General features: G+C 40.3%; 5 protein-coding genes across 12 annotated transcripts; 3 read left to right on the top strand and 2 right to left on the bottom strand.

Annotated features, from left to right (window-relative positions):
- The first annotated feature begins 23,438 nt into the window (after positions 1–23,438).
- LOC124138674 (trithorax group protein osa-like) lies at positions 23,439–55,116 on the top strand. Of its 4 annotated transcripts, none has more exons than XM_046505440.2 (7): positions 23,439–23,746; positions 47,466–47,614; positions 48,690–48,710; positions 50,302–50,335; positions 51,162–51,729; positions 52,282–52,780; positions 53,911–55,116. In XM_046505440.2, the coding sequence occupies exons 1-7, from the start codon at positions 23,633–23,635 to the stop codon at positions 54,197–54,199; spliced, it is 1,674 nt and encodes a 557-aa protein (XP_046361396.1). In that variant the 5' UTR covers positions 23,439–23,632; the 3' UTR covers positions 54,200–55,116. The 4 variants fall into 4 exon arrangements, with proteins under 4 accessions (XP_046361396.1, XP_046361420.1, XP_046361403.1 ...); XM_046505464.2 differs by having other exon boundaries at positions 23,444–23,746; positions 52,282–52,576; XM_046505456.2 differs by lacking the exon at positions 23,439–23,746 and adding an exon at positions 36,523–36,643.
- A 1,166-nt stretch (positions 55,117–56,282) lies between these two features.
- On the bottom strand, positions 56,283–66,195 carry LOC124138665. Its single transcript, XM_046505428.2, has 2 exons — positions 66,112–66,195; positions 56,283–61,122 (listed from the first exon to the last, which is right to left on the bottom strand). Exon 2 carries the CDS (start codon positions 61,037–61,039, stop codon positions 57,875–57,877), a length of 3,165 nt encoding a protein of 1,054 aa, XP_046361384.2. The 5' UTR covers positions 61,040–61,122; positions 66,112–66,195; the 3' UTR covers positions 56,283–57,874.
- A 5,216-nt stretch (positions 66,196–71,411) lies between these two features.
- LOC124138637 (uncharacterized protein C7orf26 homolog) lies at positions 71,412–79,443 on the top strand. Of its 4 annotated transcripts, none has more exons than XM_046505402.2 (7): positions 71,412–71,582; positions 73,178–73,386; positions 74,771–74,980; positions 75,579–75,747; positions 76,332–76,796; positions 77,567–77,618; positions 78,761–79,443. In XM_046505402.2, exons 2-7 carry the CDS (start codon positions 73,195–73,197, stop codon positions 78,819–78,821), a joined length of 1,149 nt encoding a protein of 382 aa, XP_046361358.1. In that variant the 5' UTR covers positions 71,412–71,582; positions 73,178–73,194; the 3' UTR covers positions 78,822–79,443. The 4 variants fall into 4 exon arrangements, with proteins under 4 accessions (XP_046361358.1, XP_046361348.1, XP_046361341.1 ...); XM_046505392.2 differs by having other exon boundaries at positions 71,412–71,657; positions 73,175–73,386; XM_046505385.2 differs by having other exon boundaries at positions 71,412–71,688.
- A 700-nt stretch (positions 79,444–80,143) lies between these two features.
- Positions 80,144–86,812, bottom strand: LOC124138661 (ribosomal RNA-processing protein 7 homolog A-like). Its single transcript, XM_046505414.2, has 8 exons — positions 86,722–86,812; positions 85,857–85,993; positions 85,303–85,428; positions 84,359–84,485; positions 83,036–83,133; positions 81,950–82,099; positions 80,429–80,477; positions 80,144–80,282 (listed from the first exon to the last, which is right to left on the bottom strand). The coding sequence occupies exons 1-8, from the start codon at positions 86,771–86,773 to the stop codon at positions 80,197–80,199; spliced, it is 825 nt and encodes a 274-aa protein (XP_046361370.1). The 5' UTR covers positions 86,774–86,812; the 3' UTR covers positions 80,144–80,196.
- A 597-nt stretch (positions 86,813–87,409) lies between these two features.
- On the top strand, positions 87,410–99,632 carry LOC124138613 (N-alpha-acetyltransferase 60-like). Of its 2 annotated transcripts, none has more exons than XM_046505352.2 (6): positions 87,410–87,734; positions 90,397–90,618; positions 93,806–93,935; positions 95,700–95,796; positions 96,295–96,529; positions 98,321–99,632. In XM_046505352.2, the coding sequence occupies exons 2-6, from the start codon at positions 90,509–90,511 to the stop codon at positions 98,463–98,465; spliced, it is 717 nt and encodes a 238-aa protein (XP_046361308.1). In that variant the 5' UTR covers positions 87,410–87,734; positions 90,397–90,508; the 3' UTR covers positions 98,466–99,632. The 2 variants fall into 2 exon arrangements, with proteins under 2 accessions (XP_046361308.1, XP_046361315.1); XM_046505359.2 differs by having other exon boundaries at positions 87,410–87,750.
- The last annotated feature ends 11,763 nt before the right edge of the window (positions 99,633–111,395 follow it).

Below are 111,395 nucleotides of genomic sequence, written 5' to 3'. Positions count from 1 at the left end.
GCGATAGATATTTTTCTCTATTCCTGGTCCACCTATCAGTTCCTATTAATTGCCTCAAATCTTTTATGGCGCGATGGGGTAGCCTAGTGGTTAAAGCATTCGCTCGTCACGCCAAAACCCCGGGTTCGATTCCCCAAATGGTGTCCCCCGCTGTGATATTGCTGGTATATTGCTAAAGGCGGCGTAAATCCATACTCACTCACTCCCTCCAAACTTTTATGGGAGAAAAGCATTTTCAAGGCCCAAGCCCCTAAAACACAAAATTATACACGGAAATTATAAAACACAATGATATATTTTCACGGCAATACTGTACTGTATATACTATAAAGGCCTTATCCTGTCCTCGATATTCTAGTGTACAGGGGAATACATCTTTTCAAAACATACATTATGACAGTCTCCATATTCCATATATATCGAGGGCTCGCCATTGCGAGGCTGCGATTTTGAATGTATATGAATGTTGAATTCGCGTTCACAAGGGGCATTTTCATTGGTTGTTGATTTCAAAGTCATAAGCGAACGAAATTCTGTGCCACGTTCGTGATAGGAGAGATAGAGTGCTGGAGAGAACGAATCGAATCGGTCCAGGGTATTTATTGAATGGAATGGACATTAATACACTGGTTAACCATGCTGTGCCTGGGATAATTCACAATTTTCTCGAGTCAGTTCTTAGCTGCAGTAGTCTGGCTACATATGGACTGCATTAACCTATAGACCGGTGTCTTGTGGGTTTAATCTTCCCCAGCACCACACGAACTTGACTCAGTTGTTGCGGAAGGCCATTGTGTGATTACGTCTGGATGTTGAAACTGTCACAGATCGGTAGTCTACGGAGCGCAGTGTAGAGGAATTAATATACGTGTGTATGCTATTATACGCCGCATTCAGAACGACGTCCTGTGGGTAATAGAAGCTGAAGCGGAGCAACGCCCCCAACGATGACACGAATTCTGCCCCAGCATCATTCTCACGTGGCGTATCTCGAGGACACATGTGACTATTCAGCTTGCATGTATCGAGGTCGACAATTTGCTAGTGTAACACTGGAATTGCTGGACAGTGTTGACCACGCCAGCCTACAAACCTGGTTCAGCACATAACGAAACGACTTGAGGTGACATGGGGTTAGCCTCACGTTCAAGACTAGTCCACTGAAATAGCTACGGACCCGTGAAGATCCGGGATAGAATAGGTCTTCAGCAACCCATGCTTGCCGTAAAAGGCGACTATGCTTGTCGTAAGAGGCGACTAACGGGATCGGGTGGTCAGGCTCGCTAACTTGGTTGGTGTAAGTCATCGATCCCAATTGCGTGGATTGATGCTCATGATATCAATCAGTGGATTGTCTGGTCCAGACTCGATTATTTATAGACCGCCGTCATATAGCTGGAATATTGCCGAGTGTGGCGTTAAACAACAAACAAACAATATAAATATTAAAAGGTGGCGAGGCTCGGTAACTGCGGCGTAAACAAACAAACAAACAAACAGAATAGAGCTATGTCTACTGTTTCTTACGACAAACAGGAGATACTATGGGGGCCTTTTTTGCTCTGGAATCTGGTACTGTTTGTTCATGTTCATTGATTGTGTGCCCCTGGAACTAAAGTACAAAGTGTGCTCCAGTGTGGAATTGACACACTAACATAAGTAACAGGTGTTAATTAGTGCAAAAAAATTGTTCTTTATCTCTGAGCCATGCCTCCATCCCTAGATGGGAAGTAACCACCATCATGTTAATCCTGTTAATTATCTCACTTTATTCTGTCACACTGAAGAGTTCCACATCAGCCCCAGCTTGTAAGAGCCCGCGAATATGAGGAGTGCGTATATGTAGTCACAACAGCTGATAATGTCACCGTACTCCGACGGGGTTGGACCGCCTCCGTGGTCTAGTGGTGGAACGTCCGCCCGGAGCAGCCGCGTCATACCAAAAGACGTAAAAAAATGGTACTTGTTTTTACCCTGTCTGGCGCTCGGCATTAAGGGTCCAAAACAATGACTGGTCGGCTCGGTAGTCCGTATACCGTGCCAGAGTGGGGTATTCATGTTAAACTGCGGCATGGTATCTCAGTGAGCTAGCACTATAAAATCGTCATTAGTCTGGACTAGTACAGGCACACACACACACACACACACACACACACACACACACACACGCACGTATAAGTGCAATAATCTTGGACGCGACGTTAAACCCCATTTCACCTCACCGACGGGGTTAGTCGTCGCTCATGTTATCAACCACTGGTCTCCATTCCCCAGCCTGGGTTATTTACAGACGGCGGAGTATATGTCGCATAACAGTTGGAATAATGCGGGCAAATTGTCAGGCAGACTGCGCGTGACAACAGTGAGTGGGCGCTGACAGCAGGTTACATCGATATACAGAACACAGGAACGACTTTCTCAAGGACAATTACATCGGCGGAAGACACATTCCCAGTTCGTGCTCCGCCCTTGAAAGACGTTTCCTTTGTGTTACAGATATTTATACTACTACGCCACTTGCCCACATTTCTCAGAAAACTATTCCCAGAATCCGTGACTATATTAATATCGTATTGTCTACCAAACATGATATAAATATGTTGCAGCACACAATGAGGAAACACTGGGTCACGGCCTGAGAAACAACAGGGACTGAATGGCAAGTCGTATATCATTCGAACCACACTCACTATTAGCGGTATACGAATCGGTCGTGTAAAATAAAATATCATTTCAGTATTAAGCCCTAGATTTGAAAGAACATTAAGCATTTGGCTGCATCAGATGTAGATTCTATTTTCTATTTCGTATGAAGATGCTGGTAAGACGTGAGTCTGTGATATTTTCTGCTGGTAAGACGTGAGCCTGTGATATTTTCTGTTGGTTAGACGTGAGCCTGTGGTATTTTCTGTTGGTAAGACGTGAGCCTGTGATCATTTCTTTTGGTAAGGCGTGAGTCTGTGATATTTTCTGTTGGTAGGACGTGAGCCTGTGATCATGTCTGTTGGTTAGACGTGAGCCTGTGGTATTTTCTGTTGGTAAGACGTGAGCCTGTGATCATTTCTTTTGGTAAGGCGTGAGCCTGTGATCATTTCATTTGGTAAGACGTGAGCCTGTGATATTTTCGGTTGGTAAGACGTGGTCCTGTGATATTTTCTGTTGGTTAGAAGTGAGCCTGTGATATTTTCTGTTGGTAAGACGTGAGCCTGTGATATTTTCTGTTGGTTAGACGTGAGCCTGTGATATCTTCTGTTGGTTAGACGTGAGCCTGTGATATCTTCTGTTGGTTAGACGTGAGCCTGAGATAGTTTCTGTTGGTAAGATGTGAGCCTGTGACATTTTCTGTTGGTTAGACGTGAGCCTGTGATATTTTCTGTTGGTTAGACGTGAGCCTGTGATATTTTCTGTTGGTAAGACGTGAGCCTGTAATATTTTCTGTTGGTAAGACGTGAGCCTGTGATATTTTCTGTTGGTAAGACGTGAGCCTGTGATATGTTCTGTTGGTAAGACGTGAGCCTGTGATATTTTCTGTTGGTAAGACGTGAGCCTGTGATATGTTCTGTTGGTATAACTTGAGCCTGTGATATTTTTTCTTCTGCTGAGTGGCTGCTGCAGTTATGCAAAGTTTGATAGAGAAATCGGCAATAATACCCCGGATAATCGAGGATGTTCTCATATTAGAGTGGTCTTCTCAGTGGCCACCAAGCAATTATGATTCATATTCAGCAGCTGTTTTGACCATCCGATCCTCTTTCAAATGTCACTTACGACAAAGATGAGACACTATAGGGACATTTTTTGCTCTGCAATCTGGTATTGTTTGTTCATATTCATTGATCGTGCGCCCCTGGAATAAATGTATAAAGTCTGCTTTAGTTGGGAATTGGCACACTACCATAAGTAACAGGCGTTGATTTATACAAATAACATTGTCTTTATCTCTGCGCCTTGTCTCGGTCCCTAGATGGGAAGTAACCACCATTCATACACAGCATCGTCTCACTTACGTCGTCCAATATGTGAAGGAGTGAATGTCGTTGAACGTTCGAGGCACTGATTTCAAATGATGATATTTTTATTGTTTATTCACTGTTCAACGGATTTATTATTCGGGTTAAATCAAACGTTTGTAATTCGTTTTGACCAACCGACTTTCAATTGTCTATCGTGCCAGAATGTCAGCACATTGCCCTCATTTTCAATCAATCGTCCTCACTCAACCATGTCGCATCATTAAAATAGACGTCAAAACCACATTTGATCTTTACCGGCACATTGGAGCGTCCACAGGCTCGTGATTTTACGAACGCATTTTTCGGAGTGGGAATTTTTCTTCTACTTTCAACATGCAATAGGGTTTTTGAATGGCATTTAGAAATGATACACATAGGGAAGAGAATTTATTATGTTAACTTCTAAATTAAGAGGAACACAACGTTTCGGAGTATGTACTTACTTATTCATCAGGTGATGAAAGAGTAAGTATATACTCCGAAACGTGATGAAGGAGTAAGTTTATACTCCTGAGTTGTTTTCTAGATTCTAATCCCACGATCCTTGACACCGACAATAATGCATCTCTTACCAACTACATCCGCTCTATCTAAATATCGAAATGCCTGTCAGGTCCCGCAACGTCATAACATACAATATATCAGACGAACCCAACTTTTATCAAAGGAGGAATATTGATGGAAGCGTCTCTAAAATATCATATAAAGCTGGCAGTAAACACGCTGTCGGTAAATTTGATATTTTCTGTGGCCGGCAAATTCTGGTCCAGTGGAAAAGGAGCACTGAACACAATTTATGAAGTTCTTAAATTTATTGATTTCAGACATACGATAATTTACAACCCAACAAGATTGGAAACGGAATCTCCGTACTCTGCTACAGATTTTGTCACAGAAACCAGGCACATGTTTTGACGATTGAGTTCATATTCCAGTTGGCGGAACTGCTTCTTTTTGGGTCGTTTTCTCCCACCCGATTCCAATTGGCTTATCGCAACTTCCGTCATCAACCTGATTAATCTGCCGGCACAGTGGGAACAAACCGAAGAGCCAATCTATTAGGAGATCTTTCTTTTCTGTTTGATTTACAGAAATAATTATACAAACCTATTTTAGCCGTCAGTCGTGTTTTGTTTGTTTTGTTGTTTGAGGCCACACTCAGCAATATTCCAGCTATATGACGGCGTTCTGTAAATAATCGAGTCTGGACCAGACAATCCAGTGATTGATATCGTGAGGATCGATCCACGCACATTGGATACGATGACATGCATCAACCAAGTCAGCGAGCTTGATCACCCGATTCTGTTAGTCGCCTCTTACGACAAGCATAGTCGCTTTTTACAGCAAGCATCAGTAGCAGGAGACCTGTTCTAACCCGGATCTTCCCGGGTGCAGTCGTGTTGGCAAAATTAAACGCCGGGTAATCCTCGATTCTCCAATGTATTAAATCGTCGTTCTTACCAAATAAATCTCAGATGAATTGAAATGCTTGCAATGTGAAACTCGAAAAAATTGCTGAGCCAATGATAGCTATTGCTTCAGCGAACACAAATAACGCCCTCAGCACCAGGTGTCCATGGACCGGTGTTATGTTAGTGGAAGGCGTGCACGATGACGCACGTGCTGCAAGAGCGACAATTGCGGGAGAAACATGTAATGTTGGTGGCAGGATCGTAAAACACAAAAAACATGACAAACATTTGGGGACCCCCATTTTTTTTATAATAATAAATAAAATTTGACTTATGTCTAGAAAGAGTCAAATGTTATCAGTGTTACTTTAATGCAGTAGATCCAAAGACAAGATGTTGCAGCTTGGCGAACACGCGATTTCACAACAGACTCGGCGGAATTCCGTGTTTTCCATCTCAACACCTGCGATTGTGTTTTCCCCCCGAGTTCCGCTGTAATGAGACCATGAGTGGATGTCTTAATGGGTGCCTCCTCTCATTGGCCTGATAACAATTACATACCATCAAAGCATTGTTTGGTGTTTGGTGTTTGGTGTCAGGTGTATATGCGTCGGAAATATCCATGGCTCACCTCTAGCTGTGGTTCTTCTCATCCGTTTTGCTCTGTGGCACTACGGATAGTGAACTTTGAACATTGGAAACAAGAAGAGGACAGGGATTTTGAAAAAAAATTCCAAGATGGCGGACCCCTCGAAAACACTAGCGATTTTTTGTTTCAATGTGGAAGCCTTATTAATGAGTGAGTGATTTGGGTTTAACGCCGCTTTTTAATATTTTTCAAGTTATATCACGGCGTGTCAGCTTTATGTGGGAGGAAAGCCCCAACTCGGTGAAACCCACGAGCACAGGTATAGTGCTGACAAACCTAGAAACTTACGGTGGGAACCCACAATCATATGTTTCTACCGCAAGCTCCTCACAGCGATAGTCCGTTCGGGGAGCTCTCTATACTCTCTATATCCCTGTTACCGAGAGCGTAACGAAGGTGTCACGCGCTGGATGGAGCTTGTTTCTGGCGTGCCCAAGGGACGCAACTCTGCACAGCGAATCGCGGCGCCTTAAACGACTGGGCCACCCGTGCCCCCGGAAGCCTTATCAAAAGTTCACTTTCGATGAAATAAGTACATGTATATGTATTTGGAAAAAAGTGATTTATGGGAGAAATTGGTATTTTGATTTTACAAATTTATTACGATTTGTAACCAATACGAGATGTAGAAGCAGAGACCATATAATAGAGGGACGGCCCTCCCCAACAGTTTATCATAAACCATCAGCGCTACGGTCTGGCATGTAACTGATACACCCCGACACCCTGCTGTTAACCTCTCTGTACCGCTGCAGATGCGCAATAGATGCGCAGACATTCACGACTGACCATTCTGGTAACCACGTAAACAATATTATATAATATCCGGGGCTAGAGTTAATTCCCTTAGCCGAGATTTCTCCGACTACGACCAGCGACAATCCAATAAAAGGACGTCTCTTAGCGGATCACAAAGATTTTCCTGGTCTAAATAGAATGACAGTGATGTTACCGCTACCAAGCCGTTGGTAAATACCTCCCAAAAAGATTCACTCAAAGAAAAAGATAGGAAATGAAAATATGACGTCTGTCCACAAGCGTAAGTTTTCGAGGGCGTTTGAAGAAAAAGCCGTTCCGATATCAAAAGTATTTTATAACGCATTGTTTGTTTTAAAAATCAGTTAATATATCTCATTTTATGCTGCAATTGTTAACTATTATAAATAAACAAATATACCAAATCTACTACGAACGCCACAGAAAACTACGATCCGCTAAACTGCACAGGAACTCAGGAAGTGTAAATAAAACTCATCCAGAAGCAAGGAAGACACTTGTAACATATCACCATATTCCCGATGTTCACAAAATATATCTCCATATTAACTTCATATCTTATAATAAGTCCAGACTAGATTTACTTGCAAAAATGCATGATCACCGACTGGTGTAAATGCTTTACTATTAGCTAGAAAAAAAATGACGCCATATTAATGTTTTATTTCATGTAAATTCGCTACTATTTTATAATGCTAATAGTTCCAATGAATTAGAAATACACATTAAACTACGAGCGTTGTTAAATGAATTTTCGATGTGTCCGACAATGGGCTTCGAAAGAATCAAACGTTATTGGTTAATGCCAGTTTGGGGCTAGCAGTGATAAAGGGGTTTGCCGGAGCGAGGTAAGTTTTTTTTTCAAAGGGAGGCTACTGTTAAAGTCCAAATATTCCGATATTACCCGATTAGATTGATATTTCAGCATACAAATAATTAGGTATTTCAGGTATAACAATATAGCTTCAACGAGCATGGTACCAGATATATATTAGTATATCGTAAACTGTAGTAACGTTTGTTGTTTTCAAAATTCTTTCATCATAGTTTTCTATATCTGATCAATGAAAAACAAACTTTAAACTCTAACCTGGAACAAAGCATGCAACTACACATGTATTACTATTAAAACAAAACAAAACATCACAAACTCTGACAAATATGTAAATGTATTTTTCACAGAAAAGGACAATAGACCATCTATATATTTTACTGAATGACACCTTCGACCTTGTTGTCTGGAACTTCTCTCCCGACGACTGCCGATATAATCCTTCTTCTTTCTTGGCATTTACAAAGCAAATGATAATTTTATTATACAAATATTTCATGTAACGGATTTTTATTTTTGTATGATGTTTTCATTGTTGTGTAAATACACAAAGTAAGTAGTACCTTCATCATATTTACATTATTATGATTGGGTTTAGGCCAATATCATTTTGCTCATAATCAATATTTACACGGCATAAAATAAATAATTGATTAAATGTAGTCATGATTTATACAGACAAAATCTACAGAAGATAACAAATATGTAGTATTGTAGTATGTAGTATATGCGCGATATGTGATAAGGCCTAACTGAAACAAAGTTAAACTTACGAAGAAATGGCGAAGCAATGGTAAAAAAAAATACGCGTTTTACAAAAACAATTCTAATATCATACAATATAAGTCACTTTGTAGAATGTTTCAAAGGATATATGCGGATGATAATCACAGACAAAATGCATGTTATGTCGTCTGCTATATGGTAATTTAACTTAAAATATGTGACGTAAAATATGGCCTTGCGCCAAAAATCATACCAAAAAAACTACCGATCGTACCTAAATAACGTTGGTACCAAGCCATAGGGGAAATCGTGATGAATGTAAAACTATTAAATTCAGGACCGATAATAGGAACACATTCGTCTGAAAGCATGCGAAAATTAGGAGTTGTGATGTAATTATTTCGGATTAATTCAGATTTAGTCCCATTTCTGGAGTCAAAATCTGAAATTTCGGATCCGCCCTAAATTTGTTAATAGCACTAAGCCAATTTTTAACATATCTCCTTTTTATACACCTACGTAACCAAGGACTTTCATTGCGAATTAGAGGCCGTTATTGAAAATCAAAATCTGCACTTTTGCCGATTTTACATGTGCGCCATTTTGTTCTCTCGGACAAAGACAAAGCGTGATCACAGTCATCAAATACAGTGACAACGACATGCTTTAGGGCACCAACAAATCTCAGTTGTAATGTTAACAATGTTAAGAAATACATGAGTGTAATTATGTATTGTGAAATATATCTTTTGCATGGGAAACAAAGGCAACAACGATGACTGCAGTGAACGCGTTTCTGCTCGCTTCCGGACAGGCTGCGCGGTACAAGCCGTAGCACTGATGGTTTCGCGCATAGGCTAGAGGGCCGTCCCTCTATTATATGGTCTCTGGTAGAAGTAAGCTGTAAATTCTCAAGCATACATTGGCAGACATTTTATGGGACGATCCCCGGTTTTGGACATAGAGAAAAGCGGATGTAGAACGAGTAACGATGGGGGCGATATTGTAACCCCAGCCAGGCGCACCGCATCCCCCATACGATATCTCGAACAGCATCGGAGGAACTCCGGAAACCCATCCACTAGTGGCATTAGTTCACGTGACCTATTACACAACGCCATCTAGCGGCAGATGTGTCCCTCATAATGTTATTCGATATCAAATTGCGTATCTAATTTCCTTTAACCTAAGACCATATACCGATATCGATGTCTGTAATTTAAACATAAAAAAACCAACCCAAATTTTCTTAGAATCAGCTGCCATGTTATACGAACTTAAAGGGGTAGGAACGGCGTAACAGTGATATGCAATATCAGTACGTCTTTGCTCCTTTGGGTATCGCGAAGGTAAGGGATAAGCCGAGTGGACCCGAAAGGCAGCAATGTATTACATAGTTACCTCCCTTTGACAGGCAACCGTGGATCTACCATCGCAGCTAAAACACAAAGCAATGCATTTGTCGTTTGTGAAAAGAAATAACCAGAATGAAAAGGTTGAGTTGGGAAGATAAAGCTGAAACATGTAGGAGAACAATCCGTTTCGTGTAATTATTTTTGTGAATTTCTTTACAATAGAATAGAATTCAATAGATCGTATTGAGCAACCCTTCCATTCCATTGCACCAGAAACCCATGATTGTGGGTTCGAGTCCCGGTTCGCCCTGATCATGTTTCGAGGTTTGTCAGCACCATACCCGTGCTCGTGGGTTTCACCGAAGTGGTAAACGTCTGAGATCTAACACCGCAATAATATAAACATGATATTGCAGACTGCGCGTTTAACAACGTTGCCGCACTCACTCACTAGATACCCGTGAAAGTCCGGTTTAGAATAGGTCTTCAGGTAAACGTCTATGACCTGCATCACTTCGGGCTTTTCTCCCACATTAAGCTGACACGCTGTGATATAACTGGAATAATGTTAAAAGCGGCGTTTAAAGCCCAACTCACTGACTCACTTATTGCATTGTATTTCTTATTTTAGTTTGATAAAAGGCCATCGATGAAATAATGCTACAAAATTCACAAAAATAGCACTTATACCTTACTGTAAAACTTCTACAAACACTAACGCCGTCAAGACTGAAATTTCATGTTACTGACCATGGTCATCAGTAAGTTCATTTGCGAAAGTCAAGTATAATACGTTAAGAAACTCTACATTTATATCTTGCTCTGCAATAAATTCATTCAAGTAAAATGAGGTATTCCTAGGTCGAATGATCTTTTTTTATAATAACCATAAAATGGAGAGGTGGTTATGAGTTAATGTTGATCAGTACATATGTACGAAGTAGAACATATGTACGAAGTAGAACAGAGAATGCTGGAATTAATGTGAAAATGAAGCCGTGTGCTGAATTCTCAATCTGTTGTGATTGTAGTCTGAGCATTTTCTTTATACTTCTGTTGAGTAATCGAGCCAGTATAAAAACTATTCCTTGAAATAGCTATGTACGACACTCAACACGTCAGAAACTGGTGCCAATCTTTCAGTGAAAAAATTCATACATTCTATTACGAATTATGTCACAAAAACCATAACCAGAGTTGGTCGGGCACGATGGCCAGAGACTAGTATGACCTTCACATACAATGTCCAGAGACGACTTTGACCTCCACAAACAATGGCCAGAGACGAGTTTGACCTTTACATGCAATGGCCAGAGACGACTTTGACCTTCACATGCAATGGCCTGAGACGAGTTTGACCTCCACAAACAATGGTCAGAGACGAGTTTGACCTTCACATACAATGGCCAGAGACGACTTTGACTTCCACACACAATGACCAGAGACGACTTTGCCCTTCACACAATGGCCAGGGACGACTTTGACCTTCACAAACAATGACCAGAGACGACTTTGACCTTCACACAATGGCCAGGGACGAGTTTGACCTTCACAAACAATGGCCAGAGACGACTTTGACCTTCACCCAATGGCCAGAGACGACTTTGACCTTCACACAATGGCCAGGGACGACTTTGACCTTCACACAATGGCCAGGGACGACTTTGACCTTCACACACAATGACCAGAGACGACTTTGCCCTTCACATAATGGCCAGGGACAAGTTCTACCTTCACAAACAATGACCAGAGACGACTTTGACCTTCACACAATGGCCAGGGACGAGTTTGACCTTCACAAACAATGGCCAGAGACGACTTTGACCTTCACCCAATGACCAGAGACGACTTTGACCTTCACACAATGGCCAGGGACGACTTTGACCTTCACACAATGGCCAGGGACGACTTTGACCTTCACACACAATGACCAGAGACGACTTTGACCTTCACACAATGGCCAGTGACGAGTTTGACCTTCACAAACAATGGCCAGAGACGACTTTGACTTTCACATACAATGGCCAGAGACGAGTTTGACCTTCACATACAATGACCAGAGACGACTTTAACCTTCACATACAATGGCCAGAGACGAGTTTGACCTTCACACACAATGACCAGAGACGACTTTGACCTTCACACAATGGCCAGGGACGAGTTTGACCTTCACGCACAATGGACATGGATGAATAGACGAACTTGACCATCTCACACGAGTCCACGCGCACATTTCTCTAACACCTGGTGTCATCACTTCCACTTCGTTAAGTGGCGTGTTATGGCATCTGTTTAATTCCCCTGTAAACATGCGGTGTTTATCCAGTAAATCCATACATTTATCTACCAAGCTGCTCCCTAGAGTGTTTTCAAAAGTACCAACCATGTAAATAAACTTACCAACACGGCTTAATCAGTACCAAGACAAAAAACTACCCACGGAGGCAGGGCAACTTACGTCATCATCGACTGCAGATATTATTCTAGCCTGTTTATTCCTGTTTAGCACCCTCGAGAAGACTGAAATTCCAATCTACCCATGTATCCATCTTTTCTCAGATTCAGATAGCACGGAGATCTGCGTGTACAGTGTTCGTATCTTTCGGACGCCACTACAACTTAGCCGCTCAGGGTAACACTATAAGACCCGATGCCACGCATTGCTGGAGCTGATTGCTACTGACAGTCAGTTGCTATGCTGCCATGTGTCTCTGACCCCTCCCCCACAGTGTATTCCCGACCCCCCTGCAGGGATTAGTGAGCTTGAGACATTGTCTTCTCACCCTCCGGATAGCAACACGTGGTCTTTCGTCGCAGGTGAGTTAATACCTCTTAAACATTTCTTTTAGATCAGTGTGTATGTTTCGATACTGATTATGTGATTTTGGAAAGGTTCCGATATTTTTGGTGGGTTTGAGATAACCTCACCCGCACAAACTAGAAATAGGTACCAAGGATATGTTGCCATGGCCACTAGAAGGTAGTGACAGTGCCAGGCGTAGCAGCAAAGTGTGGTATAGCATTGCTGTGGACGAGGATGTCTCGGTACCGTTATACAATATGCTTGCGGTATTAAGTTACCATTCTTACAGACAGATGTTTCAAGGTTCCCAAATGTCTCACGGCTCGGTTGTTGACAAGACTGACAAAGATGGGTTCATGGTCGCGGAACAAACAAATGGCTTGGCTTCATCGCAAATGCTTTAGTGTGCACGTACACATACATTGTATTCGGTGCATTACCCAAGGCCATCTTCGCGAGGACAATTGTTTTTCGCCTTTCATTAAACAACACAAACATCTATATAATTTGTCATTGGTAACGGTAGTATTGACTTTTACTGCAGTGTTGCAGCAACATTTGTCATGCTAGCGAAGGTCGAGTTTGAAACGCATCAATTTTTTCCGCGAGGTCCTCGTGATATTCATAAAATAACCCAGTGGTGTGTGAAGGCTGCTCACACCTTGAAGATTCCAGAGCAGTCTTCGGTACCATGCCCTTGTCCTAAAAGCCGACTATTTACGATCAGTTGGGACCCGTGATGATCCGGGGTAGAATTGGTCTTCAGCAACACATGCTTGCCGTAATAAGGCGACTATGCTTGTCGTAAGAGGCGCCTAACGGGATCGGGTGGTCAGGCTCGCTGACTTGGTTGAAACATGTCATCGATCCCTATTGCGTGGATCGATGCTCATGATATCAATCACTGGATTGTCTGGTCAAGACTCGATTATTTACAGACCACCGTCATATAGCTGGAATTTTGCTAAGTGCGGTGAAAACAACAAACCAACTAAACCAACGATCAGGTGGTTACAATGTGGTACGTGTGTGTCACTGTATCCCGATGGTGTTGATGCTTTCACCCACTGTTTTTCATGGCCCAGACTGGAATATTTACTCATCGCAATGATACAAACGTGATATTGCGGACTGCACGTTAAACATCGTTGCCGCAATCACTCGCTAGTTGCCCGTGAAAGTCCGGTTTAGAATAGGTCTTCAGGTAAACGTCTGAGACCTGCATCACTTCGGGGTTTCCTCCCACATTCAGCTGACACGCCGTGATATAACTGGAATAATGTTATAAGCGGCGTTAAACCAAACTCACTCACTCACTCACTTCAGCAACCCATGCTTTCCGTAAAAGGCGACGATTCTTGTCCTAAGGGGCGACTAACGGGATCGGGTGGTCATGCCCGCTGACTTGGTTGATGCATGTCATCGTATCCTATTTGCGTAGATCGATGCTCATGATGTCAATCACTGGATTGTCTGGTCCACACTCGTTTATTTACAGAACGCAGTCATATAGTAGGAATGTTGCTGTGTGCGGCGTGAAACAATAACAAACAAAATCACGTATGTAATGTAAAATGTAAAAATGTAAAATCAACACCTATACGAAATGTTTGAGATGTATGATAACAGGACTTAACATAAACATTCGTGTGAAGGTAGGTTACTGAATGGTATCGTCTATCAACGAGAACCCTCGTCTCCCGAACGCCGTGTTGGTGTCGCTATAGCAATACTAATACCTATAAGAATCAACATGTGGCAGTCATTATGTCTACAGCGTCACTACATGGGAATTATATGGCGAGAGGATGAAAGTGGGTCGGGTTTAAAAAGTGCTGATAGACCAAGGGTCATAATCAGGAACAGCGGATCCTGGCACGGTTAAGGGGCACAGATATCTACAGCTAAGTGCGGTTCAGCAGTTAACTGGTATATGTGAAGTCGGATTCTCCAGAGTTTTTGTGTGTATACCAATCATAATGACTGAGTTGTAAAGGACAAGGTATTATAAGGGCCCGGTTTGGCACACAGGATCTGCATAATTTAAGAATGGGCAAAACGTTTAGAAATCGTTATTAAAGTTATCAGACATGTTCACGTGGAAGAAAATTGACTTTGTTTACTTTAATTCTTGACTATTTGGGACTTATAACAACTCTAAATGTATGTTGAAAAGCTATAACGTGTCATAAAGGCCGATTTTCGGTAAGCGTTTAAAAATATTTGAACATGAACAAGTCTTTGACCCAAGTTTTTACAAACATATGATAAAACAATCATCTTGGATCATGGAGGGTCATTGTTAAATATTCTCTAAAAGTTTAATAAATCGTCCTTTTTTATATGCAGTTTATTATGGCAAAAAGCCACAACCTTTCAAGCATATTAAGAAAAGAAACGATCTGTCAATCATTTGAACATGTCTAATAATGTTCACACCAATACTTTAATGGATTACCAAAGTTTGACATTTCAAGTGGACCCTTCAACAGTGATAGTTGGTCTCTTTAAATAAACAATGCATAAATGATGTCCCGTCTTTCTGAGTACATGAATGCAAGGTAAGTGTGCACAAACACGCGGATTGTGACTCACAGTGGTGAAAGCGATGGTTCAATTGACTCACTGACGCTGTAAAGTCGACTTTAAATCTGCTGCTTTCATTGTCATGTTGTCATATTGCTCGAATTTAGGACAACTTCCTGAATAAATGGGACCACTGTTCCAGAAATAAACAGTACTGCGCATGTAAGGGTGAACCTATCTAGTTGTGTCCTTGACTTACCTCCATCACTCACCCAAAGGTCTTAGTCCAAATGGAGTGACGGTAAAGGTCGCTATCGAGCGATATCCAAAGGCTGGAAGACTCTTTCCCCTTTTATTCATCTCAGCAGTTACAATATATATATATATATATATATATATATATATATATATATATATATATATTGTGGTACATGGCATTCAAGTAATGTGCAGCTATTCATACATATAAACTCATATAAAGTCAATGTGACTGTATCAGTGGGTATTACAGATTGGTTATTAAACAAAGTGTGAAAGGAAGACCAGAAACTAAAAAAGGTTTGCATAGTTACAATTTTTAAATGACATTGCCTTTGTAGCATTGTAACACTAAAGACAGCACCATTAAGTTAGCCTCGTTGTGGTAATAAGCCGATGACAACACTAAACTGAACTTCGCTTAATGATAACCAATGTTGTAGGTCATGGCAGGTTTTGATCGTTTTGGTGTTCATACTCGTATCCTTGAATAATAGCGACAATATTTCCATATTCATAAGAAATCTATCAACTGTTCACCCGAAAACAACACGAGAACATGTGGTACAGACCAGAATAAGGAATTGCATCGGCCATAAGTTTTGTCACTGATGCGTCAAATTTGGGAATGTCTACCATAAAACATTTTACAGAGGTCTTGAAGGTTGTAATCGTGATCAAACAATTCCTGAGCAAGAGTTGTACATGCTCGGTTGTACCTCAAAAGTTGTGAAATGTAGACACCTCGTGCTGGAGCTGTATGAATATTGCTCGACATAAGGGTAAGTCGACTGTTGGAAAGTTGAAGTCATCCCCGTTGTGATAGAGTCCTGTTGCTTCGACGCTCTAAATCTTTACGGATTTAAATAGGAAGCAGACGAGGCGGTCTCACTGGTCTAATTTATTTCTGGTTCAGGTGGGTAAATAAGTGGAAGGACATTTGCTATTTGATGGTTATTGAACAATATCAGATCATCGATATACCTGAAGCTAAAATTTAACTGCTTGGCCAAATTACCTTCGTTTGACTTTGCCAATCCGAGCAGAAATTCTGATTCATATGCATAAAGAAGCGTGGCGCAATTGGTGCCCATGGGATGACTACTCCTTGCCGAAATGTCTTACTCCCAAAGTTTACATAGATGTGGAAATGAGGAAACATCCATGACACAAGCACAATGTCAAGGACAACGGGTTTCCTCGTAGAGGGTGAGCGTACCCTGTCAAATCTGTAGCTCCGGTCCCTTGAAGGTCAAAGCCTTTAAAGTAGAACGACAAACATTCTTGAAATCATTTTTGAAAAAGAGTACATACAATCCATCATAAGATTCTCTCTTTGAAGAAAAGAGTTGGACTATGTTGGAATATTGCTAGAAACCCACGTATAACCCCACTGACGTTTTGATTCTTCATGGTCCAATAAGCCGATGAAATCATTTGTAAATACCCCAAGGTGAATCTGCAGATAGGAATGTATCTAGCATCAGTTCCAGAACAGATGCATATGCAAGATGCCTGCTTCCTCACACCAGCAGCCGTGTGCGGGACTCGCATGTGTTTCCCATTCCGCTATACATATAACTGTACATTCAACATGCACCTATCGCTGCTCCAGTCACGGGTACACGAGCAAGTGGCAGACAGCCTACATCATCACATAGCAAGGGGCGGTAATTTCTCTCTATTGATCCATATCTTAAAACTGATCATGCAGTGCATATCATAGTGTATGAAAACTATGTCGTATTTATTATATTTATATATGTATGGATAATTCAGACCGTCAGCGGAACCACGGACCTAAATATTGTAGCGGAACACAAGCCTTAGTCAGCAAATTCAACGTTATTGCGGAAAACTGAAGGTTCTAATCGGGCCTTGTACACGTGGAGCCTGGTCACTGTGCTAGCCCCTTGACCCTGGGTCAGCGTGCCCCGGAATGTGCTGAAGTAACTGTACACCGGGGGTTCACCAGGTTGAATCTGCTGAAGTTCCTTGTTGTGACAGACGGGGATATGTACAGCGAAAACCCCACCTCCATCTCGATAAGTGTCGGGTTATCTACTGACTAAAGTAAATCCTAGCTTATGTAACATGTCAGGTGAAAGAGTGTCGTGTTATTTACTGACAGAAGTCAATCCTAGCATATAAAATATGTCAGGTGAAAGAGCGTCGTGTTATTTACTGACAGAAGTCAATCCTAGCATATGAAATATGTCAGGTGAAAGAAAGCGTCGGGTTATTTGGAGATTGAGGTCAATCCTTGCATATGTAATATGTCAGGTGAAAGAGCGTCGTGTTATTTACTGACTGAAGTCAATCCTAGCATATAAAATATGTCAGGTGAAAGAGCGTCGTGTTATTTACTGACTGAAGGAGGGGGGGGGGGGGGGGGGGGGCACGGGTGGCCCAGTCGTCTAAGGCGCCGCGATTCGCTGTGCAGAGTTGCCTCCCTTGGACACGCCAGAAACCTATGATTGTGGGTTCGAATCCCGGTTCGCCCCGATTATGTTTCTAGGTTTGTCAGCACCATACCCGTGCTCGTGGGTTTCACCAAAGTGGTAAACGTCTATGACCTGCATCACTTCGGGCTTTCCTCCCACATTGAGCTGACACGCCGCGATATAACTGGAATACTGATAAAAGCGGCGTAAAACCCAACTCACTCACTACTGACTGAAGTCAATCCCAGCATATGTAATATGTCAGGTGAAAGAGTATCGTGTTATATAAATTTACTGACTGAAGTCAATCCTTGCATATGTACTATGTCAGGTAAAAGAGAGCGTCGTTTTGTTTACAGACTAAAGCCAATCCTTGCATATGTAAAGTGTGAGGTAAAGAGTGTCGGTTTATTTGCTGATTGAAGTCAATCCTAGCATATGTTAAGTGACTGAGAGTGCCAGACTATATGTAGGCAGCATGTTGCCTATCATTGCATCGTTTGAATGGGGTGCTTCACGATCTATCCAATACATGAGTTATTCTTCCAGGCTGTAATAAATCGGAATTACTTGACGGCGGATCGTCTCGGTCATTAAACAACTAATAAGTGTAAATCTGTGAAAATAGAAACACCACACACACGCACACACACACGCACACGCACACACACACACACACACACACACACACACACACACACACACACACATATATATATTCATGTCCGATATTCAGTTATGGCCTCGATATGATGAGACTCGTACGTGGTACGAGTTGAAAGCGCTAGCCAATTAAAACTGTGTTCAATCTTACTCCACTTATTTAATTATAACTATATATATATAGTTACATGTAAATCAGTACTTTGATCTAAAAGACAATTCCAAGTTGTAGTACACGTGCAATATCCTTGCACTCACATTCATCGAGTTGATGATGCTCAACCAGTAATGAAATAAACCGCATTGATTTACCTCCTGTAAACCTAGATACATCCACTAGCGCTAGGCGCATTATCGTATAGTAATCGGGTTATTGTAATTAAACAGAATCTCTGAACTGAATGAAATGTTCAAGTTACTAGGATGAGGCGAGACCGGCGTCTTGGACGATCCTAGAATTCGCAGTTGCCAGATATGTTGTGACTTTGACGACAGGTGCTGCAGATTGGGCATTGCAGGCTTCCTGTCTCGCCAACACTTATTTGCCGTGATTCCTTAGTATGTGCGTCTTGACTGGGCTGGGTTCAGTGTGGCAGAGATTCGAGTGGACTTTATTTTGATTCAACATGACAGACACGGGTGAACTTTGTTTGATTCATTGTGGCAGAGATATGAGTGAACTTTGATTCATGATGAAAACGATTGGATTGAACTTTGTTTTAACATCACATAAATAAGAGTTGACTTTGATATAATATGACAGATAAGAGTTGACTTTGATAGAATATGACAGATAAGAGTGGACTTTGATAGAATATGACAGATGAGAGTGGACTTTGATATGATATAACAGTTGTTTAACGCCGCACTCTGCAATATCCCAGCTAAATGATGGTAATCTGTGAATAATCGAGTCTGGACCAGACAGTGATGGACATCATGAGCATCGATCTACGCAATTCTAATACGATGACATGCCTCAACCAAGTCAGAGAGCATGACCACCCGATCCCGTTAGTCGCCTCCTACGACATGCATAGTCGCCTTTTAAGGCAAGCATGGGTTGCTGAAGACCTACTCCATCCCGGATCTTCACGGGTATGATATTCATATAAAAACAGATTGATACAAGTTGAATATTCATTGCAATTTGCGAATATTGATGTATTTTGTTTCTCGATAAATGTCGTCATCATGTTTCATTCGTTTCTAGAGGACCGCCTCCGTGGTCTAGTGGTAGAGCGGAAGGTCCGGGGTTTGATCCCCGGCCGCGTCATACCAAAAGATTTTGAAAGATGGTACTTGTTGTTACCCTGCCTGGCGTTCGGCATGAAGGGGCTAAAACAAGGACTGGTCGGCTCTGAGTCGGTATACTGTTCATGAGTGGAGTTTTCATCTGAAACTGCGGCATGGTATCTCAGTGGGATATCACTGTAAAAACGGCATCAGTCCGGACAAGTTCAAGCAGCCCCCCTCCCTCTCCCCCTAACACACACACACACACACGCGCGCGCGCGCGCGCTTTATAAGCTTTATAAGTGCAATAATCTTGGACGCGACGTTAAACCCCATTTCCCCTCACCTCGTTTCTGAGGGCCTGTTTTTACACTTGTTATTCCCCAAGGCCAAGTGAAGGGCCTTTATCGGGTTGCACGAATAATCTGCTCTCATATATCAATAGCATAACTGACATTGTAAACGTGTATATATACGATATAGCAGACTGAGTTGTGTATATACAAATATACACTTACGGTATTTATTACACTAGTTATCCAAAGGGGTAAAATTGTCAATGACGGTATTTCCCGGGGAGCTGGTATTCGTAGAATCGGTGGGTCAGGGAACATGTGAGTATTCTCAATATGCACTACATTGGGAAAATGACTTAACAGTCAAGAAACGTCTCAAAGTTACGTCATTGAAAACATAAATCAGAACATCCCAATGATACAGATACACAGTATTCTTGAAATAGATTCTCTTTTTATGAGGAGTCTTGAACGTGTTTAACACCGTTTTAAAAGTCGTAAAAAACTAAACGAGAACGTGAAGGTTATCGTGTTTGTGTGTACGCGAAGCGAAGTGTTCTAAACGTTCCTTGATACAGGAAATGCTGTGATTCTCCGTTGAGAAGTTTCTGGAAGCAGAGAATCGGTTTTTGTCTTAGACGCCAGACTTAGGTGGAAATATCAAGTAAATACAAAAGTCATCGGAAACAGCCCAGTACTCTCAAGAAATGGATGATTCATACGTTAGACATTAAACATTTGTCATGTCTCTCTCACTCTCTCCTTGGTTATTAAGTATGCTATGTTCATACAGTGTATTCAGTATTTATATTACATATTATTTATAATCTCTGCATTAACGGCTTGTGTAACACATACGTGATTAAGCAAGGAAACAACATATGTCATCGATAGTAAACAAGTGTCAATACAAGTTACTTATCGCATGCTTAATACATATCACTCAGAGGTAAAGCCGCTTTCCATTAGCACATTACACAATGATGGGCCCACATGTTAAAGAGGTTTGACGCTATTTTTACCTTGAGGAATAGGAAAAAGGTTTAGCTTTACGTCAGCTAGAATGGAAACCATGCGTTTGAGAAAGTGTCAGTTCCACTAATAAACATAAATGGAGTAATTATTAGTTTCTCTTTTTACGAAATGACACTGTAGCATATTGTCAGCATCAGTTAGACGTTGGACCAAACATCGATATCTCGTACTCCATTCACTCGACGAACATTAACATAACATTATGGTACAACCATTACTTTTAATCAAACATATTTTATTCAATCGAGAAATAAAATACAATATTCGCAAAATTTGGAATGCCTGTTACAATTCCAGTAGCTGTTAACTTAGTATTACTTTTTTTGTTCTTCAGTGCAAGTGTCCCAATTTTGGAAACTCCGCTTGTCTCGAACTACCGATAACCCGATGTGTATTTACCGCATGCGTTTTGTGGAATGGACAACAACAACAACAATAATAATAACAACAATAACAATAACAACAACAACAACAACAATAATAGTAATAATCATCTTGGTGTTATAACTATATGTTTTCTGAAACGAGCCAAGGGTGTGGGCAATAATCTCAATGTCAATGTTGATTTTGTTGATGGTTCTGTACTGCTGGACGCTACAGACATGAGTGTCAACCAAGCGAAGAGCCATGATATCAAATCGGCCCAGACAGGCTTTCTGAACGACATCTGCATCGAGTATATGTGTAGTGTGTTGAGAGGGTCAGCAACCCCGCAGAGTCCTTCGCTAGGATGAAGTCCAAGTTAATTATGCAATGAATTAAATGAGGCGTTCCAACACATTTTCAGTGGTTGCCAAGCTTTGGCACAAACACAGTATCTAAAGCGACATGATGGAGTGGCTCGATCATTTTATTATCGTCTTCGCCATGCTTGTGGTTTTGACACAGAGGTCCATCCATGGTACGACCCAGAATATATAGAGGGCGTCATGGAAACAGTCTCAGGCCTATCCAGGCCAACAAACCTGAACTTGTCCTTTTTGATAAATCCAATGAAATCATTTATATCATTGAATTTTCTGTCCCTTTTGACACTAATGTGATTGACAAGATTCAGGAAAAACATGGCAAATATGCGGACCTCGCTTTCGAAATGTCACGCTTGCATACCAAGTACCATCATGTTGTCCGACTCCTCATTGTTCTCGGTGCCTCAGGTTTAGTACCTCCAATCTGTTGACTGACATGGGGGAATACCCGGGTTTGCTACCCGGAATACAGCCCTTCTGACAATCTGGGTAATGCAGTGTGGCGGAGTCTTCACATTCATCGAAAAGTCCTGGGTGGGTTTGACAAGTCCCATTCGCTGTCTGGGCTGCGTGTAGAGGGGGCAAGGGCCCTGAGCTGATGATGAGCCTGACTGTCCCAGGAACACCCAAACCTTCTTTGCTGCATTTTTAAATTTTTACATTTGTATCGGTGCTCATGCTTTCAGCCACGGGTTTGCCAGGTCCAGACGCGATTATATACAGGCCGTTGTGATAACGCTTACATTACTGACGTTAAACAACATTCACTCTCTCACTTTTGAACTTAAAGAAGCCCCAGACACGAGGAATACCTGCCATCTTCCAGGCTTAACTGGTTCTACGTGCTAACATTCTTTTTGTATTGTTTCCGCCGATCTTGAAGTTCTGAAGATGAAGATACAAAAAGACTCTCAAGACGAGCCCGTGCCAGAAATCGTGTGTCCACCGCTATACAACAATATATGTGTAAATATACTGATTCTGGCAAAATTCCTGACCTGACATATATGCAGAAATTAGCCTGCTGAAGTTGGCCATGGTCATTTGCAACAGCAACAAGAAAACGCAGACATGGCAACAATACGGTCACCTTGCAATATGTGCTATTTTAATTGAAAATTCCTTGTTATGCATCTTTTACATCGACCGTTTGTAGATACACGCGGTTCATCGTTCTCAGCACCTTGCATGAGCTGCACATCTTTGTCAAAGACACATGTGTGGGTGGTGGTGGCGGGGGAGGAGGGGGACACGGGGGGTATAGGTATAACATTACCTATCTCCACTCCGCTTGTAACCTGTTAAACACTGTTTATCTGCCTGGGGCAGATGTTACAAGATCTTACAAAGCTCAGGTTTCAAATTCTGCTCTTCAGGCTTAGCCGTTGTTGCCGCAAATTTCGAAATAGTAAAAAGTAAATGACATAAACAGATCCTATCTGACTATCGCCAAACTGCACATGTAGCGGCCCGCATGGTGCGTGCTCAGTGTTGCAGCGCTCATGTTCCCTTCACTACCACGTGGGCACACTTTCTAAATTGGGCAATGCCGAACCGAGCGCAGCGCGGTAGTTGGGAGATGGTAAGACATCCGATCCCTTCCCCCTCCACGTCACTAGTGAAGTATATTTGGCTCAGGAACATCTTCCCGAGCTCCGAGCTTTCTTCATCAGAGGATAGTGGCATTCGCGAGATTCCATTTCTCCGAGTGTCTGTGCCTCGCTCTGAAAAGTGGCGGAGGTATCTCGGCTGATTTCGGCCTGAGACTATCGCTAGGTACCAATCACCGTTGTGGCGCGAGTTGTCGCCTGCAGCCGACCGATTCACCTCAATGATGGCGTAGTGGAAAGACAAAATGACGGGCTTTAGCAAATTCCAGGTTCGACTCTTCAGAGATTCCTTCAACACTCCGTGGGGCTTTCGGCTTCAGGGTGGGAAGGACCTGAATCAAGCCCTGATCGTGCAAAGGGTAAGTGCATCCATTCGTCTGCTACCCGTGTGCGCAAGTGAGGTGAACGTGTACAGAATACAAACCCCCTTACCTTTTATAGTAGCAGACGTCTCGGTGTGCAAAGCTTAATGAGCGACGGAAAATCCCGTCAACATACGTGTGTTGTTCCCGGATTAGTAGAAAACTCTCAGCCTCATTTCCAATTTTCCCGAGTTCCGCGTTCCGGTTGCAGGTAAGTGCTCACCTGTGATGGAAGGTCATCCGTCATGCTTTGACCTTCATTTTTTAACCGGACAGGAGTATGGTCAACTGATCAACTTGATATCATATATGTTTATGAAGAAAAAGTGGAAAGATATATTTAAACAGGTAGCGCTTTCTGAATGTGGCAGTAACATAACACCTGTTCAATCGCTGCTTTATGGGTACATCAGACGGCCTAGCGCCACGAGTTGTAGAATATTCGAAACACTGTGGGGCAATTATTTGCTGCCGTCTGTAAGTCTGGCAAATTGGAAGGTAGGACCAAGCTGCCGCTTTGTAGCAGATGACCCACTAAGACATTGGACGACCTTTCAGATATTGACAGTAGGTAGATCAGTATCTGTGTACGATCTTGGGATATGGCAGCTTTTCTTGTCTTACAAAGTGGGGTAATCACAGCCTTATGGGGTACTGGCAAACGATGGGTAGTACCCTGAGTTACTCTTTCATCTGATAACTGTCTGACGGGGAGACGGGGATTTATTTTCACTCATAAATGCCATCTCACACCTTTCTGCCACTGGATCCATCCGGGCACTCTACTCGCGTCAGGAGCATTAATCACGATTTTTTTCTTCTCAAGTGAAATGTCAAGTTAAATACTTAAGTTTAAGTAAATCCAATTTTGCTAAATAGAATATAAACATTGAACATATTTTTTAATTAAAATTGATATGATTCAATTATAACCAAATATGTATGTTGCACAGTTTTACATATATTGTATTATTTTAAGATGAATCGCTGCGTAGTTTCTTATTTACAAATATATATTTTTAGAACTAGTTGTTTTATTTTTTAATTTATTTTTATAAACCGTATGTAACACTCGGTCTATTGGGTAGTTATTTACAAGTAAAACTCATTAAAACAGTATTTATAACAGTTGAGAAGGATTGTTCTAAAAAAATTACAGATTTTGTATATTTGAGATATACCTGTAGGTCACATGTGCAAACCGTATGTGGTGACATTTGCAAAACTAGGCCAGGTCAGGTCAAATCTAAAGGTCACTCCGCGAAAACATACGGATGGGTTTACTCCCCCGATACAGCTCGGAATCAAAAAATTTAAAACAAGATTTTCTTTTTGAAACATCAACATTTGCACTTTTTGATATCTTTAAGCTATCTTATAATTACATTAATTGTGTCTTTCACAAAAAATAACTTTGATTCTCCTTACGTTTTTCTTTGAAGTCTCTCGAACACCCGGTGTCTACGTTTGTGTTTGTGATGGCATATAAGCTTTTATATTCACCTGGTGGATACATAAGACGCGCAGGAAGTGGTGTCCCCTATATATTGTCCACTTTGAGCCAAGTTAGTTATGATTGCGATGCGGTTATATATGCTTCAGTTGATATGAATTATATTTTCAAATGAAATATACAATAATACAACAAACATATTTTTTCATCTCAACTTATTTTTGATATCCATTTCATGATTTCTTGTTATTTCCAAAGGCAGGCTGTAAGGTCAATACATACTCCACGTAAATTAACTCAATATATTTTATTTAGTGTTTGTTGCGACACTTGTACATGACGTTAATGATGATTATGGATAATGGTGAATTGATTGAGGTGTACACTACTGCCTGTTGTATCTGAAGTCCCGAGTACCACCGGATGTATGTCGTCTTACCCGTAGTTCGAGACAAGCGGAGTGCCGATGTTAGACCATGGCCTCGATAATTATTCTACCCGGACGATACATAATCATGGCATATCAACGATATCTCGAGATAATGTAATTCGTATCAAATTGGTTACAATGTAGGGGTACCAATATTAGACAACACTGTAGAGAAGGCGTCTTTGTCTATATGTCGAGATAACCGACTTCGAGTTGAATAGGTTACACTGTAGTAGTACCGATATTAGGCCACATGCGTCTCTTATGATATGTCGAGATAACAGAATCTTTGTGACTCAGTTTCGCTGTTGATGGTCTTATATTAGACCACAATGTCGATAATGCAAAACACGATGTATCGCGATAACAGAGTTCGTGTTAACCAGATTTCACTGGAGGCGTACCGATACTAGATTCAGGGCGTCTTAAATTATATGTCGAGATAACATATCAGAGTTCGTGTTAACCAGGTTTCGGTGTAGGCGTACCGATATTAGATCTCACTGCAGATACAGTGACAAAAAGTATAACGACATAGAAAGTTCGAGTTAACCAGGTTTCTCTGTAGTTCTCTGTTTAAGACCATTTGTTCGTATGTGAAATTTGCGATACACAAAAGGACAGAGAGCACTCTCTAGCAAGGGCACTGCTTCCGTAGAAGGTGTAGTTATGGTACCGTGTCACATTGGCGCCATATTGCTAGACGTTATGGAAAAGACGTTTCAGATGCAATGTGAAGTTTCCATTATCAAAGCGCGAAGTGATCTTTGCACTTTCGAAACAATTTTCATGTCTTTATAACGATTTTAGATATTTTTAAATACAATTTAGAAACAGAAGTATCAATGACGAATTGGATTCAACTTCTTTATTCTTTCAATGCGACGTTTCGTAAAAGGTTCTGGTACATTTATACGCGAGTGTCAGCGCACCAGTATCGCTTTTTATTAAGTGTACGGTAACTCTGCCTCTTACCTTACGGATATTTTTGGATTCTATTAAGAAACACGTGTTCTTGATACTGAAATGGCGAATTATACTTGTAACATTGTAGCATTAGATAAGCCTGCCAAGGCATGCAATGGCCATGTAGTGCTGCCTCATTCCGTATGCCACTGTGTTGCGTCATCGAGAGACGTATGCAATCAGAATGAGCCGGTAAAGATATTGCTGTTAGCATGGTATTCTAACGGGATATAAGGAGATATCGCCCCATCCTTGCTCGCTCGGCATATCATGCCTGGATGGTAAAAGGTAAACAAATAGCACATTGTGTCATTTATTTCAATGTGCCAACCATTAAGACGCTGGGTAATTGGTGCGATGAGCGGATGCACGGTGGAAATACTAGATTCACCTACTGCAGAGTGGTGTCCTCTTGCGGTGAGCGGGGAATAGCAGTGATGGGGGTCACGCTAGGGGGTGGGGTCTGGAAAGTAGGGTGTGGGGTGTGAGTGAGTGAGTGAGTGAGTTTGGTTTTACGCCGCTTTTAGCAATATTCCAGCAATATCACGGCGGGGGACACCAGAAATGGGCTTCACACATTGTACCCATGTCGGGATTCGAACCCCGGTCTTCGGCGTGACGAGCGAACGCTTTAACCACTAGGCTACCCGACCGCCCCGTGTGGGGTGTGTGGATGTGCTTAATTGAAGTTTGTTACTTCAACATACCATTGACTGCTATAAGTCTAGCATCAGTAGCCTGGGGTATCCAGATTGTGTTTAGATGTGTGTCAAATGATTACCTCAATGCCGTTATGTTTTAAGTAGACAGATTATGTTACTGTTCTCAGCAACTACATTACAGGGGTCTTAGGGATTTGAGGGATGTATGTAGTCCTGCATCATGACTGTGGAAATTATGTTTTTAAGGTATGTATTTTACTAAAAGCCTAGGCAAGTCTACATCAAACTAATCAAGTCTAGTTTGCTTGATTAAAACAGCAGAACGAAAACATATTTTTATTATTTTAAAGACATGTTTTCATTGACTAAGTGTTAGTCTAGGATGTATGCTCCGCAGAATGTTGCCTGTTTAACGTAATTTGCTTGTGAAGACTCCAACCCCCCCCTCTCTCTCTTCCCCAACACACACTCACACACACTCCCCCGAGCCAAGTACTCCTTTAAGATTTCTTGTATGAAAGTTCGCAGAAATGTCGCGAAGAGCCGGTCGTTTTTTCAACTGTTGTTTATAAAGCCTGAGCTTATGAATGAGGTGCTTGAATCTTACGCCATTAAAACAGTATAAGTTCTATTGCTGGTTGTATTTTAAGTCATCGTAATTAAGGGTAGTGGGGTAGCCTAGTGTTTAAAGCTTTCGCTCGTCACGCCGAAGGCCCGTACCGATCCCCCACATGGGTACTATGTGGGGAGCCCATTACTGGTGTACCCCAAGATGATAGTGCTGGAATATTGCTAAAAGCGGCGTTAAACCCCTAACTCACTCAACAAAATTTATGCTTTTGTTATTTTCCAATATAATCCTAAACAAATGAGTAACTATATTATATTTCATTTAATTTGAATTAAAATCCAGATATCAATTTAATTAAATTTAATTTATATTAAATGCAGATATTCCACAGTCATGGTGCAGGATCTATTTGACAATAGAACATCTTACTTCCAACTGCCCGCGTGCATGTCATGATGGCAAAAGAAACGACATCACACGATGTTATAAATACACAAATCACAAATATTACATGTATTATTTACTGATATACTATGCAAGCATAAGAATAATAACATGACAAAGTCAGTGTAAGGAATGGGTGAACGAAGTGGGGTAAACAAAGTTAGTGAGTATGGACCTACGCAGCTTTTACTATATTCAAGCAATATGACGGGGTTCGCACAATCTCATTAAAATCAGATCTTAGTTCTCGCTATCGCTAAACAAAGCGATAGCGAGAACCTAGATCTGATCTAATGAGATTTGGGTTTGCACATTGTGGCCATGTGGGGAAAAGAACTCGGACCCTCGGCGTGACGAGTGAACACGTTACCTACTGGGCTACCACACCGCTCCGTAAACAATGTTACGACATGATATAGAATTTATGTGAAACAGGAAAAACGGCAATGACTCCTGCAACCCAAGCAGAAACACACTTGCTGCTTAGGTCGGTAACATCAACAGAGCTTCCTTGTGTCGGAGCTTCTGTTAATTGAGAGACAGGTCGCGATGTGTGTATAAACTAACCCGCGTCGGTGTTTACTACTGTGAAAGTTTGACGAAGTGAAGAAACTGGCGTGTGGCCAGTGACATGATAACACTTCAGCTCCATCAGTAAACAGTGAGCATCCACTCGCTTGACCAGGCTTGGACAAACGCTTAGTCTCTGAAAATATGTATTTTGGATAGAAACAAGCAGCTTCATTAAAATTGAAAAGGAGCCCGAGAGAGGTGGGAGAACATGTGGAAAATCTAGACTTGCTTCATGTAGGGCAAAGCATTACAGTGGGGGCTGGGTGAAAATTATAGGGTTCGATGACTGTGAGACAGACTAGAGGGGCCAATGCTCCGCGGCTTTTAACACATTTTCAAGCGAGCTATAGACGTTGAAGTCCGTTCTATGATTGAAATTAAGACCTACCCTTTGTGTAATGAGGTTAAACCTTTACTGTTGTTTCCTATAAATAATAATATGTTAACAGACAAAGTGGTGTCCGAACGACTTGAATCAACTTGCAATCAAATTTGTCCGAACCTTACCCCCCTCCCCCCCCACTCTCGCCCACCACCACCACCACCACACCCACACACTCACACACCCACACCCACCATCTTCCGGTTTCCATAGAATGAACCGATTGAATCTTATCTGATCCGGAATATCTTTTAACTGTTCCGATCGACCTTCACAGAAAACAAGAATGTTTTCCGAAGTTATCAATAACGCCCCCCTCCGTACCCCCCACCCACCCACCCACCCCCACACACCCACCCACCCCCACACCCACCCCCTCACCCCAGGTTATGCGTTTTTCACTTCGACGAACATTTACGCTTGGGGAAGTGGACCCTCTGATTGATCAGCTGAGCCCTGTTCCGTGTTGTTTGTATGTAGGCTTTATTTATAACCTCCTCCTTTTCCTGATGGCAATGGGGAGGAATTCCAGTAACCTTGGCAGGGTGCATGTGTTGGCATGGTAACAGCAGGCGGATGCAAATGAGGTGAAGGTCGGGATGGATCCTCAGACAAACTGTTCTTGTCATGGGTGAACATTTGTCCTACTGGCACCACGTTGCTATGGTTATAAGTCACATGTTGGTTCCATCACAACCCATCTAGTGTCCTTGATGCCAATCTCGGACCAACTCGTTTCTCTAGATGCCCAGGCATAATTTCGTTATGTAAACAACGCGTGTAAACAAGACAATGTTGCACTTTGTAAACTTATTAAAACTGTGAACGATTGTCAAACTGTAAAAAATAATATTTCTGTTTTGCTAATATGTTTTTTTCAAACACTTCCTTCTCGGACATCAAATGTGTACCAGTTTTATTTTATAATGTACACATGAAACTTCTCAAGTTCTGCATGTGAGAGGAAAACGTTTCACATTTGTTCTTCTCTTCTATGTACATATATTTTAAAAATGAATCTTCTCAGCTTTAAATGTAGAGAAGTATAGGCATATATCCAAGAAACCATTCCGACACGCTGTAAACAAGCAATTTCCGTAGTGACCAACGACTGAAATCTGTATTTTATCACGTATAAACCGTTTTGTTAACAACTCTTTCGAAATGTAAACTGACACACTTTCAATAGCTTTCTTCCGCATATTCTCATTGAAGAGATTACATTTAAAAAATGAAGCCCAGCTGATTTGTTAAGTATGAGATGAGTATGTCGACTGGCATATCGAAGTTTGTCACATGTTCCATGGAAGCAACGGGGGGTAACATGATTTGTTTACACACACAATGGCGCTGTCTGACACTGCGTCTCGTCCATTCTACGTGTGTGTGTGTGTGTGTGTGTGTGTGTGTGTGTGTGTGTGTGTGTGTGTTTGTGTGTGTGTTTGCGTGTATTGTGTGTCAGTCGACAGAACGATGCATTGATAATGCCAACAATCACTTTTTGACTTGATCCAAATCTTTATTATTCAGAGACAGACTTGATATAGTGCTGACTGGGGTCACTGATTTAATAAAAAGATAAGAGGCGTTAGAAACAACAACACAACACAGACCTACCTACCTTATTTTTGGATGGGCTGAAATTGGAAACACACATATTCTTTTTGCCTCGACGTGGAGGTAGAGCGACTTGTACACTGATACTGATACACTGGATGAAATTCACACTGTTATTTCATCATGGGGGCATGGGTGGAGGTTATGGACAACCAAATGTTTTCCCATTGACCTCTATAGTAACGTAGGGGCGGTCGGGTAGCCTAGTGGTTAAAGCGTTCGCTCGTCACGCCGAAGACCCGGGTTCGATTCCCGACATGGGTACAATGTGTGAAGCCCATTTCTGGTGTCCCCCGCCGTGATATTGCTGGAATATTGCTAAAAGCGGCGTAAAACCAAACTCACTCACTCACTCTATAGTAACGTTATATTTTTTGTAAATAACTTAACATTCAACAGCTGTACATATGTGCACAGTCTGGCCTTTTTAGCAGCAAAAAAAAGTATCCGAATCTAAACACACCACCCATAGTTCCGCAGCAGTGTCACTTGCTTCAAAGGTTATCATGTTCATCAAAGTTATCATGTTCAGCAAAGTTATCATGTTTAAAAACGAAAGCACTAAATATAGAAAAAAACCATGGCCAGTTTTAATTACTGCATAGAAATACATTTACACAACATAAAACTCTTACACAAAATTATCCAATCACAGCTGCTAGATAATTCAATCTGCACTGAGGGCTCTACGAAAACTGCTGGTCGAACGAGGGATTCTGATTTGGTGTCGCAGAACCCAGACCAATCGTCTAAAGCACTGTCGTGTGCTATGTGCGTCACATAGGCGTGCTAGAAACCTATGGTCGTGAGGTCGATCCCGGTTCGCCCTGATTATGTTTCTAGGTTTGTCAGCACCATATCCGTGCTCGTGGGTTTCACCAAAGTGGTAAACGTCTTACACATGAATCACTTCGGACTTTCCTCCCATGGTTAAGATGACACGCCGTGATAAAACTGAAATGCTGTTCATAGATGAGTGATTTGTAGCCTCATTCCTGCCCCAAACACCTGTGTGTTAACACCATCTAGACCAGGCGTCACCATTCCAAAACTCCTGTGTTCTGACACAATTAACAACGTCTAGCCCTGACGTCACCATTCACCAGGCGTCACCATTCCAAAACACCAGTGTTCTGACACAGTTAACAACGTCTAGACCTTGCGTCACCATTCCAAGACACTTGTGTTCTGACACAGTTAACACCTCTAGACGAGGCGTCACCATTCACCAGGCGGCACTATTCCAAACCACCTGTGTTCTGATACAGTTAACAACGTCTAGACCTGGCGTCACCATTCCAAAACACCAGTGTCTTGACACAGTTAACAACGTCTAGACCAGGCGTCACCATTCACCAGGCGGCACTATTCTAAGACACTAGTGTTCTGACACAGTTAACAACGTCTAGACCAGGCGTCACCATTCACAAGGCGGCACTATTCTAAGACACTAGTGTTCTGACACAGTTAACAATGTCTAGACCTGGCGTCACCATTCCAAGACACCAGTGTCTTGACACAGTTAACGTCTAGACCAGGCGTCACCATTCACCAGGCGGCACTATTCTAAGACACCAGTGTTCTGACACAGTTAACAACGTCTAGACCTGGCGTCACCATTCTAAGACACCAGTGTCTTGACACAGTTAACAACGTCTAGACCAGGCGTCACAATTCCAAGACACCTGTGTTCTGACACAATTAACAACGTCTAGACCAGGCGTCACCATTCCAAGACTCCTGTGTTCTGACACAGTTAACAACGTCTAGACCAGGCGTCACTATTCCAAGACACCTGTGTTCTGACACAGTTAACAACGTCTAGACTAGGCGTCACCATTCACCAGGCGGCACTATTCTAAGACACCAGTGTTCTGACACAGTTAACAACGTCTAGACCTGGCGTCACCATTCCAAAACACCAGTGTCTTGACACAGTTAACAACGTCTAGACCAGGCGTCACCATTTACCAGGCGGCACTATTCTAAGACACCAGTGTTCTGACACAGTTAACAACGTCTAGACCTGGCGTCACCATTCCAAGACACCAGTGTCTTGACACAGTTAACAACGTCTAGACCTGGCGTCACCATTCACCAGGCGGCACTATTCTAAGACACCAGTGTTCTGACACAGTTAACAACGTCTAGACCAGGCGTCACCATTCCAAGACACCAGTGTTCTTACACAGTTAACAACGTCTAGACCAGGCGTCACCATTCCAAGACTCCTGTGTTCTGACACAGTTAACAACGTCTAGACCAGGCGTCACCATTCACCAGGCGGCACTATTCCAAACTACCTGTGTTCTGACACAGTTAACACCCCTAGGCCAGGCGTCAACATTCACCAGGCGGCACTATTCTAAGACACTAGTGTTCTGAAATAGGTAACAACGTCTAGACCAGGCGTCACCATTCACCAGGCGGCACTATTCTAAGACACTAGTGTTCTGACACAGTTAACAACGTTTAGACCAGGCGTCACTATTAACCAGGCGGCACTATTCTAAGACACCAGTGTTCTTACACAGTTAACAACGTCTAGACCTGGCGTCACCATTCCAAGACACCAGTGTTCTGACACAGTCAACAACGTCTAGACCAGGCGTCACCATTCAAGACACCAGTGTGTTAACAACTCTTAGACCAGGCGGCACCATTCCCAAACACCCGCGTGTTAGCACCCCCTTTAACCAGTCGACACCTGGCTCCCACACTGCGCTGCTATGAGTTGTATACCAATATTGCCCCCTAACCCAGTGTTAATGGAAATACGGTTAGAAAGCAAATATGTACGATATGTTTATAAACATTGATGTGTTGATCCGAAAGAAACATCGGTGAGTCAACACAGCTTTACACAGTCGGGTATAAGAGATCATAACTCAACTTCATCATGGTATTAGCAAGTATATATATATATATATATATATATATATATATATATATATATATATATATCCTGTATGTTTGAAGTGGTTTGTAAGTGATATATGTAGGCCTGTATATAAGTGAGTGAGTGAATTTTACGTCACATTTAGCAATATGCCAGCAATATCACGGCAGGGGACACCAGAAATGGGCTTCACACATTGTACCCTTGTGTGGAATCGAACCCGGGCATTTGGGGTAACGAGCGAACGCTTTTACCACTAGGCTACCCAACCTGTTTGAAGTTCAACATGTACATGTGAAAGTTATGTAAGATACTGTACTCATTTGGGATTAATTATTTCTTGATATTCCAGATATTCATCACGGCATTACGGGTCCGACATTACCACTAGATATTCAGAAAGGCATTACTCGTCCGAAAACAAGACTATATATTTAGCAAGGCATTATTTGTCCGACAATAACACTGGATATTCAGCAAAGCATTACTGGTCCGAAAACAAGACTATATATTCAGCAATGCATTATTAGTCCGACATTCCCACTAGATATTCAAAAAAGGCATTACTCTTCCGAAAAGTAGACTAGATATTCAGCAAGGCATTATTAGTCCGACAATAACACTAGGTATTCAGCAAAAGATTACTAGTCCGAAAACAAGACTTTATATTTAGCAAGGCATTATAAGTCTGACAATTACACTAGATATTCAGCAAAGCATTACTAGTCCGAAAACAAGACTATATCTTCAGCAAGGCATTGTTAGTCCGTTATAACCACTAGATATTCAGAAAGGCATTACTAGTCCGAAAACAAGACTAGATATTCAGCAAGGCATTATTAGTCCGACAATAACACTAGATATTCAGCAAAGCATTACTAGTCCGAAAACAAGACTATTTGTTCAGCAAGGCATTATTAGTCCGACATTACCTCTAGATATTCAGAAAGGCATTACTCTTCCGAAAACTAGACTTTTTAGATATTCAGCAAGGCATTATTAGTCCGACAATAACACTAGATATTCAGCAAAGATTTACTAGTCAGAAAACAAGACTAGACATCCAGCAATGCATTACTCGTCTGCCTATAGGACAGCATGTCATGACAAGCCTGACTATTTTACCAGCCACCAGGAACTCATTACTAGCCTCACTATTTTACTGGTCATTAACAAGACATTACTAGTCGGACAACAGGTCAAGATCTCCAGGACAAAGTATCATACGACTTAGCCATATGCCAGTAGCATGCCCATTGCCAATACGCTGCCTCCAGTAAATATATACTGGCCGCATGATGTATGGGAGACACCAATGCTGTACAAGAGAATCACTGGTCAGCCTAATATGTACAAAGTGTCTGATGCCTCTCTGCCTGGGTTTACATCACGGTGTGGTGAGAGAAAGGTCGGTGGTATTTTCGTAACAACTTACTTCATACAAGGATGCGCTAGATCATGTATGTTAGGGGAACAGCACCACAGTTTATAACTCCAGGGATCCATGCACCTGTCATGTAACATTCGGTTTCAGATTTCAGATTTAGCTTTAAAAGGTGAGCCTGTTATACGTCAGTCTTGAAATATTATTAGAATATTCCGTATTTTCTAAAACAGAATTTAATTTAGAAGACCATATTTATAGACCTGTAGACTAACATCTAGTCTCTGAAATGAACTTATTTTATTAATAAAAAGACAGTTGCCAAATTATCTTAATGAAATATAATAAAAAGGTGCCAGGAGACTTTTTTCTTTTTCTGATTTTATTTTGCCATATTATAGACTTAAGTTGGCTGTAATGGGTACATTTGTCCAGGGTATGTAGCACAGATTAATAGATCCGTTCTACACCCTTTAAACAAAAAGAACCAAACAAACATACTACAAACAAAAAACCAAACTCACCAAACCAAGTTGAAGAAACACTAAACCATGTTAAGTTTTGAAAAAAACCCAAGATTCACATAAAGTACAAGCAAGGAAAGCATGCAACATGTTCTTAAATGAATGAAATGGTAATTAAACAAAACATGCACAGAAATAGCCTCTTTGTCTTTTGTTTTCAACACATGTATACTTAAACTGACATGGCAGTTCTTCAAGTAATTCATAAGCGATACCTAGTTTAAAAATCCATGAGTCGGATGATCGATGCAATCACATACTGGATGATGCAGTGGTAAATGTTTAAAGGAGCACATTAATAAATTCCCCCGCAGATCATAAACATAACTACCTAGTGAAACGTCACACTAAATTTAACTACACATGATCCAGTTTAAAAGAAGATAAATCAAATTAAAAATTAATTACAATGTTCTTTAAACCCATTACATAATGAGTGTTTCTACTTCATGTATATATTTACCAACATCCGCCACTGAAGTCAAATGAACACCAATCTGGTAGACATCACCATCATGTAACAACCTGGTTTACTCACGTAGCCGTGCCGTCTTGGCCGTCCAAGCGAATACCAATTACAAGTGGCACATAGACCCTCCTTTTACTCCAGCTGTCAGAGGAGAGGCGAAAGTATTTCTGTTCTCCAGTAAACCCGCTCCCCCATATCGCCCAAATTTGATGGAATTAAGATACACGCAGTTGCGATTTTAGCATTTTATTAGCCTAAGACGGGTCCTGAAATTCCTTTCCTCCGTCAATACTATTATCACTGGTCTTCATCAGATTCGAATCTAGGTACTCGATAAATGAGTTATATTTGTTACAGAATTTTCATGTTATAATTACGGTCTAGCCTTGTGCACTGCAGTAGGGCTAGAGGGATCAGTCGAGGCGGAACCTTTGCCAAGATGATTGTTGAAAAACGAACTCTCCGTACAACTCGGACCATTACCGAAACCCAAAAACGGACAGTGAGAAGGACGAGTAAGGTATGCTAAATGTTCAATGTGTCATTATATTGTTGTTTGTATGTTGTACGTGGTTTTGGGGTTAAAGCATTGGCAGACAGTGCCTTAAATTCCTTTTACCTTCCACTGCAAGTTCCAAGTGTTAAAAGTTTGAAATCAGCGTCGCTTAAAGAATCACGAACCATCTGACAATGTTAACTTGATTGTTCAACGTTTTTCCTTAACGTTCAAAGTTTCACCCTGCGTATGAATATTTATGTATATGAATCAATATTTTCTATTCCTTACATAACTCTTCTGCAAGGAATCGGAATGAGCCACAAAGTCCTGCGAATCAAAATGCCAACAAATACGTATTTGACCTAAAATATATGCATTTTATTAAAACACCTCGCATGCCGATATACCACCTTCCTGCCTCCACAAAGGTAGACAAGATGTGGGATTTGGTAAGATGCCAACAGTAAGGTGAGACCGACCTCCAATGTACTGGCTGCAGCTATACACTCCGGGACTTTCACCGCCGCCTGCAGCGGTAGCAGCATTGGTTCCAAGGTTATAGCGATGCTGCTGCCTCGGCAGTTTCTGAGCAGGTGGAACAAGGCTTCCTAGCGCTGTGGTTATATGGGGGATCATTACTGCATATGTGTTGGCGCTTTGTGGTGTAAAATATATAAATATATATACCTTGAATATTTAAGGCTCATTATGATATTTGATAGGCCTAGTTGTATTCCATAAACTATGTTAAAGTCTGCCATGTCTAATTCTGTAGTTCCCAAGTATAGTTTTATCCTTAAAGTTTGGTTTAAAAAAAACAGACATGAAGGAGTGAGTGAGTTTCGGGATTCAAACCCGGGTCTTCGGCGTGACGAGCGAACGCTTTAACCACTAGGCTACCCGACCGCCCCAGTCATGAAGGAAAACAGTATCTGTTTATAGAATGAATTGACTATTACTTATTATGATTTCGCTGAATTTGCTCATTTGCCTCTCTGTAGTAATGGGTCTACATCGTGATATCTTGGCATCCATCAAGTACAGAAGTTTGGCTTGATCAACGAAATGACTATCAATAACGCAATGTAGGATTGAAATCAAATATAGTACAGCTATAAGATATTGGTAGCAGATATTGGGGATACAAACGAAAGAGTAAGTTTGTCTAAGTGACTACGTTATGATGTGCTATAATCAAAATTTTAATTGAATATTCTATGATACCTCATTTTCCACATTTGTGCGAAATTTTCTACGAAAAAAAAGATATCAACAATTTGAATAATAGTACGTTACAACATAGAAGATGATATGTATTTCCTAGCTATGAAAGTTGTCCTGTTTACCCAAATACCCCAAAAATGTCCAATGGGATTATCCTGTGTGTGTAACAAGTGATTAACCTCATCTGTAGGTTCCCCTTTACAATCTCCACGCCACAATCTGATGTGCAGAGTTGCGTCCCTTAGGAGTACCGGAAACCTATGATCGTGGGTTTGAATTTTAGTTTCACCCAGATTATGTTTCTTGGTTTGTCAGCACCATACCCGTACTCGTGGATTACACTAATGTCAACATCTAAAATCTGCATCACTGTGGCCTTTTCTTGACAAAAACTGACACGCCGTGATTAAACTGAAACACAGTTCAAAGCGACGTTAAACCCAACTCACTCACCCACTCCGAAGGTAACGTGAAGCCTCCACTTCAGCATTCCATCACACATGAGTTCAGCAAGGGCCTCTCTTTAACCCCTCTCTTTCTATGGTATTGTACAATTTATCCGGATCTGGTGAACTATGTAAACAGTTCCATTCGGTTACCATCAAACGGTTCGGAACCGGTTCCCTGGTTGTTATTCTGCCATTTGTTCTAAATACGACTTTTAAAAATACACTCCCAAGCAGTAAATCGTGCTAATATGCCTCCCCCTAATAAAACGTAAACGCCAGGTGAAATGTGTTACTCTTACTTTTTATAAACCTCATTAGCTCTTTTAAACAAGTCGGTAGGCTGACGTGAAGTGGTTATACTTCCAAATGAATGCATTTCTACCTGAAAGTACTTGAATGGCTAATTGAGGGACACAAACTCCAACTGTTGTGTTATCGTTGCCTTCTTGTCTTCAACGCTGACCTGGGACGACCGCGGCTATGGTGTAATCTCCGTCGAGATATGCCTGGCATGATGGCACCCTTAATCACGTCCATGTTTACTTCTTAACTATCATCTGGTACGGACCTAAATTAACCAATTACTGGAAGGACCGCTGGAAAAAGTTTCCAGATTTTCTTTGATGTATGGTGCGAGTGCGTGCTTGACGAAACATCTCGAGTGCTAACAGTGGGTATTCTCTGGTCGGACGGGCTTTGAAGAGGTTTAAGGGGTACTTGTAATTAACACTGTCACTGGGAAGTGTTCAGGAGTTACTCTTTTGTTTGCATAAAAAGTTTTATCTACATGTATTTTAAATTGTGCTATCTGTGTTAATGTTGTGGAATAGGCTCAGTATTCATTACTGTTCCTTGTTCATTATGGATACGTTGCTCCAACTATGCCCTATTTATGCTGGCATATACCGAGGTTAAAACACCAGGTTTTAGATGGATGGGTCCATCGTTAGACTTTAAAAAATGTGTGTTGAATTTAATGAGCTAGTCTCCCAATCCTTGAGTCATATTATTTTGTCTGTCTCACAGTCCCTGAAACCAGAGACCATATAATATGGTCTCTGCTAAAACATATTATTCCCTTCCACCCAATCCTTTCTGTAATGCAAAAGCCCTGAATGAAGCAAGTCTAGATTTACCTCAGAATCTCCCATCTCAATGGGGCTCCTTTTCAATTTAAAAGGAGTTATTTGTTTCTCTCAAAATTATATATTTTCAGTGACTAGGCGTTAGTCTATTGGTGAGCCAAAACTGAGGAAAGCATTTTCTCGAATCGACCAATGTATATTATTATTTCCCCTAGAAGATGTGATCACGTTGATGCCAATCAGAAACTGAGTGTCCAGTTTTTGTATTGTAATTGTGTAAGCTTGGTTTAACGCCACTTACAGACAGATAACCATCAAAACCAACATGAATCTTAAATTCGAAACCATTTTAACGGATCCGCAACTCTGATCCTTGCGGCACCAAAGACATCTATGTCATCCGTGTACCCTGTTAAATGTTTAAGAATCAATTTGTTTTCAATGTCCTTGGTACCAATATATTGGTTTCGTTGGTTTTAAGGATTTCCTGTTTTACGCACACGCATTCAGCTGGTGTTTCAGACCCACTTTGCAGCAGTTATTATAATACTTAGTTTGCATCAGAGGTTTAAAGAAGTCAAGAGTTATCCATTTCACAGGCTCAAAACTGCTTTATCTGTACGAACCGAGAACGAAGATAACACAGAATACTTAAACGCCTACTGGGATCCCAACAAATTGAAAGAAAAGTGATTATCAGGCATTTTTCGATAAGTTTGCCGCCTTAAAGAAGTTGCATGTGTTGAAATAATATCCAACTTGTTCCGTCATCCCGTGGATGGTGGTATAAGCTATTCGGTAGGAAGGAATAAACGTTGAAGATAGAACATTGGCAGTGTTCCCACTGCTGGTGAAGATGAGCCGCGTTGATTGCCTCGGTCTGCGGCAAGGTTTCCCCTCCCACCCCTGTCTTCCTGGACCATAAGGGGATGCATGCACGGAATACATCATGGCCAGTGCAAACCTGTAAAATGGAAACTGTTTGGATTGGATATACATGTAATATGCTTAAAGGGAGAATGGGGGTTACTGGGAATATTCAATTTCGTTTGGTCAAACTTTCAAGTTTCTTGTCAGAGGGGTTATGCAAAGGGTTTCTTGTCAGAGGGGTTGTGGAAAGGTATTCTTTTGAGTTGGATTATGGAAAGGGTTTCTTGTCAGAGGGGTTATGCAAAGGGTTTCCTGTCAGAGGGGTTATGCAAAGGGTTTCCTGTCAGAGGGGTTATGCAAAGGGTTTCCTGTCAGAGGGGTTATGCAAAGGGTTTCCTGTCAGAGGGGTTATGCAAAGGGTTTCCTGTCAGAGGGGTTATGCAAAGGGTTTCCTGTCAGAGGGGTTATGCAAAGGGCTTCTTGTCAGAGGGGTTATGGAAAGGCATTCTTTTGAGTTGGATTATGGAAAGGGTTTCTTGTCAGAGGGGTTATGCAAAGGGCTTCTTGTCAGAGGGGTTATGGAAAGGCATTCTTTTGAGTTGGATTATGGAAAGGGTTTCTTGTCAGAGGGGTTATGCAAAGGGCTTCTTGTCAGAGGGGTTATGCAAAGGGCTTCTTGTCAGAGGGGTTATGGAAAGGCATTCTTTTGAGTTGGATTATGGAAAGGGTTTCTTGTCAGAGGGGTTATGCAAAGGGCTTCTTGTCAGAGGGGTTATGCAAAGGCATTCTTTTGAGTTGGATTATGGAAAGGGTTTCTTGTCAGAGGGGTTATGCAAAGGGCTTCTTGTCAGAGGGGTTATGGAAAGGCATTCTTTTGAGTTGGATTATGGAAAGGGTTTCTTGTCAGTGGGGTTATGCAAAGGGTTTCCTGACACTGGTATTATGCAAACGGGTTACTGCCAGAGGGGTTATGCAAAGGGTTTTGTCGCTTTTTTCACGGTTTTGTCTGTGAAAAAACATAGCTTCTCATTGCAGTATCAACTTTAGATGTATAAGAGAACCATTATCGATTGAGGACACTTTGTAATTTCTCAAGATATACGATATATTAATGTGAAAGTGGTTGACCAATTTAATTTTTGTTGTCCTTAAGTGTAATCGTCTTGATAATCAGCAACTCTGCAGAGCGAATTCCGGCGCCATCGGAATAAGCTGGCTTGAAATGAGCTCATCCGTGTTTGTCATGTAAAATCTGTGCTGAACAGTATGTGTATCTCTTTCATATGAAGAACTTGGTGAGGTAACGTCCACAGCTTCTACCGACTGATAGTAAGGGGAGAAAACCCCATGTAAATGCACTACATCACCAGTCACTGATGATGTACACTGGGGCTACGACACCAGCAACTATAGTCATCAGTGATGGAGGCAGGGATAAGAGTCTTATCAGATCCCTTGCTGTTTGTAGAATTTTATCACCCTTCTCCTAAATCTGAGTAATGGCAAGGGTGTAGACATCTGTAAATATTATTTCGGACGAGACACACTTGTGTGTATATATATTGTCAAGGTGTTGACCTTTCAACAAATCCATTTCTGAAATAAACGTCTGTTATAATGATATTGACAAAGTGTAGTTTTGAAGTAATCGGATCTCGAGATACAAGGAGTAATATTACAATAGGCGGGCACACTTTGGATCTGAGGTGACTTCGATAGAAACATATGTTGTTTCCTGTACCTTTGTTCGACATAACGGAAATGGGGTATACATTTTGGAACAAAAAGAGGAGCACGGTGGGCCTAGAAGTTCTTAGACCACTCACTTTGCTATGCAGTTGCGTCGCTTATTAGCAAGGATCCGATGATCGTTGGTGCGAATCCCAGTTTATATATAACCCTTGTTTGTTTTTGTTTGTTTGTTGTTTAACACCGCACTATTCAAGCTATTTGCCGGCGGTCTGTAAATAATCGAGCCTGGACCAGACAAACCAGTGATTGACATCATGAACATGGATGTACGGGATACGATGACATGCATCAACCAAATCAGCGAACCTGACTACCCGATCCCGTTAGTCGCCTCTTACGACATGGCATGGGTTGCTGAAGACAAATTCTAACCCGGATGTTCACTGGAACCTTGGTCTGTAAGCACCCTACCTACACTAATGGGTTTAAAAATGTTGTAGATTTCAACCCAGCTCACTGACTGGACCCAATTCACGCACATATTCTCATAAAACATGACGAAAAATGACTGTGATAGTTATAACATTTAATATCTTTAGATAATATATAGTCCGGTACAGTAGCTTTCTCAGACACAAAACTCGCATCGTAACCGCACCAGACTGTGGTCACAGGACGACTTACGCTTCACCTGTTGGTCCACAGTTCTTCACATCGCATCCTTAACCCAGGATCACCATGCGGGCAAGTAGAGGTGCAAGGAATCGTCCAATTGTTTGACGCCATCGGTACTGGAACTAAAACTGAATGTGTGGTGTGCATGAAAGTGAATTTCAGTCTTAGAGGAATGGTTTGAAAAAAGGTTTCCTGCCAGTGGGGTAGACTAACATCTAATCTCTGAAATGAACATATCATACAGAAAAAACAGCTGTTCAATTATCATAATAAAAATATAATAAAAGGGAGCCCAGAGACTCACATTTTCAGATACTGATATTTTCCCGAACTGCAGTAATCTAGACTTGCCAAACTTTATAGACTTGCATGGGCTGTATATTTGATACATATTTGTATCAGGGTCTGTACGACGGACTACCAGTGGGGTTATGGAATGGGTTTCAGGTCTGAGGGGTTTTAGAAAGGGTTTTATCGCTTTTAATTCCAACAAGAGAGAACCCATAATTTTGGTTTCACTTGACAGTTTCATCTTTTTAATATTTGAGTGAGTGAGTGTGGTTTTATGTCGCTTTTGGCAATATTTCAGCAATGTCACGGCGTAGGACACCAGAAATGAATATTTGAGTACGCTGGCACTCATGCAGGGAATACGCCCTTGGTGTTCACAGACACTCGGAACACACGCCAGGTGGTGGTGGTGGGGAGAAAAAACGCAATGATCTTCCAGTAGAATCATTTTAGCTCTAGGTTATTTAAGAACTACCGAACCCGCCAACACTGGCACTGAGGTCTCCCCGTATATAGGTAGGCCGTGCCTTTAACAGTATATATGTACTGTAGGATTTCCTTTAACCGAATTCACAATAAATACCTGATTACAAAACAACTTGTACTACCTTGCAGTTTTCTCAACACTTGACGTGTTTCATATTCTAAATGCACCGTCAAGTCACTGTTATTGCCAAAACAAATACTATTCCAGGTTGTAACTAAAGAATTCCTGTGCATGCAAAAAGACTTTCCTGATTGGTATATGCAGGGTTTCGTTCTCGTTATAAGCATCGTGTTCTATTCATATCGGGCTAGGCCTTGTTGCTTCCTGACGGCAAGGAAGCCTGTGTTGGGGGAACTCCATAATCACTTTACCAGATCAGTCAACAAATTGCTCTGTGGGCGTGAGCTCGCTTCATACCGACCTGTTACAAGCCCGGGGTCTGTCAGACGCCGTCTGTCCTTGTCAGTCGTACATGCCGGATAATTAGGTAGTCTTTCCAGCGGACTCCTTACGTCATTGTGGAAGGTATTACTGGTGTATAGAATGACGAATAATTTACATTAGAATCACATTCGGATTTTGTACCACACGAACTCGAGGCCATGGTGTTTACCAAGCATTGTCTTGACGTTGGTGTTTATTCAGCTTTGTCATGACGTATTGGTGTTTACCCAGCATTGTAATATCGTATTGGTGTTTACCCAGCATTGTAATATCGTATTGGTGTTTACCCAGCATTGTAATATCGTATTGGTGTTTACCCAGCATTGTAATATCGTATTGGTGTTTACCCAGCGTTGTCTTGACGTATTGTTTCCCCCCCCCAGCATTTTCTTGACGTATTGGTATTCATGTCATGATGTTTAGACCAACACAGTTTTCATGAAAGGTGTTTAGACCACAAGGTTTTCATGAAATGGTGATTAGACCGATTCGTCTTTATGTAAGGATGTTTAGACCACACGGTTTTCCTGAAATGGTGTTTAGACCGCATGGTCTTTATGTAATGATGTTTAGACCGCATGGTCTTTATGTAATGATGTTCAGACCAACACAGTTTTCATGAAATGGTGTTTAGCCCACAAAGTTTTCATGAAATGGTGATTAGACCGCATGGTCTTTATGTAATGATGTTCAGACCAACACTGTGTTCATGAAATGGTGTTTAGCCCACAAAGTTTTCATGAAATGGTGTTTAGACCGCATGGTCTTTATGCAATGATGGTTAGACCACACGGTCTTCATGAAATGGTGTTAAGATCACATGGTCTTTATGTAATTATGTTTAGACCACACGTTTTTCATGAAATGGTGTTTAGACCGCAGTCTTTATGTAATTATGTTTAGACCACACGTTTTTCATGAAATGGTGTTTAGACCGCATTGTCTTTATGTAAGCATGTTTAGACCACACGTTTTTCATGAAATGGTGTTTAGACCGCATTGTCTTTATGTAATGATGTTTAGGCCACACGGTTTTCCTGAAATGGTGTTTAGACCGCATGGTCTTTATATAATTATGTTTAGACCGCATGGTCTTTATGTAATGATGTTTAGACTACACTGTTTTCCTGAAATGGTGTTTAGACCGCGTGGTCTTTATATAATGATGTTTAGACCGCATGGTCTATATGTAATGATGTTTTCGCTGCTTCTGTGTAAGAATGTGTACACCACACGGCCTTCGTGTTATGGCATCATCTATGGCATCGGATCACCGAACAATCAACATCAAGCCACACTTCAGTATCGCTGGAATAAACATTATCTCGCTATCTCAGGGGTCAGCGAGGTCATGCAGACGCAAACTGGGAGGTTCGCGCGGTAGACTTGGTGTTTATATGTGCGAAACTTTCGCATATAATATCAACAAAAACAATTAAGTATTTCCATGCCTCACGCTTAGCATTCTGGGACAAAATGGCATCCCAGTACCTGTTGGAGAAAAGATATCGGGCAGGGATCGTACCCTGAGGGCAAACACCATACTTCACATTGTCAACCTACTTGCTGGTCCAGACTCAAGCACTTTCTGACCGTCGTGGTATAACTCTAATGGTGCAGACTGCGGCGTTAAACATCATTCACTCATCCATACGAAGTTAAGGATCGTCCAATTCTTTCACATTACTATAGTTTAGCTGTCATTCCATGACAACATTAACTTTTGTAATGGGAAAGAATCGGGTGATCCTTAACTTTTTTGAGTAGTATATATCCTCCTTTACCCACTGACATGACTGATGTACTGGAACAAATTGTTGTCCGTGTGTTCTCAACGAAGACTTATTAGTACCAGTGAAGTACATGTACCGACACTTGATAGGGGTTCGTACAGTCTGGAACATCCTGCCTAAGAACCCAGGGGTCAGGTATCCAAAACAACGGGAGGATTGTGGGGGGAAGACTTATGATACTACTGTAAGTATATTATTACATCAAGGTTATCATAGTGCAATGTGTAATATACGGTCTAAAGGTAGATAGATACACTCATCCATACACTTAGACCGGTTGGGTTTCTTCAGTTCTCTCTTCTCCCAACTGAACGTTAAAGAAAATACCAGGCAAGTCTACAATTCTTTGGAAAGTCTAGATTTCTTTAGTTTGTGATAATGAAGCGTCCCTTTCTACGCTCGTAATAGCAGATATAAGAACTTAAACTTCAGTATTCCTGGAAGACATATCTGTGTTGTTATGATATTCTGAACGAGCTGTAGTGAGCGCCACCGTGATGAAGTGGTAAGACGCTGCCATGAGTGAATGAGTGATTATTGCTCAACGCCGAATCAGCAACATTGCAGCTATTCGTGGTGAAGAAGCAGCAATTGAACGTTGCTGAATGTTCATGTATGTTTTATGAGAAAAACATTGTCTTTAAAGAAAAGTACTCCGTTGTTTATGCTTCATGTCGAATTAGGGGCGGCCGGGTAGCCTAGTGGTTAAAGCGTTCGCTCGTCACGCCAAAGACCCGGGTTCGATTCCTGACATGGGTACAATGTGTGAAGCCCATTTCTGGTGTCCCCCGCCGTGATATTGCTGGAATATTGCTAAAAGCGGGTAAAACCATACTCACTCACTCATGTCGAATTAGGACGAGACCCACTTTCTGTTGACGTAAAATTCCGTATGTTAAATTTTAGTCGAAATTAATTGTATATAGACTTTACTGTACAAATCCTTACAACTTGCACTGGTTTTCCTTCATTCACAACGTGTTAAATGATCTATATGTGGCTTACACAGTCTTCTATTGCACCTTCCTGGCTTTAACACAATGCTCGTCGTACCCAAACTGATAATGCTTAACAAAACTGGAGCTCATATATGGCAAACCAAGTAAGAGTATAACCTATTCCCTCGTGAAACCAAAACTTAACCTTGAAAACTATCCAAAGTCCTTACCTTTCAATATAGAAATACAATTACTCTTTTCCCGATCATCATGGCACCATTTACCTATTGAAAAGGGAGGATGGACTAAGATACCTTTATATGTTAGAAAATGTAAATTGCGTTGTACAGATGATAGTAGGGATGAATTTAATCATTTTTAAAAGTACATATTTTACAAAAGAGAGAAAATTGTATGTTCCGAATTCATATTTATTAAGACCGAATATCTCATAATTCCATGCACTTTTTTCATGTTCAAAATTATTTGTAAAGAGGAACCTTGTAAATTCTGTTGTCTTATAATGAAACTTGTAAATAATTTTATTTTTATGTCATATGCCGATGGTTTCAGTTTGAGCGTAATAAAGTTCTGTTCTGTTCTGAAAATTAACAATTGTATTTTGCCTGTTTGTTGTTTAACGCCACACTCGGCAATATGCCAGCTATATGACAGCAGTCTGTAAATAATTGAGTCTGGACCAGACAATTGAAAGACTGACTCAATTGAGACTCCATGACATTCATTCAATTAACCGAGCTAAACCACCCGATCCATTTAATCGCCTCTTACCACAGACATGGGTTTCTGGGGACCTATTCTAACCAGGACTCCCGACAGTCGAAGCCTTGTTTCCATGACGTAGAATCACATGACGTTGCTTTCTCCTTTCCAGGTGTTCTCCAACAGCCCTGCGGAAGGTGTGCTCCAGAGAGGTGACGTCATTGTTTCAATCGGCAACAGGAACGGCGACGAGTTGACACACAAGCAAGCAAAGGACCTCATAGAGGGAGGCGGAGGACAGATCAACCTCGTCGTTACCAGGTCTATATCACTACATGTTTCCTATCATCCTCGATTATCCAGTGTATTGACCTCCATTTTCTTATGATAAATACCCTGGATCGAGTCGCCATTGTTTCGGAAGTGACGTCATCAATATGTGCTTCGCTCATGACAACAACTACCAATCAAATTGCCTCTTCTGAACGCACGTTCGTCTTAGATCTTACATTCGAAATGGGGTCGTTTTAATTTGACTGGACGTCTATTTTTAGCGAATGGGTCACATCGGAACACATATTAAAGTACTTTGGATAATCGAGTACGTCATTTTGTCAGATATATCACTGATAATCTATTATCCCGGTTGTTTAAAGAGGGAGCTTGGCTATATGAAAGGCTATTATTACCAACCAGCTTTTCTCCTAGCGTTTCTATTTACCTAAATAACTCGAACTCTTTGTTATTTTTAAGTAATAGGTGATGTTGATGGTCCAGTGGAATTCGATATATTCGCTATTGACTATATGTCAAAGACCTCTCATCGACCACATCAGATGCTTAGATAATCATACCGAATCAGGGTCATCGACATTATTTTCTAAGCTTATCCACGTAAAGGGAATCCAACCCAGGGCCCACTTTCACAAAGCGATCTTAGCGCTAAGACTATCGTAAGCCTATGTTAAAGTATGGGAGTTACGAGCGAACTGTTATACACTAGGCTAACCAACTGCCCCACTATACACGGGGAAGACCCTTACAATATTTTTATGAATCCAGATTTGGGCTTTAAATGCTAATTTAAACGCTGCCGAAGTGAACTGACCTCATGTCGGAGATTAAATTAGATTTTGAAACTCTCCTTGCTCTCTTGCAGAAAACAATAAAAGCAGATGGACCCATCTATCGTTTAGGCCATGTTCTAAGTCCTTAGGTACGAAGGATACAGATATTTTGTTAAACAGATAGTTAATGTAAATTAAGGGAAGCAACTCTTGAAACCACGGAGATTATAAAAACCGACAGTTTAACAAAGGGAAGTAACTCTAAGGCCAACTCACCATTGACCAGAAAACGGTCAATTGTGACTTCAATAAATTGTTATTTTTTCCAGAACGGGTAGTCAATCCACCCAGTAAGTATATATGTGTAGATAGGTAATCTCTATGTTTTGTTTGCAACGAAAGTGGACATGGTGGTTATTTGCCTGTATATATATATCTACAATGCACACTGTCTACACTGAAACATGTAAGTATGCCACGTAGCTAGCCGTCCGCACTGTCCGCTCTGCCACGTGGAGATAGATAGGTACATGTCCTTATCTCATGCACTGTTTCCATTCTCTGTCATCCTTGTAAGCATGTTCTATACCGATCTCCATGTGTAATTTATCGATTGTGTATATTAAAGGACTGACCATTAAATATTCTTGGTGCCTGGGACCTTTTTGAAGAAGATATCGTTCCAGAACATACTGTGAACAATAAGTTTGCATGTGGGTTTAATTTTTTTGCACCTCCTTTTACAAAACGTGTTTTGCAGCAGTGTCCTAAAATACTCTGTCTGCAGCAACAATGACAACTCCCTCCACAACATTCATAACCCATCTTCCCGAGTCAAGGGCGTTAACTGACTATGAAGGTCCAGTTTTCACCCTGCCGAACTTATCTTGAATTCCGAAGTTACATTTTGGCTGGGCTAACGAGTCTATGCATAGTCTAATCAAAATCGCGTAACGAACTAGACATCCGGTTCGTAAACAATATGGATTTCAACGTGCAGATTTCGGTCGACTGCAGGATTTGCAAAGCATGTGTACTGGGCGTCGACAGATATTTTGCAAATCTTTTCATGTTTTTAATCAAGGTGTTCAGGTGATTTGATGCACTTCGCGGCGGAAGACCCGTTTTATTACAATATAAATCTTCTTGACTCTTGATCGTCTTGACTGAGCACCGCCATTTTGTTTGAAGCAAATGCAAGTGATATGAGAGATGGAATCTGATTGGTCAATAGGAGGGACATGGAAGGGGCATAACTCGTAATAGCCACTGGTGGAGCTACGAACGAGCCTGGAAATTCCAGCCTAGTTCGGCAAGGGTGGTAACTGGACTTTATTAGTTAATTAACTCCCTTGCCGGGGGAAGATGTCATAACCCCACCCAGACTCACAAACACATCCTCACCCTCGCCCTCACCCTCAGCAGAATGGTCAGTCGTTTATGCGAAAATGTACCCATAGAAGCAAATTAAGCTTTTGAATAAACAAATACGATTAATCTCTATGGTTAACAATAACAATGAGATTAGATGTTGTTGATTGGGAAAAAGCATGTTGTAGTCCTGCACCTCTTGTCATCATTAATCTCCCAACAACGGTAATATACTGTAGAGAGATCCATATTTCAATATTAATTACTCCTACACATAACGTTCCATTAATGTTATATAAGGACCACAGTAGACCTATACGTTCAGACTGTATACGTCCTATTACTTTGAGGGTAGCTCAATGGGGAATACCCCAAACCTTATACCCTAAACCTTGTTATACCCAAGCCACTCATATCAGCAATTGTTTTCATTGAAACACCCGTCCTGTACGTTTCATGTTGGTCATTGTTCTGTGTTATTATTTGACGCTTGAAAAGCGCTCTTGACGTAAAATGTTGAACGTTACCCATGTTTTACTAACAAATATTGACCGGACTTGTTCGTTTCAGACCTCCTCCAGGGCGACACGACACACAGGCATCGGTATGTAACTTGAGATATCATACACGATATACAGGCATCGGTATGTAATTTGTAATATCATACACGATGTATAGACATCGGTATGCAACATGTAAATTCGGAATCATGTAACAGTTACAAGAATTTGTGTTTTATAGTGTGAGTGAGTTGGGTTTTCAACAGTATTAAAGTTTCATCACGGCGTGTCAGCTGAATATGGGAGTAAAGCCGGAAGTGATGCAGGTCTCACACATTTACCACTTTGGTGAAACCCACGGGTTTTGTTCTGACCAAACTAGAAACATGACCGGGGCGATCCGTGATTCGAACCCACAATCATAGCTTTCTAGCGTGCCCAAAGGGACGCAACTCTGCACAGCGAATTGCAGCGCCTTAGACGACTAGATCACCCTTGCCGACCCCCACCCCAATGTTTTATAAGCATTGCAACATTAGCTTAATTGAACAATGTTTGGACATACAGTAAACTACGCATATAACGAAGTCAAAGGGAAAAACTAATTCTAATTCGTTATAACCGTAGTTCGTTATAAGCATGTATACAGCATATATACAGCAAATTGCCGGGGCCAAGTAAAACAGTTCGTTACATCCGTCAGTTCGTTATAAGCGTGTTCGTTATAAACGTAATTTACTGTTATATCAAACATTGAAGGAGATTAATCTTGGATATTAATTTACATATCTTAAATGGTCATTATATTTCAACGAAATTTAATTGTTTTCAACGGGGTAAGGACACACTCGCAAATTCATATGTTTCAACATATCTAGTTAGAAATATAGAAACATTTATTGCAATCAACGGTTTAATTCTATTTAACAGACATTTCGTACCCCAGCTCCTGTCGCACCACGAACCAATCCGCCCAAAGCAATGCCTTCCTATGGCGGCGGCGGTGGCTCATCGGCCGGACACAAACCCAAGAAGGTTAACTTGAGCAACTTGGGTGGTGGCGGTCCGGACTTTGGTTCCGACTTCTCGCGTCCACACCTCCAGGCTCCTCAACAATCTTCTAGGCCATCGTACCGTCCAGCTGGAGGTCAAGGTCAAATGCTGAACAAGGTCCAGGAGAGTCTAGACAGCATCATCTACTCCCCGCGCTCCCCCGACCCTTATCAACCTGCTCCTTTCTATGGCCAGCAGCAGCAGCAGCAACAACAACAACAACAACAATCTTATCAGCAACCTACTCACCAACAACAGACTTACCAGCAGCCTGCCCCGCCACCACCCTTCCTGCCCAATATGTCAATGGGAGGTCCCGTCTCCCCAGGGGGAGGCTACCGACCAACATTCGAGCAGATCGACAGTGGACAATATGCGGAGGAGGAAGAGAATTTTGTTCCTGTGTGGGAGAGAAGGAAAAATTTCCAGGACCAGAGGCCGTCAGGTGAGAATAGTTCAAACAAGAATGGAAGTACTAGCAAGGAAAACAATATGTTTGTTTAAGGGCTGGTTGAAACATAAGAAGCAAACAAAAATCCCTTTATCTTAAATATCTTTATTACGAATAAAACATAGTTAAACTCGAAGTAGCTGACCAAGCTGCTTGAAATGAAGTATCACAAAGCTTTCTTGATGTGCTACTTTGGATATGTATGATTTCTCCTTTCGTTTGTAAGCTTTAACGCCGCTATGAACAGTAATTCGGTTATATTGCCACATGTCAGTATAGATGAACATGCTGTGTACAACAATGGATCATAATCTTGGCGAATATAGAATTCGAACGAAATACCAACCAAGGGACGCAACTCTGAGTGATAGACACGGCGCCTGAGAACCCTGGGCCATCATGTCACAAACGATAACGAGGGACTATGGTGTTATCTTATACCTGTGACGTTATCGGCCATACTTTACAAACCCCTTCCTTACAGATCTAAAGCAATTATTGTTTTAATAGTGTAGAGCACTGCTACAACCTTTTGAACATTTTCAGTTACTACATCGGTGAGGGCAACTCCAATACCAAAAGTACCAAGACCCGCGGGGAAATCACCGGATGCGCCTTCCTTTGGGATAGACTACTCCGCACCAGTCTCTCGGTCTGCCAGCCTCAAGTGGACGCCTCAGCAGGCACCCCCAAGGCAGCATCAGCAGCCCGTACAGTCAGAGCCACCACGCTATCAGAACGAGCCCGAGGTCCGAGCTCCTTGGAGAGAGAGTCTACGAACGACCGGAGTAAAGCCTTGGGATGTAGACTTGGACTACACCAGCCAGCAGCCTACCCCAAGGTCTGGAGCTTTTCATCCCCTGTGCGATCCTCAGGCGGCCACTCAGTTCAACCCCAACCCTGCTGCCCCAACTCTGGAGGAGCAGGGTGAGGGGGAGAATGTCAATGGCCCAAAGGTTGTCCATCTGCAATATAACTCCCCTATGGGCCTGTATTCAAAGGAAAATGTACAGGAAACAAAAGATGGTCAGACAAAAGCGACGCTGTGAGTTACTCCTTGTCCGCCCCTGCCCGCGTGGAGAGTGGCGTCGTGTAGATGCTGCATGTCCTCTTATTGCTGTGGTCTCGGCAGCTCCTCTCGGTACCCATGTAGAAAGCCAGTGCTTGGTATAAGCAGGGAGTCTATATAGGCGCTATATAGATTCCCTGGTAGCTATACTATGGTCGAATCAGTCGCGTTAACGCTGGTAGACATTGGCTATGAGATAACTGCACGCTTATTGTTGACTGCAAGTTTTCATAGTAAAAGTCATCATTGCACATGAAACATTTTTTTCTGAAACACGTGTATTAACTGTCACGATCAAATTCAATTATGATAATTTAATTAGTAACCGTATCGAACCGTATATGGACAAAAATATAATATTGGTCACTTGTCCTTGTCCTTGTAAAGGGAGATAACTGCGACATACCAAGCACCTGCCTTTACTGGTCTCGTACCAACACCATGTCCAAGTTCTTCTATGTAGGGTTCAGTCATATTTGGAATATAGCAACCCCTGAACCCTAGCCTAGTGTCTTGGTCAATTCTGATTGGTTAATACACATACCGGATATGACGTGTCACCCACCAATGCACGTGCCAACCTTATCCTGTATGTAGCATTGAATGAGTTTGTTTATTTTATTGAATGCATCATCAGATTCCATGATAAGAATATCTAATTGGTAATACAACTGTCATCAGATTTCATTTAACCTTATTTCAAAGATCCATAACGTTCATCTATTGTTTTTCGATATTAACGTTCTGACTAATTTGTTTATTGTCATTTCGTCAATAATTAACTTTTGAAAATCGAGGCATGACTGTTCTCTTTTGACCCATATCTGCACAAACTAAACTCATATGATTATCTTTATTAAAGAGAATAGTAATTCTTAAATAAAATGCACCATATACATTAACAGGATGCTATAAAAGGGTGCGATGATGTTATTTTTTCAACTTCACAACATAAATTCATTTGGAAATATGAGAAAGTCGTATAGTGAAATCCATCAGTGATGACATAAGTGACTTGAAACTTAGACAAACGTATTCAGAAATATGAAATCGTTCATCAAAATAATCCGAGACATCCAATCTCACCTTCTCTTCCCTGTTGATAGCGCCCAGCCACAGGCTCCTGCCTCAGCACCTTCTCAAGCTAAACAAGCCAAGGAAGGGGATCGGGACTGGAACCAGTCGGCTGTGTTTAGGATGATCCAACAAGAAGAGCGCCGGCCAGGTCAAGGTCCACCTAGGGGTGCCCCAGCCCCAGCCCCTGCCAGGGGTGCTCCTGTACCACCCCCGGCCCCCAAACCAGCCCCTCAGTTCCAAGCATCTGCCAAATTCAGCGCACCTCCCCAATTCAATGCACCGAGTTTTGAAGACGAGTTGGGGGTGTCTGATTTCTAAGTTTGCAGATAACGATCGGGGGGCAAGAACGTTGGAAGAAGTTTGCTGTACATGTTCCAAACACTTACTAATGGCGGGCATACCTAAGCCAGGCAGACCCATTTTGGCTTTGTGATGGTAGAGTCATTTTGTTCTCAGTCATATGTACTACTAGCTACTACTACACAGCCGGTCATTGAAGTAGAAGGTGTAGAATACGATTATACAATGTTTGGTGTTCCTTTTTTTGTTTAATTTATTCACTACGGGCCGAGGACACAAGTGCAATATGAGGTTTTATGCCCTTTATTTATTAGTCCCCTTGGCAAGGTAGACCTTTTTGTACATTATACCACAGGTGAGTTGATCGCCATGCTAATGATACCACAATGTGTTCCAATTGTACAAAGTATAAATGAAGCCAGATGGTAACAATATATCGCGTCGGATGAAGGCGCTTAACATCAAACTCAAGGTCAAGGTCAGCAACATTGATTAAAGCGCTGGCAGAATCAACGGCATTCCATGGTTGGAACGACTAAGCTTTATGTGTTTTATTAACATTTTCGCAGCTATAACACAGATCGAACATGTACCATGCCAATTATATGCCATTCGTCATTCAGGCTGGCTTCAACTACTAACCTCAACGGTCGTTTTGATGAAACCATGTGGTTTATCTTAGAACCTGGTCTGAGTTTTCGATATTTTTGGAGTGTTGTTGTGTAGTCCTATAGGTGATCAAAACCATGCTGGTGCCTTGTTTGGTGATTTGTTATATATTGTGTGAAGACTATGTAATATTACTCATGTATTTATCATAAGAGGTTGCAGGACAGGATACTCTGGAATATATTGTATTAACAAAATGTTGTAGTAAGTTCCACCGCTCGCTAAGTCTCTACCGTCCTTCAAGGAATAAACTGTGATCCATTGGAGTTTTGACGGATTTGAGTTGTTTTGTTCAATTTCCTGTAAGAGTGTTGGCAACAGGAGTTGGCAATGACGCACACGACTATCGATAGTTACGATATATCGTAATAGACATCAGTGATTGAAATTATGTGGAAGCATTGGGCCACAATAAAATAAATTTTCACCCACGTGCAATGAAATGTTTTAAACGAACTGCTCAAGGCATCTGTGCATCAATGGATGATTCACATGAAGGGAAAAGTATGTTCAGTATTTCAAGAAACAGTATTAAACATTTGAAGGCATTCGGGGACAATGAAATTACGTGACGTGGGATGAAGTGAGGCGATTGGGGAAGAGAATTTAATAATAAATATATTTTGACCTTTTAAAATTTCACACCTGTAGTAAGTACCTTATCACTTTTATCTGATATACACCAGGGTGCTGTTGTACGAAGCGATTGTAGCGGTAAGGTGGTCGTAGCTCCCATACCTTAACATAGACTTATGACTGTCGTAGCGCCAACGACACCCTGGTGTCTATTCAGGACCCGTTCAAATCGGACGATACTTGGAGTGAGTGAGTTGGGTTAAACGTCGCTTTTAACAGTATTCCAGTTATATCACGGCGTGTCAGCTTAATGTTGGAGGACAGCCCGAAGTAATGCAGGTCTCAGACGTTAACGGCTTCGGTGAAACCCACGAGCACGGGTATGGTGCCGACAAACCAAGAAACATAATCGGGGCGAACCGGGATTCGAACCAACAATCATAGGTTTCTGGCGTACCCAAGGGACGCAACTCTGCACAGCGAATCGCGGCGCCTAAGACGACTGGGCCACCCGTTCCCCCAGACGATGCTTGGAGATACATCACCAACATGACTCCAGCGTTCTCGTTAGGCCGTTACAGCCGGCCGGGTTAAAGCCAGAAAATCTACATTTCGGGAAGTTACTCGTACAACCATCACAAGTGATTAGCATTGCATTTGTGGTATTTCTATTACAACAGTGTCGCAACATTGCAACAGTTAGATGTTCGTAGTAATCCCACATTGTACCCATGTCGGAAATCGAACCCGGGTCCTCGGTGTGACGAGCGAACGCTGTAACCACTTGGCCACCCGACCACCCCTTACTGCTCGTGAGGTTGGTTCACCTTTACTATGAACAACGAGGTTCGAGTAGTTGTGCGGAGAAAAGCTTTTATTCAACAATGCATACAGAATGAAAAAAAGATCGTCTCTTGATTGTAAAATACCACAAGTTTGTATAATATAAACCTTCACAGATTACATTGATTAGAAGGAAGCATAAGCCTTCACACATCTTGATAATGTAATACCACAAGTTTGTATTATATAAGCCTTCACACATCTTGATAATACATAGGCAGAAACCTTCACATAGAAACATAATAATACTTAGGTGTAAGCTGTCACACATTATCGTGATATACATAGGCATAAAGTTTCACAAAGAGAACAGACAGGAATAATTCCTGGTAGATGATATTGCACGATGTTCGACAAACCTGACATGCTGATCTTAACTAATTTTGAAAAAGCATTTGGTACTATCAAAAAACCATTTATACTTCCTGTTCTAGTAATATATGGCTTTGTTCCTTACTTGATTAAATGGGTAAATATTTTAATCAGCTATTCTTCGGATGTGTTATTCAAAACGGACAAGTATCTTTTTTTTCTTCAGAAATTCCAGGGGCTGTAGACAGAATATTCTTTTAATTCATTTTGAATGATTAGCCGGATAAAATTTAAAAAATAGACTTAATAAAGTATTAATTACAAGGGGAATTTAGAATGATAAACTTGAACATGTTTATATTCATACAATACAGAAGATGTACAACAGACGTTTAACTGTTAGACTTTCAATATAAATGTATCTGATCTTTGGGACATATTTAGCGAAAGCTTAATGGGTTTTAAGAAGTATCTTAAAAATGATGATCATTAAGATTTAGTATTACTGATTGTGTCCTATTATTTCTTAACCATGGTGCGTAATTATAGAATGCAATACACCCTGTGATTACAACGATGTATCCATTGACATGGATATAAAACAACAAATATAAAAACAAACAAACAAACAAGCAAACAAAAGCTTTCACGTAGAAATTTGATAATAGCTAGGTATAAGCATGTATACATATTAATACGTCTTCTTGATTATAAACAGTCGGGCAAAAGAGTTTTTAGTGATGGTGGCTAAAATGAAACAAACGACAAATGGTTTGTCGAGGGTGATGTTTTTGATACGGGTATTATAGTTGTGTTTTAGAACTAATGTGTTCAGTCTAGTAACGTTTTGATAACGTTCGTAATGATTTGGTTAAATCCTTTTTTCAGATATACTTTGCCGGACAGTTTATAATAGCATATTCCTGTATATATCTTCTTGATTATATAAATAGAAAAAGACTAATCTCTTGATTATATAACAGCATAAGGTTGTATACATTTTCTTGATTATATAATAATAAATTGAAGGCCTATATTTGGGGGTAAAACAATATATTTTCGGCCACTTCTCCAAGACATATTATTTTACTCTAAAAGGAGGAGCAGATCTTTTCTTGTTTAGCACGCGTTTTTCCTGACACCCAGTATGTCCTGTTTTAAAATCGGAAGAAAAATATTTTTTTCCAGAACTATTAAAAGAAATATCCCACCAAATATAAAATGGTCAATCCCTTATTATCTTCTATACGTCCACGTGCTATTACAGCACCCCATCTTACTTCGAAACCTCACTCACTCAGTAGGAGCCTTCTGGCAATAATACCCGCCCAGCGCAGAGACGGACCCAGCTGGGCATGGCTTGCAAGTGAAGGTCTTCTGGGACAAGTACTGGTTCGCGGGGCAGCAGGATTTAGCGCAACCAGCCCTGTCGCCACTTCGTACAGACAGTGAATGTTGGGACGGCGTGTCTCGGATATCCCGTCGAGTTATCTGCCTTTCGGCAGTCCTGTTGTACATGGTGCACATCAGTATTCCAACTTTGATGGGGAGTTCGGTTGCTGGGTCAGGAACAGGCGAGAACTTAAACCCATGGAGCTGGATCTTCCAGGTGGAGAAAATGGAAGGAAACAGCAACGTTTTGGTTTTGAGTTCCTCGCAGGTTGTCAGATCGTTGCTTAGGGGGCAGATATACGAGATCTTATCATTCGTGCAGGTGGTGTATGGGTTCTGGAGTTTCCCCTTGCGACAGTTATGCAGTAATAGCCCTTCTTGGTACTCAAATACCATTGGATGTTGTGGGACTATGACATATTCAGTTTGGCCTGGAATAAGTTCGTTATTCAACAAACCAATAACTGATGATTTAACACGCCTGTAAGTCGTCGTTTTTGTTGGTGCATAAACTTCGAAATCTTTAACATATGATGCAATAATAATATCATTCACCCCAATCCAACCATTATCCCTCAACCATTGCTGATTCTCGATCTTAAATGTGATCTCATTACCAGCATATAAATCCGTAATGTTAACGAAGGCTTTGTCCGAGCTTTTTGAGGGAACGGTAGGGATATTGACATACAAGCGAACTTCATTGTCACAGGCTGCTTCTGGATGCGCAAGAAGAGCCGGGACAGCGGATTTCACACCTTTACATACGGCCGGCCTCCGTCCACCATTTTTGTACTCCAGGATATTGCAATACTGATCTACGATGACCCACGTCTGAACCTTGTGGGTGACGACCATAATGGCGGACATTTGCTCCATCACCATCAGCTTGTCCTCTGCAGCCCCTGCCTTGGAGGTGATCGCATCAAAGTTGGCATTCATAGACTGTGCGGCATTTACTGCAGTTTGGGCTCTCATATAAGACGCCATGTCTGCTACTAAATCAAACTGAAAGTCGTATATTTCGGAGAAGGTCTCGATCATTTTTGCAATTTCAATTTTGGTCTTCCAGCATATCCCGCTTTTCCCGACCATTCTCTTAAAATGTGCTGAAGCTGATGCTTGCGAATTCTCGATGATGGTGCAGGCTTCGTCAACAACGACACCCCAAAATACTTCAACTCCTACTAGCTGCGGTCGTGTAATTCCCGGCTGGTAATCCGCGTATTTGCTTAAGAAAAATGTTTTATCTGCTTCAAAACTGGAATAGGGGGAATCTATATTATCGATAACCCGACGGATAACTTTCAGAAAGTCGTTGTTTTTAGCAAAACCAACTGATAAGGCTTTTGTTTCTTTGATAAGACTTGATACTGATGACTTCAGTTTTTCTACCACAGCCAAATCTGCAATACTGTTTGCTAAAATTGCTGCAGTCTCCATAATTTCACTGGCAGACCCGCCATTTAGAAGCCAGTCCATTGGGTTACATGCCTCCGCTATCCTCAGTGCTAACATGGCTGCCTGCTCCCCGACCTGTGCCTGTGCTGTTTGTAGAGCATACTTAACGATCTTGTCTATGTTATCATTGACAGTCCCTTGCAATTTTTTAGAGGATTTTGTGAATGTGTCCAACATACCCTTAACGTACTTGATATCTGCCATTGATTTATCCCTATTGAAAGACTCCACTTTAGTGAAATATTTTTTCAGTCCCTCGAATTGGCTGGCTACGCTCTGACCTACTTTGGCAGTGAGATAATTAGCGATGTTTAACAAATCAGATTTTTGACCTTTAACAAAATCGAGGATCTTGTTCATCTCCGTGCTGCGAAGCAGAACCTTTAAATCAACTTCAGTTGTAAGAACTTTTCTGGTTTTTAGCGTTTGCTGGTGCCTGTCAACAATGAGACGAGCTTGTTCCACAAGTTTATGCAGATTGTAGAGGAGCACCTGTTCCGTTGTTCCACTCACACTCTTTTCTCCGAAATAGGCAGCCTCGAACTTACTATAGAGGGACATCAGGGCATTTAGTCCAACGAAATTGTTTTCCTGGATAACGGCAAATATGTGTCGAGTATTCTCCACATATAGTGCTTTTTCGGACAAGGGTGGAATGTCCTTAAATTCAGTTGGACTATTTTTCTTGAAGTCTTTGAACTGCATGGAGAGGGCAGCAATAGCTGCTTGCGCTACCCCACTTTCCCATGTATATTTGTCAGCTATTTTTTTCACTTCTCGTATTGGCTCAGACAAGAGGAACACCTTCTTGTACATGCAAAATTTGTCATCAGGGTTAGTTTTACACACGGCATCAAGCTCGGCTCTAAAGGGGGCAGTTATGTTGACAGGCCACACGTTTGTGTCTAAGAGTGGAACAATCTTGTCTTTGAGTGTTTTGATTTTGGATAGTTCTGTCACGTATTTCACCAATTCATCAGGGCGGGATCGACAGACAGGTTTCAGCTTCGGATGACGGTACCAAGCTTGGGTGGTGTATTTGGACATTTGTAGCCTCTTTGCTTTCCCAAAGTTCACAATCTGTTTCAGGATTTTTTCGCGAAACTCAACGAGCATTATGACCTGACATGATGGTTTATCAGCTTTACTAGGGTTTTTACATTCTTGTATCATTTCAGGAATAGGGTCCTTAAATGGGGGACGGTAAGAGTGATAACGGGAACTGATATGAGATATACCACTATATTTATATATCTCTGCAGCAAAGCCCATGTCGGTTGAAGTTCTTATCTGCTTGATCTGACAGGATGGGTACATGCTTTGAAATCTGCATATCATTGACTTATCGTAAATGATGGCGTGACGGCAATGTTCAGAGAAGGGGTCATGGTTGCCTTGTACGCCGAACGGGTCCCTCAACAGCGTTCGAAAGTCGACTCCTTTATCGTGGAGAACCTTTATCCACTTCGATATTCCTTTGAATGGTTCCGCTGCTCCAGGATCTGTTTGCAGACCAAGTTCATGGGGCGTTGGCTGACCTTGTGCGGCTGGCGTCGGAGCAAGACACAGGATGACTACAGCCGCGTTTAAGCACAGCTGATGCATGTCTGCCGGAGATTCTTATCTCACGTTGGGCTGTTTCCACCGAGCCTTATTCTAGAGACCTCTGTTTCTTGATCACCTGTCACCTACACAGAGAATGTAAACGTATTACGCATGTTCAGGAGTAGTATGGTAGTTTAGTGGTTAGAACGTTCTGTCCCTGTCACGGAACAGTGTTTGATTACCCACTTCGCTATTATCTAAGGAGCCCTTGCTCATTTACAAACTTCCAGATGTCCCTGGATTAGTGATGGCTGCGTCGATATACGACATTCACACTCAGATGTACTTTCTTGAAGTGAACGCACAATGTATTGTGTTTGGAATCGAAACATGGATCGAATGCAGGAAGAGCCACCGCACTGCTGTGCTACTATGCTACTATTCTACTTTGCTCCCGTTGAGATTCCGATTAGAGCAGGTCACCATCAACCGATGTTCGTGGCAAGACACGGCTGAATGTATCTGGTGGTCAGGGACGGTCGCTTGGTTGATAGCGTGTCATCGTACTTGGACGGCATAAGAGGTCAAAGTATCAGACATAGGACTCGATTACAGGCTGTCGGCATATCCTCTGCACGTCCAAACTGGGTTCAAAAGTAATTTCCGACCATAATGCATTAGGGGCTGTTTAGGGAAATCAAATTGTCAATATACTGACTTGGGAAACCACTTCATGTTACATATCAGCTACTCAGATGCATGTGGTAGATGTGTGTTAACATAGCGCCGCCTTTTAGGGGTGACAACCTAAAACAAGTTCCTTAGGTTCTGGTGCCGCGTGTATCCTCTCTGTCATTACGACATGCTCAGAATATTTCAATTGGTTAATTTCAAATCTGCACTACTTGTAATGGAAAAAAACCATACTCCCCACAAAAAATAAGGGACCTAAAAATATGAGTGCAGCTATGGTTGAGGTGCACATATACAATATTGTCGCGTTGCTTCTGAAGGCACGTGATGCACGTGCACACAGCAGCAAACTCACAATCACTCATGCAATTGAGCTTAGTGTCCGAGACAGTATCTCAATGAAGTGAGTGAGTGAGTTGGGTTTAACGCCGCTTTAAGGCGGGGTGTAATCCAGTTATATCGTGTGGGAGGAAAGCCCGAAGTGACGCAGGTCTGAGACGTTTACCACTTCGGTGAAACTCACGAGCACGGGTATGGTGCTGACAATCCTAGAAACATAATCGGGGAGAACCGGAATTCGAACCCACAATCACAGGTTTCTGGCGTGCCCAAGGGACGCAACTCTGCACAGCGAATGGCGGCGCCTTAGACGACTGGACCACCTGTGCCCCCCCTCAATGAAGAGACGAAATGGTGCATTAGGGGCACGATAGAGGGCGGGTGTGGTAGGGTGGGTGTCAACATCCAAAGTTACACGGACATTGGCAAATCAAAAAGTGTATTTTTTCGACAGTGGGACATCAAGACCCACATCCAGAAAGGATCGTCTCATTATATTATTTTCACTACACAATAGATTAAAATCATTGTATGGGGCGGGTATCACACTTGACAGTCGAACCAAACCAATTTGTGTAAAATCATGGAGGCAATGGTCAAAAATAGGCTCCAACACTACCTAGACCAAAACATATTATAAACCAGGACCAAAGCGGATTCACCCAAGGCCACTCAACCTTAGACAATCTCGCCCGCTTGGAACAAGACATTAAAACGTACCAACGGACATGATGTGGCATAACGGACTAATACAAAAACTCCAAAAGGAAGGTTTCAAAAGCCAAATAATAAAATATATTCAAGACTTCCTAACAAATCGCAAAATAACTGTGGGTATCGACCAATCGCTGTCGAACCAGTGTCCCCTAGAAAGTGGCACACCCCAAGGCAACATCCTAAGCCCAACACTTTTCAGCATTATGATAAACGACTTTTTCGAGGGATTGTCAAATAAAGTTCGAAAGTTTAAATACGCAGATGCCCCAGCCCTCTGGATCCGCTCTAGAAGCATAAATATTGCACAAAAATTATTGCAGAAGGCATTAAACAAAATACAAATATGGGCAAACAAATGGGGCTTCTCACTAAATGCCGAAAACACCACAGAGATAGTTTTCAAACACAAAAATGTGCACGCAAACACCCCCAAACTACAATTTAACAATAATCCTATACATTTCCAAAAACAGACCAAATTTCTAGGACTAATCTTTGATGAACATCTAACCTGGGGTGCTCACATTAAGAACCTAATAAATAGATGCAGTGAAGCCCTAAATACACTACGCTGCCTGACAGGTTCCAATTTGGGGGCCGCCAAGGGGACCCTACTACCACTATACACATCATTAAATTCATTAATTAGATAAAAAATAGACTATGGATGACCAATATACAATACCTTAAGCACACACTAAACGATAAACGTAACTCAATCCAATACCAAGCACTTAAGATAATTACACGCACACAACAGGGCACCCCGCTTACCTCACTGCAGGCCCTAACAGGCTAAATCCCTCTGGATTTACGCCGAGGAAATTAACAATAAATTTCATGGCCTCAACAAAACAACACACCCTAATCCAACACATCCTTAAAAACAATATAAGCCTAAAACACCAAGCACTAGCACGGAAAAACCCATTGTTAACACCAATCTCTAAACGCACACTCAAGTGCTTCAAGATACACAACCTAAACGATTTGAGACTAACCACAAAACCCAACAACATATTCACACCAAAACTACAAATCCCCAATATAGACACAACACTCTCCTCCAAACTTAATAAAGAAACCGACCCTAATACCGTTCAAGCCATCACAATATCATACATACACGAGAAATGGCCAAATTGGTGTCACATCTATACAGACGGTTCCTCCGACCCGGCCTCGAAACTCACAGCATTCGGCATCCATGTATACCAACCCACAAAAGAAACTAAATGCTTTTAGGCTCCCAAATAATCAATCAATTTTCACGGCCGAATTAATGGGATGGCCACAGTTCTACATAACCCCCAAATTAAAAAACACCAAAAAACCCTAAATCCTTCCTGACTCTCTAATTGGACTCCAAGCCTTCAAAAACAAAAACACAAATAATCAACCTAAATTTATTCAACAGATACTCAAATGCTCCAACAAACCTAGGTAAAGAAATAGAATTCGTGTGGATACCTGCCCACGTCAGCGTGTTTGGTAATGAACGCGACGACAAGGTAGCCAAAACATCATTAAAATTAGAAGAGATAAGCATCAACCTACCAATATCTAAAGACGAGATTAAAAGTATCACTAAGAGTAAAATTCGCCAAAAGTGGTAGATGTGTAAAAGTGGCAAAACCAATATCAGAAATCAAACTGTAAACTGAAAGAGGTGCTCCAAAAGCCACTCAAAAAAACAAATCGACAGGGCAATAATCAAATTACAGACAGGGCACACTAAACTAAGGTCTCACCTACACAAAATCAGAAACCACCAAACAGGTGAAACACCTGAACACGCACGATTACACTGCACACACCACCAACAACACAGAACAACCCTCAACCCTCAACTCCACAATTAACTATAACAAACAAATGTCTTTGGCATCTGTTCTAAACCCACTAAACAACCTACAAAACTTCAAGGCATAAGGCATTTTCCTAATTAAAACAGGTCTACTAGGCCGCATCTAATAAACAACTAAATCATTCTATACCATGCTAAGCTCCCCCCTCAAAAAAAGAAAAGAAAAAAGAAAAAAAGAAGAAGAAAAAAGAAGAAAAAAACTAAAAACTAAAAAATAAATAAAATTAAAAAAAACCCCACACAACCATAGAAACTCCTTTAGTTCCCCAAACTATAGCACGGCATTGTTCCTAATTCCAACTTTCCCCCAAATTTAATAAGCAACCCCAAAGTCCCCCAGGTTGCCCTTTCTTTTCGGACAAACCCTCCTAGGCAAAACCACGAATGGGCCTGGCGGGCCCTCTCTCTCTCTCTCTCTCTCTCTCTCTCTCTCTCTCTCTCTCTCTCTCTCTCTCTCTCTCTCTCTCTCTCTCGCCTCCTGTCGTTGTTCCATTCGCTAGAATTATCGGCAGAAATTTTGAACTGCAAGAAGACAATGCCAGACTATACAGACATGTGCAAAGATCGTCACCTATTATCTCCGACGACAAAGCATATACGGATATTGGACTGGCCCCACTAAGTCCCCTGATGTCCCCAATAGAATATTTGCGGGATGTTCTAGGTCGGAGAGTGTAGCCAGAGACCCTGCGCCCATCAACGTGGCCCAACTTGGAGTAGCTCTTCTGGCGGAATGGCGGGTAATACCAAGGGCAACCATATGCAAATTAATCAACAGTATACCATCAAAATGTTGTGCGTGTATCACCCAACATGGTGGTCGCACCAGATATTGATTTACACGCCCGAAAATAATTTTTCAGACAGTTATCGTCATTACAGCTTCACTGTCGTTTCACCAGTGCCCTTATTTTTTGTCGGCAATATATAATATATCTTGATTCACATGTTTTACAGAAATTTGCAAGACACAAAAACTTGTAACTTTGTTAAGGTATGTGTGTCCGTGTGTGCTTGTCGTAAGAAGCGGTCTGTAAATAATCGAGTTAGGGCCAGACAATCCAGTGACTGACATCAAGAGCATCGATCTACGCAACTGAGATACAATGACATGCATCAATCAAGTCAACGAGCATGACCCGATCCCGTTAGTCGCCTTATAGGACAAGCATGGGTTGCTTTTAACCAATTCTAACCCGGGTGTTCACGGTCCGGTGTATAGTGTATACTATGTCCAATCTAAGAATAACACGAAACTGAAAATAACTATCTAATTAAATCACTCTCATGAATCTCATGACAATTTATTTTTCGATAGAATCCCAACTCTCACCCCCTCTTTCTCTCTCCAAGTGTTCACTGCAATGCCAATATCACTTTTCTCAACTTCAGAAAACTCAGTCTTTCACACTGAAGTATATAATAAAAGCACAAAAACCTTGGTAGGTCGACGATGACTTAGACGGCTAAATGCATTTAGCACAATGTCATATGTGAATTGTAGCATGAATCTTACCTGTAACGTTTTGTCAGCGGTCGAAGTCCCCAACAGTCATATCGTGGAGTGCATGTCAACTAAATATACTACTCACATGTGAAGGTGTGGCTTTCAATTGGGTGTTTCCTAACGATATTAAAATGATGCGTGATATATGTTTCAATGAATTGTATTTCAAACTGTTTGAAGGTGAATAATTTATCTTAGCCGGTCGGACAATGCTATAGAAAAGCATGCGATATAATTGAAAGCTTTTGTGCGACACTCTCTTTGTATTGCCAGACAGATGGCGTAAATTGCATTTTAGGGATTCTCTATGATGTTTTTTTTTAAAACAATAATAATTGCATTCACACATTTATTCACATTCACTTGATAAAAGAGTTAGTATATACTCTGAAACGTTGAGTTACCTATAATAAAGAATTTGACATCCACAATTCTTCTTCCTTGTGTGTATCAATTCTAAAAGCCATTCAAAGTTTTGAATAATTATTTCACAGAGCAATATATTCAATCTGACCACGGAAGACTTGACATGTTATTATGGATGTGTTATTCACACCTATTCGACGTTATTTCATTTTGCGTAATATGGTAACTCATTCATGATAAACAGAGCATGTAACTGAACTTATGAAAGTAATTTGGCTTTTTAATTAGGGATTTCAAATTCACCATAATTTCTCATCTTGCTATTGATGTTACTGTTTCGGAATGAATAATTGATTTTACAAACGTGAATTCGTAACTTTATTAAAGTAATAATAATAAAAATATTGAAAATGATGATGATGATAATTAATAGTGATGACTTAAAAAAATAAAAAACCCAGTTTGATTTCATTTTGCATTAGTTGGATATATCTCCTTGAATGGCTGCAGGCCTATGCTTGTCGTAAAAGGCGACTATGCTTGTCGTAAGAGGCGACTAACGGGATCAGGTGGTCAGACTCGTTGACTTGGTTGATGCATGTCATCGTATCCCAATTGCGTTGATTAATGCTCATGATATCAATCACGGGATTGTCTGGTCCAGACTCGATTATTTACAGACCGACGTCATAAAACTGGAATAGTGCTGAGTGCATCTTCAAACACAGGAGTCCGTATCTAAAAATAGACACCCTCATGCATATTCATGACCATCTCCACACGCGAGGGCTCGCGTGTGGAGATGGTCATGAATATGCATGAGGATGTCTATTTTTAGATACGGACTCCTGTGCTTCAAACGACAAACCAACAAACAAGTGCTGCTCCTCGTGTATTTCGGAAGAAAGTATAAAACTTGACTAAATCAAGAAACGGTCCAATACATGTACAGGTAAAAATGATAGTAGGATTTTTGTTTCGAAATACGTTTCAAATCTATGGAGACGCGGGTAACAGGAATAGTAACAAGAAAGGGATTTTTAGGGATATCGAGGTACACATTTATAAAGTAGAAAATAACATTTATAAGAGAGGCGCCCAATCCCCGAATGGGTACGCGAGCTTCGCGGGTCTAATACGGGGGTGACCCGTGAAGATTCGGGGTAAAATTAGTCCAGGGAATCTAGACCATTTTTGCACTCAACTTGGAACAAATTGCAACAGAATTTTTTTCAACACAATGCATTTCTACAAGGCCCTGAAAACAACATACTAAACGTCCCAAGCAATCCCAGTTTGGGAAATATAATCCAATATGGCCACCAATTATCTTCCATATTTCAGATGTGGTTCAATGTTTTGATGAAAAAAAGCATTTGTTGTATTGCGAAATAGCCGTATTATGTTTCTAAAAAGATATTCACAACTACAGAACGTTTTCGACAATTGACAAATCTACAATAATTCAAGCCTAACTTGCAGTGCCGTGTGCGGGGAATACCATGGTACAAGCTGTATCAATAAACTGTTACCAGACTTCTCAGGGGATGACAAACCTGTAGAGACTTTCGAGGTACATGTATATAATGACCCTGCAAACGACAAGCTACAGCATTCACTGCGACATTTTTTCCACTGTTCATCGCGTAATAATTTTCATGAATCACACAATCATGTAACGGAATAAGCAGTGGATACAAAGTTGCAGATTTATATTCAGATATTGGTATTTGGTGGTTATAGTGAATGTCCGCAAATGAACTACAAGGGAGATAACTCATCGACTTCTTGTGAAACAACTGGTTTAATTCTGAGAGGACCTCATGTAGGTCATACTACCTCTTTCCAACAAGTATTTAATTGCCGTAAAAGGCGAGTATGCTTGTCAAAGGGGCGACTTGGTTGATGCATGCCATCGTATCCCAATTGCGTGGATTGATGCTCATATCAATCATTGGATTGTCTGTCCCAGACTCGATTATTTTCAGACAGTCGTTCATATAGGTAGGATATTGCTGAGTGAGGCGTTAAACAACAAACAAACAAATATAACAGGGGTTTTTAGAACTTGCGGACGCAAAGAAAAGGTATGGTACACAGATTCATTTTTAAAAACATAATGCTGTACGTAAAGATGTCTTTTATATATTTATTTTTTTCGATATTTCTTTCAGTAATTTAATTGTGATTTGTGTAAGGTAGTAGTGGAGATTTTGAGCAATAAGACTTTGGGTGACAAAATAGATAGTATTCGGTATTCAGGTGAAGGGGGCACAGTGGCTTGTGACGCAAAGAATAGCCAGTGTCAGCATTCTATCGTTTTATTCTTCCCCGCCCTGAGGGCGGGGAAGTATACGGGAAACGTTAAATTTGTGGCACGTATGCAGACATGTTGGTTTATTTAAAATTTCAAGCCACGCATTTACGGAAACAAAACATACAAATCATGTGCGTGGAATGTTGATGCTATTCTTTGCCAGCAATAAGGGATACTTCAAAATCGTCTTTATTTAGTTAATTGATGCATCTGACCGTTTCTGGTCATTAGCTGACATTATTAAACCATTCATGTGTAATCCGATGTCCTTTTTTCCTCAAGGACTAATTTTCTGATTTTCACGGTGAATACAAAAGAAGAACTGTACTCCGGAGATCGTAAATAACAGCATAATATAAAATATGTTCTGAATATGCTTATTCGTGAACAACGACGACATCCCAATTTACATGTAATATGGCTGAATTCCACATTCTATATACCACACTTTTGATTGTTTGGATGCTCATGTTCACTGGAAATATTTGGAACAGCTATATTCCGGATTTTGAATTAACCCAGTCCCCCGTGTGTTTTTTAATCAGCGCACCGCACCTAGCCACATGTGAAACGTTTGGTAGCAAAGTCAAAGCAAAATCGGAGTAGTGTGTCGGCGAATTTGCATCAAGGCTGTACTATTTTTCAACCGTTTAATGGAATTCAATGTACAGCCGTAGCTCTGGTCACTCATATATTTTGTGTCCCATGGCTCAAATCTATTTGCGTCTGTACCGTGTTCCACTGAACTCGATAATCTGTTGGATGAAGGCACAGCTCTCTACAGTCACATACAGACTGTAGTTAACACCGAAGGCTATGAGGGATATTTAGGTCATAATCAGCTCCCAGCAGCCACTGCCTCAAGCGATATTGTCTACATAACAGATCAGTTTTATGGCTCCGTCACAGGTGCTCCAAATATTGAAGCAGGGAAAACAAATTTCATAGAATCATTTTAACAAGCAATATTGATATCCCCGTCACTTTTGGAAACTTTTAATGATGTCCCCATTGCAATTTTTACGGATTTTGATTCGTATGCATTATTTGACTCTCATCAGCGGAATGGTTTGGGTCAGATTGATCCGAATGGACAAGCGGTTTCACTTCTGTTTAGTAGTATAGATGAATTGTTATGTTACATCTTAACAGTATATCAGGCGACTATGCTTGTCGTAAGAGGCGACAAACGGGATCGGGTGATCAGGCTTTGGTTGATGCATGGCATCGATCCCAATTGCGTGGATCGATGCTCATGATATTAAGCACTGGATTGTCTGGTCCAGACTCGATTATTTACAGAATGCCGTCATATAGCTGGAATATTGCTGAGTGCGGCGTTAAACGACAAACCAATCAATCATCATCATATGAACTCAAACCAGTCATTGTTACAAGTAAACCACATTCCACAACAGTTACTGACACTGGATAAAAACAGTACATAGAAAAATACCAAGTAACTTAACTCATCATGATCACAATTACCATTCTTTGAAAGAAAGAAATACAAAAAATAAACTGACCAAAAGACGTAAAACAAGAGACGAAGAATCTCCGTTATTGATTAGTCCCCGTATTGAAGTGTTCTTCAACTACGTGATAATATTTTGAGTATGTGCATCTGTGGTTGTGACAAAAAGACCTTATCTAATATGACTTTTTTGCCATATGGAGCCCTTAGTATTTTCATTTACATTATTATAACCAAATGCCAAGTGTAAAAAGAATGGAATCTATTATTTGAGTATGTGCATCTGCCAATGTTGTTGGCAGTTTTGATACTATTTCCACATGTTTACATTTGTGCCAGAAATTGCTCCCATTTCCTTCTATCTACTTTTTAAATAAAGACCCATGTTAGAATAGGTCTTCAGCAACCCATGCTTGCCGTAAGAGGCGACGAACAGGATTGGGTAGTCAGGCTCGCCGATTTGGTCGATGCATAACATCATATTCCAATTGCGTAGTTCGATGCTCTTGGTGTCAATCACTGGATGATCTGGTCCAGACTGGATTATTTACAGACCGCCGTCATATGGCTGGAATACTGCTGAGTGCGGCGTTAAACAAGAAACTATTTTTAAATAGACCTACCCTATGCAAATGTATCAACTGTATTGCCCATTACTCAAAATAAATTTTAAAAAAATTCCACAACAGCTTTGTGTTATTTGTGGTTAATATAATTATGCTCCTTCACCCCTATCAGTAACATCATAATTATGCGTTTGTGAGGCATCACATATGGCGGGGAACTTTGATGCTCTGCATCAATGTTTTCTTGTATAGTACATGTATACTGACACTGGATGTGATTTTTTGCATTACCATACAAGCCCCTGTGGAAGGATGCACCTCACACGATGTGTGGTCACAGCCTATGTCCGTAGCTCGAATACACCGGAACTAGTTGACATCATGTATCGTGTAGCTGCTTATTGTTGAGTTCCACGCACATGTGTCAAATATACAAATTGTAAGACAAATCAGAGACCATATACATGGACAGATATATCAACTCTCTCAAAGAATTTTAGTGAGACGACAACGGTAATTGCTCCTAACATCGCATGCTGCTTTGTTCATGCTAAGCGATTCCCATATCGTCAGTGCGCAGAGACTTAAGAAGATCGAAAACTGTGACGTATTTCACAAGGAACACATGGAAGCAACAGAATGATTTTGTCCTCCTAAAACTAAAATGCACTTCACTGTTTCAATAACAAACAGTTAAAGTTATTCCATTGAAGACGATATTTTCCAGAGGCAAAAGGGATGAGATTTATTTGCACACGTATGTCAAGGACATATGCTTGGATTTGATCAGTTTCAGGATTGAAAAGCCGGTGAATGTTATTCAATTTAACCACGTTCTATATACGTCTTTGATTTAACAAAAGGTACAAACACTTCTAGTGCACTGATTCGGAATAGTCTGCTTATTTCAGACTGCTGTGAGTTATTTTGGAAGAGTTAATACGTCACATTAGTGTGAGTTTTATAGTGACAAAGAACAAATTCCAACAATGATCAAGGATGATTTTTAATGTTGCATCCAGGGTAGAATAGGTGTTCAGCAAACCATGCTTGCCGTAAAAGGCGACTATGCTTGTCGTAGGAGGTGACTAACGGGATCAGGTGGTCAGGCTCGTCAGGCTTTTTGATGCATGTCATCGTATCCCAAACAGGCATATAAAGTGTTTGAATGACTTGGCTTGGATGAAAACTTGGTACAAACTTAGTCTTTCTTTTAATACCCAATGCTTGTCGTAAACTCAGTTTACAAAACATGGAATCATATAATCAGGTGGTCACAATGTGAGAACTGCCTGATTACGTGTCTCTGAATACCCAACTTAGTTATTTACAGTCTACCATGATATTCTGTATTCGCCATAATAAGCACACTGGGTGCTTAAGAAATTAACAAGTCAAGGAGGGTACTTATTAAACCCTACACGAGTTAGAATTGTTTTCAGAGATTGGATAATATTTTAAAAAGTTAGTTCAAATGTCGCTGAAACTGAAATGTTTTCAACTATAGTTATTAGGCAATTATATGCCCCCTTCTACACTGCTGTTTTCTGTAGAAAAAAATCTGTAAAATGCACGTAGGAGCTGTCATGTAAATTTTTGGTCTTAGTATTTGGAGCTTCTACAGATTGGTCTAGAAGTTGCTTGGGTGGACTTTATGTCAGAATAATTACTGACTGCAGCATAAAATAACATCAACTCACTCACATGGGTACATCTGTACTGTGGTAAGTGTCTATACTGGTGGATTTTACAGATAGGGGAGTGGGGCAGCCTACTGGTTAAGGCATTTCGCTCATCATCTCAAAGGTCCGGGTTTCGATTCCCCAAATGGTTACTATGTGTGAAGCCTATTTCTGGTGTCCCCACACCGTGATAATACTGGAATATTGCTAAAAGCAGCTTGAAAAACACATGCAGAATTAACAGAGTACCTCATTTTACCTTATTTATCAATACTCATTGCAATTACTGATGCTATTGTTAAGAAAAGGTAAATACAAGGGATTCTGGATTAGAAAAGCAACCGATACTGGTTGTATGAGGCACCTAAATGGATCGGGTGGTCAGACTTGGCGGGATCGCAACATGGTAATCAGTGTTTGAAATGAAATGAAAGGGCCCTTGTCATTATTTTAATGTTTAGGGTTTACAGGATCCCTTGATTCAAATACTAAAGCAGAAAACGGCCACTGGTGGCTCTATGAAATTCCAGTCTAGTTCGGCTGGAGTGGAAACTGGACTTCTTGTAACTTACTTAACTTGCCTCAGGAAGATGATCGGGGTTAAACCCAACTCACCCACTCACCCCAAATTCTAAATGCCTGTTACTTCACATGAGTGCTTGTTTTTCAGCTTAATGTTCTTCCAACATGTCGACAATAATGAAGAAGCTGAAGTACCTGGAGTTCCCCGACTGTACTCGTGAAGCACTGTCCTACCTGGCCACATGCTTCTCCTCCCAGGAGGGGGCTGCTATACCCGGCCTCGGGGGTGGGGCCGAGAACTTCGCCGCTGATGTTTGCAATGAATACATACTCTTCAGGACGAGGAAGAAGAAAAAGGTTCATATTTTGTTTTAATTGATTAAAAATCTGTTAATCATGTGTAGGATTTGTGATAACCAGACACATGGTCAAAGTGTTGGTACTGTTTCAGAGAGATGCTTGTGCTCAGTTAGTAGATTAGGTTTTGTAGGGGACATGGGTGACCCAGTTGTCTAATGTGCAGCAGTTGGCTGTGCAGAGTTGTCTCTTGGGCATGTCAGAAACCTTTGTGATCATGGGTTCGAATTCCAATTTGCCCCGATTGTGTTTTTCAGTACCATACTGCACCCATGCGTTTTACCAAAACGTCCAAAACCTGCATCACTTGGGGCTTGCCTCCCACATTAAGCTGACACCCCATGATATAACTGGAATACTGTGCAAAGCGGCATTAAACCCAACTCACTCACCCACTAGGTATTGTAATGAGCCATATGTGAAATGAAATTGCCTCTGTGTAATTAACAGTATTGGCTTCCTATTTCTTCAATTTTTCGACTGCAGGCAAATGAAATAGGTTTTGACTTGAAACAAAGGCCTGAGGGTGATTTTCATGGATATTATTAAGATAAAAACCATATAAAAGATTAAGAGACTGCTCAGTACAGCCTTGGGGTCTGAATGAAAACCTTCCATGTCTTAATGTGTTGATAAGTTCAGCATTGTCATTCTTTACAGTAAATGTGTTAACACTTACTCCATTCATGTAAATATTTCATTATTATTGAACATGTTGAAATGTTTATGATTGCTTGATGTTTTCAGTTAGGTTTTAAATACTGATAATAATTTGGAGATAAACATGCCATGGGGATCAAACATAAGGTTTAGCGCTATTAAATCGCAGTTAGTTGTTCCGTATATCAATCACTGGATTGTCAGGTCCAGATTATTTTCAGGCTGTGGTCATATTGCTGTCTACTGCATTAAAATACAAACAACAAAATATGGGATATCATATGCTCAAATATATTTTTCTATCCTGGTACCTTCCATTGTTATACTCCAGTGAAAGACATTGAACGTGTGTAGCACAGCTACTTCATAGGCCAACATGAAGTGGACACCCCTAAAGAAAACAAACAGGCCCTACATCATTTAGTTCTACACCGCACAAAATCATTATGCCGTCACACCGCTCAATTTTTATGCTCATGATATAATGGCACGCTGAAAATGTGCTGCCCTACATATTCTGAATTGTAGAGACTACAACTCTTCTTGTAACCTGTAATTGTACATATGGACAATCATTGAGAAAAGGTAGCTTTCTATGAATATTAGCTTACATGACGATGTGGCCATCAAATCAGTTTCTGTAAATGACAAGTGGTTATTGTGCTAATGGAGTATTTTCAAAATTCATGGTAGAATTTCTAATGAATGAATATTTAAATTTCAGAAATTGAGTGCCATTCAGGAACTCCAGTTGTTAGAGATGCTGTGTACATGCTTCAAAGAAACCCCAACGAAGAGCAAATATCATATTTTCAATTTGATCTTTGGGGGTAGGGGTGACAACTCCAGCAACACTTTGCTGACAAAGCTGGTTTCTATGGCTCTATCTGTAAGCTGCAGCCCTGTGTTGGATTGTGCTGCTATCTGGATGCAGGTAAGGTCTTCCTTCTACTTGTAAATAGATTGGTGACTAATAGACAGTTCTGGTGATTCAAGGACCTCACCTTGGACAGTCTCAGGTTAAAGAAATGAAGCCAAATTTGTCTAGAAAGCTGACATTTGATTGACTCATAAACCCATGGACTTCATTTGGGATGGTTGACACAGGATTCAGCTGACATGACTTCCTATGAAGAGTTTGTCAGATCTCGAATGCGAGAGAACAAGCACTTGTTAGTGCACAGCCTTCAATGCTGTGTGCATCTCTGGAGCATTGTTGACGATACAATAAAGTTTAAGGTTAACTATTGGAATTAATATGATTTTAAGTTATTTTTTTTGTCTCTTGTTATGTGATGTTGCACTTTATTAATAATCATGTAAATACTTAAACATGTTGATTCAGTAGCATTTGTTAAATTTAATTTTTTTTGGTTATGTTTTAGGTCAGGCTCATCTTTAAAACAAGAATAGATCTGTCAGCGAGTCAATAGTTACTTTAAATTCTCTGTATTATAGGTATTGTATTTGTTCATTGTTAGTTCATCAAGACAAATCTGTTCAAGTTTTGATGACCCTGTCTGTGATTGCAGGAGAGAGGTGCAGACAGCCCCTGTGTGCTGGACCTAAGTCAGAGGGTTGTGGAGGATTACTGTCTTCTCTTCCCTAGTCCCTCTCAAGTCTTCCTCAAACTCCCATCAGTCTCCCCGCTGTTTGTCTGTAACTTCATAGCATCAGTGACTTCCATACACACCCTTGTAGGTAAGTACTGTACTGTCTACTCTTGAGGATCTGATGACAGCGGCTTGACCCTATTGTTCTTACAAGCAGGAAATAACTTCTTTCAGTGGCATATAGAAGTTGGTGTGATGAAGAAAGACAAGTTCTATGGATGAACAACTTCTTTATTACAATTAGTGCGACGTTTCGGTGTAGATTCCAACAAGCACTTGCTTGATAAAGGTGTTAGGATCTACACCGAAACGTTGCACTAATTGTAATAAAGAAGTTGTTCATCCATAGAACTTGTCTTTCTTCAAGCAGGAAATAGTATTAAAATTATGTTGATATTTTTCATGTCACCCCTATATCTAATTGATTGTTTCTACTGATACAATAATCCGTCTAAACGGGATCGGGTGGTCAGGCCTGCTGACTTGGTTGATGAAAGTCATCGTATCACAATTGCGTGGGTCGATGCTCATGATGTCAATCACTGGATTGTCTGGTCCAGATTCGATTATTTACAAACCGTTAAACAACAAACCAAAACATATTCATAGCTCCTGTGTTGTGGCTGTTATTTTCTAAGCACAATGAACTGACCAGGACTCCTCTGTTTTCAGACAAGACCAAGATCCTGCCCCAGATGTTACTGGAACATGTCACGGAGTGGATCACGGAGGACTGCACGCTGTGTTGCGAGTCAGTGCGACAAGTCAGCATCCACAACACCTACTGTTCTCCGATCCCAGGACTCACAGGCTGGTGTGTGCGGGGGCCAATCATCTTCAACATGCTGCGCGACTGTAAACCACGCAACATCTCGCAGGAGAATATTACCAAGACATTGAGTATACTTTCCAAACTGCATCTGGGGCTGCTTCAGAGTCTGCAGTTCTGTGAAAACACACATATGTCTCAGTATCTGTTGACAGTAGGAGATGTGATGAATATTCTCAACTCGGTGGTTTACCTGCAGAAGAAGGCGGGGCTTGCAGCTGATGACCCTGACCTTCACACTGCCATTGAGAGATTGGCACAAGTGATGCAGGTTGCTATTGTTAGTGGCTGTCTCAGAATGGATAGAGGTAAGTCAGCTTCCTATATTTTAGGGAAAGTTTGCGATTGACAATTTTATCCAACGATGGACAGTTTGAGGTTTCCAGGTAAAATAGCAGGGATTTATCTAGGTTTTTCAGAGGCCAATGCTACAGCCTCCGTGGTCTAGTGGATATAGCATCTGTCCAGAGAGCGGAAGGTTGGGAGTTCGATCCCTGGTTTCGTCATACCAGGTGACGTAAAAAAGGTGGTACTTCTTGTTACCCTGCCTGCCGTCTCAGAGTTGGTATACTGTGCCTCAGTTGGGTATTCATGTTTATATGCAGTATAACTCAGTGGGCTAGCACTTTAAAACCGGCACTAGTCTAGACTAGTACAAGCATCCACACACTTGTGCATGCTTGTTGCTATATAAGTGCAATAATCTTGAAGGTGATGTTAAACCCCATTTCATCTCACCCAACCTCACCTTGCTGGAAAGAGGCTTTGTCTAATGAAGTGTCTGCTCACTCTATTGACCACTAGGCTGTCAAGGTGCAGTTACTTTACATGCTGATGTGATAATGAGGTAAAACCACTATAAGATCAGTTTACTTACAACAACATAGTGCCACAGTTTTACATCAACTGCCTATGTACACTGCCTGGTTGGTATATGCTGGATTTATAAGAAATAAAAACATGCAATTATTTAAACATATTAAACAAGATTGTTCTCATTACATTTGATCAACCTATTTATGAAATGATGTAAGCTGTCATTGATATTATCATATAAACTGATTTCCTTTTTTTACAGGCAACTTCCAGGAACTGAGATCTATAGTGTCCACATATCTTCCCCCAAACCGGTGAGTTGAAAGTTGTGTCAAGTGCCACCATCATTGAACACACAGGCAATCTGAACTCATAGGAAACTGATAAATGATGCCATTAACTGCCTATGTCAAATTCTAAGGCATGCTTACTTACGCAATTCACTGTCATATAGTGTTGTATTCCTTTCTTATGTTACATAAACCCTGAAAACATTTGCTACCATAGCTTTAATGTGTGTCAGACCGCCTTTGTGGTCTAATGGATACAGCATGCTCCCAGAGAGCAGAAGGTCATCGGTTACCAATAGACTTGTTGTACCCTGTCTGACGCTCAGCATTAAGGGGCTTAACATGCTTAAACAAGGACTGGTTGGCTGGGAGTTGGTATACTGTCTGAGAAGGGTATCCATGTTAAACTGTGGCATGGCAAGCACTATTAAAACGGCATAGGTCTGCACTTGTACAAGCAGACAGACACAGAGTCACACATGTGACATTAGTGCAATAATCTTGAACACCACATTAAACACCATTTCACCTCACCTCAACTCACGTCTGCTTGCAATGACATGATGCTAATAATTGTTATCCAGCCAAATTACACCAATATGCTAGTGAGTAAGTGAGTGAGTTGAGTTAACGCCGCTTTTAACAGTATTCCAGTTATACCATGGCATGTCAGCTTAATGTGGGAGGAAAGCCTGAAGTGATGCAGGTCTCAGACGTTAACCACTTCGGTGAAACCCACAAGCATGGGTATGGTGCTGACAAACCTAGAAACTTAATCAGGGTGAACCGTGATTTGAACCCACAATCATAGGTTTCTGCACAGCGAATTGCAGCGCCTTAGAGAACTGGGCCACCCGTGCCCCCCACCTATTTGCTAGAGAATATTTGAGGGTGATTGAGATGATGAAATCACTTCCAAAACAAATTAAGCTTTTGTAGCAAATAGTTTCAAGGCCATTATCATATAAACAGTATGGAGATATAATACACTGGTTAGTCAAACACGTCTCAGTGAAAGTTTGTTGGTCTTAAGCAGGTTTTACTGTCAAATGATACCTGAAAATCAACAATCTGCTGTAATAGTAGAACCAATTGACTTCCTGTTGATGAGAATCAAGATCTGGTGTAATAGTGAACTGATAACTCCTGTTAATGTCTGTTTGCAGATTGCTTCACATGGTTCTACATAATCTTGGAGGAGAAGAGACTCCAATGGATATCAGGTGATCATGTGACGATCTGGTGATCATGTGACGGTCTCGTGATCATGTGATGACCTTGTGACCATGTTTGGTATCATCTTGAAGAAGAGACTCCGATGGATATCAGGTGATCATGTGATGGTCTTGTGATGACCTTGTGACCACGTTCGATATCATCTTGCAGGAGAAGAGACTCAAGTGGATTAGGTTACAGTCTTGTCATGTTCTACAAGATCTTTGCGTTGAAGGGACTCTGGATATCGTGTGATCATGTGTCTTATGATCATGTGACCAACTCATTAGTCTCACTGCAACTTGATCATGGATTTTATGATGTACACAGTACTTTCAAAATCTGGAGATGTATCATTTAAAGGCATATCATTTTCTTGAGAGTGTATAAACTTGTGCATTCAACAGCAATAGGTGGAAGAGCAGGCTTCGACTGTCATAAGTATTTCAGGATTTACACAGAAAAGATGGATCTTTTCCCTGATGTTTTGAGGAAAAGCTTTGGTCAGGAATATTTATTTCTGAGTACTGTTAATTAACACCTTTGATACATTGCTATGAAATAGCAATCAAATTGTGTCGCCAGAGATGTAATTGCGTTCATTATTTTCATATAAACTCATTGTCAAATTGGAGTGTTTGTGATCTACTACCTGATTATAGGAGTCTAACATTTTACAGGAAATGAAAGCGGAAATAATTCAAGATCTGTTTTTCCGGTAAGCTGTTAGAAGGTAACCATTGATAAAGGTGTATAAAGTCATATTTCCCATCATTATTCCACTGCATATGACAAATATCTGATGAACCTTCACAGAGCAGTGTCACACAGCAGGGTCAAGGTCACATCTTTGTGCTCCTGGGATAACCCGCAAGTATTTCTAGTTCATGTGCTATGACATCAAAGATGTGGTATAGCAGTGAGTGAGAGAGGTAAGGGGTTTACTGACTATATAAGTCCAGGAAGGGGCATAACTCGTAATAGCCACTGGTGGCCCTACCATCGAACTATGAAATTCGCTTCTGGTTCAGCAAGGGTGGAAACTGGACTTTTGCAGTCAGTTTACTCCCTTGCCTCGGGAAGATGGGTTTTGAACAGGATTTCAGTTATGTCATGACCTGTAAGCTTGTTGAAGGAAAGGAACCCATGTATTGTACAGACAAGTCTGTCATCATTATGAAGGCGAATCTGGGATTCAAATAATGGATCACGGCATGTCTAACCTCGACAACTCCCCACAGCAAATCGCCTAGAGTTGATCGATCCTCATAAAAACAATCACTGGATTGTCTGGTCCTGACTTGATTATTCACAGATCAACAAACAAACAAACCTCTAGTAATAAGATGCTTTTCATTTTATGAACATTATTTACAAACACTATACACTAGTAGGGTTTGAATTTTCTTGCAGCTTTCATCACAGATATTTTCTGTTTGTCCTCTTCAAATTTCTTCCTCAAAGTAGCAATCTCTGTAAAGATACAAGCAAGATGTTAAATTCTAGATGTTGAGACACAGAGAGAGTTTATATTATTTAAATCATGTCAATGATATGGGAAACTTCTTTTTTCACCCATAGTACACGATAACAGGGTTTTAGATTTGAAGTATGCTTACGGTCTTTCTTTGTCTCTTTGAACTGAAAGGCATAGAAATTCAGCAGCTCCTGTGAAAATAAAATAAATGAGTGAGAGAGTGAGTTTGGATTAATGCTGCATTGAACAGTATTTCAGTCATATCACAATGTGTCAGCTTGAGGTGGGAGGACGCTCAAATCTATGCAGGCCTTAAATGTTGGCCACTTTAATGAAACCCATGTGCATGGATGGGTACAGTGCTTGGAGTTCTGGCCACAAAAGGGACACAACTCTGTATTGAGAACTGCAGTGTCTTCAAGGATTATGCCACCTACAGATGAAATGAATTCTTATGGGTATAAAACATTTGAAGAAATGACCATTCATAGCCATGCTGCAGCTTCCCCAGGCATATAAAAGTCCACTTTCCACCCTTGGTGAACGAGGCTGGATTGCTTGGTTGGTTTGTTGTTTAACGCCACACTCAGCAATATTTTAGCTATATGACGGCGGTCTGTAAATAATCGAGTCTGGACCAGACAATCCAGTGATTGATATCATGAGCATCAATCCACGTAATTGGGATCGATGACAGTGCATCAACCAAGTCAGCAAGCCTGACCACCCGATCCCGTTAGTCGCCTCTTACGACAAACATAGTCGCCTTTTATGGCAAACATGGGTAAAAGTGAGGCTGGAATTTCACAGCTCAATCCGTAGCGCCACCAGTGGCTATTATGAGTTTTGTCCCTTCTATGTTCCTCCTATTGACTAATCAGATTCCATCTCTCATATCACTTGCATTTGCTTCAAACAAAATGGCGGCGCCCAGTCAAGACGATCTGCTCGATAATCAGGATCTACACTGTAATAAAACGGGTCTTACCCCGCGAAGTGCATCAAATCACGTGAGCACCTTGATTAAAAGCATGAAAGAATTTGTTGAAAATCTGTCGACGCCCAGTTGGCGGTACACATGCTTTGCAAATCCTGCAGTCGACCGAAATATGCACGATGAAATCCATGTTGATTACGAACCAGATGTCTTGTTTGTTACACGATTTTTATTGGACTATGCATAGACTCATAAGTCCACCAAAACATAACATAATTGTAGCGAAGGGTGATAACTGGACTTTTACGGTCAGTTAACTCCCTTGCCTCAGAAAGATGCCATTCAGTAAATCAGGGATGGAAATTAGCTCTAGCCTGGACCATTTTCTTTATGTTATACGTATTCTAAAGGTGAGTAGAATTTCAAACATTTGGTGGGGGAGAGGGGTATTGCTCTATGTTATCACTGTTCGGGCTAGTAGATGTTCTTAGTTAATTTCCATTCCTGTGAATGGTGTTTAATGCCATTGACAGAAATCTGTCAGCATACCTCCACAACCTGGCCCTTGTTATTGTGTGAAAGGGGGAGTGAATATTGTCGCTATTTGCGGTGAGGGATACATACAGGTAGGTACAACAGCAAGAACAAAGAGGAAGGGACAACAACCTGGTCCTTGTTATTGTGTGAAAGGTTGGGTTAGTGTAAGGCCCTTGTCATTGTACACACCTTCTCTTTCCTTCTCTTCGTCTCCCTCTTTGTGAGATGCTTCTTGCGGGCCTCTGTACGTGGGGTACCTTTGTTCTTGCCAACTCGGGTCACAGTGACCCAGCCCTCCTCATCAGCAACCCCCTCCTGGTCTTTCAGACGTTGTGTTTCCTGAAAGGAGGACATCATCCATCAGCTGATCAATAACTTCAGGGGCTGGATATGTCTAATCCATAAGTTGACTCGACAATTTCCCATGTTATGCAATGGAGGGCTCATGACAGTACTCTTTCAAGATATTAAGGAGTGAGTGAATATTGTCGCTATTTGCGGTGAGGGATATCATATATACAGGTAGGTACAACAGCAAGAACTAAGAGGAAGGGGAAGCGGACATAAAAGTGTTTGGGTACATTATCAGGATATAATTGTAATACACACGACCCAAATGATGAATGCCCATTGGATCACAAATTTTCATGACTCCACTCAAATTCGGTGTTTTGCAGTTTGTTGCACAGCGATTCTATAATTGTACTCTCCATGCCTGGAAAGGACAAACAAGAAGGACCATCATGGAGGACTGACTAGAATTTTACACCACCTTAACATGTTTTAGGCTGTTCTTTGCCTCCCATCTACCGCCCACCCTAAATTTTCGTTCTGAGGGAAATAATGAAAAGGTTTTCTCATCTCATATTTCCTCTCTGCTTACTCCTACAATTGCACATTAAAAAACCCCAGGTCAGCTTGATCTTTCTTCGGCTATACTTATTAAAAATTTGCTTCCAAAGCAAAGCAACTCAACCAATATCATAAATTATTTTTAGGACTGTTACAATGTGTTCTAAACTTTAAAATGTCACGAAATAAGTTACACATTTAGTGAAAAACACTATTTAAATTTTTGAATTTTTAAAAACTTTTCGACCGCCTGCTCTCTTGCTGGTTGAATTTGGAGATGATAAATAATATGGATGGCCTAAGCAATGTTCCAACAATATCACAAGAAATGGGCTTCACAGGCCTTTGGCATGGTAAACTGAATGATTTGATCACCCCTACCCCTACGATCAGCATAAAGTACTGGAAGAGAGATTAACATACCTCCTCTTGTTTGGTATCAAACTTGGCCATGTAGTCTTCTATTTCTGCCTGTAGTTCCTTGACGTCCACCCTCCTTGCTGCGTACTGTCTGCACCATTCTGTTGACAGAGAATCTCATATAGTGAAACCTTATAAAGTTTAATATGTACATAATATACGTCACAATAAACATATGATAGCAACTTAACCATTTGGAACATACCTGAAGATGAAGAAACATATCAAATATCCAAATATTAGTTTGCACTCGTCATTTTGAACTTTCCGTAATTCCAGTCAATATTTGGGGGGTAAGTGGATGTGTTCTTAAGGCCAGGTGATGACTTCTGATCCCACTGAGGCTCCATGTATGTACTGAGGAACCATTCTCAATAATACAAATCCTGGGCATTAAGAAAACTGACACAGGGGGCGCTTACTAAGAACAAACACAAGGAATAAACGTCAGATGATAGAGAGGGTAAAGAACCTCAGTTCAAATGTTGATGGAACTGAAGGATTTGTTTTTGTGAAACGTCACACTTGGAAAAAATCCAGCTATATGACTTTGGCCTATAAATTATCAAGCCTGGACTAGAACAAACATCCCATGCTGTTGGGGTACGATGACATGCAATGAACCGAGTCACCGAGTCTGACCGCCAGATCCACTAAGTCACGCTTGCATCCAGCACAGGTTTTTGACGACACATTCTAACCTGAATCCCCACGGGATGGTACATCTTCCCGAGGCAAGTGAGTTAACTGACTATAAAAGTCCAGTATCCACCCTTGCCGAACTAGGCTGGTATTATGGAGTTACATTTTGACTGGACTAACGAGTCTATGCATAGTCCAATCAAAATCGTGCAATCGAAATCAAAATCCTGTTCGTAATCTGTCGGGCAGATTTCAGTCGACTGCAGGATTTGCAAAGCATGTGCACCGCCAACTCGTTGTCAACAGATTTTTTCCAAATCTTTTCATGTTTTAAATCAAGGTGCTCACATGATTTGATGCATTTTGCGATGTAAGACACGTTTTATCACAATATAGATCTGGATTATCGATCAGATCGTTCTCACAGGGTGCCGCCATTTTGTTTGAAGCAAATGCAGGTGATACGAGAAGTAGAATCTGATTGGTCCACAGGAGACTGAGGAGAGGCTTAGAAATGACTTACTCGTAAAAGCCACTGGTGGCCCTACAATTGAGCCCAGGAATTATAGCCTAGTTCGGCAAGGGTGGAAACTGGACTTTTAAAATCACTTAACTCTTTTGCCTCGGGAAGATGGGGATGGTAAGACATGAAGCCCTTCACTGTTAATATCATAGAATACTCACTGTGAAGTCCAGTACTGCTGATTGTTTTTTCTGGTGAGTTGAGAACTAAAGGTGTCTCATAGGACAGTTTGCAGGCATGCTTGACTGCTAAGGCATTCTTGAACACAATGTAGGCTACTTTGAATCCCTGGAGAAAGAAAGGTGAACTAACTGTACTTGCAAGGTCAATCAAACTTTGGTGAATGACAATTAGTTGTGTGACAATACACCTATGTATCTGTCACAGTTGTACACTAAGTAAACAATTTGATTCTTATCTTCAATGTGTTCTTAAATAACTGTAACACAAACATGAATTAGTAGTGAAAGTTAGTAGTCTAAATGTAAGTATTTTCATCCATTGCGTCATACTTGACACTGCCAACTGTAAATCGTTAGTGTGCCAGGTATTTGGCCATCCTGTCTATTAAAAAGGCTTACGAACCACAAATAAGAGCACATGCAAGTATCGTGATATGGATCGGATCGCACAGTTGGTGTTTTACATCCTAGCCCTAATGACAATGAGCATGATTAGAGCTTATGCATTTGAAAGTATTTTTCAAATTAATAGTTGAAGTAATGTTACGAGTATTTTTGTCACTGTACTACATGTATTTTTCACCATCAGTCAAATCATCGTAATGTTAACATTACTGGTCCAGATTACTGCGTTAACCGTTTACTGGCATTTGTCTAGTGGGTCAATATAAAAACATGCTTCAAACAAAAATGTTAGAACATGTAATTATTTTACCTCCACTACAAATAATATGAGCCAAGTCTTTTTTATTGATTAAACACATTTTCAAATGCACCCACCCACTGAAAACAATTTTCTTTTCTAAGCCAAGAACCCTATTTGAAACACAAGTATCTTTTTGTTTTGCCTAAGTATTATTGCTACATTGTACACGCTGCACTGTGCTTGGTAGGAGGCCTGCAGCATTCACATGGACACGTACTGGGGTAGTGAGGCCAACAGGGAAGTACCGAGAACCACCACTAGGGGGAGCTGCTGATGTGGGCTTGTCATGTAGGTACACTTGCACTATCTTCCCACAAGGTGTAAACAGCTGCTTCACACAGTCCTACAACGAATACAGCAAAAGATGAAAACAGTGGAAGGAGTCAGGAGATTTGGTGAAAATGACAACATTCTCGGCCATCACAATTAACATGATTAAGTAAATTAATTCAATATATAACATTTCACAATGAAGTGATGATATTCTCTACCAGTGTATTACATCTCTGTTCTATATATACACTTGACCCATACGCCACCATATCTTTGAGCCTGATTAAAATGGCACAATGCTAAAAACTGCCATCCAATGAAATTACTCTCATGAGTGAGAGATATTCTGCTAATAATTTCACTGAATATAGTTCTGGTCATATTTTTGTTTTTTGTTGACATTTTTTATTCCTTTCAACCGGTTGGACATCCGGTTCCAAGGTTGTACAGTAGGTTTAATCAATTGTAGTAAACATACGTTGTTCTGGTCATATTTACCTCATTGCAGTAGGGTGGCACATTGAGCACAAAAAGAGTTCTATTCCGTGGATGTGATGAATCATTCTCTCTGACACTGTGTTCCTTCAGATAGAGGCAGTGGGCAGGTTTGTCTTCACTGAACTTCAAGGGAACAACTGAAAAACAAATGGGTAATCTAAATGCATGAGTGAGAGTGAGTTTAATGCCACTTTGAACAGTTTTTCAATTATACCACAGACACGACACTATATAGGGGTAGTGTCGGGGTCAGATATAAATAAATATTCCAGAAACTATTATGAACAATTTAAGATACACGTTTACCTACAAGTACAGGACATTTTACAGCAGTCCAGTATTACATCACACGATGAAATATTGTGCTTATATTTGCAAAAGTAAACAGCCGACAGAAGGTGTGGATAATGCGATTACCGTGATAATGTGGTGTCCTCGATATCTGAGAGTCTGATTGTTTGTTGGTTTGTTGTTAAACGCCACACTCGGCAATATTCCAACTATATGACGACGGTCTGTAAACAATCGAGTCTGGACCAGACAAACCAGTGATTGACACCATGAACATCGATGTACACATTTGGGATACGATGGCAAGCATCAACCAAGTCAACGACCCTGACCATCCGATCCCGTTAGTCGCCTCTTACGACAAGCATAGTCGCCTTTTACGTCAAGCAGGTGTTGCAGGTGTTGTTCTAGTTCTACCCTGGATCTTCACAGATCGACTACGAATGGATGATGTGCCGATATTATGATCGCCTAATTTGGTGCTAGTCAGAATATGGCGGAATGTGTCCGGTATAATGCATTCTTTCCTCCGCCTGTCAATCACAACATAAAAGTAATCAATAAAAAGCTTTACCAGTGAAACCTTGGACAGTAACAGGCACATGTTCTTGGTCAGATGCAGCCATTTTGTAAACACTGACATAAAATTAGTCATGGAAAACATACGGTCTGAGAATCTAAAGTAAATTAATCATACATCCCATAGCCTAATTCATATAATTTCAATATTGTTTAGATATTAATATGATTAACTAAATGATTTACATTCCAAACTCGTTGTATTTGTGTTAAGTTCATTTGCCAACTTTCGTATTAGAAATTGTTCGTAATTTAGTAATCACCTAAAACGGTACATAGCTAAAACGGCATCGCATCAAAACGCCACAAAATCCACACCTCGCTTGACGGAAACTTGAGTTGGGTTGGCGGAACGTCCCAGTTTTTCATGAGGTTGGCGTGTCCTCATGCTAATGTGTTTTTAATTATGAATATGAAACATATGTTCTTATGTACTCTTTTTTCTTAAAAGACATCACGATTAAGATCATATCAGTCGTTAATTATAAGTAAGCTAGGAAAAATGTCAATTAATTAATAGAAGGTTCTCCACATCAGTCCAAGAATATGCAAATGCTTGTCTTGTACATCTTAACTAACTTGGCTGAATGTGTGTACTGAAATGAGAATGATAAAGTGTATACATGAATAAGGTTAATATAAAAGGTTAAATATATTAAAAAAATGAGATGTAAGAATGTTTGGAGAATGGCGACAAAATAGGCTAATGCCGTCTCAAGTTTTGATTTAGTTTCAGGCAACATATTGTGCCGTTTTACCCCGGGTTTTTTTGCCAAAGAAATATGCCGTTTTCGCCAGGCACTTCGGTGTCGTTTTGAAGCGGTGCCGGTTTGGTCTGATTCCTTTACCACTTCCCGTTATTATCGTTTCCGGGTGGGACTGGACTCGAAAAGTGTATAAAATATAGCGACGACCCTGGGTTGTCGCTTCAAGTGCGAGTACTATCCCAAACCGGAAGTAAATATTGGACGTGCGCATTTGCATGTTGTGTATATAATAGACACACAGGTGACTATTTAGGAAGGTATTTATGATGTATTTATTAAGTGTTTTAGCTGTGGTATGGACTTCGGCCACCGACTTTGACATTACTGAAATATACTCCTCATCCTTTGAGAGGGATACTGGGCAATTTCATGTTGTTGCGTATCTGGAGGACAGCAATTGCTGTAGGCCCTACTTGAATTATTATACTGACCTTAATTAACATTAAATGAAGATGAACATGCACCAGATTTAGACCTATGGCAAAGATTGGGGATACTATTTGTATGACACCATCTCCGAGGAACCAATCACACATATTCATGCCCCACACTCAACTGATGAGTCGTAGGGCCTATATTTGGTACTGGGGACCACAAACCCATTGGTATGTGGTCTCTGTTGGTACTAATTTGTGAAGTTTGTGTTGATTATTTCGAAAATGGTTTATTATTGGCGTGCATAACTCATTCGCGTCTCATCTTGGTCTATGTCTACATCAAATTAAAAAATGTAGTTAGTTTTGTCTTCAAGTTCAATCAATTGTTATTACATCGGAAAGACTTCCACCCATAACCACCTCCAAAGGTTATGTGTAAATACATGCTTTTAATCATGTATATTTTGAGGGGGGATATGGGCGGAAGTCTGACCATAAGATTGACAGTAATAATGTTTTGGTCGAAAATGTCAAAATCAGGAATGACATCATACGCATCTTTATGAGTGTCAAGTGGTATACTTGAAACAAATAAGTCTCTGTCCCTGCCATATTTACATCACATAGAGGTAGATGGTTACAGCGTGTGGATTGGAAAGAGACTAGGGGGAATTGGGAAACACCTCTAGAACATTATGCTTATTTTCTCAACAATATTTTAATTTCTATTTTATTCTATTTCTACTTCTAGTTTGTTTTAATGTTTATATGTTAACATTTGTTTGTTGTACCTAGATTAGGAACATACCAGGATGATCTGCATATTTGTGTAAAATATGCAAAAAAAATCACTAATATCCAATTAATTGTAGTTGGTTGTGTACGGGTGCAGGCTAAAACCGCACCTCAGCAAAACGTCACCGATTTCTCTGGCGAAAACGGGACCGCATTTGGTGAAAACGGCTATGATGTGTCGGGCGAAAACGGCACCTCTATTTTTAATAACGATAAGAACGATTTTTGTAGGAATATATATGGTTTATTTACATGGTATTGGATGTATTTACATGCTATTGGATGTATGTGATGTATTTACATGGTATTTACTGTTTCCACAGATGAGTACATATAGAGAATCTCCCCCGAGTGTCAAATTTTGATATCAAATATATCAACACGAATTGATAAAAGTAGAAAAACTCCAATTTTTTTGTGTTTGTAAGAGACGATGTGAGTTTAATTTCAATTATTTTTCTTCAAAGCATGTTGTTTTCACAATAAAGTTGAGTTGCGTATAAGCTAAGTTGGATTATAGTTGTAGTAGAGGCCAATTTCTAATGTAAACTTGTTTTAACATCTCACAATTATTGGTGTTTGCAAATTACCATGTAAGTTTAATATCCTTTATTTGACCAAGGTAAAAAAAAATAAGGTGCCGTTTTCGCCAAGCAATAGTAGCCGTTTTCGCTTGAGTTGAGGTGCCGTTTTCGCCCGGTGATGTTTTGCTGAGGTACCGTTTTCGCTATAACCCGTTGCGTACAACTATGCATACAAAGTACTGCGTAATTACCCAATGTATATTTTGCAACTTGCTTCCCTGTATTTCTTAACAGATGTTTATCTACTGATGGAGTGAGGGCATCACACACAAAGGAACTCCACTGCAGTGAATAATGCATACAAAAAACACTACGTCTTGCTTATTGTTAAGACATGTATATATCACTCTTGTGAGTTTATGCGACATGTTTGTCACTTGAGGCAGCACACAACAGATACAAATTAGAAGTCACCTAAAACAGAACTTAAGCAGAATTATTAACAGAACTGTCTACTCATTTGATGTGAAAATACCCATTAGACTGGACTCAAGGGAGTAAAAATATGCTGAAAATCCAAAGAAAACTACAAATACCCAATGTGAATGATAATTTGTGTATTACTCAATAGCTCTAAATAGTATCAGGAACCTGATCCCAGTAATGGCAGTCATCTAAATGGCCCCATGCTTTGATAACTTATAGTGTAAATGCATGATGATGATTATAAACATAATCTATGACTCGTGAAATAATGATACTGTATATTCCTGCATGTGGTATTTTGGTGTGGAACCAAACTGCATTGGACTGTTTCGAAACAAATAGCTCCTGTGACCATTAGACCATTAGCCCCGCTCACCAATATACAGAAATAGGAATTATTTTATTCATATAAACTAACAAAAGAAACGCAATATCGTAACAGGCTGTCGTCGATTTGATTATTTTTTCTGTACACTTTCTGCAAATAATGTCAACAAGTCAACGAGTTGTTGTGTACAAAGGTGAAAACTAAATAAAATATAATTGCATTCTTCTGAAACTATATATATATTTTGTATGTATATGATGTAGTTAATAAATATGTATTGAATTACTACTATACAGCAGGTACAAAGGGATAGTTCTATCAAATGTCTGTTCTGCCATTATTAAATTACACCATATATTTAATGTTGTAACCTATCACATTGTTTTATTTCAGACTCGTTAATGGTGACAGATGACGTTGACACTATGAACCTGTATGAAGGGCTGCTGTTACCTTGGTAACAGGTATCTTGTTGGCACTGGTGCTTGAGATTGGTTATGCCTCTATGAGCCAGGTCCTGTCTCTGTGTGTGCAGCAAGAAGTGCAGCTGCGCTTTCTCTGCCCTCATGATCTGGATGAGGTCAAGAGACTATGTGCGGAGTGGTTCCCTATAGAGTAAGTTGATCATTTTTTTGTTCCTATTGAGTAAGTTGATCATTACATTTGGTTCCTGTTGAGTAAGTTGATCACAAAGTTTGGTTCCTGTTGAGTAAGTTGATCACTATGTCTCATTCCTGTTGAGTAAATTGATCACTACGTTTGGTTTCTGTTGAGTAAGTTGATCACTACGTTTGGTTCCTGTTGAGTAAGTTGATCACAAAGTTTGGTTCCTGTTGAGTAAGTTGATGACTACGTTTGGTTCCTGTTGAGTAAGTTGATCACAAAGTTTGGTTCCTGTTGAGTAAGTTGATCACTACGTCTGATTCCTGTTGAGTAAGTTGATTACAAAGTTTGGTTCCTGTTGAGTAAGTTGATAACTATTTCTGGTTCCTATTGAATATGTTGATCATTATGTTTGGTTTCTATTGAGTAAGTTGATCACTATGTTTGATTCCTGTTGAGTAAGTTGATCACTGTGTTTGGTTCCTGTTGAGTAAGTTGATCACTATGTTTGGTCCCTGTTGAGTAAGTTGATCACTATGTTTGATTCCTGTTGAGTAAGTTGATCACTGTGTTTGGTTCCTGTTGAGTAAGTTGATCACTATGTTTGGTTCCTGTTGAGTAAGTTGATCACTACGTTTGGTTCCTGTTGAGTAAGTTGATGACTACGTTTGGTTCCTGTTGAGTAAGTTGATCACTACGTTTGGTTTCTGTTGAGGAAGTTGATCACTACGTTTGGTTCCTGTTGAGTAAGTTGATCACTACGTTTGGTTTCTGCTGAGTAAGTTGATCACTACGTTTGGTTCCTGTTGAGTAAGTTGATCACTACGTCTGATTCCTGTTGAGTAAGTTGATCACAAAGTTTGGTTCCTGTTGAGTAAGTTGATCACAAAGTTTGGTTCCTGTTGAGTAAGTTGATCACTACGTCTGATTCCTGTTGAGTAAGTTGATCACAAAGTTTGGTTCCTGTTGAGTAAGTTGATAACTATTTCTGGTTCCTATTGAATAAGTTGATCATTACATGTGGTTTCTATTGAGTAAGTTGATCACTACGTTTGGTTCCTGTTGAGTAAGTTGATCACAAAGTTTGGTTCCTGTTGAGTAAGTTGATCACTACGTCTGATTCCTGTTGAGTAAGTTGATCACAAAGTTTGGTTCCTGTTGAGTAAGTTGATAACTATTTCTGGTTCCTGTTGAGTAAGTTGATCACTATGTTTGATTCCTGTTGAGTAAGTTGATCACTATGTTTGATTCCTGTTGAATAAGTTGATCACTGTGTTTGGTTCCTGTTGAGTAAGTTGATCACTGTGTTTGGTTCCTGTTGAGTAAGTTAATCACTACGTTTGGTTTCTGTTGAGTAAGTTGATCACTACGTCTGATTCCTGTTGAGTAAGTTGATCACAAAGTTTGGTTCCTGTTGAGTAAGTTGATAACTATTTCTGGTTCCTGTTGAGTAAGTTGATCACTATGTTTGATTCCTGTTGAGTAAGTTGATCACTGTGTTTGGTTCCTGTTGAGTAAGTTGATCACTACGTTTGGTTTCTGTTGAGTAAGTTGATCACTACGTTTGGTTCCTGTTGAGTAAGTTGATCACTATGTTTGGTCCCTGTTAAGTAAGTTGATCACTCTGTTTGGTTCCTGTTGAGTAAGTTGATCACTACGTTTGGTTCCTGTTGAGTAAGTTGATCACTATGTTTGGTCCCTGTTGAGTAAGTTGATCACTGTGTTTGGTTCCTGTTGAGTAAGTTGATGACTACGTTTGGTTCCTGTTGAGTAAGTTGATGACTACGTTTGGTTCCTGTTGAGTAAGTTGATCACTGTTTGGTTCCTGTTGAGTAAGTTGATCACTACGTTTGGTTCCTGTTGAGTAAGTTGATTACTGTGTTTGGTTCCTGTTGAGTAAGGTGATCACTGTGTTTGGTTTCTGTTGAGTAAGTTGATCACTGTCTGGTTCCTGTTGAGTAAGTTGATCACTACGTTTGGTTCCTGTTGAGTAAGTTGATCACTATTTCTGGTTCCTGTTGAGTATGTTGATCACTACGTTTGGTTCCTGTTGAGTAAGTTGATCACTATGTTTGGTTCCTGTTGAGTAAGTTGATCACTATGTTTGATTCCTGTTGAGTAAATTGATCACTATGTTTGGTTCCTGTTGAGTAAGTTGATCACTACGTTTGGTTCCTGTTGAGTAAGTTGATCACTGTGTTTGTAGACTTAGGCCACTATGTTTGTAGAGCCTAATGTAGACCTAGGCCACTATGTTTGTAGACCTAGGCTGCTCTGTTTGCAGACCTAGCATCTGTTTTTTTCTTCTTTTTATTTGGCATAAGTGTTCTCTGATTTAAACATGCTCATGATGTATAGGATGGTAGCAGATTATCCTGTTTTGAGTGACCAATTGTGTCTTTAGTTAAGTAACTGATACTTCCCTTGTTATTTAAAAACAAAAATGTCCTATTCCATTTATTATGATGCTAAAACATTAAACACTTTCATTTCAAGAAATATGTTTGGAAATTTTGACCTGTTGAAACCTTTTTTTCTGTAGATAAATTTGGTAAATTGGTTTGACATTAAACCTTACTTTGAACTTTATTCATTTGTCAGAGACAAAGCCCAGTGGGGATTCCGGTTTAGAATAGATCCCTAGCAACATGTGCTGGTTGTAAGAGGCGACTTAATGGATTGAGTAATTAGGCTCGGTGAATTGGATGATCACGTAACATCGTATCCAAAATATTCCGTGTTAACATTTTTGAGGTTGCATGATTAGAAAACATATTCCGACTGTCACTTTCATGATCTGGTAAGCGATGCTTTGTTTGGTCGGATGAAAGGTCGTTCTGGCGTGACCCGTAATGGGATGTCCTCAGATCTTTGTTTAGCGATAGCGAGAACTAAGATCTGATTTTAATGAGACTGAATCACTGCTCACAATATCAAACACTGGATTGTCTGATCCAAACTCATCTATTTACAGGCTATTGTCATATAGTTGGATTATTGCTCAGTTTATCTTTAAACAACAAGCAAACAAACATTAAACTGATTAAATGATAAATCTTCTTTCTTTGATCTTATAGTTTTGCAGGACTTGAACTAGTTGAACATGTTAAAAGAAGACAAGATGTCGCAAGTCTGTGGAACTTGCAGACCAGTCCCCATCAATTTCTGTTTTGTCTGAAGGATGCTGGTGATGTTTCAGGTACCCTGACACGTGGTACAATGACATTACATCCAATCCCCGCTTCTACTCCCTGGCCGCCACCCACCGAGCTCGCATCATTGGACTCATTGTGGCAGAAATTAAACCAAGATCCAAGCTCAACAAGGAGGTAGGACTAAACTATGTCCACAATGGCTGGGCGGCACCTTGACCACTTTTGATAGGGATAATTTTATCTTTCCATGATACAAAAAAATTGTTCTCATAAATTGTCAAATGTGTATTTAAATAGAATGACATGTCTGATTATCCCTATCGAAAGTGGAGTGGTATATAGCAACCTAACAGTTAATAATTACCCTGGTTACATAGAGACAATGTCTCCATTTCACGCAAGGCAGTATTAACAATGTCTAGTCCTACACGGAATTTGGTGCCGGAATGGAGCAGAGTACCTCTTTAATAGAGGTGTAACTATACGATGGGGCCGTGGTACGATATGTATCCAGATACTATGGGTACATCAACAAGACAAGTGCAGCTTCAACAAGGCTCTCATCTAAAAATGGTCTCTCCACATTAACAAAGCATCACTGATTATCCAGTTTTGCAATCACCCTTCTATTCTATGATATACTGGATAATCGAGGGTGGTAGAATGGAGATGTAATACCCTGGATAATAGAGAATTAGAAATATTTCACTATTTGATAACTTTAATGTTTTGCACATCAAAACCTCATGGTAGGCTACAGAGTGCGATGACACTACTTTTCTTCTTTCTGTTGCTGTACATGGCACAGATGGTCAATTTTCGTAAGGTGCTGCAATATGTGTGCAGAGTTGCATCCCTTAGCCAAGCCAGGATCCTCTGTGGGTTCCATCGCCCTGATTATGCTCTTTGTCTGGCTAAACCTTACCAGTGCTTGTAGGTTTCACCAGAGTGGTAAATGTATCAAGCCTGCATCACAGTGGCTATGCTCCTATACTAAGCTCACCAAAAGTTTCAGTGCTGTTATGCTAACAATGTGCAGATCCTATGGATTTGTTGTGGTCATAGAAATATATTGCAAGTGGTTCTGCATTTGATTGGCTAACCAACAAAATTTTTGGGCGTTTGTTTCCATATACTGAAAAGAATTAGGTCAAGCTCCCTAACAGTCTGCGGTTTTCTGATTGGCTGATGATAGTATTGGTGAGGCGTGTGTTGTGTCATTGTGTGGAACAAAGTCACTGATTTCGTATTGTTGTCTATACAGTTGTTTGTATTAATAACAAAATAAGCAATCTGTGAAGTTAATATTGTTGACATATTTATGTATAGGAATTGACTTCAAAATGGTGTTGCTGTTTGAGGTTACACACAACCAAATGTTTTCCCATAGACTTCTATAGTAACGTTATATTTTTAAAAAAAGTAACTAAGCATTCAACAGCTATTACCTGTACGTGTGTGCACAGTTTGGGCTTAGAGCAGCAATAAAAAAATAAAAAATGACTAACTCAGCCAGCTCTTTTCCGAGTACAGGAAGCTAAACACACCACCCCCAGTTTCGCACCAAATGTCACCTACCCGGGTACTTGAAAATAGCTGTGGTCATATTCAGCATAAGTCATCATGTTGAAAAAGACAGTACTAAATATAGAAAAACATGGTCAGTTTTAATAACTGGATGGCTGTACATTTGAAAGACATAAAAATCTTACAGAATATCCTCCATTCACAACCTGCAGATATCTCTCGATCTGCACTGAAGGCTCCCTACGAAAACTGCACTGTCCAAACTGGTTCTGATTTTGTGTAGTAGAACCTTGAGTTATAGATGTTAAAAACAGAGTGCACACTTTGTATAATGCGGATTTACACATTTTTTATACTTTTATACTTCCATGAACACAACAATACTGAAGTCAGTTTGTTTGACTCGTTCAGGATGCAGATATTCTGGCCTCTTACTATGGGCCAAGTGTTCAGGTGGCCTACATCCTCAGTCTTGGTGTGGTGGGGGACTTCAGGCGGAATGGCATAGGTGAGTTCCTCGCTGCGTTACTGTATGCCCTCATCTGTCCCTCGTTTAATGTCAGTCTGTCTATGTGTCACTACTGGGGGTACAGATTGTCCCACAAGAGAGTAGGATTTCTAGCACACTTCTACATCTCTGATTGGCTACAAATCATGAAATATTTTTAAAATCTTAAAAAACTATCACTTCCATAATCACTTACTTCCAAATATATATACTTGATTTCATCGAATGTAAACATGGAATCGGGATTCCTGATCAAAAAGAAATCAGTATGGCTTTTGGTAAACAAGATGGCACCCCTTCAAGAACGCCACAATTGTTTCCATTCTGTCCACAGAATTCTGATTTCACTCTTATTAAATGTGACACCATGGCAACCATGCCGAATATATCACTTCCCACTCTGATCAGAGCTGAACACACGCAAACACATTATATTGAAAATGTTGAAAAACAGTGCTGACATTGTTTGTGTTCTGATGTATTGTCACCGTTCCACAGCCTCCCTTCTCCTGGATAGCCTGCTGTCCTTTCTCACTTCCAAGGAGGGCTACGACTGCAAGGCGGTCTACCTGCACGTCCTGGCTACCAACTCAGTGGCACTGCGCTTCTACGAACATCGGAACTTCAAGCCCCACAGCTTCCTGCCGTACTACTACTCCATACAGGGCAAGCCTAGGGATGGCTTCTCATATGTTCTCTATGTCAATGGGGGACAGCCACCTTGGTCCATCATATATCCTTTTCTATGTATCACCATCAGGATATTCTTGGAATCTTGGGGCCCAATCATCAAAGCATTTGTAGCACACCCATCACAATTCTGTGACATCTTTAGGGATCCACAAAGTTATCTTAGTCAAAATATCTTGCAACGTTGTGAGAAAAGTATGACTTTCTGTATCATGTGGTTTGACTTATGACAGAGTAGAGAAGAGAAGAAATATAATAAGAAGAAGGCTCATGACACAGTTAGATGGCATTCGTGACCAACTCATGTATTCCGGGACAAGCCGAATAGCGACTTGTGCCCCTCTCATGGCCATTTTGTGACCGGGTTCCGTCTTAGGTCAAATGGGCATACCTAAAACAATTGTCAACTTGTTGCGTAATGGTTCACATATATTTCCCCATATATTATATATATTTCAGATGCAATTTAAAGCACAACAGGACATGAGGAATTATACAGTATGATTGAACACATTTAACTGTTTCTAGGGTATATTTTTAGATGAAAGACATATGTTAAATCAAAATATTTATGAGGGATTCTTTGATGAAGAACTTGAAATCATACGCACATTCTGATTGGTTTGTCATATTTTAGCGCATAACATTCTTCGATAGGGGGACCAGGCTTCTTGCAGATTACAGAAAGGGGTGAGTGGTGACGAATGAGTAAGATGGCAGGAGGCATATACAAAGATTAAGTTTGTTACAATTATTGAAGTAAAGATGTCACTAGGAAGCCCCAATCAATTTTTACCTCCAACACAGAAGAGGGGCTATCTTTGGTGAAGGGTTTGGGGTTTCTATTTTGCCTCTTCACATGTGGGGGCATTGGTGGTGCAGTTTGCTGTGAAGAGTGGCATCCTGTGCCATGATCTGCTGATCTTGGGTTTAAGTCATCCATATTCACCCAAATAATCATCACAGGGTTGAGAATCATCCGCAGATCTGCAAATTTCTGCAAATTTTAGTGACCACAAGTTTGTTAAAATCTGATGGCTTCCCCCATATACACCCCCAAATTATGGACCATGCTCCTTTGCAAAGAATTAAGATGTTTCAGCTGAAAGGGAAAATATCTATTCTCATCCCTGTCATCATCATGGGACCTGTGTTCAGTGGTTTCACCACTGTTGTAAACGTTTGTGACCTGCATTGGTTTGTCTCACAAATTAAGCCAACATACCATGACCTGACAGACCCCCATTGGGACTCCAGGTTCGATACTAGCCAGCTATGTCATTTTTGGTGACGTGGTTGATTGCAAGTCATACTACCCCGACTGCATGAATCGATCCTCAATCATTGGTTTGTATGGTCCATACTTGATGATATACAGGCTGCTCTTATTTAGCTGGAATTTGGCTACGTGCGCATTAAACAACATAACTAAAATATGTTTCAAACTCTGTCATAAACCTTTACACTTTCAAGCAGTGAAGATCCGGGGGTCACCAGCAACCCATGCTTGTCGTAAGAGGCTACTAACCGGATCAGGTGGTCAGGCTCGCTTACTTGGTTGATGCATGTCATCGTATCCCAATTACATGGATCGATGCTCATGATGTCAATCACTGGATTATGTGCAGACCGCTGTCATATAGCTGGAATATTGCTGAGTGCAGCAAACAATGACAATGACTTTCAACCCTCTTCTAAACACCCTTTATAAGTGACTTATAGTTTCATTAAGAATCATTCACAGAATTGTCTTGTAAATTGCTGTCTGAGACACATTCAGTACTGGTGGACCAGTTCACTGTCTCAGTATATTTATTACCTTAACCCCATTCACTGACTACATCAGCCATTGTGGGAAGATGTTGACCAAGATGCAGCCATGTGCTCTCCCCAAGCACATGTACCACGCAATTCGCAGTATCATCAACCGGTTCCTCTTTGGGTCATCACAGCAAGAGAATGCAGGTCATGTCAGCTGATGGTCACCAGTGCACACTCAGCAACCAAGGTCAAGGATCATCAAACATGTCTAGGTCAAGGTCATTTACAAGGGAAACAACTGATAACATCTCTTCAATATGCAGAAACACATGCCAAAGGATATTTATAATGATTTTTATGATCCATGCGATGCAGTTCATGTACTGAAGTAGAAATTTAAAGGGAACTAATGTCAAGTATATTGATGGGAATAATTGCATTTATTAGCATTTTTTAATTGAAAATAATGTATAATACCGGATTGATTTTATTTATGAAAAACATTTTCACCAATTTTTCAATTATAGTCTGTCCACATCAACCCTGATTGTATCAGATTACACAACTTTAGAGTAATCTCCCCTGTTTGATGGTGTCCTTGTCATTGGTTGATGCAAGTGTGTATGTCCTTGATCAAGGAGCCAAGTTTCATTTTGCCCACAACACATAGCTATGAATACACCTCCATCCAGATCCTCTATAGACAAACGACACACTCGTACTTCTACCCTTTGTGATATCTCTACTCCTCTATCTGTAAGCCATGTGTGAATATTATAAAAAAACATTCACCAACGATGGTTTACAGAAATTCAAATTTTTTGTTTCACCCACCTGAAGCGTGATAGCCAGGTATGACTGCAGCTACAGTGTTTAGTATATTTTGGCTAAGTGCTCTCATCTGTGGACTGTCCATTACGCAAGAGAATATTTTACTACATACTGATACAATGTGATAGACAGGTTGGGTTAATCATAGGATGCACACCTGTTTCATTGCAATTCACTTGAATTGTTATGTTTACAACCCTTAGAATTGTGAAACACTATGAAAACGCAATCCTGATTTAAGTTGTAAAGAAATTATGAAGACATTTATCAGTGTGTGATATTCTGGGGCAGCTGTGTATTGTGTAATGTGGCAGATGTCAGGAAATATAGTGGGTTTGGTAAGTCCTGGTCTCTGTAGGCTTGGGGGCACGGAGGGCACAGGTGGCCTTTCATCTGAGGAGCTGCAATTCATGGTGCAGAGATGCATCTCTAGGGTAAATCCATACTTGCCGTAAAAGGCGACTATACTTGTCGTGAAAGAAGACTAACGGTATCGGGTGGTCAGGCTCACTGACTTGGTTGATACATGTCATCGCTCCCAGTTGCGTGGATCGATGCTCATGATGTCAATCACTGGATTGTCTGGTCCAGACTTGATTATGTTACAGACCGCCGTCATATAGCTGGAATATTGCTGAGTGCGGCGTTAGACAAGAAACAAGAAGAAGGGTGTGCCAGAAACCTCTGATCATGGGTTTGAATCCAAGGTTCACCCTGATGATGTTTCTAGGTTGTCACCATACTCATGCTCGTGGGTTTCATCGAAGTGGAACATGTTTAAGACCTGTACCACTTTGTGTTTCCTCCCACATCAAGCCGACACGCTGGACACAACTGAAATACTATTCAAAGAAGTATTAAACTAAGCCCTGGTCTGCACACAATAGCCTAGTCATGATAACAAAATGACTACAAATGTGTCATGAAAATCAGAAACAGCTATCTCTAAAACATTGTAAACATTTCAAACTCTTTCATAATTTTGGAACTTTCTGAATTAATTGATACTACTGACAAGTCACAAAATGAACAAACCATATCAAAGGGACATTGAGACACATAAATTAAGATGTCTGAAACATAGAATTCCTCTGCACCCCAACTCTATCCGCCTGTGTAATGACAAGAGAAACATACAGTTGCGTTTTCACAGTGGGTCAGAATAAGGCATTAAAACTGACTGTGTTATAGCCACATTCTTTCCATGTCTGACTATGTCACAGCTGATATTGACAATGTGTTTTAGATTTGTGTATTCAAGAATCTATGTTGAACATGACCTGCTTGACTGTAAAACTTCTGTGCAGATATGTTTAGCCCTGTGAAGTTCTATCAGTGCAATAAGACAGTTGCTAGTGTTTGCTTAGTTTCGGCTGTGTGCAAAGGGGATCTTACCTTTGCAGTATCTTGTTTTAAATGGCAGTATTGGCAGTATTGTCAGTCTCTCAAACCTACTTGGACAGTAGATACATGTAGCTATTTCATTGAAAATATCAGTGACCATTTCTTCTGTGTTTTGTTCAACATTTGATGCCAAGACTGACACAGTGGTGATGAAATAGTTGGGTCATGGCAAAAGAATGAAAATGGATATTCCATTTTCCATTTGTCAACCTTTATGTAGTCTGTTTTATACATATCTGTTTTGAAGAACTATGTCTGTTCATCCAAATGTAATTCCGCAACTATTTTAGTTGATCTAGTCCACTGACACAGACTGATGCCAAAACAAGCTGTTACATGTTTTGCAGATATATTCTTGGTGATTAAATGTTGAAAGAATTACGTGTATCATAACAACTGCCATTTTCAGCATTCAGCATGTCACATTCTCAAGGTCATTACTCATTTGCAAGGGAGATAACTTCAAAAGGTAAAATAAGAAGTTAAATCCCTGTCTTTTTTTGTGTCAAATAAGGATTGCATGGTGATAAAATTGGATAGGTCTGTGATGTGTTTGTAATTTAAAATGCTGTTTAACGTCTATAGAAGGGCAGCACTTACTTAATTGCTGTTTGGGTGAGAGGTTGAATGATAAACAGTGTTTTTAGATCTGAATTTAACATTACCTAACTAATGTAATGGTTAATTGCTAGTCTCTGTTAATGATATTACTTATAAATTCTGAAGTTAATTAAATAGTCACTTTGTTTGCTTTGAATAATCTGTTTTATTTGAGATGGCACTATTTACCTCCTCACATTTCTATATTGTGCTTTTAACATGAAGTCAGCGAGGGGTCGTCTCACAAGTTGTTTCTTCAGATTTGAGAAGATTGAGTAGATGAGCTACTTCACATCTATTCTGTTCTGAAAGAGCCACCCATTTTGAACTCATTTGAGATATGTTGCTATTGAAATAAAGTTGGAAAATGACCTATAACGTATGAAACCATCCCTAACAATGGGTGCAGTGTCTCTCAGGGTTTGTGCTGTATATTCCATGTACTCATTCTAAAAAGGTGGGGGTCATTCAGCTGTGTCCATGTGCTACACATTGGCATTTTAAGAGCTATAATCATTTCATTTTTTTTGGCTTATTGATAGAAAGAGTGAGTTTCTATTTGTACTGGCATTAAATATTAGTAAAGCTTTTCACATCTAATGTGAAATTTTAAAACAGGGTTGAAACGTTCATGTAACAAAAATATTCTTACAAAATATTACATTTTTATGGTGCAAGTTTGAACTGGTCTTATTTTTCAATGGCATATTTTTATTCTACAGTCAAGTTTCTTGAAGGTCTCTTTTCTACAACCACTAAGTTTTCACCCCATGACAGGTTCTTCCCTTGGTCAAGTATGATGAATCTAAGTTTATCTGATAGCCTTTTGAGCTTTCCCTTGTAACAGCCTGCATAGTGCAGGGAAATATATATGTCCTTATTTGGAGTACCTGTCTATTCCCAAAACTCAGATTTAGTTTTAAAGAGTCGCCGATATTGCACCTTAAAAAGTGAAAAAATGGGTAAAGCATTTTGTTCTATTTCTCATACCTCAAGTATTTACATTAACATGCGTCTTCCTGAGGCAAGAGAGTTAACAAACTATAAAAGTCCAGTTTCCACCCTTGCTGAACTAGGCTGGAATTTCAGATTTATGCTTTGGCTGGACTAAAGAGTCTATGAGTACTCCGATCAAAATCTCATAATCTAATCAATATTTGGTTTGTAAACTGCCATGCAGATTTCGGTCGATTGCAGGATTTGCAAAGCATGTGTACCATCAACTGGGCGTCGACAGATATTTTCTAAATCTTTTCATGTTTTTAGTCAAGGTGCTCAAGTAATTTGATGCATTTCGCAAGGTAAGACCAGTTCTATTACAAAATATGTCTTGACTGGGTGTCGCCATTTTTTTAAGCCAATGCAAATAATACGATAGGTGGAATCTGATTGGTCAATAGGAGGGACATAACTCTTAATAGCCACTCCATGAGATGTTACAAAAAACATTTCACCCAACCTCACTCCAGTTCAGTAAGGGTTGAAACAGGACTTTTATTGTCATTTAACTCCCTTGCTTCAGGAAGATGATTAACATGTGATTCACCCCAATGTACTACATTGAACAAAATTTAGAGTATGTGTGCTTGTGTGCCATTGAAAGTGGCAAGTGATATTATGGGCCCATATGGATTGGAGAAAAATTGATGTTCAGTTGGTTAGTTTTTAGCAACAGGATTTCCAGATTAACATGTCAATTTATGAAGTCAAACTTTGGTCACACCCTACCTAACATAAAAGTCTCAAGGCCCAGTCTCATGCATCTTCCTGAGGCAAGAGCATCCACTAGCCTTTTAAATCAAAGTCTTGTTTCCACCCTTGCCACATTAAGCCCACTTTCCTGTGCTAAATATGATTGGACTATCACATATACTGATAGTCCAGTCAGAGAATGTTTCACAAAATCAACATCCACGACTGGTACTTTCATATGAAAGTTATTTGCCTCTGGAATATGTCTTTTTTCATCTTTAAATACCCCCAACGATTGCCTATCTGGTTTTTGTGTCGGATGATTTTTGTTATCTGTTCAACTAGGTCATCGTGAATGGTAGTCGCCATCTTTGTGCAGCTATATGAGATAAGAACAGCGATCTCACTGGATATCGCGTTTTCATTACAAGGGGTACAACTCATGATCTATGCGAGGTGGCACCAGGGTCGAGCCATGAAAAGTGGCCTTAATGTGGCAATGGTAGAAACTAGGCTTTGATATAGGCTAGTGCACAAGCTTGCCTTGGGAAGATGAGCCTCCTGTGTTAGTGACCAGTCCCTCATAACTTGTTAATTCTGTAAAAATGACTGGTCCCTCAATAAGTGACTGGTCACTTGTATCATAGGAACCTCAATAAATGACTGGTCCCTTGTATCATGGGATCCTCAATACATGACTTGTCCCTCATGACGAGTTGATCCTTTTCGAGTTGACGTAACCCGAAAAGCACAACTATGATAATTAACAAAATAAATGGTGTACTTGCACTCGCTCACTGATGCGTGTCAGGCAGCATGAATGGACCCCACCTTGCAATTTACCTTGTACATTTTATCTTTGTATGGTCATATATTGGTGATTCTATTTATTGTTGATGCCTGTTTTATTCACGATATTTATCATCCTGTAAATAGTATTTAAAATCTATTGTACAGTGATTATTGTTTGAGAGATTATGTTTGAGGATACTGAAGATTTTATCTTGAAACACTAGTTACAATGAGAGAGCTGACTGACAAGATGATAAGACATCTACTAAGGCAGCAATGGTTTACCGGTACACCCATCTGGGCAAGGTTATGCCACACAACTGGCTTCATTTTCAAGAACCGGTTAATTGTGACATTACCATTCTCCCATTCCAAAAGGTATAACCAGTAGCCTTATAGATTTCTCTTATAAGCCCTGCAAACATTACTTGTTTTAGTGAGCTTGTCTTTGACCAATGTGTTGGTAGTAAGGTAAATGTGATATTATTATTATGTTGAGAAGATGCAAGTGTACCTGATATTCTTGACTTGTTATAAATGTTGTCGAAACTTCAGCGTTGCATTGCTTTGTGGGTTGGCCATAACAAGTTTTGCAATGTATTGGTATAGAAAATAAGATGATATTTTCCAAAATTTGATCCACCCAACTGCTTAAACAAAACAGAATCAGATGAAGCTTTGGTATTGGAACCCTGTATTCCAAGCTTAAAAAGTATGAGTAAACTTGTGTATCAGTTGTGATGAAAGTATGATATTAATAATAACAATATTTTTATCATAACCAACAGCTTAGTACATGTTAATTTGAAAATGCTGGAAATGGGAAACTGTCAGTTAAATATAGTTTCATTTTACAGTTAACCGGTTCTACTTTTTGAGAAAACCGTTGCAGCCTTAACCATGTTAACATCTAATCTTGTATCTAATTTATTCCACATGTGTTTGTCTAAAGTGGAAAACATTTGCTGTGTACACGTGTGAGCATTGTGATCCTACGTTGTCAATGTGATGTGTACAGCTTGTGAATGATTTCATTCAAGTGCTTACGTTAGTATGTGTGACTGCTATTAGATGTTGTTTTCGTGTAAGGCCGGTAATTGTGAATCACTAGGTTATCAGCCATTCTGTCCAGACAAACGCCTCCAACATTTACATTATGTCTCAGTTGTATGATGATATATAAGCTGGACCCATTCCAAAGTTTCATTTAGTTGTCACCATCTCCACCTCTCTTATCACCCACCAATATAGCAAAGAACTTCAGTTGCTTATGAGCTTGAAATCAACAACCAATCAAAACGCTTCTTGGCTGCAAGTGCGGCATTGATCCACATTCATAATCATAGCCTTGTGTGTCGGAGTCCTGATATTTAATCAAATCAGAAGACAAATTGAACTGTTAGCATGAAAGTCAGTCAGACAGAGTGAGGGAAGTTCTTGTATGAATTTGAGATGGCACACAAATGTCGAGTTTTGATTGTATTGATCTCTTGATTGGATGGTATTTTAGCATTGTGTCATTCAAAAGTAGACTCAAAGAATAACAATGGTGACTAATATGGATCCAGGTTTTTATAAAAAAAACAATGGAGATTTGATACATTGGATAAAAGAAGAGTGATTCTAAATGAGTAGAGATTCTTAAAGAGGAGTAATACTCGAAGAGTATTCTTTCCAAGATATATCGCCTGAAAAAAACAAGGAGAAACACTCGTAAGTTAGCTATTTGATGAAAAGTTGTAAACAAATTTGTAAACAAGGAATGGACATGTCATGTTGATAAATAGATAACAAACTGTAAAATGAGATGAACGTTTTAAAGGGAGTTTGCTGGAGGATAACCTAATGATGAATAATACTGGCCAAATATCTTATGAGTATTATAATTCCATTGTACAGGGATAATACTGTCAATGTGGTCGGAAGTGACACCAACAGGAAAACCAATGCCTTTGTTTACCTTGATGTTGTAAACATGATACACATAAACAATCAACATGTACCGGGTGAATCATAATCATAAGGAATATGAATTGTACACAGCTATTTTCCCTTCACACAGTAGTCAAGTGCTCAAAGTGGGTACACTCATTGACACATTGAAACAACAGGAAGTGGCTGCATCTTCTTGACTGCTTCTTTTTCTGACAACGGTATGAATATGAAGAGATGTATTGTTTGTAGTTCAATCTCATTAAAATCAGATCTTAGTTCTCGTTATCCCTAAACAAAGATCTGAGGACATCCCATCACGGGTCACGTCAGAACGACCTTTCATCCTACCAATCAAAGCATCGTTTACCAGATCATGAAAGTGACAGTCGGAATGTGTTTTCTAATATTGCAACCTTGAAAACGTTAACACGGGGTATTCCGAAAGACAGTTACGGCCCGTATGACTGATTCCCTCAAAATCATCGTCTATCTCTCGCTTTTGTGGGATACACATTTGAACGAAGGAGGCATTGCACAGTACGTGGGAAGCACTGCCATACAATCGCAACAATATATTAGACATTCCGGAATGTTCATTTGTTCAGTTTTCCAAATTTTAATCGAGAACTGTGTCAACATATTTTTCAAGCGTAGTCTGAAATGGAAGTCGCCAGGTTGAAACGAGTGCCGTAAAGCTCGGTAAAGCTGCTTTCTAATTGGCTGATGTCAACATTTGTTATTTGTTTCAAAGGTGGGTCAAAGTTCGCGAAAGGTCATTCTGACGTGACCCCTAATTGGATGTCCTCAGATCTTTGTTTAGCGGCTGCGAGAAATTAGGTCTGATTTTAATGAGATTGTTTGTAGTTAGGATTCAAACTAAGTTTACATTTTAGACCAAAAGAATTACAGATCTCGTTGTGATGGGGAGTATTTTGGGAGTATGTGGGATACTTGAAGAGATGTAGGAGGTATCATGTTTGCTAGTCTGGCCTGCTGCATCTTTGTCTTGTACATACACATCTGAATTGAAAGTTTAGTTAAGAGACTCTGAAAAAGAATTCCTATGTCTGTAATATTTAATATCCCCCCAATGCATGATTAATTACACTGCAAGGTAACAACAATTTGATTATTTGTACTTTTAGGTTTTGACTACCTATTTCTGAATTTTGTAGGGTTTATTGAGGCTTAGAAGAACCTCATTATCACAAGATTTCCACCAGTGTAAAAGGACAATTGACCAATGTAAGAAACCAAATATCCATTGTCTACAAAACTTTGATCCATCGCGACGATATGTTTAAGATGTACACATCAACAACTTTAAAGTTCGGGAATTGCCCATATTAGGGTCTGTGAGATCTTCCATGGTCCCTGACTAACTTGATGAACAATCTGATGAACAAATAATCCATTTTTTGTTGCCTTGACGACAGTGTTCCTAATTGGAACCTGTGAAAAGTTGTGTGCTTTACTTCAGAGAGCGAACAGGAAGGTATACCTGTGAACAAATCAGATTCACAGAAACTAAATGTTTGCTTGGCTATGAATGCAGTGAGAGGGCAGTAGAAATAGGCTGTTCTGGTCTGGCAACAGAAAAAAGAAACTACTTAAATCTGGGGCATTAAGACTATGTTAATTGATATTGGTCTATAATGCAGAAATCAAACAAGTTGGTTTTGCCTTACAAGTGTTTAAGGAAAAGATAACATAATGAATGGATCTGAAACAATTTTTCCTGAGACTTTAGAATTGCTTCTTGCCAGAATTGACATGTTATGGAACCAGATCTAGCAATTTGTCTGTGAGATTTGGGGGCGGTGGGGTAGCCTAGTGGTAGCTTAGTGGTTAAAGCGTTTGCTCGTCATGCGAAAGACCCAGGTTTGATTCCCCACATTGGTGCAATGTGAAGCCCACCTCTGGTGTCCCCCTCCGTGATATTGCTGGGATATTGCTAAATGCAGTATAAAACCATACTCGCTTAATCTGTGAGCTTTGGAAGGTCATAATATTAAGGCATTGGCTCTCCATGCCATTAGACTGTTGTGTAAGTCCATCTGTGTGTTAGACAGCCCCTGATACATGTCTTAGCGGGGCTCTGAAGGGTAGAATGAAATGGACTCGAGGAACTGCGTCTCATAGACTCCAGCAGTAATATGCCACATAAACACCATTTTGTAATTTATTCTCAACATCATCTGAGTCAAAACTGTCCAGACACTGTACCATATTTTTTCCATGTCTGCTGTCACGTTAGAGAAATGGAGATGTGAGTTATCTCCCCTGGTTGGGTACTCAATCCCTTACATTGGACTAAAGTACATCTAAGCCTGGCACGTACTCGAGTTCTCAAGTACCTATCAGAGCCCTAAGTCATAGCTGGTGTGTTTTACTGCTTCATCGTGGATACAATGAATTTTGTGTAGCTATTTTATTGCTAATGCAATATGGTAATGCTGCAATGTGCTTACTCAGCAATTCTCAGCGGCAGGTTTGCCAAATGACGCCAATAATTAGCTGTTTGTAATCCCTCCATTTCTCTCCAGCACTCTGTGTGTGTGTGTGTGTGCGTGTGTGTGTAACTGTACGTGTGTGCACACATTTGTCAGCATGACGTTGATGCTGGGCGACCTTTCCAGCATGACTTGTTTGCTTACCCATATTCATTTCTTACACTGTGTTTAAGATGTATCATATCCAATGTCAATCGCTTGCGTCTGAAACGTTTTGGAAGATGTTGCCAGGGGTGATATGAACTGCAGGAAAACTCCATCAATGCTACATATTGTGTTATGATGTCTTCTGGTATCTTTTAAGAGTATTTAACTTTAAGATAGGTATTTATAAAATCTCAATGATAAATAAAAGATCTGTCAAAATGAAAAGAGTTCGGGGTTGCAGTGACTTCTGTTGCTGTCGGTGCACATCAACTGATGCCCCAAGTTCACTCTTCTTTACAGTAGATAGATGTACCTTGATAACAGCTCTGCATGAGGATTATTTACAGTAATTAAAATATTGAAATATTGAAATATTTTAACCACTTATGGATTAAATGTTCCTCCTTGAAAAAACATAAAAGTTTCTATATGTCAGTGTGCTTCATTTGGAACAAATCAGTAAAAATGTGTCTGTTTACGTATTTCCCTCAATTTCTAGTGTGCTGCAACATTCCAGCGTGAACAAGGTGCAACAAAACCGACATCCCGCTACAAGTTAAATGAAGTGGTGTCATGGTTAGGCTATGCTACATTTGTATTGTAAACAGTTTATGAACTGGCGTAAAATGGTTATTGATTCATGTTACCTCAATATGAGGTATCTCTCAATATGAAGTTGCTTCTTACAATATTATTCTTGGCTGCACCATTTATGGTTCAACTGCTTGTCTCAATCTGTGGACAGCTCTACAAGGTCAATAAGGTTTCAGTGTATTTCATATCATTAATGGAAAACAGGCAAATATTTTAGGAGAGTATTAAGACCTGAATATGTACACAAACTGCTGGACAGATTGAAGAATGATAATATAATACTCATTGACAAAATGTTATGGAGGGAGACGGCTTCAGGATGTCACGAACCACATGTTAATCAATATTGAAGATGCATCTGAAACTAATAATATGGTACGTGCAGTGACAACATCATAATGATAAAGTTACCATTATCATATATATAAACCTCCAATTGAATCTGCGTCTTAGTTATATGTAATCGTTTCAATCAAGAGAATATTAGAAATAGAAGTAAAAGGAAAACCAAATATAATTTGGGTTTTGTCATATTTGCTGTAATAAGCACCCAGGGCTTTTAGAAACTTTATAAAAGTAGGTGCTTGTGAAACCTTACACAAGAAAACTTTCGCGATCCTGTTTATAACCCTGAAATTGAGGACATTTGAAAATGCCTGCTGATAAGTTTGACTGTGTTGTTTCAATTTTTAAAAAGTAAATCAAATTTCTAGCATCTAAGAATAATTTTGAAGGTCCACAGTATTCTGTTCTTTGTTATAGTTGAGGGACTTAAACGATGGGCATAGGTAGGTGTATGAACATTTGAAGGCTGTGACTAGGAATGTGATTTCTACATATGTTGTGTTGTACGACATTCAGTCCAAAACACCAAAACACCCCTATTCTAACCATTGTTTACATTTTGTAAACTATGGATACCAAGTGACAAGTTCAACATGCATCTGTGTATAGTGTTGTAACAGTAAAATCTCACAAATCAGTTAATTTCTCAGAGCATGCTAAATTTCTGGCAAATAAAAGGCAATTTAATTGGTAAAGTAGATAAGCGTAACTTGGGGTTCTGTCCAAGATTTGTTGTTCTCAAGGTGTTTGTATGGAAAATAACCTATTTAGGAAATGATGATGTTGATTTTGAAATGAAATAAAAAAAGTCCAAAAAGGCAGATATATTTTTTTCTATCCCACATCTAAATAATATTTTTAATGTTCTCAAATGAAATGGAATTTTGAAATGTACATTTGCCAGCATTCTCCATATTCTACACTGATCTAAAAGGCTTATATTAACTACTGTATTCGCCATATTATACCCCCAGCTTCAATAGGTGCCCGATCAACTTCTGGATTCTTTATAAGTGCCCCCTACAAAGACTGAATTATTTTATTTAGTTTCAGTGACATTTGAACTTAGTTTGTTTACCACCGCTTGATTTCTTAAAATAAATTTAGCTGAATATTTAACAAGTGTCCTCCCTTTGTCATTTCTCAAATCTAATTTTCTGACCCTGGGTGCTTATTATGGCGAATATGGTAATTCCAGACATACGCTTTTTAACATTTATCTACTTGAATTCTTAAAAAGGTAAACAGAAATGTCATCTGTTTTAAATGAAGCAAATTGGTTATGTCTTGCTGTGATACAACAAACAATACGACACTTGACAGAATTGTGGCAGTTTATATTGTGCTGTAGACAATATCATGTTTAGTACTCTTATGTTTCCAAGATCTTGATTGTCTAAAGAATTCCATATCCAAGAGAAAGATATGTGTATTGATAACAATATATTGGATGTGTGTATATGTTAACTATGACAATTTGTGCATGCTGGTTTCTTGAAGACTTCCGTTATTTAATGCAAACCTAAGGTTTGTTGTTTATTTCACTATTCAGTCCTCTTGATTTAAAGAGGATGTTTCCCACATCCTAATATATACGTGTTCTTTCCTTCTATTGTGTTTTTTTATAGTTTTATACTGAATTTGTTATGCTTAACGTTATCAATCATATGTTTACACTTTTGTTTTCTCGAAACATTCTTGTGTTATTATTTAACATTGCTTGCTCCTTGGCAATATGTGGGCTTGGACCAGTCATGTATGCATGTGTTACAGGTGACTGCTCTATGCCGATGTCCAGAATATACTACTCAACTTTTAATAGGGCGAGTTAGATACCGTTTTCGAAGTAAAAAAGCGCCGGGGGCGCTCTCAAAATTAGAAATAGGGGGCTCTTATTAGAATATAATTTTGGTGAGACAAAAAGAGAGTTGAAAAATTGTAAATTTCGTAGTTTATGCTGACAGTCTGAAATGATACAAAAGAAAAGTATGTGCGTATCATGCATGACAGATATATTTTCCCGAATTTAATTGCCCATAATTAAGGGTGCATATAACACACGAGTGCGTATTATACATGAATAAATAAGTCTTGTGTACATTGATCAATCGGAAGGGGTGCTAATTGGGATTGTTCACCAGCCATTATCTTAGCAAATATCGCTGTGGGTGCTTATTAGAGCGGGGCGCTTATTACGTCGAATACGGTATGTCATTCTATATATTCACTTATACACTTGACATGTCAGAGGAAGAGTTCTGTGTTTCAGGCAAAGATAAAAATATCCCTAACAAA

This window comes from Haliotis rufescens, unplaced genomic scaffold, assembly GCF_023055435.1.
Source record: "Haliotis rufescens isolate VD_foot unplaced genomic scaffold, xgHalRufe1.0.p SCAF_40, whole genome shotgun sequence".
NCBI lineage: Eukaryota > Metazoa > Mollusca > Gastropoda > Lepetellida > Haliotidae > Haliotis > Haliotis rufescens.
This window is presented reverse-complemented; position numbering and strand designations above follow the sequence as displayed.

Excerpts from the sequence above, each read along its gene's own strand:
- LOC124138674 (XM_046505440.2), top strand. The coding sequence starts at position 23,633 with ATGACGGGCTTTAGCAAATTCCAGGTTCGACTCTTCAGAGATTCCTTC. Across the intron at positions 51,730-52,281 it reads CCAGGACCAGAGGCCGTCAG|TTACTACATCGGTGAGGGCA; the intron begins GTGAGAATAGTT and ends GAACATTTTCAG. Across the intron at positions 52,781-53,910 it reads GGTCAGACAAAAGCGACGCT|CGCCCAGCCACAGGCTCCTG; the intron begins GTGAGTTACTCC and ends CCCTGTTGATAG.
- LOC124138665 (XM_046505428.2), bottom strand. The coding sequence starts at position 61,039 with ATGCATCAGCTGTGCTTAAACGCGGCTGTAGTCATCCTGTGTCTTGCT.
- LOC124138637 (XM_046505402.2), top strand. The coding sequence starts at position 73,195 with ATGTCGACAATAATGAAGAAGCTGAAGTACCTGGAGTTCCCCGACTGT. Across the intron at positions 74,981-75,578 it reads GTGCTGCTATCTGGATGCAG|GAGAGAGGTGCAGACAGCCC; the intron begins GTAAGGTCTTCC and ends CTGTGATTGCAG. Across the intron at positions 76,797-77,566 it reads CTGTCTCAGAATGGATAGAG|GCAACTTCCAGGAACTGAGA; the intron begins GTAAGTCAGCTT and ends CTTTTTTTACAG.
- LOC124138661 (XM_046505414.2), bottom strand. The coding sequence starts at position 86,773 with ATGGCTGCATCTGACCAAGAACATGTGCCTGTTACTGTCCAAGGTTTC. Across the intron at positions 83,134-84,358 it reads CAGCAGTACTGGACTTCACA|AATGGTGCAGACAGTACGCA; the intron begins GTGAGTATTCTA and ends CTCTGTCAACAG. Across the intron at positions 80,283-80,428 it reads CAAAGAGACAAAGAAAGACC|AGATTGCTACTTTGAGGAAG; the intron begins GTAAGCATACTT and ends GTATCTTTACAG.
- LOC124138613 (XM_046505352.2), top strand. The coding sequence starts at position 90,509 with ATGAGCCAGGTCCTGTCTCTGTGTGTGCAGCAAGAAGTGCAGCTGCGC. Across the intron at positions 90,619-93,805 it reads GCGGAGTGGTTCCCTATAGA|GTACCCTGACACGTGGTACA; the intron begins GTAAGTTGATCA and ends GTGATGTTTCAG. Across the intron at positions 93,936-95,699 it reads GATCCAAGCTCAACAAGGAG|GATGCAGATATTCTGGCCTC; the intron begins GTAGGACTAAAC and ends TGACTCGTTCAG.